This window comes from Peromyscus maniculatus, chromosome 4, assembly GCF_049852395.1.
Source record: "Peromyscus maniculatus bairdii isolate BWxNUB_F1_BW_parent chromosome 4, HU_Pman_BW_mat_3.1, whole genome shotgun sequence".
In the NCBI taxonomy this organism is placed as follows: domain Eukaryota; kingdom Metazoa; phylum Chordata; class Mammalia; order Rodentia; family Cricetidae; genus Peromyscus; species Peromyscus maniculatus.
This window is the reverse complement of record NC_134855.1, coordinates 9,551,522-9,693,639: the sequence shown is the minus strand read 5'-3', so window position 1 is coordinate 9,693,639 and position 142,118 is coordinate 9,551,522. Positions and strand designations below refer to the sequence as shown.

Sequence of the window (142,118 nt, the reverse complement as noted above, 5' to 3'; positions counted from 1 at the left end):
CCTCAGGCTTGGCCGCAGACGCTTTTTTATCACTGAGCCATCTTGTCGGGCCTTATCTTTGACATATTTAAATAATAGCTGCCCCCCTCAGTTTGTATAGAATTGGAATATAATTAATAAGGTTGATTTAATAATTGAACTTTGTACCCTACGAATAAAAGACTCATTTCTTTGCCAGAGCCCATCAAACATTTATGAAAATTGATCATATAGTAAGCCATAAAGAAAAAAAAAATCCAATGGAATTCCAAAAGCCGACCGAGGAAAAACCTCATCTTTGACCAAAGTGCAATTAGGGTTATCGAGTATTAAGAAAGGTTTAAATTAAAAAGCCAACCATTCGAAAATTAACAACCACTTTCGCAAATAACTAAATACAACCCGCGTGACAAACGGCTTAGGAAAGCAGCTCTTCAAAATGCCACGTGTGGATGGGACAGGAAGGCGACGGATGTGCTAGGAACAGGGAACCCACAGGTGCAGGCCGGGAATTTGTGTCTGAGAAAAAACACAAGAATCAGTAAATGCAGATCCAGCTGAAGACAGTGTGTGTGTGGGGGGGAGTACGAGGGGGGGGGGAGGCCGAGGAGGGACAGCAAAAGAGAGCCGGGAAGGGAGAGGCGGGAATCAATAGAGATAAAGTGCAGACTCTAATAAATAAGGAAAGAGGCAAAAAATAACGGTTTTCTGAAAGTCTAATAAATTAGGCAGACTTCCAGCAGATAGAGAGTTCCAGGACAGCCTGGGTTATACAGAGAAACCCTGCTGGTGGTGGCGGCGGCGGTGGAGGTGAGGGGCGTGTTAAAGCCAAGTGTGATGGCTGCCCTCGCTATGTTTGACTGTCAGTTTGACCCAGCCTAGGGTAAGCTGGAGAAGAAGAGCCTCAAAGAACTGCCTAGAAAAGACTGCTCTGGGAACATGTGTTAGGGGACCTGTCTTGATTATAAATTGATTTGGGAGGGCCCAGCCCACTGTGGGCGTCACCATCCTTGGGCATGGGTTGGGGGGGGGGGTAATACCAGAAAGCTAGCTTGAGCCTGAGTGAGCCAGCAAGCAGAGGCCCTCTGTAGTTTCTGCTTCAAGGGTTCTTGGGATTAGAGAAAGGTTGACACAGAGCCGGGCTCCCGTGGAGGCTAACGCCGCCGCCAGGGGAGCCATAACTCCATGACTCTGGAGACCAGTGTCCTCTGCCCCTCAGCACACCTTGAGTTCCAGGCTTTAGAGTTTACCTTTGAATGTCTTTTGACAACTCCAGTCTCTGATTAGCCGATGGGGTGATGCCATCGTAGGGTGGCAGTGGTGACAGCTATGACTCTCGTGACCTGGCCTCCTTCCCAGCTGGTACCACACTTTGCAGCCGGGCGAGGCAGAGCTGTGTCATTATCTGTCTCCAATAAAGCAAGACTCCAGTGATGGGTACAATTTCCAGGCAGAAGCATTTTATAGCTGGGATGAGGCTGTGGCTGTTGGTGTTGACTGTTGATCTGACAGATTTGTGTTGTGCGATATTTTGATTGTGTTCTGACAAAAAAACTTGCCTGGAGTCAGAGGGTAGAGCTAGCCACTAATTGACCATAGAGGTTTGGAGGACTGTAGACAGAGAGGAGACAGGAAGTGGTGAGGCAGGGCTGAAAGCAGATCTCAGGCCTTTTGGAAGGAGGAACCGGAGAGATAGGAATCAAGTGTGGCTGCTCCCCTGCTTCTGTGATCTTTCAGGTTTTTCCCCCAATATCTGACTCCTGATTTTTATTAATAAGATTAATTAGATTAATGCTTCAGAATCTAGATTCTCCTGGAGAGGGATCCCTGAGCAAGCCCGTGGAGGATTATCTTGAGGATGTTAACTGATGTGGGGATACCCATCTTAATTGTGGGTGTGACCATCCACTGGCCAGGGGACTCTGGACTATATAAAAGGAGAAAGTGAGCTAAGCATGCACTCATCCTCTCTCCTCGACTGCTCCCGCCCCCGTGACTTCCCCACGGTGATGGACTGTAATCTAAACTGAGCCAGGACAGTCAGAGTATTTATCACAACAAGATGAAAAGAAACTAAGGCAGGGACCCTCCAGTTCACAATATGTAAGGCCGAGCCAATCACAGTGTCTTTCCAACAAGACATTCCATATACTTGTCTCAAGCTGAGAGATTTTGACACTACACATTACAGAAGCACAAGTCAGTGTTCTCATTTGTTTCCTGTTGCTGTGATAAATACCACGACCAAAAGCAACCTATGGGGGTGGAGGAATTGGGTGGAGGGGCGGGGGTGGGTGGAGTGTATTGGTCTTACAGCATTCCCGAGGGAAGTCGGGGCAGGAACGCAAACAGGAACCTGGAGGCAGGCGCTGGCTTACCTTCCAAGCTCACACAGAACACCCCATCAAGCTCAGAGCGCTCAATGGCTTTTCTAACGCCCCCTCCTCCAGAACACTATGGTCTGGCGCATCACAGCAAGGGCCCACCCCCTGTACCCAGGCCCGTGTTAGCTGCTTTTCTATTCAATGAGAAAACGCCATGACCACAAGCCGCTTATGGAAGGAGGGGTTTATTTTGGCTTGCAGTCCAGAGGGACAAGAGTCCATCATGGTGGGAGGTGTAGCAGCAAACAGCAGGCATGTGGCAGGAGCAGGAAGCTGAGAGCTCACAGCAGAGAGCAAACAGGAAGTGGTCTGAGACTACAGAGTGCTCACCCCCTCCCCAGTGACACAATTCTCCAACAAAGCAGAACCTCCCCAAACAGTGTCACCAGGGGACCAAAGGGAACATTTATCACTCAAACCCCCACATCTGTTGTTTCAGTTACCTTTCTGTTGCTGAGATAAAACACCATGACCAACACAACTTTATTTAAAAAAAAAAAAATGTTTAATTTGGCCTATGGCTTCAGAGGGTTAAAGTCCATGATGGCGGAATGGAAAACCAGCCGAGAGCTCACATCTTGATCCACAACCATGAGGCAGAGTGCTAGAAACTGCATGAGGTTTTTGTTTGTTTGTTTTTTAAGTCTCTGAGCCTGCCCACCAGTGACAGACCTGAAATAAAGCCACACCTCCGAATCCTTCCCAAACAGTTCCGCTAACTAGAAACAAAGTATTCAAGTATATGAGCCTATGGTGGGGACATTCTCATTCAAACCACCACACCTATGCATCCTGGGTCATTCACCAGCAAAGAAGAACTATCGCAAGCCGAGAGCCAGCGTGGTGCCAAGCATTAAAATTCTGGAACCACTAGTCATGATGCCCAGAACATGGCAAGGATGCTTAGTAAAACCTTTGTGGTTTTACATTGCTGAGTGCTGGACCATGCAATAAGTCATGAAATGTAAATGAAAGGACAACAGCCAAAGAGAAGAGAAGATTGTCCTTCCTTGTGAATACTGTGGTTGTCTACTGGGGAACAGAAAAGCAACGAGTGAAAACATAGAGTTCTGGAAACGGTCATACAGCAAACACAGGAATTTCCTTCCTTCCCTTCTTTCTTTCACTTTGTGTTTTCTTTACCCATCCCCATTTTTCTTACTTGTTTTGAAAATTACATATATTTATTTGCAGGTTCAGTACCCAGTACCCTTGTTGTGCAGCTCACAACCACCTGTAACTCCAGCTCCAGAGGATCTTAACGCCCTCTTCTGGACTCATAGGGCATCTGCACACATGTGCACATACACAGACACACAATTAAATTATCATCATCATCATTTGAGACAAGATGTAGTCCAAGATGGCCTCCAACTCCCTATGTAGCCAAGGATGACCTTGAACTTCTGATCCACCACAGTCCTGGAATTATGGGAATGTACCACTGTGCCGGGCTTACGTGGTGTCAAGGCTCAGGTTCCATGAATGCTTGGCAAGCAGTCTGCCAACGAGCTACCTCTGTGGCGCTAGATACAACTTCCTGGCACTTTCTGTGCACAACGGGCTTTGTGTGATCTAAGCCAGTGCTTTCTGCTTTCTTTCCAGACTCTGTCATGTTGGGGAGAGTGGGCCCAGACCCACCTCCCATCACTGTGCTGCGCTGTCTGGCGCTTTGTTTCTCCCCTGCTGTAAGCCAGTGTCGGTCACTCCCGCCACTTACTTGATGTGAGCCCTGCTTTGCTGTCTTTGCTCATGGCCTCTGACTTGTCCCACGATGCTGGGCTGCAGTTCCTTCGTCATCTTCACCCTTGTGTCTGCCAAGATCGTCCAGCAGTGATGTTCTTCAGTCTGTCTGAGTGTTGATTTGCCTTCCCTCTTTGGAGTGTGTGTGTGTGTGTGTGTGTGTGTGTGTGTGTGTGTGTGACAGCCAGAGGTCAACATTGGATGTCTTCTTCTGCCGCTCTCTGTCTGACTGCCTTGAGACAGTGTTTCTCCGTGAACCGGAAGCTTACTGATTTGCCTAGACTGGCTAGCCATTGAACTCCCAGAGTTCACCTTTCTTTGTTACCTGATGCTGGAACAGGGCCGAACAACCATGCCCTGCTTTTTGTTGTTGTTGTTGTTGTTGTTTGTTTTTTGTTTGTTTGTATGTTTGTTTTTTTCGAGACAGGGTTTCTCTGTGTTGTTTTGGTGCCTGTCCTGGATCTCGCTATGCAGCCCAGGCTGGCTTCAAACTCCCAGAGATAGGCATGTGCCACCGCCGCCCGGCGATGCCCAGCTTTTTATGTGAGTGCCGGGGATTTGAACTGGGGTCCTCATGTTTGCACAGGTAAGTGCTCTTACCCCTGAGACACTTCCCAGCACCTTCACCTTAGTTTTAAGACAGGGACTCTCACTGGACCTGGAGCTCATTGGCCACACAGGCTCCCAGCGAGCCTCAGGGATCCTGTCAGCTTTGCACAGCCATGGCTGGTTTTTTGTGTGGGTTATGGAGATCTGAACTCAGGCTCTCAGGCTTGTGCGGCGGACACCACCGGCTGAGCCGTCTCTCCCCAGCCTCGCTCTCGCTCCTGAAAGGTAATTTAGCTGAAAGAGGGTTCAGACTGATGAATGTCTGCTTTAATTGCCTTGATGATGCCATTACAACGCTGTTCTCCAGCCTTTCCTGCGGCTGATGGGTTTGTGGTCTCTCTGGACTGTGTAGCGGATGGCTAACGGAAGCGTTCTGTCCCAAGATGCTGGGCCACACCTTGGACCTGCCCCTGGTCGTGTGCGACCTTGTGCCTGCTTGTCCACTGTCCCCAGTTCTGCTAGCTGAGCTTCAAGGGCATTCTGCTGCTGCCGTTGCTGGGCCGGTTGCCATGGTTACCCTCACCTGGGGTTGGCTAGAACTGCAGTAACGAAGAACCACAGGCTGGCCGGCTTACAAAACAGAAATGCATTTTCTCAGTTCCAGAGGACACACATCTAAGAGGAGGGGTTGGCAGAGCTGGCTTCTAAGCTCTCCCAACTCGGAGTATCAATGTCGCCTTCTCCCGGCATTCCCCGTGGTCCCATCTCTGTTCTTCCCCCTTTTTATCACGTGTGTGTGTGTGTGTGTGTGTGTGTGTGTGTGTGTGTGTGTGTGTAGGTTAGAGGACACATTGTGGGAGCTGGCTCTTTCCTTCTTACGGGCCTCCATCTCTGTTCTAATCTGTCCCTATGAAGACACTAGCCCTGCCATATTAAGGTTAATTTATCTTATCTTAATTAATTCTTTCAAGGCCCTGAATCTGAATAAAGTCACACTGTGTAGTACTGAGAGTTCTGCATCATCATTTGGGAACAAGGGAATGTGCGTGTGTGTGTGTGTGTGTGTGTGTGTGTGTGTGTGTGTGTGTTGCTGGATGCTAGGATTTTATGTGCGTGCTAGATAGGCCCTTTACCAGAGAGCCATGCTAACAGCTCTGGGTGTGGGACACAGTGTCCCCCATTGCAGCTGAAGGCAGGCCTTATGACTTTCCCTACATCTGCCATGTAGCCCTGGCTACCTGGTGGGCACCCCACACACACACACACCTGCACCCAGCTCCTAGACACAACACTAAACATCTTAACACAGCTCAGGCAGAAGCCACCTGAACTCTAAAGCCAGGCCTGGAAGATTCCCAGCATCCCTGCTCCATGGGATTGGTCAAGCAAGCATCAAGACCGGTGGCAGGTCAGGGCGCAGGAAGACGCAGTTTCTTGAGCATCCTCCCGAAGGGAGAGTAAATCTGAGCACTAACGGGTGTGGCCAGGGCGAAGCGGAACTGTCCAGGGGTCATACCTAAGCAACACTAAACTCAGGGCTGCGGAGATGGCTGAGTCTGTAAAGTGCTTGCTAGACAAGCCTGGGGATCTGGGTTCAAGTCCAGCATTTCTGCAAAAAGCCTGATATGATAGCGTGTTGGTAATCCCAGTGCTGGGGAGTCAGAGCCAGGTAGATCCTGGCAGATCCTGGCCGATCCTGGCAGGCCAGCCTTGCCTAATCAACAAATCTGCGGTCCCAGGGAGACCAGGGATCATAACAAACAGCTGGCTCCTGAGGAGTTCTGTCTGTGGCTCATTTCTGGTCTCCATGTGCGTCTGCACTGCCATGGACTGCTAAACACGCATACCCACATACACTTAAAACTGCTTCCAGTCTTCAAAATGGAGAAGGAGGCAGCCCCCAAACAGAGGGCCGAGTGTTTAGAAGGCTTGCTCTTGAAGGGGACTAGAGTTTGGTTCCTAGCACTCAGGATGGGCACCCCATAACTCCAGCGCCAGATCTGCCACCTGCTTCTGGTCTCTGTGGGTACCTGCGGCGTATGTGGGTGCACGCACAAGTTTTTCTAAATATGGAGAACAGAACACCCTTTGAGGACTTCCTGCCGGGGTGCTGGGCGCTTGCTCTTTCCTTCCAAGATGCCTATTTAGTAGAGGTATCCAGATCTTGACTCACTGTTGTTCGTCATTTTGGAAGGAGCTGCAGTTTCCTATTTTGACTCGACGGACCTCAAGCGTGCCAGACAAGTGTTCCACCAAGGACCCACGGTCCCAGGCCCAGTGCACTTCACAAATCTGAGAAGCCAGCCAGGCATAAAGGCACGCCTTCAATCCCAGCACTCAGAAGGCAAAGGCAGGTAGATCTCTGAGTTCAAGGCCAGCCTGGTCTACATAGTATGTTTCCACAATGAGACCTTGTCTTGAAAAACAATAATAATAATAAACAAACAAAAAAAAAATAAATCTGAGAAGTGACATTGTTCATCAATTCTGGAATGTTCTCAGACAATATCACATTGAATGCATTTTCCTTCTGGACCTACTTCCAGATGTTCTGGACAGATGTTGGGCCTGCTCCTCTCTGTTTCACTTTTCACACTGGGTCATTTCCTTAGCTCTGCCTTCCAGGTCATCGGCAGTCTCTTCAGCTGTATCGTGTCTGCCATTTCACCCACTGACTGAAGTTTCAATTCCAGCGAGTACATTTTCCTGTTTAGAAAGTGTTTGTTTGCTTTCACGCCTGCCTCTTCTTAGTTCTTGGTGTGTTTTTTATTCTCTTATGGCTTGTTTAAATAAAACAAGCCAGGCATTGTGGAGTAGGGCTCGTATTCAAACACTTGGGAAGTAGAAGCAGGAAGATCCAAGTTCAAGGCTAGCCTGGGCTACACAGCAAAGTCCAGCCTTGAAAAATAATTATTTCTTTTGTATGTGTGATGTGTGTGTGTGGTGTAGGGGAGAGGCAGGTGTGCATGGTACATGTGTGGAGGTCAGAGGACAACGCCGGGTGTCCCCTGGCCATCACCTCGTTGTGTGTGTGTGGGGCGCTTTTGTTCTTTGCTGCTGCCCACAACGGGCTGGCTGTCCCTGCAAGCTTCTGGGACCCTCTGTCCCCAGTTCCCAGGAGTGCTGGGATTAGCAATGCATACTGCCTCCCCTGGCTTTCCATGGGTTCTGGGGATTTGAACTCAGACCTCAAGTTTGTGCAGCAAGTACTTTATTCTCTATCCATCTCCTCAGTGCTGGCTGACTACTTTAAAAAGCACTTGCATTCAGAATTGCCCCAATTTGCGGGTGGCCAGGCTCTTGTGTGTGTGGTTCTCAATCTGTTTATCCACCGCCTGCCCTGTTGCTGGGTCCTCAGGCCTGGGCACAGAAGGGCCTGGCCATCGTCGGGGTAAGTTTCTGGGCGTCTCCTGCCTTCTCTCCCTTTTAGAGAAAAGCGGATGGCCGTGGTTATTGCCGTTAGATTCTGCCCGCATTCCTCCTCGGGAATGGCTGGGCTGCTCTGGGACGTCAGCTCAGATATGCTACAGAGGCATCATCTAAACCAGAAGGGAAAGGAGGCTGTTTATCAAATGGTATTCAGACAGTGAGCGGCTCAGTGGCTGGGTGTGGGGGAGCGGGCTGTGAGCCTCGGCACACCCCGCAACTCCAACACTGCAGACAAGACGTGAGTATAAAAGGAGAATTATAAGAGCACCAGGTACTGATGAGACAGGAACAACCTTTTTAATTATTCAGGAAACTGCAACCAACCCCAAGTCTTGACTTCAGAATGCTAGAAGTTACACATTGGAAAACTAAGAAACCTGTGAAGAGAGGGGTTAGGATAATATTTGCAAGAACAGATACAGGCTCAGTATCCTCATGTGCTCGGTGCCTGCAAATGTGCTCAAGGGAATTAATACTTCTTAGGAAAATGGGAGGAAAAAATGAATCCATAATTCACTAAATAAAAATAGGAATGGCCAATGAGCATGAGCAGGTCACTGCCCTTTCACCAACCACAATCAAAGACCCTGGGCCTGAAACAAGATTCTGGGCCAGCAAGATGACTCAGCCAGTGAAGGTACCTGTCACCAAGTCTGATGGCCAGCGTTTGATCCCCAGAACTCACATAGTGGAAGGAGAGAATTGACTCATGTGAGTTGTCCTGTGACCTTCGTATATGCCCCAAAACACGCATGCTTGAAGAAAAGAGAAAGAGAGAGACAGAGACAGAGACAGAGATACATTTTTAAAAACTGGTTTTTTTTGTTTTGTTTTTTTGTTGTTTTGTTTTGTTTTTTCAAAGCAGGGTTTTTCTGTGTAGCTTTGTGCCTTTCCTGGAACTCACTCTATAGACCAGGCTGGCCTCGAACTCACAGAGATCCACCTGGCTCTGCCTCCCGAGTGCTGGGATTAAAGGTGTGCGCCACCAACGCCCGGCTTTTAAAGACTCTGTTAACATGTCCACAAACGTAAAATCCAGGCGTCACCTTCATGATCAGGGAATGGAGACTCTGCAGGGTCCTGTGACCTTGGTCCTAGTAGATGGTGAGGGTTAGCTGCACAGTCCCTGAGTATGACCTTGCCTGAGAAAAAGGAGAATCTGCAGCGTGACGGCATGAAGTTGAGGGGTATGAAGCCCAGGGCTGACCCTTCACTAGGCAGGCGCCTGGCCACTGAGCTATGGTCTTTATTGCTGTGGTTTGTTTGTTTGTTTGTTTTTAAAAACAGCATCTTACATAGTCCAGCAAGCCTTGAACAATCTCGATCCTCCTGCCTCCATCTCCCGAGTGCTGGGGTTATGGACACATTTGGATCTCCAGTCTGTGTTTTTCTAACCTTTATTTTTGAAACAAGATCTCACTGATTTATTCAGGATGGTCCTCCTGCATCAGCCTCCCAAGTGTGGACTGAGAGGCCTATGTCACCATGCTCTGTTAAAGTCTTAAGACAGAGTCATCTGTGACCATACAGCTGGACCCTAAATTTGACAACAACTGTCCTTTTATTGTTTGTTTTGGTTTGGGTGGGGTTTTTTTGTTTTGTTTTGTTTTGTTTTGTTTTGTTTTGAAACAAGGCCTCTCTGTGTAGCCCTGGCTGTCCTGAAACTTGCTCTGTAGACCAGGTTGGCCTTGAACTCATAGAGATCTGCCTGCCTCCACCTCTCAAGTGCTGGGAGTAAAGATGTGTGCCACCATACCCAGCACCAGCTGGCCTTATAAGAGATGCACAGGCAGAAGACAGACAGAAGACCGTGTGACCACTAAGGCTCAGATAAAAATGGCCACAAGTCAGGAGCCACCAACTCCTGAGAGATTCTGAAATATTAAGACAGGACCATCCGCCAGGATCTAGAGGGATCCAGAGCCCGGATGGGGCTTGGCCTTGGGACTCTGCCCTCAGCACTGTGGAAACAAACTCCTATTGTGCTAAGCAACCCTGCTGTGGACATTCACGTGACACAGGAAGCCGGGACAAGTCTCGTGAGAACAGTTCTGCCAGGGAATTTGGCAGTGCGGGCTTGCACGTGTGTATTCTTTCCGTCTAGAACTTTCTTGAGATGAATAACTGAGGATTTGTGAACAATCTTGGCATGAGTGCTCCCTGCAGCCTTCTTGAAGGAGAGCTGAGCAGACAGTCTACACAGAGAAGACCGTCACAAAGCTACAACAGAGACAAGAAACAGGGCCGACGGAGGGTCTGTGATGCACCCCTCACCCCCACGGGTGGACCCTTCCCTTGGAATCCTGGTCACAGACAGGGAGAGGCAGCCATGGGAGGTCGGAGCACAGGACGAAGTCTGAGAGATCTCAGTGCAGGGCCCCTCGCGAGGGCCCACGGCTGAGAGGGAGAGGGCCTGACCCCAGGTTGGGTGCCGTGTCTTCTCCATCCAACAGGACAGCCCACTGTGCGGCCACTGGACGTCACCACGAGGGGACAGGTCAACACAGAGGGCGTGGCCACACAGCCTCAGGAAAACACAGCAGTTGCGCGTGTCCTATTTTTGTGAAGGTGAAACTGTGTGGATGTGCAGAGAAAAGGCCGCAAGGGTTTGCTGTATGTGCGTACAGGGAGGCCTCTGTGGGGTGCGGCCAGGAGTCACGAAAGCAGCCGGTGCCTAGCCAGGCCCTGCCCGCCCCTGGCCTGGTCCTAGGAGGTGCAAAGGAGACCTGGTGTCTGCAAGCCCCCCCCCCGCCCCCCGCAACTCCCCCACCCCCCCAACTCTCCCCACCCCCGCTCAGGTCCATTCCCACAGCCTCTCTCCTGCCTCCATCGATTTTCCCACTCTTCAGAGAAGTGCCTGAGGGAAAGGAAGGAACATCCCTCTCAGTGCAGAGTCCCTCAGCTGGGGGGTGGGGGTGGCTGTGGCCGGCTTGTCCCTGCCCTGCCTGGAACCAGAGGCGGGGCTGGGCTGGCTGAGCTGTGAGGATGGAGTGACAGCGGTGGCGGTGGCGGCATGGGGTGTCAGGGCAGCCTCTAGGTGCGATGTGCTCTTCATGGTGGTCTTGGTGGAAGAGTGTCTATGGGGACTGCAGTGTGTGGCAGGAGGCAGGTACTGAGGCACGGGTGGACGGTGTGAGGACTATGGCTGCCAGATGCTGAGTCTAGCTCTCCAGAGGGGCTGGCCTGTGCCTGAAGTACAAGGCTGGCCCTGGCCTCGGCTGTGAAGCAACCTAGCTTATGTCACAGAGCTCACATGAGGAAATTGAGCGCGCACGTATATGTATATGGTGTGTGTGGTGTGTGTGTAGTGTGTGTGTGTGTTCGTGTGTGTGTGTGTGTGTGTGAGTGCGTGATGTGTGGTGTATGTATATGGCGTGTGTGTGTGTGTGTGTGGTGTGTATGTGTGTGTGTGGTGTGTGTGTGTGTATGTGTGAGTGCGTGATGTGTGGTGTATGTATATGGTGTGTGTGTGTGTGTGGTGTGTGTTCGTGTGTGTGGTGTGTGTGTATGTATGTGTGTGTGTTCATGTGTGTGTGGTGTGTATATGTGGTGTGTGTGTGGTGTGTGTATGTGTGAGTGTGTGATGTGTGGTGTATGTATATGGTGTGTGTGGTGTGTGTGTGTTCGTGTGTGTGTGTGTGTGTGTGTGGTGTGTGTATGTGTGTGTGTATGTTCGTGTGTGTGTGTGGTGTGTATATGTGGTGTGTGTGTGGTGTGTGTATGTGTGAGTGTGTGATGTGTGGTGTATGTATATGGTGTGTGTGTGTGTGTGTGTGTGGTGGTGTGTGTGTGTGTTCGTGTGTGTGTGTGTGTGTGTGATGGTGTGTGATGGTGTGTGTGTGTGGTGGTGTGTGTGTGTGTGTGTGTGTGTGTGTGTGGTGTGTGTGGTGTGTGTGTGTGTTTGAATCCTGACCTGGGACCTTAGGCTCTGCCAGTGCTGGGAACACAGAGGGGCAGCTATGTGGCCTGGGGGGGACGACAGTGGGCTCTCTACGTGCCTGAGTCATTAGCCCTGACTCTCTGCCGTTCCCTCTGGAGATCGGCCTCCCCTGCTCAGCCCCACAGTGGCCCCCACAAACCTCCATGCCTCCCACAGTCAGGACAACAAACTAGTCACCCCAGATTGGGTTCGCTCTGCACCCAGATCAGGTGCTCTGGGCAGTCCAGAGAGCTGAGGCCTCCCTGCCGGGCCTGTGGTGCCCACGTCCTGGTCGGTCACCCTGGAGGCCCCACGTGTGTTTGTTAAGTGAGTGAATGAGCCCTGGTCACCACTGAGGAGAGAGGCCCAGACAGCCTGCTGTGAGAGTCTAAGTCATCCTCCGTGGTGTTGGAGTGCGCAGGAATGTGGGGATGTATGCCGGAGAGTGTGTGCAGGTCCATGCACATGTCCACATGCGTCTAATAAGTGTGCACACGTCTACCTGTGTACACACTTGTGAGTTCGCCCACACGTACTTACCTGAGCGCACACTTTGCTGACTGTACACTACATCTTGCTCTCAGGTTTGGCAGGCAAGACTTCCTGACCTCCAGGCCACCCCCCTGCTGCCCACCCCCAGCCGCCACAGGCCCCTCAGCAGTTGCCTCAGAGTTCACCCTGCCGCTTTCCCAACACCCATGGGGTCTCCTGGCCTGGAAAGTGGGCACAAGAGCTCAGAGCTTTCAGCGTCGCCGTGACGGGATGGCGCCGGCGCACACAGTGGGCAAATCTGTGGTGTTCCTCCATGATGCCAAGTAGGGAGGTGGGCATCAGGCCGCAGCCATGCACCGAACCCGGGATTACTGCTGCTGGGATGGAGCCTTGGGAGAAGGGAACATCTCGTGGGGGTGGGGTGTGGTGAGAAAACCTGTGCACGTGTGCATCCACGTCTGTGCCTGTGGTGGTCAGAGGTTAACATCCAGGGTGTGGCCAGGCTTGCCTCTGCCTTGAGTGTTGGGTGACATATTCCGTTTACGTGGGTACCATGTGCACGTGTGTAAGTCAGAGGTCAGTTGGCACAATAGGTAACGTCCTTCCCCGTGTGGCTCCCGGCCTGGGACTCAGCTCCCTGTGCTCGGTGGCTGGAGCTTTGCTCCCTTGAGCCTTCTTGGCTGCCCTCCACCTTATGTTTTGAGTCAGAATCTCCCACTGAACCTAGAGCTCATTAATTGATCCACCGGCTGGCCGCTGAGCCTCCGGGGATCTCCGCACACTGGGACTGCCGATATCCCCCATCCGGCTCTTTTCCTGGGTGCTGGGGACCCGAACTCAGTCCCTCCTGTTTGCCCAGCAGACGCTTTACCCACCGCCCCATCTCTCCAGCACCAGAAGGTGGGAAACTGAATTCCTGTTGCTGGCCTGGGGGCTGTGGGAGCGGGATCGGGGAAGTACAGAAAATGAGGAGCTCGTGCTGGGCTCACTGTGAGGCCAGACCCTCCACAGCATGGTGACTGACGAATATGCTTGAACTCAAAACCCTAGTCTTCTCCCCACAAGCGCCTCCAAACACAAGCTTTCTACCTCCCCTGCCCTGCTATGTGGCTGTCTCCACACACGTGGTGGACTCTTGTCCCGTGGCCTCTGCATCTGCCATCTCTCTGCCTGCTGCATTCTGTCCCTAAGTCATCTTACGGCTGACCCCCGCTTGACCTCCAGTTCATAGGCCCCGCCCTCTGCCCAGCCACTCACGGTCATCGTCAGTATGAGCGGTGCCACTCCACAGCTGAACACATCTGTTAGCCCGCCCTCGTCAGGATGGATGGGCGAGGGAAGCCCAGCCCAGCCCCGGAGCCTGGGGAAGGGCAGGACGGGGTGTGTGAGGGAAGGGGAACTCAGGGCGGCGAGCCTCCGTCTGGCTCCACATGGTCAAAGCTCTTGATGTGTGCATCTTCACCCAAGCTCCAGCCGTCTGGGTGACCCTGGGGGCATGGTCCTGCAGCACGTCAATCTTTGGGGTGCAGGGAGGTCTGAGCGCAGACACCACTCCCTTCCCCTTGGATTAGGGTGATGGGTTCTCTACAGTGCTGGGAGGCAGGGCCTCTGGAGGCAGTGTCTGCTGCCCCCATGCTAAGTTTCTGGATGTGGAGTGGTGGGTGCTGTATGGGTGGCCCAAGGCCACTACTCTTCCGTCCCCGGTCCTGAGGCAGAAAACCTGGGCTGCGGCCTTACAAAGCGGGTCCACAAAGGGAATCAGAAAGAACAGGGTAGCAAGAGGGAACTTGCCAGCTCCAGGGCACTGCTCTTGGGAGTTCTGGCTCTCGGAGACTGACTATGGCCAACACCACCTGAGTCACAGCCCGGGTAGGGTCTTGACACAGGGTAGCTGGGAGGACAACGCTCTCCTCTCTGTAGGACGCTGGGGCCTGACCAGGCTTTGCAGCTCATGTGTGGCCTGGGCTGAGGGCCTTACAGAGGGCTGCTGGCTGCTTGGGAAGGCAGAGGTGGCCAGGACCTTGTCCAAAGCCGTCAGGGACACGGGGCCTAGGAATGTGTGTGGGCCCTCCTTCTCTCCCTCTCCTCCCCTCCCCTCTATCTCTCTCTCCTTGTCACAGCCCCCTCCGACCCCCTCCCTGTCTGTCTTCCTTCGGCCCCTTCTCCTCTCCTCGTCTGTGCCTGTCAGCTTCCTCACTACAGGCTGCTTCCTCGGGATGCTCTGGGGCTTCTCAAGCCCATCTGTGCAGCCGGACACCGCACACACCACCAGAAGCAGGCAGTGAGCTCTCACCAGCTTCCCAGGACTCGCCCACTTCTCTCCCTTTCTAGATAAGATCTAGAAAACAACTGGATGTGCCCTAAGCTGTAACTCCTCGGGTCTTTGTGCACCCCGCTCCCTCCATCCTCAAGGGGAACCCAAGCCTAGAGCTGACAAAACCTTGCTGGATGAACAGGAAACCATGTCTGCAGATACCCCAACCTTTGCTTAAGGAATTAAATCTTTACATGCCCAGATACTGTACTGTGCTCTGGTCCTGGGTCCTGCCTCAGGGCCTTTGCACAGGTTCTGGCTCTAGAGACCTCTGTTTCTCACTGTGTGACTTTGGATAAACTGCCTAACTTCTCTGAGCTTCTATTTTCTTGATTCATAATAGGATGCTTGAGGGTCCAAGGTAGTAAGAGTGCTAAACACACACTTGACACTTAGGGCGGAGCAGGGTCCTTTCCCTTCAGGAGCCGGCTCCTGTCCCACCTCTCCAGTCACAAGGCCATGTGGCTGGGACCTCATTCAGGACAGTTCTCTGTCCCAGCCTCCACTGTAAGGACCAGCAGATGGAAATAGAAAGGGACCAGGTCATGCCAGGTGGTGGCACATGCCTTTAATCCCAGCACTCAGGAGGCTGAGGCTGGTGGATCTCTGTGAGTTTGAGGCCACCCTAGTCTACAGAGTGAGATCCAGGACAGCCAGGGCTACACAGAGAAACCCTGTCTCAGGAAAAAAAGAAAGAAAGAAAGAAAGGAAGGGAGGGAGGGAGGGAGGGAGAGAGAGAGAGAGAGAGAGAGAGAGAGAGAGAGAGAGAGAGAGAGAGAGAGAGAAAGGAAAGAAGGAAGAAACAGGTCTGGAGACAGGTGAACTGGGTTCAGAGTCTGAGAATTCTGCATAGCTGTGTGACTGTGTGCGGGTTGCTTCACCTCTCTGTGCCTGAATGCTCTCTATGACGGAGGAAGAACACTGCCTGGCTGCCTGGCCTGCACCTCAGGGCTCTGGAGGTCCGCAGATGGCGGGAGAGCATGGGACTGGGCCTGGCAGACAGCCTGTCCTTGGATCCCAGGGGCTCTAGCAATACTGTGATGACAGGTGAGGGACCACTCTCAGAAGATGGACAGAAAGTGGACACCACTCACAGGTGGCCTTGAGCCTCAGCTCCAGCAACAGGCACTGAGGTCCCGTGACAAAGACCCCAGAGGGTGGGAGAAAGACATGCGAGCTGTCTCCCATAAGAAGCCCTGGCCACAGGGGTGGTGTGACCGCCTCGGCCTTGCCACAGGGCCTCAGAGCCCCTCACTCAAGTCCACAGTGGCTCTTCATGGAGGCCTGCCATGCCCAGGACACAGGCACCTAGCTGGGGAGACTTTTGGTGATGCAGCCGTTTTTGTACCACTCAGGCTCCTGTTAGTGGCCCCAATAAACTCACCAAGCCACACTCGGGTGGGGTCATTTCTTTGGTTGTCAGACTTTTGTTCACGTCCCTCCCCCCAAGAAAAGTGACGCAACATAACTGGTACCCCAACAGATTGACAGAGGGCTGTGGAAGTGGAGAAACTGAGAGATGAAACCACCCAACCCACCATGGCCACAGGAGGGAAATCCGGCCGTCAGGGACACCTAATTATCACTGGCTAAGGTCCCCATTGATACCAAGGACTGGAAGGCACCAGAGGAAGGACACGGGTTATTCAGGAAATCGGGCATGAGAGAGGCAGTGTTTGATGTTTACCAGAGAGTTAAGGAAGGCGTGGACTCCTCCTGACTGGTTGGATTGGGGTGGGATGCCATCTTTATGAGGCAGCTAAGAGCTTGAACAAAGGGCCGAGAGAGTTGGGGCCCTTCCTAAGAGCCATATTTTTATTGGGTGAAAACCCCAGAGCCAGAGGCGAGTGACCTCTCCAAGTTTTTTGTCAGGGAGTCCCCAGGGCATCCCAAACTATACAGGCGGCTGTGACTGCCATCGGTTGCCGGTCAGGACTCGGCGCTGAGTCCCCATCACTGAAGACATTTGGTTGCATGACGTGGGGAAATTGAGATGGACAGAGCTGGACGCACCCTTCCTGCTGGCTGGCTTTTGTGTGGCTGGAGGTGGTACGCAGGCTAGTGCGGGGTAATTGTTGCCAATGGTCCTGCTCTACTGTGAACCTTGCACGGTATACTATCAGCATGCCAACAAGATGTGCCCACTGGTACAATAGTGGTGCCAGTTAAAGTGCAACCAATTACCTTTGGCTGGGCTCTACGGCTGATCCACAGGACGGAACTGATGTTGAGCGCTTCTTTCAAGCCAGGACAAAGGCCCGTGGCCACTACAGCTCCTTTGTTAAGTGAATTTGGTGGACCTGCAAACATTTGCCTTCCAAGCATTCCTGTTTATGCCCATAGAATGCTGTTTCTATTAGTGTCAGCCACGGAGGCAAACTTCTTTGGTACAGTAGGTAGTGGTTGCTACAGGGAATTAGAACCAGTGAAGTGGGTGAGAATAAGGGACAGTTGATGTGGCACCCAGACAGAAATGGAGGAAACCGGACGTCTCTGTCATCCCACTCAACGCTCCGGGAACAACCTGGGAAGAGCGGGATGAGAGGGATGTAAAGGAGGAAGGGGTGGTGTGCTGTGTAGCTATTTCTTTCAAATTGAAACATTTTCTCCTGGAGGGAGGGGGGAGGAGGGACCATCGGTAAGTCTCAGGAAGTCATGAAAGCCTAAGGGGCCCAGGAAGTTCCAGTTGAAGAAATTACTCAGTGGTTAAGAGTGCCGGCCGGCTGCTCTCCCAGCAGACCTGAGTTCAGTTTCCAGCACCTACACAGGGCAAATCGCAACCCTTTTAACACCAGCTCCCGGGGATCTGATGCCCTCTTCTGGGCTTTGAGGGTACTACAGTCATGTGGTGTGCACGTGCGCATAAATAAAATTTTTCATAAATAAAAATTTTTTAATAAAAACAGGGAATAATAAATAAATAATTAAAGCAAATACATAAAAGGAAACTCAGAAAATTACAAGATCCATGAGGCCCTTCCCAAAGGTCATTCAAGCAGTCAAATGGGTTGCTGGGTAAGAGGGCCCTTGTGAGTGGGGCTGCCTGGAAGAGTGCAGGGAAGGCTCAAGAGAGAGCTTTGGGGTGTCGTCTCCCAGGCTGGGTCGGACCCTTCATGCGGCAGTCATCCTAGAGTCACTGTGGGTCTATAAATAGCCCCTCACCTAGTGTCCTAGCTCGGTTTCTGTCGCTGTGATAAACCACTGGGAAGGAAAGAGGTTGCTTCGCCTTACAACCGTCCGTCATTGAGGGACACCAAGGCAGGACTCGAGAGGGGACCTGAAGCGGAGGAGAAGATGGAGGTGTTAACTGGCTGGCTCCCTGTGGCTGGCTCAGCTTGTTTTCCTATACACACAAGCCCCTCTGTCTGGTGGGGGGGGATACGGAAAGGGGGGATGTGATCACCACCCACAATTCCCAGCACGCACATAGTGGTTCATGGCCATCAGTAATTCCAGTTCCGGGGATCCGACCCCCACTCCTAGCTTCCTTGAGCACCAGACATGCATGAGCTGCACATACGTGTATGTGGACACATCACTCATACACATAAAATAAAACAATTTTTGTTAAAGAACATGGCCTACAGACTTGCCTAGAGGCCAGTGTGTTAGAGGCATTTCTCAGTGGAGGCTCCCTCTTCCCGCATGAACCCAGCTTCTGTCAAGTTGACAGAAAGATGAACAGCACACCCGTGTTCCTGTAGGTAACCCCAACAGCCCATTAGTCAGTGAGGAGACCTCAGTGGGCTGGTTTCTTTGGCTATCATCAGTATTCTCTTTCTGGGGTGACACATCTGGATTATGTCTCCCCAGAAAAGTTACATATCACATGCCATCTCTTCTTCCTCCTCCTCCTCCTCCTTCTCCTGAGACAGGGTTTCTCTGTGATGTGGCTCTGGCTGTCCTGGAACTCGCTCTGTGGACCAGGCTGGTCTTCAACACTCCTGTCTGTCTCCCAAGTGCTGGGATTAAGGGTGTGCATCAACCTCCCTGTCATAAATCCTAGTTCTTTACATACTAATTAAAATAGGGGTGGGTGGGTGGACATGCCCCGTGCACATGTGGGTGTCAGAGAGCCACCCTCTGGAGTCTCTCCTTCCACCATAGGGCTCAAGGGATTGAACTCAAGTCTTCAGGCTTGTACAGAAAGTATTTTCGCCCCACTGAGCTAGTTTGCTAACACTCAAAACATTTTTTAAATGCAAAAAAGAGGACTTTTTTTTTTAAACTCCAACCTTCTCCTCCATTACTGCCACATGGCTCCCACGGCTCTTCAAGCTCACAGCAGCTCATGGGCTCCAGGTTCTGTAGCATGCCCACCAACTGTACAAGATCGATACATCGGTCAATAGACGTGCCTCATTATGTCATACAAAATAGCAATCCCCCACCGTCTGGTGACATCTGTGTCTGTTTGCACCCTTGCTTACAAAAGACAGAAAACCTAACCCAGGAAGGAACTACAGGTGCCTGTCACAGAACAATCAGTGCTAGGAGAGGGCTGCAGGCATGGTTTGATCCAGAGGCTCACAGCATTGGCGTACTGGCTTGGCTTCTCCTCCATCCCTTCGCCTCTACCCTCCTCACAGTGCTGGCTGGGTGAGCCCACTCAGGGCAGCAGCAATGGCTGCTGGGATCCCCGAACTCCTCTTCCTCCTGGAGGCAGGAGCAGCTTTGTGTCCTGGGGAAGACAAGGGCAGGGTCTCAAAGGCGCCTGGACATCCTGTACAAGAGGCTCAGAGAAGTCTTCAGGGGATGCTCTTATGTATCCCTTTCCTCCAAGACGGAAACATTCCATCCTGCAGGGAAGCTGCTTAAGCTGGAAGGTACATTCAAAATGTTCAGGAAGTCCCTGAAACTGACTAGATTCTCTAAGTCCCTTCTTGCCAAGAGGTAAGCAAGCCAAGCTACTGAGGGTCACTCTCCAACAAGACAAGCTGCTAGGAAGACTCAGACTAGACCAGCTGCCTGGAAGAGGTTTACACCAACTGAGTCACCGAGAAAGACACTCTCCAGCCTGTGAGCTGTCTGCAGGCAGTGTGCTCCAGGTTCCCAGCTTTGTGAGCTGTCACTCATGCTGTGGTGGGCCCTGGTGATGCAGCTGTCTGTGAGTCATTTCTGCGCCTCTAAGTGACCCCTCACCCGTATTCCCAAAAGTAACCCCAGCTAAGCTCGGTGGTTCACCAAGTTGGTATCCGTACTTTGGTCTGTCAGGGATGGATGTTGTGTCTCCCCAGGAAGTTCTGTCACACAACAGGGGCAGATCCAACCAGAAGAATGGCCTGAGGGAGGATTAGGGTCTGATAGCAGTCCTGAGACACAGGACTAAGGCCGTAGAGACTGGAGCGGACGGGGAGGCTGTGCAGTGAGCTGTGGGGTAAGGAGACCCTGCACACACTGGGCACAGTCTGGGCATGCTGCTGCTCACTGGCCACCGCTGCAAAGTGCTGGTGCAATCTGTGCCCAGTCACCATTCCAGCCCTTGGGTCTCAGTGTCTCCATTCCGGCCCTGCGGGGAGGGGCTTGTCTGAGGAGGGAGGTGTCCCAGACGAGGTAAGCCCTTGTCTGTCCGTCTCATCTGGGCCGTGTGTCTGGCTACGCTGCCATCCTTCTTCCTGTTTGGCAGGAAAGCCATTAAGCTGCAGACCCCCCGGCAGGGCTGCAGGCTCAGCACTAAGTGCATTTGCACCCATTAGTAAGAAGCCTGGACCAGCTAGCCGGGGCTAATGCACAGCTCCCCTCCCCCCACCCCCTGGAGACTGCTGGCCACAGCCCCACCCAAGTGCTCTAAGAATGGAACCTGGGGCCTCCAAGACGCACATGGACTGTCTGAGCTGTAAGTCAGTCAGCCGGGCCTCTACTCTTAAGGGCTACATTCCACGTGGGCGATGGTACCTATTGTCACAAGCATGACGGAAGGCACCAGAGGGGACAGCTATGGACTGGGTGGCTGGAAGAAACTCCAGAAGCCCACAGCCTAGTGTTAGGCTAGACTTGCTGGCCGGTGAAGCCCAGAGAGCTTCTGTGTGCAGCTTTGTACACGGTGTAGGGAGCTGAACTTTCTCCCAAGCTCTGTTCGTCTTGAAAACTGCATTTTTTGAAAAGCCAGTCACCTCCACCTAAGCCTCAGGTTTTATGTAAAAATGACTCTCTGTGAATCAGAGGTGTACACTACTTACTTAGACAGACAAACAGCAGACTGTCCTCGGTGAGTCAGCTTGCCCTCATGGAGGAGCCTGGTGAGTCACACATGAGAAAGTCCAGCGAGAATCTTCTGTAGCTGCCCCTGAGCTCCCCAGAGTCTGTGGCGGGGGTGTGGGTGTGGGTGTGGGAGGGGGTGTATGAGAGAGGGCCACTCTGTGTTCCACCCTCTCCTCGTTAACCTTAAAATAGATCAATAAGTTCTTGGAGGGAGGAGTTTTCTTTTTGCCTCTGGAGAGGGCATTAGCTCAGAATGGTCAAGAATGTCAGGGCTTGAGATGAACACGGTGGTGCACACCTTTAATCCTCGCACTTGAGAGGCAGAGGCGGGCCAGCCTGGGCTACAGAGTGAGTTCCAGGACAGCCAGGGCTACACAGTGAGACCTTGTCTCAAAAGAAGAAAGAGAAGGAGGAGGAGGAAGAAAAAAAGGAAGGAAGGAAGGAAGGAAGGAAGGAAGGAAGGAAGGAAGGAAGGAAGGAAGGAAGGAAGGAAGGAAGGAAGGAAGAGAGAAAGGAAGAAAGAGAGAGAGAAAGAAAGAAGGTTGGGGCTGGGGAGACAGCTTAGTCTGTAAAACGCTTGCTGCCTAAGCGTGAGACCATGAATTTAATCCCCAGCACCCACGGAAAAGGCCATCAGGACATGACTGAGTGAGACGGACATCCAGCCTCGAGCTCTGGTCTCCATGTAAATGCACTACACGTGTACACCCACAGAAGCACAAACACACACACACACACACACACACACACACACACACACACACACACAAACCAGCTGACAATAAGACAATAGAATCTTAGAAATATACTGCTGGGCGGTATTGGCACCTTTAACCCCGGCACTCAGGAGGCAGAGGCCTGGTCTACAGGACAGCCAAAGAACACAGAGAAACTGTGTCTTGGAAAAGAAGAAGAAAAAAGAAAACAAAACAAACAAACAAACAAAAAACAGAAATAAAAATCATGTGCTTAGGTCACACAGTGAAGAAGGAACAGGATCCAAGCTCAGGATGTCCACCAGGATAGAGAGGGACAGACAGACAGACAGGCCACAGGGACTGCTGACCCTGCTCTGCTACCGGTTGTGTTCTTAGCTGAAGTGGGTGTGGGGAATGGATTCTTTTTCCGAGGGAATTCGGAGGCCTCTGCGGTCCTGGCTGCCATGTGGTCCCCTGCACCTCCAGGTCTTCTCACTGTCCATCCTTGCAGCAAACCCATGTGTCCACGTGTCTCCAACTCCTGCCCTGGACTCTGGCCACCACCACAGGGGACTCCGCAGCCCTGTCTGCATGGTTAAAACAGAGCCACCCAGGGAGGGTGGTCTCCTGAGTCACCTTGGAGCCCAGGAATCTGCATTCCACATTCCCCTCCTCAGAGCAAGGGACCAGGCCCCAGAACCCACAAATACTGGGTGAGCCTGCTCAGACCTCAGCTCTGTGCCTACCTCCTCAGCCACTGAACAGAAATTGGCAGAGATCTCCATCTGTGCCAGTGGCTGGAGGTTTAGACCCTCAGGGAAGGTCCTTCCCTCTGGGACTCAGTGTCCGTTCTCTCTGCCTGGATCAGTCTTTTCTCAGTTGATCTCTGGGGAGGAACTCTTGTTCATCCCTCAAAACCCAAGGGGCGGGGCATGGTGGTGCACACCTTTAATCCCAGCACTCCGGAGGCAGAGGGCAGGTGGATCTCTGTGAGCTCCAGGCCAGCCAAAGCTATATGGTGAGACTATGCAAAAAAAAAAAAAAAAAAAACCTCCAAGAGCACAGTCCCCATCCCCCACCCTCCTTTCTCCCTCTCTCACTCACTCCTGCCTTGCCGGGATGGTTTGTTCTGTTTTTCTAGAGACCGTTCAGCATCAGGGGCAGGAGACTTGGCTCTGCCTCCAGCACCTTCTCTTAACAAAGGCTAGGACCTTTCCACTGCGGGTACAATGGGGACTGACGTTGCCTTCTTTGTGGGGCTGCCTTGGGGTTGAAATGAGACGCCCCGGTGAAGGACTCTCTGGCTGCCCGCAGGCCTGAGCACTCCTCCAGCCTCAGAGCCCTGGGATCCAGGGTGGGGCTTCTCTGAGGAGGACCAGCTTGGGGGTGGCTCTGGGCTCTGCTGCTGAACTGTTCCCACAAGTAGCCGTCAGTGACTGTGGAGGAGGGAAAGGGCCACCGCCTGGTGTGAGCGAGGACAGCAAGGTCCACAGTGGGAGCATGACAGGGGGGACCTGATGCTGTCCCCTCCAGGGCTGGCTCCGTTCCGAGGAGAGCAGGGTGCCTGCGAGGCAGGAAGCCTGGCCCCAGCTGCACAGTGCAGGGAGGATCTCTTGATGTCTGAGCTGCTCAGGAGAGGCGGAGACAGCAGGGCCTGGGAGACGGTCTCCATGGCAACCACTGCCACTCATTCCCCATCTCCTATGTAAATTAGTTACAATTTTATTAGTGTACAGAATTTCAGGAGGCCAAATTCTGCCTTGGAAGGGAAAAGGGTTGGGGGCACAGAGACAAGTGTCAAGGGCTTCCTCGTCCCCCAGGACTGCGACTCTGCGATGTGTCCATGCAGAGTGACGGCCACATCTGTCTCCTCGCCAGCCACTGGGGTTGGGGTCAGCCCATCCCTGGAGAGCAAGCCGAGTCCATTTCCCATCACTGGCCTCCTGCAGCAGCCTGGGAGCCCCCACCCCACACAGCTGAGGTTGTTAGCTGGCCCCTGAGTGCCCCGGGCCAGTATGGGCAAGATGCTTGCTTTCTTCTCTCACTGCAGAACCTAGGGTCAAAGTTCACAGAGCACTGGCGCACACCAGCAGACAGGTGAGGGCTCACGGGGCTCTGGGCTTCTGGAAAGACCATGGGTCCCTGGCTACAAGACTCATGTGTGGGCCCACTGCCTAGGGACCGCACATCTGACCTTGCAGCTGCAGGCAGATGTGTGTGTCAGTGCCAGCAGAAGCATGGCTTTCAGGTTCCTGAGACTCTCAATCATACCTACCACACACACACACACACACACACACACACACACACACACACACGACACGTTTTTTTTTCCCCCAAAGAGAGAAAAAAGGGACAGATTTGTCTTTTTCCTAAGGCTGTTGTTAAAATTAGTTGTGCCTCCCAAGGCACATCCCATGTGTGTGCCCCTGAGGTGGCTCTGTTTCCTCCCTGCAGAGCTTGCTCTGGGGAACTCAGGGCCCCAGCAAGGCACCTGTCAACAACCACACCAGTGCCTGGCAAGGGGCAGTATAACGTGGCACCCCATGGGTGGATCTAGGTCAGGGTAAGTCTCACAAGTGTGGTCCCCAGGCCAAAACAGGAGAGGCCGCCTGGCTGAGAGAACCGCTCAATAAAGCTTGGCTGCTTGCAGACTGGGGGGGGGGGGGGTGCGCAGAAGGATGGAGCAGGGAATGGGTGGGAGGGGGAGTGAAGACTGTTGGCTGGGCTACGGAAAGAAGGAAGGATAAATGAAGGAGAGAGGAGAGAACGGGGGAGAAGACAGAGGAGGGGTGGGGAGGAGGGGAGGAGAGAGGAGTGGTGGGGAGGAGGGATGGAGAATGGCAGCTTGATGGGTGGAACTGTGGACAGAAGGGTGGACAAAGGGATGGGTGGAAAGATGGAGGGAGGGTGGAAGAGAGAGAGAGAGGCTGGATGGCAGGGTGGACAGAGGGATGGGTGGAGGCTTTGAAGACGGTTTTCACTGGGGCCAGGCTTGTGTGCTCTGGACACCGGGCTCCCACTCCGACTTTGCGTTCAGTTCTTGTACTTTGCCAAAGCATCAGATCCCACTGAGCCTCGGCTCTCTTACATGGAGAATGGGAGACAGGAAATGGCCTGTGGCCTCTATAATACCTCTAAAGCATCCAGGCTAGCCGTGCACACAGTAAGAGCTTAATACATGTTTACTCTTATGGGGACACACAGAGAGTAGATGCCCGGTCTTCTCTTGGGGTTCTGCGTCAGCTAGGCAGGGTTTGTTTCGATGGAGAAGGTCTCTGTGCAAGGAGAGTGGGAGGTGGGAGCAGGGTGGCACTGGCACTGGGCACTGGCTAGAGCTCCAGGTTGGCAGTCTCTGATGGTAGGCCGGGAGCAAAGGGGTGGGCAGGAAAGCCTAAGTCTCGAGGGGCTGGAGTCCAGGGAGAGGAGGAGGAACAGGTCCCTTAGGTTAGGCCCTGACAACTGGTGGCGGTGGTGGCGCACACCTTTAATCCCAGCACTTGGGAAGCAGAAGCAGGCAGATCCCTGAGTTCAAGGCCAGCCTGGTCTACAGAGCGAGTGCCTGGACAGCCAGAGCTATATAGTGAGACCCTGTCTCAAAAAAAAAAAAAAAGATTCATCCCTAACAACTGCAGAGGACACAGTGAGGACAGTGAGGACAGAGAGGTCCAGAGGTCCAGGGGGTAGAGGCTGAGGCAGGAGCTTTTCAGCTCAGGAGCTGACTCAATTTTTCCCACGGGCTGGCTGGTTTCCAACAGTGCTTCCCATCTCTGTTCTGGCTTGAGCTGGAGTTGACCCCAGGTGGGCAGACACTCCTCATGGGCCCATGGTGACCAGCCTTTCCCAGTAGGATGGGGACCCACTCACTGCTGAGGAGAGGGCTAGGCCTCAGGCCATCTGGACAGCACGTGGAGGGTGATGGCCTGGGTCCTCTCAGACCTCGTGTCTGTGTGTGTGTGCACACAGCCACCACCTGTGACTTGATGGTGACCAGTGGCTGATCAGTCCCCATGTCAAACAGGCGGAAGCCTCCATGGGGTTGTGTCAAAAAGCCAGACCCTTCGGATGCTCAGGAAGGGAGGGGGCTCCCTGGATTCACGGGGCTCAGTTTTCAGTCTTAGGGCCATCTGTGAGACCAGGCTGCCTGCAGCTCTCCTCGGATGGACAGGAAGGCCACACACCTGTCAGGGAGGCTGAGGTAGAGTGTCCCTGGCCCTCAGCTACCATGTTTTGTAAGCCCAAAGGCCAAGCCTCCTGACAGGCAGGGGAGGCTGGGCCCGCCCACCCTGTTCCGTGGTGTGTCTTACTAATTATGCCACACACCGGAAAACTTAATTAAATCGATGCTTGGTGTGTAATTTCCACCAGTTTGGAAGTCGGGGGAAATCAAACAAACATCCCCATGACCCAGGCAGCCCCCAGCACCTCACTGAACACCACAGGCTCGGCTCTGGTCCTATCCTGCTTGGCTGCCGTGAGGCCTCCTGCCCTCAGACTCCCAGAAACTATTATACATGGCACATATACCACCCCATATGTACACATGCATCCACCACACACATACACATGCATCCACCCACACACATACACACGCATCCACTCCATATGTACACACGCATCCACCCACACACATATACATGCATCCACCCACACACATACACATGCATCCACCCACACACATACACATGCATCCACCCACACACATACACATGCATCCACCCCATATGTACACACACATCCACCCACACACATACACATGCATCCACCCACACACATACACATGCATCCACCCACACACATACACACGCATCCACCCACACACATACACATGCATCCACCCACACACATACACATGCATCCACCCACACACATACACACGCATCCACCCCATATGTACACACGCATCCACCCACACACATACACATGCATCCACCCACACACATACACATGCATCCACCCCATATGTACACACGCATCCACCCACACACATATACATGCATCCACCCACACACATACACATGCATCCACCCACACACATACACACGCATCCACCCCATATGTACACACACATCCACCCACACACATACACATACATCCACCCACACACACACACATGCATCCATCCACACACATACACATGCATCCACCCACACACATACACATACATCCACCCACACACATACACATGCATTCACCCACACACATACACACGCATCCACCCACACACATACACATACATCCACCCACACACATACACATGCATTCACCCACACACATACACACGCATCCACCCACACACATACACATGCATCCACCCACCCACACACACATGCATCCACCCACACACATATACACGCATCCACCCACACACATACACACACATCTACCCACACATATCTACTCCCCCCCCAACAAATCCACTCATATACACACACATATACTCACACCATACACATACACCACACATACATATACCACATACATACATATATATACACATATATACTATAATCACACATATATCCATACCCACACATACACCCAGCATACACACACATGTAAATATATATACACCCCACATGCACATATATACCTCACACAATACACATACACTCAACATGCACAAACACACATATATACCCTACACACATACACATACACTCACATACTCACACTATACACTCACACACATACTACATACAACATAAACATGCCAAGCACTCCACACAGACACACAAACATGCCAGCAAGGAGGTGACAGGAGGAGCTGGGGATTTGGAGACTCTGTGGGACCCCAGGAGCCTGCCTCTGTCCTCAGTCCCTGCACTCTCATGGGGGCCACCCACCCTGCTCTGTGTGTGAGGTGATCTCCCCTGTGTCTGGGAAGGGAAGGCAGAGAAAAACAGGGCATCGGGGAACCCAGTCAGTCCAGTGGTCCCCTAATACCTCTTTGGAGCCTAAGTGGGTACAGAGCAGGGCAGCCAGGGGACAGGTATGGAGAGGGTGAGGTGTCTGCAGAGCTGGCCTGAGGTACTGGTGGGGACGCCGAGGCCTGGGCTGTGAAGTCAGTTGCCAAGACCCTAACTCATTTGGCCACTGGATTTGAAAAGAGCCTCATCTGCCGTGGGTGACAGCTCAGGAGAGTGGTTTCTGTAGAGGCTGAGGACAGTGTCAGGGCATTGTGGGGCAGCTCCCTGACTGGCCGCCCACGGCAGCTCCATGTTGAAGATGAGGGCCTGAGCACAGCCCAGTGAGGGATACCCAGAGAGTGGGACAGTGCCTCAGATCTCACCCTGTCCATTTACCCACAATGGTAAATGTACTGTCCATTTACCCCACAGGCCCTAGAGGGTTCCAGGTACCCCCTGAGGGCTTGGAATGGAAACTCAAGGTTAGGCAGTTTGGGCCAGGGTCACATGCTCTGTAAGGCCTGGTTGCCTCTGCTGCATATAGGGGCCTCTCTGGCCGGGCGGTGGTGCGCACGCCTTTAATCCCAGCACTCGGGAGGCAGAGCCAGGCGGATCTCTGTGAGTTCGAGGCCAGCCTGGGCTACCAAGTGAGTCCCAGGAAAGGCACAAAGCTACACAGAGAAACCCTGCCTCGAAAAAAACAATAAATAAATAAATAAATAAATAAATAAATAAATAAATAAATAAATAAATAAATAAATAAATAAATAAATAAATAAATAAGGGCCTCTCTGCCATTTCAGGCACAGCACTGCGGGCCAGGTGTGTCTGTACCACGCCTGCCTCTTCTGGACCACATACCTGGGTCCTGCTCCTTCTATGTCCCCTGCTACCTCTTGCTCAGCCTGGCCGACAACCTTCTCTCATCACTTAGGGTCATGGGAGTGGGTTTGGAATCCTGCTAGGCTGGATTGGGGACTTCCGCAACATCTGTTGGTTCCAGTTCCCCTCGGAGAGACCATGCTGCTGGGTCCTTCCCACCATTCAGGTGTTAGGTCTAAAGCCACCTCCTTGGCAAAGCATCCCTGGCCTGCCCATCATCATCCTGCTGAGAGCACACGGGCCAGAAACCTTCCTGTGGGCCCCTCCTGTGTCCAAGACCTAGGCAGGCCCAGGAAGGGGCTCAGAGAGTCTCATCTTGTGACTTGAATCTATCCAGGACAGTGTGGCTCCCTGCCAGATGTCAAGGACTAGCTAGGGACTCCTGATTGAACCCCAGGGCTCACCTCACTGACCTAAGGGTCAGTGTGGGGGATGCCTTCAGCATGCCTGGCAAGCTCTCCCAACATCTGGAGGGGGAGGGTCCGGTGCTTGGTCCTCAGGATATTTGTGCCCCAGAAATTCCTTCCCTCCCTCCTCATTCCTCTTTCTCTCAGCTCTCTTCCCACCCCACCTCCTAATGTCCCCCCACCCCCACCCCACCTCCTAACCTCCCCCACCCTCATCCCCACCCCCCCCCACCCCACCCCCCCCCACCCCCACCCCCCCATCTCTCCCTCCCTCCCTCCCTTCCGCCCCTCCCTGCCCTCTCCTCCAAGCTCTGGGCCCTGCCCTTCAACTGGCTCCAGCTCTCTCTGAGATTTCTCCTCTGCTTGTTCCTCTTCTCTAGCTCTTTCCTCTCCACCTCACCCTGTCCCGGGGAGGGGCTGGCGGCCCTTGATTTGCAGTTCCCAGGGTGGTCGTCTCTGAGGCTGCACATCTGGATCCTTAGGACGCTCTGGAAATCAAGAGGCTGCCTGAGCGGGCGGAGTGCCCCCCTCCTCCCCCAGCTCCCCCTCCTTCCCACCCCCAGCCGGTATTTTTAGCTCTGCAGAGCATCAGTGTGCAGGGCCGGTGAAGCCTGGATGAGGTTTTATCTGTTGTGACAGCCCCAAGGGCAGTGGGAGAGCAGCTTTTGCTTTTTGAGTTGGGGTGCTTTCACGGTGGAGCCTCAGCTGCAGGGCTGGACTCAGCTGGAGGCTCTAGCTGTCTCTGTCCTGGCCCATCGGACCCTGGCTTGGCCTTTGTCCCTGGAAGGCTCCATGCTGGAGCCGCCCACCACACTGGCTCCCAAGTCTCTCTCCCTTCTTTTGTCCTGGTCTTTCCTCCCAGGATTCTGCGCTCTCGGTCCAGGCCTTCCCCTTCCCTCTCCATCGGCTTCTTCTCCTGTTCTCTTGAAGCCATCAGTGAGCACAAGACTTCCCGGCATGCCCAATCCTGTCCATCCTGCTCCCTGGTAACCCCCTCTCTGATGTCCCCTCTTCCTGTCTCCCTCTGCCCTAGGCAGCCTGTGGGGGACTCAGGGCAAAGCCGTAAGGATGCCAAAGCCCCTGGGGCCTGGGCTTACAAGCTTTACCTTTCACTAAGGCCCCTGGACATTTCCAGGACTCAGGAGAGTCCAGCCTGGTCCCTGTGCATCCCCAAGTTGTCTCCAAAAGGAGCCTTCTGACCAGGGCAGTCAGTGGCCCCCAGTTGTCTCCTCAGGGCCTTCCCCATACAGCCCCCACCCGCTCTTCTCTTCTGTACGGTCTCTCAGGACACCCCACGGTGCTCGGCTTACATACCTGTCTGTTCATGTCACAGCCAGCGCGAGTGCAGCAGAACCACAGTCATCACTGAATGACAGAGCAGCTATGCGGGCTCCAAGGGACATGGCTGTCCTCCCCCGGCCCACCCGGAAGGGCCCCAGGCTACAGGATCTCAGCGCCTGCAGCCTGTGCCTCAAGTTCCCAGCGCATTCTCTGCAAACATGGCTGGGAGTCTCAGCTGCACTGAGGGAGCTGGGCCTGTGCCCAGGGTCAAACAGCCCAGGTTCGTGCAGGGGACAAGATAACCGTACACGGTGGGATCCACCTTCCCCCTTAGGCCGGACCCTCATCCAGCTGCCTGCTGGGGAGGCCCGGTCATGGGCTCCTTGCCTGCTCCCATCCCGTGCCACAAGCTGGCTTTGTCCAGGTCTCCAGCACCTTGCCCAGCCCGCTCCACGTTAGGGCCTCACTTGATTCTCTTTTTTCTTCTTGGACTTGTCCTCCAGTCAGTACCCAGACCATCACTGCCTTTCTCGCCCTCTGTCTCAGGACCCCTCCCCCAGGTCTCTCTTCTTACTTCTCCTTATAGAGAAAAGCCACCATTGTGGGCCAGTGTCACCAGCCCTACAGTTCTGTCTGTACCAGCCTCCCCTCCCCCTCCTCTCCTGCTGTTTCTGCCCTCTCCAGAAGACACACACACACACACACACACACACAGACACACACACATCACACATACTACCACACACACCTATACCACAGACACTACACATACATACCACACACACAGCACACACACAACACATCACACATACTACCACACACACCTGCACCACACATCTACATATGCACACCTATGTACACATACTACCCATACAAATCACACACACACCTACATCACCCCCAGCCCCATACATACCTATACTACACACACAACACACACAATACATTACACTTCTCTCTCTCTCTCTCTCTCTCTCTCTCTCACACACACACACACACACACACACACACACACACCACAACTCTACTGAGACACCCAGCCAGCCCCGTGCATTATCATCACAACAGTCAGGATGTTGAAACCGGCCCCCCACCAGTGACTGTGAAGGGAGGCTCCCAAATTATACAACCCTGGAGGCAACGACGCAGAATGGGGTCCAGGGCTGGGGACACTCCGGTGGCCATTCTGAAGCTCCATATTTAAGTCTTAGGCAGGTCCCCATCCCCATCCCCAGGGATCTCCTAGTGTTGGCCACCATGCTGTGGAAGTCTGAAGTTCCAGGCTAGTCTGGCCACTCCTCAAGGCTGTGCTGAGGACCTGAGGAGACCCTCCACACAGGACATCAGGCAGTCCTCACACGACAGGACAGCTAGACCAGGGGAGCCTCTGTCAGTCACCCAAGCACTGGAGCTGAGCTGAGCTGGCAACATCCAAGAATGCACTGTCCACATGCGGGAGGTCGAGGAAGAGGGAAGACACACCCTGTTCCTGTGGTAGGCAGGGCAGCCTGATGGAAGGGCCCAGAACTCAAGCGGTTGCCAGCACCTCTAAGGTAAAGGCCTCTGCCTGAGAGGCACTCCTCATCCCTCCTCAGCCCCCTGGGTCTCCTCCTGGCCCACAGGTGAGGTGACAGCTCCTTTCAGAAGGGACTGTCCTTTTCTTTTCTTTTTTTTTTTTTTTTTTTTGGTTTCTTCGAGACAGGGTTTCTCTGTGTAGCTTTGCGCCTTTCCTGGAACTCACTTGGTAGCCCAGGCTGACCTCGAACTCACAGAGATCCGCCTGGCTCTGCCTCCCGAGTGCTGGGATTAAAGGCCTGTGCCACCACCGCCCGGCCGGGACTGTCCTTTTCAATGCTGCATCCCTCCACTGGTAAGATGCCATCTCCCTGAGAACATTAGAGGAGCAGCTGGATGAGCGAGCGAGCCACTGGGGTTGGGGGACAGTTGGGGCTCCTGGGACAGAGTGCCCCCTCAGCTTTCCTTTCCACACGGAGCCCCGGGGGTGACAGCGTTCTGTTAGCTTCTCTGACAAGCCCAGGCAGTCCGGGCCGGCCCTGCTGCTCTGGGCCGGCCTCTGCTCCTGTGTGCGGCCCTGGGTCAGCCCTGCAGTAGGGCCTTCTTCCCACGGCTGTGTTTCCTGGTTTGCACCCTGGTCAGAGCTGACATCTCTTAGGTCTGAGGATCACCACTACCATGGTGTCCTTGGATCCTCAGGGCTGCCCATCCTACTTAAAGTCCAGCTGCGTTGGTCTCCTCCACAGGTGTCCCCGCCACTGTCTCTGGCCTGGGCGCCAGCAGCTTCCATGTGTACTCCCCTTCTCTTTCATCCTGTTTTCCATTCAGAAGCCAGAGAGGGTTCAAGGCAAACCAGTCCTGGCACCCAAACCAACAACAAACTACAAACAGCCTCCCACGCAGCTGAGCCCTGCTGCCTGCATCCCTCCGCTTTCAAGGGGCACTTGGCAACAGCGCTTGTCACATAAGTTTTGAGGACCTGAATTTGGACCTCCAGCACCCACGGGAAGGCAGAACACAGCGGTGTGCTCTTGTAATCCAGCACTGGGGGAGGGTATGAAGACAGGCATCTTTGACCAGGAACTTGCTGACCAGATAGCCTAGCCTAACTGCAAACTCAAGGAGAGACCCGGTCAAATAAAGTGGAGAGCAGTGGAAAAAGACACAGGATGTCAGCCTCCGGCCTCCACACGCACGCATGTGGTGGTACACAAACACACGCACGCACGCACGCACGCACGCATGTGCACACACATAAACACATACAGGGTACCAGGCCCACCTCAGGGCCTTTGCATCCACTGTCCCTGCCCTGGACTTCTCTTCCCAGCCTTCCCCAGAATTCTCTTTCTTTTTCACTTTACCGAGTTTAGCTCCCCTCCCTTTCCAAATCCTGAGCCCCGGCTCTCTGGTAGAGCCCCTCAGGAATGCCCTCTCTGGCCTGTGTGCCTCCCTGGAGCTTAGTGCTGGTCTGCATCGCCAGTCTAGTCTTCCGCAGGATGTGAGCCTCGAAGACATCCCAACTTTGCCTCCTGGTGCACAGAGGAGTTCCTGGCAAGAGTCTGTGCGCATCAATATGGCTGGGACACAGGAAGCGGTGACGGCTATCACATCGTTTATTGCTCCTGGAAGCTGGAGGGAGGTGGAGGAGGGGGGACCCAGGGCAATTTTATTTAGTTAGTAAGAGAAAAACAACTGCAGCCTAACCTGGCCCTCCTTCTGCCGAAAAGACCAGGGGCTTTCGCCATCACAGGACTTGGACCTCTGCTGCTATGGTTACCAGGCACAGCGGGTTGCCAAAGAAAGGCAAGGCCAGCCAGGCTGGTGCTGCTGTCTGCCCGCTTCCTTGGGGCACAGGGGATCTGGTGATGATGGAGCCCATTCAACAGCAAGGCTGCCTCCACTGAGCCCAGATGGAAATGTAAGAAAGGGATGTATGAGCAACAAATCGATCCATTTTCCCTCTGCACTTTGGAGGACCAGGTTGGGCTCCTGGTGACTCAACATTTGCAGATCACCAGTCTCTACCCTCAGGGTAGCTGCTGGCAGCCGGGAGGAGCCAAGGACCAGCATAGCTGTGTGTAAAAGCAGCAAGTGCTTGCATGTGACCATGGCCAACCAGAGAAGGCAGGAAGAAGGGAGAGACAGAAAAGTGCCCTCCTCTCTCTCCTCACCCCGGCACCCTGCCCTGTCCTGGGCCAGCTCCAACTCCTGCCCTGTGAGGAAGCACCCTAGGGCCCAGTTAGTCCATACCACCAGGTCTCAACCTGAGGGCAGAGGAGAAGAAGGTGGCCTTAGGCCTTGCAGCTGGCAAATGGCAGAACTTTGAGAAGAAGGTATACACCCCCCATTATCCTGTAGGGCAGTCCTGTCGACCTCTAGAGAGCTGTGGAGATTGACCACTGTACCCCAAAACCACTGCGCCCCAAGCAGCACTTGCAGGAAATTGAGGTCCACAGCCAAGACTGTCTGCCCTTGCCATCCCTGTGGCTGTCACCCCCAGGGCCTCAAGGGTCCCATCATCACTGAACTGGCAAGAAAGGTGCCTCCTAAAGAGGGTACAGTCCTAGCCGGGGAACTTCAGATTGTGCCTTATTTGGAAATAAGTCTTTCCAGAAGTGATTAAGTTAAAATGTGTCACCTTGTGGGTCCCAACCAAGATCACTGTCCTTCCACACAGAAGAGCATCAGATGCAGAGGAGGACACAAGGAAAAGGCAGCCCTGTGCCGATGGAGGACACCAGTGAGGTGTCAGAGCAAGGAGCAAGGCCTGGGACTGTCCTGCCCTGGGCCTACACTTGATCTTGGAGTCTCCAGAACTCTGACAGAGCTCTAGAAAACTAATACAACCACATGAGTATTAGCATCACCACCACCATCACAAACTACCATCACCACCCTCATACCAGCACCACCCCACTACCATTGCAGCCATTGTCTCCACAACCACAATCACCATCATAACCATCACCCCACCGCCACCACCATAACCATCACCCCACCACCATCATAACCATCACCCCACCACCACCACCACCACCATAACCATCACCCCATCACCCCACCACCACCACCATAACCATCACCCCACCACCACCATCACCACCACCATAACCATCACCCCACCACCACCATCACAACCATCATAACCATCATCCCACCACCACCACCACCACAACCATCACCACACCACCACCACCACCACCACCATCACAACCATCACCCTACCACCACCACCATCACCCACCACCACTATTACCATTAGCATAACCATCATGGTCATCACCACCACCACCATTATTACTACCGTCATCACATGACCACCACCCCATCCTCATACCTCCACATCATCTCTGGAGTAGTGTTAGTCCTGGTGGATTTAATGGCGCACATTCTCTTCCAGCTCTGGAGGCTGCATGGCAATCAGGTGTCGGGAGAGCCGTGCTGCCGATCCAGGCTTTGGAGAGGAGCTTTCTTTGCCTCCTCCAGACACTCCGTGGCTTGTGCTGTACCACTTCCCTCTCTGCCTCAGTCCAAATCTGGCCCCTGCTCCTGTTTCTTTTTCCCTCCATCTATGTGTTTATTTGTGTGTGCACACATCACATGCATGTGTGCATGGGCAGAAGTCAGATGACCGCCGGTTCTGCTGTGTGTATCCCAGCTTCGACTCGGCTTGCCAGTCCCAGGGCAAGTTACCTCACCCGCTGAGCCATCTCATTGCGTTTTACACTTATTTTAAATTGTCTTGCTTTATTTTATGTGTGTTTTCCCTGCACGTGTGTCTGTGCACCATCACATGCCTGAAGCATCCTGAATTAACCACTTGGGCATAAATGCTGTCACAAATGTCCTTATGAGAAACAAGAGAGCCGGGCGGCGGTGGTGCACACCTTTAATCCCAGCACTCGGGAGGCAGAGGCAGGAGGATCTCTGTGATATTGAGGCCAGCCTGGTCTACAGAGAGAGTTCCAGGGCAGGCTCCAAAGTTATACCGAGAAACTCCATCTCAAAGAACCAAAAAAAGAAAGAAACAAGAGATGGTGGCTGGAGAGACGGCTCCCCAGTTCAGAACACTGGCTGCTCCTGCAGAGCACCAGGCTTCGATTCCCAGCACCCACATGGAGGTTACAGCCGTCTGTAACTCCAGTCCTAGGGAATCTGATGCCCTCTTCTGCAAAGGCTCTTTTTACCAAGTAAGGTCAAATTCACAGCCTCCTGGGCTAATACAGAGACGTACCTTTGAGGACACATGCACTTGGGGACACAGTACTACTAGCCCAGACCCTTTACCTGTGCTGTGCTCCTCAGAACACCTTTGGGCACATGGCATTGACTTCAACACATGGCACTGGGAGTTCAGAGAACGAAAAGGTGTCCCTTGGAGGTCCCATGTAGTCTGTGCCCCTGACTCTTCTGCTTGTCCTGCCTCGGCCTCTGAACACTTCACAGAAGAAACAATCGTCATAAGGCGAGTCAAGGGGAGGCGAACTCTGGGGTCTCACTCGAGGTGTGCCACTGAGTAAGCCAGTCTGCCCCTTGGGGTCTTAGCTTGCTCAAGTGTCAAGAAGGCAGGCGGGCAGCTGTTTGGGGGTAATCCCGCCAGCTCGGCAGCTTGATGACTGCGTGTATTCCTGCCCTGTACTGCCCAGAGGCATAGATAGCGTCCTTAGTGCCTGCTGTTCAGGGCAGCTTGTTCTGAGGGGTGAGTTTGTGGGGTTCACACTGGTAACTTGCAGTAGTGTGAGAGTCTGCTCACCCCCTTTTCCCCAGCCTGCCCCTATCCTAGGCTGTCAGCAAGGACACTTTCTAAGCACTTCTAGGGGACTTGACTGTTCTGACTTCAGGCCAACAACTCCCAGCAGAGCTGAAGATCGCTTTCTGCGATGCCCCCGGCAGCTTCGGAAGTGGCCGTGAGCACTGGACTCTAGAGTGTCTGGGAAGGTGATCGTGGGTCGGAAGGAGCCCTTGCTAATTACCAAGAAATGACCAGGAGTCCCAGGGCCCACGGCTCTGACCTTGTAAGGGCAATCAAATCAAACTGCACCCGGCGACAGACTCAGGAGGACCAGACTTGGTTTCTGAAAGCATGGGTCAAGGCAAGGGCTGGATGTGGTCTAGAGGTAGAGGGCTGTCTTTGCTGGAGGCCCTGGGCTCCTCCCAGTACCACAGGACCAAACAACCCGGGTCATTCATTCGGGCGGTTCGTATGTGCAATCTTTTTTTTTTTTTTTTTTTTTTTTTAATAAAAGGTCCATTTCCTGTGTCAGAGGCCCATCCCCTCTGTCCACTCTTACTGGCCTCTCTGTCCAGGACCAGAGTCATAACTGTTTGCATTTGGGCTAATAACAACCTGGGAGCCTTGGGTTGGGGGTGGGCAGAACTGCAAACTTTAATTAGCCTGGTGAGATTAACATCCTAGCAGAGGATTGGGGTGGGGGCCTCCTTCAGGCCTATCTGATCCCAGTAGACACCCCCCTCCCCGTGAAGGGTGAAGGGCACCCCTGTGCAGGATGTGCTGGAGGAGACTGCACAGCCAGACTTGCGCGTGCTGAGTTAATCTCTATTCGCCTGCCTCGAAGCTGAGCCTGGCTTCAAAGAACCCCAGGTCGAACGGCTGCCTCTCTGGCTCAACAGTACTCGCTGGTTCCCTCCCTGCAGAGGCCCCAAGCAGAAAAATCACGCACTGGGCTGTGTGACCTTGGGTCGGTTCCTCACCCTCTCAGGAAGAGGAGGCTAAGTGGGAAGGTTGGGACAAATGATGGGATCTGGGAAGCTAAGCCCTACAGGGTAGCCGAATTGTTACTGCCTGGCTGCCTAGCCTGGGGTCACACGTTCAGGCAGGGCCGAGAATTTTCTGGTCTCCATCTGGCTTAGTATTGTGAGCATCCAGCGGCTCGGGGGCTGTTTCCACCAGCGTCCCCAGGAAATTGGCCTTCCCGAGAATGAAGTCATCTGCTCCTCTTTTATTTATTTATTTATTTTTTTGTTGCCTTTTTCTCCTTCAAGCATGAGCTACCGGGCCTGTGCGGTCCCTCTCCGCGGGCTGTCGCAGGGGGAAGGGGCGAGAATAGGGGGACCCCGGGGTGCCACGCGCCGTCCCGGGACGAGCCGAAGGTGAGCTCCCGGGCGGCCAGGGCGAACAATAACAGTAAATAACGCTGCCTCGTCAGCGTCATAAAAACGGAAACGCTTCCACTGTGTTTTAATAAGCGTCGCCCATCAATCTGCTTCCCTGCCGGCCGCGGGCACCGGGCAGGGTGCGGGAGGGGGACGAGGGGGCGCGAGTGGCCGGGGTCACGCGCGCCAGCCGGGCCGGGAGGCGGCCGAGCTGAGTAACTCGGTTGCCATGGCGACGTGGCCGCGAGGAACAGGAAGCGGCAGAAATAGCAGCCGCCGCGGCGCGGCCCCTCCCCCCGCGAGCCCGTTGCCACGGCGACCGGGAGGGAGCGGGGCTGCGCGGGCGGCCTCCTGCTCGGCCGGCTGGCGCAGGCGCGGTGCGGCGAGCGCGCCTGCCTCGCCCCGCAGCCCCGGGGGCGGCCAGTGGGGACCGGAGCGACCCGAGGGTCCGTTTTCTGTCGTGGAAGCCGCTCTGCGCCGGCTTCTGGCAGAGGAGATGATTTCCAAACCTACAGAGGGCCGGCAGGGACGTGGGCACCAGGGTCCCCGACGTGTTCTGAGTGACAGCAGAGCCGGGTCCGGGCTGCCCTCGCCGTGGGTGGGGCTCCCGGTGACGTCCAGGGATGCCTCCTCCCTCCGGGTCCCCTTTTCCACGCGTCACCCTTTGCCAGATGCAACCTGCATAGAACACAGAAACCCTGGCACCCTCCAGGTCCCCTCGTGTGCCAAAAAGCAACAGCGTTCTCCCCAAAAAGTTGAGGGAAGCCTAGATGTTTCATAACAAAAGCCCTCCCCCACACCCCATAATAGCTTGTTTATGTGGAAGTGGCTGCAGCCTTGGGGGTCTGAAGCTGGTGTGTGTGTGTGTGTGTGTGTGTGTGTGTGTGTGTGTGTGTGTACACACGTGATTACATCTGAGGCCGTTTGTGGAGAATTTTCCTCTCTGTAGATTCTGTTTGGTTTGTTTTTAATAAGGGTCAGAGGTCTGGGCTTCTGTGGGGAAGGGGAAGGGTCACCTCGGATGGCCAGGCCAGAGGGTCCCAGGGGACAGGTCACGGGGCCTGAGATGCTTGCTGAGGCCAGCAGCCAAAGCTGCTCCATCTGGCCCTGCTCCCGGCAGGCAGCCAGGCTCCAGGATGCTCCCTAGAGTGGAGCCCCAGAGGGGACCCCCTGGAATGGGGACTGGTCTCCCTGGGCAGGACAGCTGTCATTTCTCAGCTCTGGCCAAGAGAGAAGGGGGCTGCTGCTGTCTGGGCGTTTCTACCGAGCGCTCTCATCAGGGTGGGCTTATGTGTGCAGCCGACAGGTTGGTCGTGTGACGTGAAGGGAGCCGGTGGGCTGCTTCAGACTCCTGGCCAGCCAGCCCACTGTCTAGACCAAGGAGACTCCAGCACATTCCCTCCATCACCCTGTAGAGATAGAGGGGTGCACTTGTCCTGAAGCAGAGCCTGGTGTCCCAAGCCACCTCATCCACCAAGGAAGTCTTGGGTCATGGCTAACTCTCTCTTTAGGGGAAGCCACGAAAATGTGGGGAGATGGGATCAGAAGGCCCCGTCCTTGAGGCCAAAGCAGATGTGAGAACTGAGATCATGAGGACTGGGCGGGTCCTCATGGCTTGTGACTGTCCCTTGAGGGATGTATAAGGCTTCCATAGGAGATGGGTTCTCAGAACCTGGGGCCTCTTTATTGGAGCTGGAAGGGGTTTGTTCACTGTCTTCTGGTAAATGAATCCTGGGTACAGGCTTGAGGGATCAAGAAGCATGGTGGACCCTGGGCTCTGCTACCAAGCCCCTGTGGAATCTGAGGCAGGCAACTTACCTTCCTTTGGCCTCAGTTTTCCCATCTGGCAGACAGAAAGTGGTCAGAGCAGCTACTGATTGCTCAGTTGGCCCAGACAGAGGTCTGTATGTCCTTTATCTAATTTGATCCTCAGACCAGCCCGGAGAGGCAGATACCACGATGGTCCATATGTTACCCCATCATTACAGGGAGAAAATGGTGTTTGCCACCAGCTAGGTAAGTTTCATTTCCCGGCTTCCCGCGGTCCCGCTGGCTTCCCAGAAAGGAGGTTTCTCTGGCTGACGCACGGTGGTCCCATCCTCTTGTTAATGCATATAGGTTTTCGTGTAGACTGGGGGCTAGAACCCCGAAGACTGAAGTCCCTTGCCAGGATGAGCTAGAAGGTAGCACAGGCAGGCGTCTGTCACACCCGCAGGAGGGCAGGCATCACGCTGTGTGTGCTACTGTCACATGTCACCCCACACCCCACCCCCTCCCACCCCACCCCACCCCACCCCCGCCCAGCCCTTCCCACTTCGGCGGCTCTATCCAGAGCCTTCCCTTTGTATTGAATCAGGACACCCACGCCTCCTTTCTGAGGCCAGCAGGGAGACTCGTGCTCTTGGTGGTGGCCACTGGTGGAGTGAGGGGTCACCAGGAGGGTAGGGCTTCAAGGATATGTGAACCATGCCCGAGCTGGAGGTCTGTCTAGCCTCTCCCTTGTCCCGTTCTGCCGTTGATGTCAGGGCTGGGGGCCTCACTCACTAGGCAGGCGTGTGCCATCCAGATGGTGTGGTTAATCGCGGTGGAACCATAAATCAGCAGTATTGTCCCAGCCTCCCTCCCCTCCTCTGGGCTGTCACCTGGAGGAGGAGCTGGTGTGAGAAGCCCCTCCAGCCCCGCCCACCAGCCCCAGGCTTTGTTCCCAGTCAGTGGCCGGTGTCTGTGTTTGAATACCGGCCCGGGCCCTGCCTGCCCGTGTGGCTTTGACTGGCCCCGTCTCCCCGTTAGCCCCAGTCTCCTCATCCATAAAGTCTGGGCAGTCAACACCTGCTGTCCCGTGAACAAGATGAAGTCTCACATGTGGGAGGCCCTGCCAAGGCTGCGTCCTGGCCTACAGCTCAGTAGATCCCCCCATGAGCTGGCTCTCACCCTCTTCTACCTGGACAGGAACCTTCGCGCCAGAGAAGGAAAGCAAGCCGCCCAATGCCACACAGCCAATTAGCAGAGGAACAGGGATTAAGCTTGCAGGCCAGAGTGACACTAAAGACCTCGCCCCGGGTTCCAGTCAGCCCACCCTCCCCAGTCCCTCCGAGGCTACTCTGCCTGTGTCCGCAGTGACAGCAGCATTGTTAGCCTTTCCCAGAGCCGCCATGAAACCCAGGTCTGAAAAGACACCTTAACAGGTCCTTAATAAAGCTGCAGAGACAGGGGGCTCCCAGGACAGGGTCAGGGTCCAGGTGCAGCAGACGCGACCTAACGGAAATGTCAGGGGCAGGTCAGTGGGGGAGCCACCTCGCAGTCTCAGACTCTCCCAGTCCCTCTCAGCTGGGACACTGGGTGCAGGGGACCTTCTCTCCTGCCTCCTCCATCCAGGCCTGCCTTCATCCATCTGTCTGTACATCCTTTCTCTCACCCCCACCCCCACCCCCACCACACAATGTTAAAAAGACCTGAGACACACAGCTGGGCACAACTGACGGGACAGTGTCCGCGGGGCTGTGAGGTCAGTGGCTGCCGCCTCCCCCACGCCTCAGGGCGCCCAGTCAGATCCCTGCCCTTCTGGGCCACCCTCTCCTGATCCTTTGTCAGTCAGCCTGCTGTGACAAAAAGCTTTACTCTAGGTAAAGTCCAGCCAGCAGAAATGTATTTTCTACAGTTCTGGGGGCAAGGGACCCCAAGATCAAGGTGCAGGCATATTCCAGGTCTAGTCAGGCCCTGTCTCATACGTGGGGCCTTCTAGCCATGCTTGAGTGCGGTGAGGAGGGGAGCGAACCCCTTCGAACCTCCCCTTCCTCCTCTCCTTTTTCTTTCCTTTCCTTCAGACAGACACTCACGGTGTAGCCAAGTCTGGCCTTGAACTCACCATCCTCGTGCCCCAGCCTCCTGGGATTACAGGGGCGTGGGAGCCACTCCTTGGTCCCTCGGGTCTTTTTGTTTTTTTATTAGTGCATATTAATTATACAGAGGGATGGGTGTCCTTGTCATCTCCAGCCACTTTTATGAGGACTAATCCATTTGTGAGGGGGAGCCCTCAAGCCCTAACCCCCAAAGGTCTCAAAGTGCCACTCCCTAACACCACCGTGATAAAGGAATTTTTGTTTCCTCTGTGTGTGTGTGCGCGCGCGCGCGCACGCGCGTGTGAGCACACGCGCTGGTGCACACACACACACACACATGCCACATGTGACAGTCAGCGGACAAATTTCAGGAGATGGATCTCTCCTTCCACCATGTGGGTTTTGGGGAATTGAACTCAGGCTGCCAGGCGTGGTAGCAAGCTCCTTTACCTGCCAAATCCTAATACTACCTCCTAACACTCCCGTCATAAGTAGACCACGTCCCAACATGTATGACTGCATTCACATCACAGCAGAAGAGATGGGCTGTAGCGTCCCTGCAGTTCTATTGCTCTACGCAGGATAAGTATCCCAAAGTAAGCATTCGTCCAAGAACCCATAGGAGTCTCAAAGCTCTGCTCTAAGGCCCAGGGCCACTCTGACTGGCCCAGACCTCAGCCACTGAGCTGAGGTGGAGCCTGGCCACAGAGAGAATACAGACGGAGTCATGGAAGGACATGGGAGGAACGAGCAGAGCACCGGACAGAGCAGGAGCCAGGGCCAGCCTTGGGGTATATGACCCTGGGAAGATGTCACGCCCCAAGAGTGTCCATCAGGTCGGATGAGATGCCTTGGGGACCCTGGCACCCATGGCTGTTGGGACACTGCTGTTATTGATGTCATGAAACTCCATGGCAACAAAGTAGCTCTGAAGTGACACTATTCATGAACACTTAAAATGTTTCTCTTTAAGAAAATGATCTGGCCGGGTGGTGGTGGCGCAGGCCTTTAATCCCAGCACCCGGGAGGAAGAGCCAGGCGGATCTCTGTGAGTTCGAGGCCAACCTGGGCTACCAAGTGAGTTCCAGGAAAAGGCGCAAAGCTACACAGAGAAACCCTGTCTCGAAAAAGAAAAAAAAAAAGAAAGAAAAGAAAGAAAATGGTCTGTACTGGGTTGTGGAACATGCCCTTAATCCTAGCACTTAGGAGACAGAAGCAGGTGGATCTCTGTGAGTTCAAGGCCAGCCTGGTCTACAGAGCGAGTTCCAGGACAGCCAGGGCTACACAGAGAAACTCTGTCTCGAGAAACAAAAGAAAGAAAGAAAAAAAAAAAAAAAACAGTTGGATGGTGGTGGCACACGCCTTTAATCCCCAGCACTTGGTAGTTAGAGGCAGGTGGATCTCTGAATTCAAGGCCAGCCTGGTATGCAGAGTGAGTTCCAAGACAGCCAGGGCTATATAGAGAGACCCTGTCTCAAATAATAAACAAACAAACAAGCAAATAAATACCAGAAAAACAAAAACAAAACGGAAGTGTCTGGCTTGTCCTGGGCGCGGGTGTTAGAACCATGAAATCCATAGCCCAGGAAGACACTGTTAGTGCCCCGTCCACAGTCGGTTGAGGCCATGTGAGGGATTCTGAGGTTGCATCTAGGTTTAAAGATGAAGAACACTGTGATCCACTAGTAATGCCTGCCATGCTGTGAATTCAGAATAAGAAGGTATTTAGACAGGAACCCCTCGTGATAGTGGGTGCCCGTTGGAGGACCCTGGGCAAGTCTCTGATTTGCCTCAGTTTGCTTTGGGAAGCAAATATGCAGACAGAGGACTCATTGTTATCTGGAGGGTCAGGAGTTGAAGCTCACACTCACGGGGGCTCAGGAGCTTGAAATCCCGCCTTCCTGTCTCAACCCGGCCTGATCTAGTCTATGGCTGGCCCACAGTTTCCTTAAATGGCAACAGGGTGGTGGAGAGGCTGAAGGGCCCCTAAACCGTCTCCTCTGTGAGGCTTGGGAAGGGGGCAGAAGTCCCAGAGGAGGGCTTTGGAAAGTAAACCTCCCTCCCCTGCCCATGGGACTGGAAGGCAGAGGGGGTGGGGCGGGTGGGTGGGGCCAGGGGTCCTGCACACACACACCCCACACACACACCCCACACCCCACCCCGAGGTTGCCTGGGCCCATCAGGGCTCCTTGGCAAGATGCTGTTCCTGAGAGGAGAGGTGAGTGGACAGTGTGGGGTCCTAGGGAGTGGTGGAGGAGGCAGAGATGCCTAGTGGGCAGGAAGGTGTGCCGTGGAGATCCTGGCAACAGCCCCAGCTCAAACCTGGAACCCAGCAGCAGTGAGCCCAGATGGAAGCTTCAAGCCCAACATGCTTGGGGAGGAGACCATGAAGGGGAGAAGGCAGCTCCCTGGAGCCCAGGGCTGCTGTGGACTCCTGAAACTGGAGGTGTTTCCATGATGCTCATGGCCTGAGTTCTTGGAGGGAGGTGGAGTGAGCGGGGCTGATAAAACTGCCTGCCTCCCCCCCCCCCAGGCAGTCTGCTCTCCTGTTGGGGTGTGTGCAGAGCTGCTGACCTGCCCTGGAGTGTGGCAATAGCCCATCGCTCTGAGGCCACGGAGGTCTTATGTCCTAGCCATCTGCCCTCTAGGCCTCCTGCCCAAACTCAGACCCCAGGCAGGATGCTGGGGTTCGGCAGCACAGGAAACAATGAACTCAGCCCTCTCATCTGGTGGACATGGACGCTGAGAGCCCCTGGAAGGGGAGGCAACCTCCCAAGGCCACAGAGGAAAGCATCCTCTCCATGGCCCTTTTTGTCTTCCAGAAGAAAGGACACAAAGATGTGGACCATAGGAAATGAAAAAACTTGGGCCTTGAAGACAGGAGTTTGCCTTAGTTATGACATGGGCAACTGTCTGTGTGACCTTAGATGTATTACTGTCTTAGGGTCTCTGTTGCTGTGGAGAAACATCATGACCATGACAACTCTTATAAAGGAAGACATTTAATTGGGGCTGGCTTACAATTCAGAGGTTTAGTCCACTATCATCTGCTGTGGAACAACTCTTTTTCTTTTCTTTTCTTTTCTTTTTTTCCTTTTGTTTTTGTTTTTGTTTTTTTGAGACAGGGTTTCTCTGTATAATTTTGGTGCCTGTCTTGGATCTCGCTCTGTAGACCAGGCTGGCCTCGAACTCGCAGAGATCTGCCTGGCTCTGCCTCCTGAGTGCTGGGATTAAAGGTGTGCACCACCACCGCTCAGCCCAGAACAATCCTTTTCTACACTATGAATATGTATTACTCTCATTGGTTAATAAAAAGCTGACAGGCCAGTAACTGGGGAGGAAGTTAGGCAGGAAAGCCAAACTGAGGATGATGGGAAGAAGGAGGGCAGAGTTAGAAGAGACACCAGCCAGCTGCCAGGCAAGCGGGACATGTAAAAATGAGATAACAAGTCATGAGCCACGTCATGGCAAGAAGCATGGCAGCGTGCAGGCAGACATGGTGCTGGAGAAGGAGCTGAGAGTTCAACATCTGGATCCACAGGCAGCAGAGGAGCCTGTGACACTGGGCCTAGCTTGAGCATGTGAGACCTCAAAGCCCGCCCCCCCAGTGAAGGATAACTGCAGGATGCAGGAGTCCTGGCACGTCTTTAAGCCTCAATGGACTGGAGCTTGTGCTAGCGTTAGGGGCTGGAGATGAAATGGAATTCTGTACAAACGTGGTGGCTCCATCCTTTTTTGTTGTTGTTGCTCTAGAAAGATCCTTGGTGTCATGAAAAATCACTGCTGCTGATGGGCCTGGGCCCTGCTCCATCCTAGTACAACTCTTAGAGACCACAGCTCAGGAGTGTGGGGATAGAACAAGGTGGCCAGTTTCCAGGCCATGGTTTCCTGTAGTGTGGAATAGTGTTTATCTTAATCAACAGGAAGTTGAGCAATTTCTTAGTAAAGGGTTTGTAGAGGGCTCTGAAGTTGGGCTTGGTAATGTGGGAGGGAAGTAAGCAGGGGTGTCCCTCAGTCCAGGGGAACCTCAGACCCTACAGGGCTCTGGCTCCTCAGTCCAGGGGAACCTCAGGCCCTGCAGGGGTGCCCCTCGGTCCAGGGGAACCTCAGACCCTACAGGGCTCTGGCCCCTCAGTCCAGGGGAACCTCAGGCCCTGCAGGGGTGCCCCTCAGTCCAGGGGAACCTCAGGCTCTGCAGGGCTCTGGCCCCTCAGTCCAGGGGAACCTCAGGCCCTACAGGGCTCTGGTCCCTCAGTCTAGGGGAACCTCAGGCCCTGCAGGGCTCTGGCCCCTCGGTCCAGGGGAACCTCAGGCCCTGCAGGGGTGCCCCTCGGTCCAGGGGAACCTCAGGCCCTGAAGGGCTCTGGCCTCGCTGGTGTCTCTCTTCCTGGGAGCCAAGATGGCAGGCAGATGGGAGCCAAGGCAGGTGTTGTGGGGGGAGCCAGCTCTGGCCAGGTGTCCTGAGTATTTTTTTTAATCAACTTGATGGAAGCTAGGGTCACCCGGGGAAAGGAAACTCAAGTGAGAAATGTCTCCGTAGGGTTGCCCTGTGGACAAGTCTGTGGCGGGACATTTTCTTGGTGATTGATGGTGGAGGGAGGGTCCAGCCCACGGTGGGTGGTGCCACCCCCGGGCAGGAGGGCCTAGGTTGTATAAGAAAAGGAGCTGAGCTAGGCAGAAGAAGCAGGCTAGTAACAGCATTCCTCCATGGCCTCTGCCTCAGCGTCTGCCTTGACTTCCCTTCATAACGGCTGCAGCTGTAGGGAAAAATAAACCCTTCGCTCCCCAAGCTGCTTTGGGTTATGGTCTTCATCATAGCAACAGAAAGCCGACTACAACACCCAGGGACCCACAGAGAGCAACATGGACCACTTTGGCCTTTGACCTTTGACCTTGGCCCTTATCTCTGTGCCTTTTGGTGTGGTAAGGAAACAGGTTGGACCTGAAGTTACCTCTTTTCCTTCCACAATACTAGGGCCTGCAGTAGTGCTGGTGAATAACCCATCTTACAGACAGGAAAACTGAGGCACAAGGAAGGTTGGCACCCTGTCCCCACCTAACTTGCCATAGCCCGGCACCCTGATGAGTTTGTGGGAATGAAGGAGCGAATAAGTTAATGACAGAGGCGGAACTGCAGGGCAGATGGCCTGTGACACCTGCCCTCTGCCGTAGGTCCCCGTGCTTGCGGCCTGACCTTACAGGGACTTTAGTGAGAGGGATCCTGATGACGAGGAAAGGGCCGCTTCCTGATGTCTGGATCTGGGGGTTCACAAGCCGCCTCAGGGTTCTCCAGAGAACTACCTACCTCATGCACTGGCTGGGGAAGGGACCCGGCATCCCCACTCCCGCACTTGCGTGCCCTGCTTGCTATTGCTGACAGCCCGCAGCCTTCACAGTCCAGAACAGCAGAGCAGCGGGGGACACCCTCAGCACTCCTCCTGGCCTCGCCCCCCACCCCACCCCCAGCCCCAGCCCCGTTTATAAACTGTTTAGATTTTCTTTCTCTGCTAGCCACTGTTCCAGGCACTTCAAAGGTATTTATCCCCATATGAAGGAGGCACTGTTATGTGCCCATTATACAAATGAGGAGCCTGAGGCAGGAGAAAATGAGGTGATTGTTCAAAAGGTTCAGCCAGCTGTGGTGCTCACATGCCTTTAATCCCAGCACTCAGGAGGCAGAGGCAGGCGGATCTCTGTGAGTTCAAGTCCATCCTGGTCCACAGAGCGAGAACCAGAACAGGCACCAAAATAACACAAAGAAACCCTGTCTCAAAAAAAAAAAGGTTGTAGGGACATTAAACAAGAGAACCTGTGAACCTGTTTAAAGGCACAATTGCTCATTAAAACACAGAAAAATCTCCACTTTTGTCTCTAGCCCAGCCCCCCTGCCCTTCAAAATACAGCTCATCCCAGAAGCTGTTGCCCCAGCCTGCTTTCCAGGGCAGTCTCCAGCTGCAGATGTCCTCAGAGCACTGAATCACTCAGTCTTGGCCCTGGTCATGTCCACCCCAGCTCGTGACCACTCAGAGTTCCAGGCAGGTGGGAGACCCAGCCAGCCCAAAGGCAGGCACTCTGGCAAGGAGTCGAGCCTGTGGTCTGGGCTCATTCATTTGTGGGGGGTCATGAGAGCTACTGTGTGCCAGAGACTGCGAACAAGACAACCCCAAGAGCCCACATCAGTGGGCAATGCCACCAAATAAACCAGCCACTTTGGCTCAGTGGCCCTTAGGCTGGCATCCGTCCTGAGGAGGGACAGAACGAGCTGACAGTTAGGAGCCCCCAGGAAGCAGTGGTTTCTAAACCGAGGCGGGTGGTGGAGTCAGCAGGAGACAGGGCAGTGTCCAGGCTATGGATGAGGAAGGTGAGACCCAAGAGGTCCTCAGGTCCTCTCAGGTGAGAGTGCCCTGCCCCAGGACCCAGGGATGGGCCTGTGCCTTCACTCACCCCACAAGTGATGCTAAAAAGGATGAGCAAGAGGTCTGGTCCCTGCCCCCTGATTCCGTTCTGATGGGAGAGAGAGGTGGGTGAGAGCCAGCCAAGTGGCCAAATAAACAAGGTCGTCGCTGCAGGGTAGAGCGTTTAGGAAGCCAGGAGTCCGGAGGTGGGGAGTCAGTGCCGCCGCCGAGGCTGCAGCTGGGACTTGTTCCTGAGGGAGATGGGAGCCACAGATGGCTCTGGAGCAGAGGAGTGGTGTGATGGGTAGAGTGAGATGACATCTGTACTCTGGGCTGGGGATGAAGGAGGAAGAACCAAAGGCTGGAGGTGCACAGGGCATCCAGGCGGGAGACAGAGGCTTGGTCAGTGGGGAGAACCTGGATTTAGAGACCCCCCTAGAGGGCAGAGGGCAGGAGCTGGTGGCTGAGGCTAAGGAGAGTGAGAAGGTGGGACTGACCCCCTGGTTACTGGACAGGATGACAACAGGCAGGGCCTAGGCAGGTGATCGGCTCAGCCCTGGACTGCCCCGTGAGGATGCCTCTGTCGGTCATGGTGGAAAGCCCAGCGAAGGATGGAGGACAGGACAGGACCTTCAGCCAAGGTGAGACCTGACTCATGCCCCCAACAGAAGGGTTCAGTCAGCCTTCTGTTGGGGTGTCCCTGCCTTGTCCCAGAGCATCAGCAGTGGAGGACGTCCTAGAGCCATGGAGATTTCTCCCAAGGGGACCGGGGATCAAAGGCCTACTTGGCCAAGGGCAGAGGCTATTTCTCAGGATTGGGACCCCTGTGAAGTCTCCTGTGCGCACCCTCTGCTCAGCTGTGGAGACATCTGTCATGGTCACCCACATCCCTGTTGCTTCTAGAACAGCCCACTCCTGACCCAGTGGAAGCTATGAGCAGGGGCAGGAAGGGACCTACAAGATCTCCCATCATGAATCTTGCTGGGCCCCTTACTCTTTGGGAAGCTGTCCTTCCCCTCAGGGTGGGGCTGAGCTGGGACCCAGCAGGGCTCTGTCACTGCGCCTTGCAGAAAATGGAGAAGAGGGGCGGGCACAGGCGAGCAGCATCTGAAACCTAATTGTGTGCTGTCTAATCCATCAGCAGAGGACAGCTCGCCAAGCCCCTCCCGGCTGGCTGATAAATGCCGTTCCAGGCCCCCTGTGTGCCACGGTTGCCTTAATTGGTATCAGGACGTGCCTGGACTCCATCGTCCAGACCACTGCCTTCCTCTCTGCCTGCTTACTCCTGCTGCAGTCCCTAGCAAGTCTCTGGCTGCCCACCTCCATCCCTGGGAGCTGCAGCAGTGCCCACAGCCCCGAGAGGAGGTGGAGACCAGCAGGAACCTCACCTCTCAGGGCTCTTATTTGAGCAGTGCCCTCTCTCGAGGAGGCAATTCAATGTGCCCAGCCCAGGAAGATGCGGGGGGGACACAGAGAAGGATAGACAGACATGGGGTTCATTTCCATGTGAACAATCTGGAAAGGCTTTATAAAGGGTTTTGCTGACGCTCACACAAGAAAGCAGGGCCAGAGCAAGGTGACCCTGGAAACAGCCACAGATGGGCTGATTGGTCCTCACTGTTCTTCAGGTTATGAGAACACCTCACACCAAGCTCTTCCCAGTGCGTGGGCCTCTCCAGATTCTGATGGGAGTGGAGAATCAGCAAGGGGCCGAGCAGGGAGCAACTGGGATGAGCTCTTGTTCATTCATTCATTCATTCATCCATTCCTCCAGGGTGTACTGAGCAGCTAGCTGCCTCTCTTAGGAACCTGGCAAGGCAGGGGACACAATTTCCAGGGTTGTGTGCAAAAGAAAAATTGGAGTGTTCCTTGTCCCACACATTCCTGAGGTTATCCAGGTGGACACTGCCCACACTCCCTTCAACATGGGACCTGGTTCTGCTCGTCAAGAGCCACCAGTCTGTGGCTGGGGGCCCTGGAAGGACAGCAAGTCCAGAATTGTTCCACCCTAAGCCCCAACTTCTTAGCCGCAATCCTGAAACTAGTCATAGGACTGAAAACCCCATGTTCTCTTGATAAATGTATTCAGAGGCCAAATCCCGCCCCAGAGAACAAGAAGCTATGGGCATTCAGCGCGCCCTCTGCATGTGGGCCAAGAACTGGCATGGTCTGTCCAGCCTTTCCTGGACGGCACTTTCCTGGTACGTAACCACATAATGGAGGCACCCCTTACTCCTTGTCCATTTATTTGTTTGTTATTGCCTTTGAGATAGACTTGTGTATCTCAGGCTGGCTTCAAACTTGATATGTAGCCGTGATGACCCTGAACTGACCCCCCTGCCTCTACCTCCAAAGGGTCACAGGCACGTGATACGACTGGTTTACGTGGTGCTGGCAACGGAACCCAGGACCTCGCAGATGCTAGACAAATGCTCCGCTAGCTGAGCTGGGCCCTAGATTTCTGTTTTGTGTTTGTTTGTGTCTTAGGTTTTCTACTGCTGCAATGAAGCACCGTGACCAGAGAGCAGATTGGGGAGGAAAGGGTTTATTTGGCTCACACTTCCTTACAGCTGTTCATCACTGAAGGAAGTCAGGGCAGGAACTGAAACAGGACAGGAACCTGGATGAGGAGCTGCTGCAGAGGCCATGGAGGGTGCTGCTTACTGGCTTGCTCCCCATGGCTTGCTCAACCTGCTTTCTTATAGAACCCAGGACCACCAGCCCAGGGATGGCACCACCCACAATGGGCTGGGCCCTCCCACATCAATCACTAATTAAGAAAATACCTTAGTCAGGTGGTTATAGCACACATCTTTAATCCCAGCATTTGGGAGGCAGAAGCAGGTGGATCTCTGTGAGTTCGAGGTCAGCCTGGTCTACAGAATGAGTTCCAAGACAGCCAGAGTTGTTATACAGAGAAACCCTGTCTCGAAAAACCAAAAAAGAAAAACACCTTACAGACTTGCCTACAGCCGATATTATAAAGGCATTTTCTTTCTATCTGTCTGTCTGTCTTTCTTTCTTTTTCTTTTTTTTTTCTTTTTTGTTTTTGGTTTTTTGAGACAGAGTTTCTCTGTGTAGTCCTGACTGCCCTGGAACTCACTCTATAGACCAGGCTGGCTTCAAACTCACAGAGATCCAATTGCCTTAGCCTCCTGAATGCTGGGATTAAAGCATGTGCCACCACTGCCCGGCTTTTTAAAATTTTAAAAATTTTCTTAATGCTTATCTTTAGTATATATGCTTGGCCTGCGTTTGTGTTTGTACCTCAGATCCCCTGGAACTGAAGTTGGAGGTAGTTGTGATTTGCCATGTGGGTGCTGGGAACTGAACCTTGGTCCTCTGGAAGAGCAGCCAGTGCTCTTAACTGCTCTCAGGTAAGTTCAGCTTGTGTCAAGTTGACATAAAACTAGCCAGCAAGTTTGTTTTGAGAAGGACTCTAAAGCAGCTCAGGCTGGACTCAGACTCCTTTTGGATCCCAGGCTGGCCTTGAACTCCTGATCCTCCTGCTTCAGCTTCCAAGTGCAGGATGGCAGAAGTATATTACTCCATCCAGTTCTCTCTCTCTCTCCCTTCCTTCTCTCTCAGTTTCTGCTCCCCACCCCAGTGTTGGAGATCAAACACAGGACTTCACACTAGCCTCCTAGAGGACTACGCCAGCCTCCTGGGACCCCAGCCTCCAGCAGCTTTTATAAAAAAGAGAAAGAAAGTGGCTGTGGGCCACAGACCAAACACAATCATCATTGTAAAGAACCCAGGACTAACAAGGTAGCTCAGCTGATACAGGCCCTCACTGCCATGCCTGCAGACCTGAGTTCAATCCTCAAGTCCCTCATGACAGAAGCAGAAAGGCAGCTCCCAAAAGCCATTTCTGCACTTCTCTCGTATGCCATGGCGCATGCACACCCATGTACACACACACAATTAACATAGGTCTTCATCAGTGTGGGCTCAGGGAAACTCCCACCTCACCCCCCAGCAAGAAGGAACATCCAGGCCAGGCAAGGAGACAGAGACCCTCCCCACCCAGATCCCCCAAGCAGGGAGGCTGAGGCTCTTTCCACCACCATGGCTTCTCTCCAGGCCCATCCTGACTCCTCTCTTTCTCTCTTTCCTTCACTCACTGTCCACGGTCCCTGGCCCCAGGGAAGCTGTGAGCTGCAGCTCCAGTCGGCCTGAGCCACCAGGCTCCCACCCTCCCGCAGCACATCCCCAATTACCAGCCTCCCCTGGTTTGTGTGTCCTCTAGTGATTAACATCCCTTCTACGCTCCACTCCCCTCAGTAGCCACCAGCTTGGGATTGCAGAGTGGCGTGACTCCTTTAAAAAGCAAGCAAACACACACACACACACACACACACACACACACACACACACACACACTCACACACACACACTCCCATAGACATACATACACACATGCACACATACTCGAGCACACTCACACACACACACACACAGAGCAAATGAAGCTCATCCTTCCCTGGACATCCAGAGATCTGGAGCTGCTCCCAGGAGCATTGGCTGCCAGGAAACATTGGAAACTTTCGGAAGAAGTCAGCCATCACTCTAAACGGCAGACCAGAGCGTTGTCTTGCTGTTTACTGACTGCCCAGTCTCCCAGTATGGTAGACGGGCATCTATTTCCATTAAAGGAAGGAACCTGAGGCTCAGAGAGGGTAAGCCACTTGTTCAAGGTCACCCAGCCTAGATTTTCACCCCAAACACTTGGGATTCATCAGTCAGAATCCAAAGACACTCATAGCTTCATCCTGCGTACAGGCTGGGTCAGGTGAGGGTGAGGCTGGACATAACTGACTAGGTAGTGGTCGGAATGCCAGCCTCAGTGTCTTTGTAGGCGGTACAGCCGGGCCTCACCTAAGACCAGGCACCCCTCTGCTGATCCCCACCTATGATTTAATATGGAGTGTAGCAAAGGGAGCCTGGGGGGGCCTCCTAGAGGACCCAGAGCAATCTCAAGCACTCCCATGCATGGACCTGGGGTGCAGTCTGGTCACAGGAGTCACTGGGGTGACCTCCGGGAGCAGCCCAGAAGTTTTGCCTTTCTGTCCTGCTTGGAAACACTCACTGGAGTCCTCAGGGACAGGTGATGCCCAGGGTGGCCAGGGAAGGAGGTCTGGTGGCGCTTCCTGCCACCCCTGCACCCCGCAGCTTCATTCCCACCCTCCTGCGGCAGCAGCGCCTCGCCTGCTCATTAGAGCAGAGCTGAGCTTGCTCTGGGTTTCAAGTGCTGAGCACAGCCTGGCTTTTATCTCCTGCTTGAGCACCAAGTGTGACTCTCCAGCATCTCCAGCTTCCTCTCCCTGAGGCAGAGGGGATGTCAGGGCTTCCTGGACCTCTGGCAGACCCCAGAGATGGCCTGGACTTTCCTGTGGGTTCCCACGATTCCCCACCATCTCCCAGATGGTTGGGATCAATATCCAAGAGGGACTGTCCATAATATCCATGGACCTGCCAAGCTGTCTGCCTGGGGGCAGGTGGACATGCTTGACCCACCTGCCCAGGTCGGGAACCGGCCCTTCCAACCCCCAGGAACTGAGTGTGCTGAGCCTCCTGGCGGGGCTGAGACTCGCTGTTCCTCTCTAATGATGTCAGTGAACAGAGGCTGCAAGAGCAGAAGCAGAGCAGGGCCCTTCCCACCCCCCCAAGGCTGGTGTCTCAGGGCCACCCACACCCTCAGTCACTTACCTGCCTGCCTAGGGCCTGGTTGTCCTGCTACCTGCCCTGACTGTTTACAACAATGCACTGCATTTTTTTGTTCTTTAGAGAAGGATGTTCAGAAAAACAGAATGCACAGGGCTGGCAAGATGGCTCAGTCGTAAAGTAGAGATGCTTGCAGGGGAGCCTCATGATGCCTTGAGTTGTATCCGTGTAGACCCACGGGGTGGAAGGAGAGAACCAACTCACATACACTGTGCTCTGACCTCCACATGTGCACCACGGCACACGTGCACTCAACATAAACACGCACAAATAATAAAACAAACTCCAATAACAGTAACTATAAAAACGGGCCGGGCGTTGGTGGCGCACGCCTTTAATCCCAGCACTCGGGAGGCAGAGCCAGGTGGATCTCTGTGAGTTCGAGGCCAGCCTGGGCTACCAAGTGAGCTCCAGAAAAGGCGCAAAGCTACACAGAGAAACCCTGTCTCGAAAAACCAAAAAAAAAAAAAAAAAAAAAAAAACAAAAACAAAAACAGTAACTATAAAAACGGGACAAAATAAGATAAAAACCTACGATATTAAAAATTCCATCAGCGGGGACTCACAAAACAGCTCAGCAGGTAAACTGCTTGCTATGAAAGCGTGAATCAGGGCTGTGCAGTGAGTTCTAGGCCAGCCTGAGCTCCTGTAGCCAGTCCTGTCTATAAATGAACTAAAAATTAGTTACTTGCCAATATCCACATCTCTTCATGAAACTAATTATATTATAAAGCCCCTGAAAGATGAAGCTTGTATCCCAGATGAGAAGGTTGCTCTCCTGTACTTGGCCTTGCCTCCCACAGGGGAGGGGTTGTCTCAGCTGTGCACCGGCAGGCTCAGGGACACCTGTCCTGGGACACTGCAGCACCAGGGGTCTGACCCACAGTTTGAGCCTTGTCACTCCTCTTCTGGTGTGACATGCAGGGTCCAGGATCCTCCCTCTGGCCCAAGATTGGTGAGCCTCCTGGGCCTTTCACTGGGCTACACACAGTTTAAGCAAAGAGGTTTTTACCTGTGTATGCAGAACGCTGAGAAGTTTGGCAGCCTCAATACAAAAGGTACAGGCCTATCTGGCTTCCTGCTCTACCAGTCTTAATGTCTGGCTTTTGTCCACACCCACATTCTAATCAGAAATAAAAGGAAAAAGGTGAAGGTTATTTTCCATGAAATTTTGCCTTTAGATTCAGGAAGGAAATTCTTCTGCCTTTATTCCATTGCCCAGAGCTGGGGCACCCTAGCTGCAAGGGATGCCTAACAGAAAACTTAAGTCTTTCTGGGTTCTATAGTAGAAGAAGTTCAGACAGGAGGCTTGGGATGTATGTGTGGGAGGCCACACAGGTTAGGTCTGGAAAGGCTCCACTGTGAGTTCATGGTGGTAGCCTTCCTTATCCATCTTCAAGTTTCCTGTGCACCCCTGGCTGTCTGGGACCCACTCATCTTCCTCTGCTCACAGTGTGCAGGTGAGTGGGACCCCAGGCTCTCCTGTGTCACCAGGATCCCCAGCACTCTGTCTTCTCCCCAGAGCTGACTCCCCAGTCAACGGTCCCAGAGACATCCCCTGCCTGCTGTTGGATGTCTGCAAAGGGAAACCATTGCTTTTCCAGTGTAAGGTGTACAATGCCAGACCCCCAGGGGCACGAGGCCTCTAAGAACAGTGGGTGAGGTCTAACGGTCTGTGTGTACATGGGAGCACAGTTAGACTCTGACTCACTGTTCTTAGGGCATGCAAAGTTCAGAAGTTCAAGGCCATCTTCAGCTACAATTGGGTTCCAGGCCAGCCTGGACCAGATGAGACCCTGTCTTAAAAAAATAAGAGGGGCTGGAGAGATGGATCAGAGGTTAAGAGCACTGGCTGCTCTTCCAGAGGACCCAGTTCCATTCCAGCTCCATTCCCATCACTACAGTTCACAACCACCTGTGACCCGGGTTCCCAGGAATGCGGCGCGTTCTTTTGGGCCTCTGCAGCATTAAGTGCACACATTGTGCATTGACATACACATGGGCAAAACACCTATACATATAAAGTCAAATAATGGAAAAAGAAAAGAAGAGGAGGAGGAAAAGGAGAGGAAAGGAATGGAGGAAGAAAGGAAGGTGGGTGCTCACTGAAGTGGTCAGAGTTTTCCTTCATTCAGCCTGGCCACCCAGTCCCCAGAGTATCTGCATCTGTGGCAGACGAGTGAGGGAGCATGTTACCTTACAAAATGCCCTGCTTTGTGGTCTTGAGAATGTCCCTTTCCTCCCTCCCTGCATTCTCATGTTCCTGTTTCTGGAGGCTCCCACTGGACAGAGCAGGGTCAATCACTTGAGGGTAAAAGCAGCCCATTCTGAACTTAAGATTACTTCAAGACTCAGTGGGGAGATGGGCCCTAGGTAGAGTGTTTGGTGTGCAAGCACCAGGGCCTGCGTTCAGATCCCAGCATCTATATAAAGAACCAGGCACAGCAGCTCACAACCACCTGCAACTCCAGCTCTAGGAGATTCAGCGCCCTCTTCTGGCATCCTTGGGTACACACACACACACACACACACACACACACACACACACGCACTAAGTAAACAAAAAAAATTTTAAAAAATAATAAAAAGCTGGATTGTAGTGGTAAATGCCTTTAAGCCCAGCACTTGGGATGCAGAGGCAGGTGGATCTCTGAGTTCAAAGCCAGCCTGGTCTACAGAATGAGTTCAAGGACAGCCAGGGCTACACAGAGAAACCCAGACTCAAAAACAAAACAATAACAAAAACCAAACAAACAAACAAATTAATAATAATAATAATAATAATAATAATAGTAATAAATTAGGCAGACAGCTCCTGAAGAATGAAATTGAGACTAAACTCTGGCCTCCAACATGCACACACAAACAGGACATCTATACACAAATAAAATTAAAAATAAGTAAAAAGACTCCCCAGGATCTGAGCTACCATACCAGAAATGTGGCTCTCATGGATCCTCATTGGAATCTGAGTATTTATGTGGCTTTGAATGTGCATGGGCTCCATCTCCAACACACACAACAAAATAAAGTTTCTGGGACATCGCTACTTTGGGGGTAAAATGAGGCAATTGGCATCTGACTCTTCCCAGATAAGTGAGTTTGGGTAAGTGGCTCTGCTTTCAGAGCCTCGACTTTCCCCTTCTATAAAATGGTGTGAAATGGGTATGACTCAGAGTCGTACTATAGGACTATAGGGACAGGCTTTGACGGGTGCTGAGGGGTCCCCCTAAGGCAGGGACAGGCTTTGATGGGTGCTGAGGGGGCTCCCTGCCATCTGTCTACTCCAGTGTGGGTGATGCTAGCAGGTCATGGGTGTGTGCACCCAGAGGTCACCCAGGCAGCCGTGCCTGCCTCTCTTCTGAGCAGGTTCTTTAAGGCTGTGCCTCTGAGTCCAGCCAGTGTCACTCCTGGTGAGATGGGAGTGGCCCCCTGGGCAGGGGAGCCCCCTCCACCTGGATCTCAGTGGCATGTTATCCAGGGGCATCAGCAGAGTCTAGAAGAGGTTGATGGCAGATGTGGGGAGGACATCACTGAAGTAGTATCTGGGAGCTGGGGAGGTGGTGTCTCCATTTGCCACCCCATCAGCCCTGCCTCTCCAGGGAAGGTCAGAGCTCTCGCTTGTCATCCGTGAGACACATCTTGTGCAAGCTCCTGCTTCCAGATTGACCAGAACAGAGCTGGCCTGTCTCCTAGCAGCCAGGAATGCCTATTGTAGAGACTAGCCCGAGAGCTCAGCCACCTCCTACACCACCACCACCACCACACCAGCCACGGAATCTCAGCTGGGAGGAGAGAGGGTGGGGTAGCTCAGAGTCCCTGGGTGGGAGCAGTCAGTGGGGTGGGGAGGGAGGCTTGGGCTGTTGCTGCCCTGCAGCTGCCTGGACTTGGCTCTCCAAGGTATCCAACCGACCATGAGACCATGAGCTCAGAGCCTCTCCCAGCTCCCCTCTTGCCCTCTTTTCCTCCTGCCTTCCCTCTCCTAACCCTCAACTCTGCAGCTCTCCTGGGGTTGGAGTATAGACAAAGCCCTACCAGGACTTGTGTGTGAGTGTGCACGCAGGTGTGTGTACCTGCAGGGTGCCTTGTGTACACGTGTGCCTGTGTTCTGTGTGTGCACACCTGCACGCATGTGGGCTGGTGTGCATGCATGCATGGTGCTTGTGTGCAAATGTGCATGTGTCCTGTGTGTGCACAGGCAGATGGGCCAGTGTGCGTGCATGCATGCATCCATGCACGATGCCTTGTGTGCACGCGTGCATGCCTTTTCTGTGCACATGAGCCTCGTGCCTGTGCGCCCGTGTGCATCCGTGCAGGTATGTGCATGCATGCGCCCGTGTGAGTGAGTGAGTGCCGGCGGGCGCGCGTGCAGGCCGAGCAGGGATTTGAAGCGGCGTGAGTGCCGCTGATAAACAGCCCGGAGCGGCGCGCTGGCGGCTGCTATCGGAGCTGCTGGCAGGCGCGCAAGAAGCTGTCCCGGCCGCCAGCGCTATCAGCCCACGGAGGGAGGGCGGCGGGCGGGCGGGAGGGAGGGAAAGTGTTTGCTTCAGCCCTTAATCACGGAATTTGAAATCCCAGCGAGTCGGTGCCATTTATTTTCAGAGCCTGTCAAGGCTGGTTTCGGCGGCGTTTAGAAGAAAGGAGGCTGAGCGCATTTACATCTCCAGCTCCCACCGCCCGCCGGGACCCGGTGGGGAGAGGCCAGCGGTCTGCAAAGGGACTGCCCCGGCACGGCAAGGGCTCTGGGTGGCAGCTGGGGCTGCTGGGTGCAGGGGGGTGGTGTCTTGAGGCACCACATTTCACCCCAGAAAGCAACCATAGCCCCCCAAATTTGCCCCAGTTCCGGGAGACTCCTGCCAACCTCTCCCCGCTCAAGTCTAAAATGGACTGAGGGAACGGCAGGACAAGGCCCTTCCTGAGAAGATGGGGACACTGAGCCCCAAAACCGAGTTCTGGAGATTTGCAAGGTCAAGGTCACACAATGGCAGACTGAGACCAGGAGGGAAGCTGAGAGTATCTGGAGCGCACAGCAACTCAGGGAGTGGAGAAGGAGAGGTCAGACCCAAGGCTCTCCAGCTCAGTGACACCCCCTACCCCCACCCCTGGCCCTTCTCTGACCTTCACAGGGCTGGTTAGGCACCTTGGGGGGGGGGGAACGGGTGTGGCAGGGCTGGGTGTCTAGGTCTATGCTGGCTGGGGATGTCAACTCTGTTCCTATCCAGGCCCACTCTTTTTTTCTCCTGCCTCCAGTCTCTGTGGCTTCTTGGGGCTTCTGTCTCCAAGGAGGCCTTGTAGCTGAGACACTGAACCCTAGGAAAAGATGGCGGCATCTACTCCCCAAAGGCCCTGGTGAAATGAGTATTTCATGGGACCTCCAGTGTTCAGGCACGCACAGTTCTTAGCAGAGCAAAACATCCAAAATGGCCCTCTTTTTTCAGTGACGTGGTCCTGTGTCCCTGGTCCTGGTCCTCCTTCCCAGGACAGGAAGTCTCTCTCAGGGGCTTCTCAGTCCTAACTGAGTCCCATCCAAGCACTTGGAAGGGCTCCATGCTGGGGGAGATGGGAAAACAGTAGAGACAAGGAAAAGCAAGTGTGGTTGGAATTTTCCATCCATTTGAACACTTAAAAAGCCTTATTTATATAAAAATTAGCCAATACTATACATTGTTTGGCAGTTTATTACACCTCATTTTTCTTCGTAGTTACTAATACTCCATTGGTCACACATATCTGCGTACAGTGCCTGGTCCCCAATAGATGGGGACACATATAGATTGTGTCCAAACTCGTCCTCTAACCCCCAAGCCTCTGAAAACAAGCTGCTGTCACATAGGAGGGGTCTTTGGAGCCATCAACGACCCCTGCCGGAACAAGGGAGGGGAGGGGCAAGCAGCTCTGGAAGCTTCATCTCCTCTCAGAGGCAAGAGGCAGGCCAGGCTTTTTCTAGAGCCAGAGCCGAATGAGAGAAATGGCCTCAGGAAGGCCAGCATGGCAGGGGCTGGAGGTCCACCTTGGTAAGGAAGGCCCTCAGATCCAGGGGCCGCAGAGGCAGGCAGAGCTGCCCATGGCAGTGCACACAGTCTGGAAAGGGTCGAGCATGGTTGAGAACAGGGTGTAGGGAGGGTCCTTCAGGCACCCTCCCTCCCCTTCCCCATGAACTTGGGGCCACCTCAGTCCACGTGGGAGCTTGGGCCCACGGAGGAGGAGGGCAGGAAGCCCCAAGCTCTAAGTTTGTGCCTGACTTGGTAGCCAGCTCCTTGTTGCTTCAGTTTGCCAGTCTGCAAATATAAACCCTGGCAGCAATGTCCTCAGCAGGCAGGGGTTCTGAGGACTCACAAGGAGTCCATGCAAAGACTGCAGCCCATTGCAAAGTCCCAGGGAACCATACTGTCACCTTCTCAGTACAGAGACTGTGGTGTATGTGTTTTTCTCTGTGTGCCAGTGTGGACATCTGTATGTTCATGCATGTCACATCTGCATATACATTCATGTGCACCTGTGCACATATATAAATGTATGTGCATGTATACATGTGTATGCTATCTCTCTATTTGAGTGCAGCATCCCAAACCACCTGTATTAGTCACTTATCTGTTGCTGTGATAAAACGCCATGATCAGAGGCAGATCAAGTAAGAGTCTGTTTTAGCTTCTGGTTCCAAAGAGCTGGATGACCACAATGTCTAGGAGCAGGAAATGGAGAGATCACATCTCAGCTTCACATAGGAAGCATTAAAGGAGAACTTGGGGAAGGTAGACTGCAAACTCTCAAGCCCCACCCCCAGTGATGTATTCCTCAAGCAAGGTTCCACTTCCTAAAGTTCCCCAAACAGTGTCATCAACCAGAAACCAAGTGTTCAAATACGTGAGGCTACAAGGGACATTTCTCATTCAAACTACCACACCACTCTGTGTGTCTGTCCTCTGTCCACTGGAGGATGTTGTCACTTCTTGGTACACGTTTCAATACACCTTTCTAACCTCTCTGGGCCTCAGTTACCCCATCTGTAAGATGTGAGTGACAAAGAGTTGTGATATTAAGCATATTAAGCAAACACTCACACACATACACAACAAAACAAAAGAACAAACTCAGGAGTAGCTGGTATGTGCTCATGTAACTTGTATAAAATGAAACACAAGCAGAGGTAGCTACATACCAGTGCATGGTGGAGGCTTTAAAAGCTCAGCACAGTTTGACTTGACACATACTGGGTCTTTTCTCTGAGGGATATACTCTGTGAGCTCTGCCCTCAGTCTAGATTCCTGAATAGAAACTGTGTGTGTGTGTGTGTGTGTGTGTGTGTGTGTGTGTGTGTGTGTTAGTGTTAGAGTGATGGGCAAGGGTAGCCAAAGTGCAACCAATGCTAAACCTGAGTGCAATCAAACTTTGATCATAGGAACCTACTGTTAGTCAGGTGGTGTTTGTTATGAAGCATAACCTAGCAAGAGTTTACCAACACAGAAAATGGTACTTAGAAGTAGTAGGCCACCAAAGCAAATGTGTGGCATGGGCTCTAGGGGACAGACAATAGATAACAAGGAGACACTTACTGAAGGCAGTAAAGTTGATAGTCTGTCTTACACAGCAAGAAATACTCAATAAAACTCCTGGCTATGAGAATTTCAAAGCTGGGACTAGAGATATGGCTCAGTGATTAAAAGCACTGGCTGTTCTTCCAGAGAATCCAGGTTCAATTCCCAGAACCACATGGCAGCTCATACCTGTCTGTAACTACAATTCCAGGGCTTCTGACATCCTCACAAACATACATGCAGGCTAAACACCAATGAACATAGAATAAAAATAAATTATAAACACACACACACAAAGCAAATAAGCAAACAAAACCTGGGCATGGGAGGTGGGGGCAGGAAGATCAGAAGTTCAAGGCCTTCTCTGGCTAAATAATTCAAGACTAGCTAGCCTAGGCTGAGTAAGATCTCAAACAGAACAGGCCTGAGGGTGCATCTCAGCTGGGAAAGTGCTTATCTACCGTCCATAGAGCCCTGGGTTCAGTTCCCAGTGCCACATAGACCAGGTTGGTGGATGACACTGTGATCTCAACACTTGAGAGATAGAGGCAGGTAAAGCCACCCAAGACAATCAACAAATTCCCAGCTATATGAGACAGTGTCTCAGAAGGAAGGGAGGGAGGAGGGAGGGACCGCAAAGCTGATGGTCTTCTGTGGCTTTAGCTGAAGAGATTGAGGTAATGAAATGGCTGACACACCTGGTCACTTTTTATCACGTTTCGTTATTTGGGATTCAGTCCATAGAATGCGTACACTGATGCCCTTAGCCCTATCACGTCACCGAATGACTGAATTTGGAGGCAATGTAGCCTTTTATGACCAACCACAGTGAGCTCATGTACCAGGCTCTTATATGATCCTTAGAAGAGAAACTGGGACACAGGGAAAGCTGTGGACAACGGTCTTCACAGTCTACAAGCCAAGGGGCGGGGTCCAGGCAGACTTTTCCTCCTGAGAAGGACATTGATCTGCTGACCCTTGATCTTAACTTCCCAGATCCCAGAAATAAGTGTCTCTGTGGAGCTGTGGTGTGTGGGGCTGATTGATGTTTAGTAGCCACCCAAGGGGCAGACTGCATCTCGGAGGGCCCTGGGAGGAGGAGAGGGCATATGGCTCCTGAGGAGGTAGCCTGCTTGCAAGCCAAGAGGAGATGCAGAAATTCTACATTTTCAGAGTTGAAAGTGCATCTGGTGCTTATACCTGCCCAGTGAAAGAGGGTGGAGCAGTTCAGTGGGTGGAGCACTCGCTAGCCTGCATGAAATCCTGAGTTCCATGCCCAGAGCTGTGTAGACAGGACATGGTAAGTGCCTATAATCCAGCACTGGGAGAGTAGAGGTAGAAGGACTCAGGAGTTCAAGTTCAACCTCAGCTACACAGTGTGTTCAAGGTCAGCTTGCACTAAGTGACGATCCCAGCAGCCAGTGTCCAGAGGACCAAGCCCATGGTGCATTCAGAGACAACCCCAAGAGCATGATGACCTGGTGCCAAGCTCTAGCTGGGAGCAGCTGGGGCAGGTCCCACCCTGCCAGTCCGACAGCTCACCTGCCCCCACCAGAGTGAGAAGCCAGGGCCAGGCCTGGAGCTTGGCCATTTTCTGAGAGCAGAAGGACAGACACAGTCCTGGCCCCTCTGGCAGTGAACTGCGTCTACAAAATCCAAGTGACAAATGACATTTTAGTAAGACTCCTGACATATCTGTGCTTGGAACACATGACATGATCTTGGAGCAGATAGGAGTTTTAATTTTAACTTCATCTGTGTCCCCAAAAATGCATTGTTGGAGAAGCCCAATCGTGAATTTTAAACTATCTATAGAGGCTTTTCAAAGTCGACCATAAAGCCAGTCAATAAAGAGCATTCTAGACCAGAGAAACAACAGGACAAAGACATGCTCAGTGTGAGTTCAGTCAGCACTCTCTCTGAGGTAGAGGTCCTGCCTGGTGTGGTCACCACACTCTTTGTTGAGGTTGATGTGTCTAGGTGTCACCTGCCTGTTATCCCAGGCTTCGGCAAGAGGATCCCACTCAGGAGTAGCCTGGGCTAAAGAGTGAGACTTAGACAATGAAACCACCAGGGATTGGAATGGAGCTCAGAAGTACAGCACCTTTCTGCCCCTGAGTTCCTCTCCAGCACTGCAATAAACAAACAATCAGTACACAAATAAGTAATGAAATAATATTATCAATAAAGCAGGAAGGCAAAGCACTGAGGGACTCAGAGCATCCCAGATTAAATCTGGAGGGGTAATTCCTGAAACATGGGGGAGGGGGGTGAGGGGGTGTGTGAGAAGAAGCTAACAGGTTGCTCAGCACTTGGGAGGCAGAGGCAGGTGGATCTCTGTGAGTTCAAGGTCAGCCTGGTCTACAAAGAGAGAGAGAGAGAGAGAGAGAGAGAGAGAGAGAGAGAGAGAGAGAGAGAGAGAGAGAGAGCGAGCATGCGCGAGTTCCAGGACAGCCAGGGCTACATAATAAAACCTTGTCTCAAAATGAAAGTGTTCAAGGTTATCCTCAGCTAGATATGGAGTTGGACTCATAAAGGGGCAATATTCCCTGTTTTAGTGGGGAACTTAGAGGGGGGCATTAATTTCCTTCCACATTTATTTCTGGCCCAGTGTGACTGGACAGCTATGGCCGCCAGAAATAATACCACAGACTGAACGCTTAGACCATCTCTTCCGGTTCCAGAGGCTGGAAGAGCAGGATCAAGGTTTCACCAAAGCGAGGTTCTGTGTTTTTGTTTTTTGAGAAAAGATCTCACTAAATAGCCTTGGTTTCCTGGAACTCACTGTGTAGACCAGGCTAAGCCTCAAACTCACAGAGATCCGTCTCTGTGCAGGGATTAAAGGCGTGCCTACCACACCCAGCAGATGAATTCCCTTTAAGATCTTCTTTCCTTCCTTCCTTCCTTCCTTCCTTCCTTCCTTCCTTCCTTCCTTCCTTCCTTCCTCCCTCCCTCCCTCCCTCCCTCCCTCCCTCCCTCCCTTCCTTCCTTCCCTTCTTCTTCCTCCCCATCCCCCCCTTCTGTTTATTTCCTTTTAGGTGTATGAGTGCTTGCCTGCATGTTTATCTGTGTGCCTTGAGCATGCCTGGTACCCTAAGAGGCCAGAGAAGAACATTGGATCCCCTGGAACTGGAGTTACCCACAGTTGTGAGCCTCCATGTGCATGCTGGGAACTGAATCTAAGTCCTCTGCAAGAGCAGAAAATGGATTGGGGATTTAGCTTAGTGGTAGATGTTTGCCCAACAAACTCAATGCCCCGATTGGTCTTCTGCCACAGGAACGAAGGAAAGAAGGAAGGAAGAAAGGAGAGAGGGAAGAAAGGAAGAAAGGAAGGAAAGGAGGGAGGGAGGGAGGGAAGGAGGAAGAAAATTGTCAGCCAGTACTCTTAACCACAGAGTCATCTCTCCAGCTCCTCTCTCTTTTTGTTCCATGGGACAGGGTCTCATGCAGCCCAGACTGGCTTCAAACTAACTATGCAGCCAAGGCTGACCCTGAATTCCTGATCCTCCTTCCTCAACTTCCAGCCCCCAAGTGCTGGGATGGCAGGCAAGAACCAGCATGCCAAGCTGGCAGGGTAGGTCTCTTCTGAGACCTCTTCGCTTGTCTGAGGCTGAGGTCTTCCACTCCACACCTTATTTTTTTGAGGCAGGGTCTCTCCTTGAACCTGGAGCTCATCAATTTGGCTAGACTGGCTGGCCCTTGAGCTCTGGGAATCCTCCTGACTCCACCTTCTGGGTATGCACCAGGACAGCTTGCTTCTTATGTGGGAACTGGGCATCTGAACTCAGGTCCTCAAGCTTGTGCAGTAAGAACTCTACCAACTAAGCCCTCCTGGTCCTTCCTCTTGTTATAAGCACATCCTAGATTCGGGTCCAGCTCAGCATCTTGGTTTTAACTCACCTTGTCAGAAGTCTCGTCTCCCACCAGGCTACAGCCTGAGGTGCTGATGGGTGGGCCCCAGTGCCTTGCCCCAGCAAGCCGAGACCACAAATCTCCCTGCTGCCATTCTCACGTCTCTCATCAAGACAGGTGTCACTAGGGTCCTTTGCTGGGTGTTGTTTACTGAGTGGCTGGGCTGCTGGTCCCCACAGGCGGACTTCATGCATCTGTCCCTCTCATGCCTCATCTCTGGCATCCGTCTTGTTCCAAGTGGCTCTCCTGGCTTGCACACAGGTGACATGTTTCTAGAAGTGGCTAGCTCCAAGGGGAGAAACACTCTGAGCTGTGGAGATGCCCATGGCACAGCTCCTGCCGCATCCTCTGTTCAGAACCAGCTCCAGGCCGGCTCAGATCAAAGGAGGAGGAGCCCCACGTCTGGATGAGGGGATGACAAAGAGTCTGTGGCCATCTTTAACCCACCATGAGAGAGGTGTTGCTATTGGCAACCAAGATGGCAGATGGCAAGTAGGTTGGTCATTGTTCCTATCTGCTGTGATGAGACTTATCCAGGCCTGTCCTGTCTCCATGTGGCGAGCTGAGTTCCCCCTGCCTCACCCAGACACCCAGGCATCAGCCATAGCCTGTGATGTGCTTTAGCCAATGAAGCTCCCCTGGAGACAGCAGGCTGCTGAGCAGCTTCAAGAGCCTGCATGTGGGGAGGGCAGTCCAGGCAGTCCACTCTGCTTTTGCTCTGCCAAGAACAGCACGTTCCAGAGACACGCCCTCCGTTCCCTGGAACTCACACCCAGGAGGCACAGCATCTAAGCCTCACTCCATTCTCTAGCTTCCTCAGGCCTTCAGCCCGTTCCATTGTTCTGCAAGAAACACCTGGCAAGTTAGGTGTTGTCCATTCTTCTTTATGGTTGGGGGACCTTGGGAGTCCCCACAAGCCCCTGTTGGGTGCAGGCATCAGGCTTGCCTAGTGCAAGTCAGGGAGCGGCTGTCTGCAGGTGGGCAGGTTGTCTGTAAAATTCCTGACATCTGGGAGCATTGTGGCTCGGAGAGGCTAAGTAACTTGCCCAAGGCCCACTCCAGCAGTAAGTGGGAGAGTCAGGACTTGAACCCATGAATGCCTCATGCCCAAACCCTTAACCACTGGGCTCCCACGCCCCTCACCAATGGGTGGCAGGTATTCGTAAGCTGACACATGACGTGTCCCATGAGCCTTAGGAAAGCCACCAAGGTCTGGGTGTAGTCCCAGAGGCCCCAGTCTCTGGATGCACTAAAGTCATAGAAACTGAAGGGACAGGAGAATACAGCATCTGGAACTCACCCCATCCTGTCCCTGTCTCCCTAGCCCTTGGAGGAAAACTGGATGGGTCAGACTGGAGGCATGCTCAGTAGGTGAGATACTCCTTGTGTAGGTCTGAAGAGTTGAGTTCAGATCCCCAGCAGGCAGGTGTGGTGCAGCAGGGCACTGTAACCCCGGCACTGGGAGACAGAGGCTAGAGAGGAGGATTTTTGTGGCCAACTGACCATGCAGTCTACCCATGATCCAGGTTTAGTGAGAGACTGTGTCTCAAAAAATAATGTGGTGAGGGGCTGGAGAGCTGGCTCAGCAGTTAAGAGCGTTTGCTGTTCTTGAAGAGGGCCTGGGTTTGGTTCCCAGCACATGGCTGCACAAGCATCCCTAACTCCAGTTCCAGGGGATCTGACACTTCGGATGCCATTCTGACCTCTGTGGGTGCTGCACACACGTGGTGCTCAGACATACATCCAGGCGAAACACTCATTCATACACATCACATTTTTGTTTTAAATATATATATATATATATATATATATATATATATATATATATATATATATATAATTTTTTTTTAATGCCGGATGCCATTTATTGAAGGAGGGAGGAGGTCTTAAATACAGGCTTACAGCACAATGGGAGAACCCCGGAGGGCAGAAGTTCCCTACGATGTTTTACAATCTTGCATCTAAGTTGTTAACACCCATTATGCAGGATACACAGACAAGGAACTTCCCTTAAGCATTCAGGAAGGTGGAACCTGGGAGGGAATTAGCATAGGGAAGGATATCAAGGTCAAGTTAGGCAAGCAAGGCAACAGTTACCCAAAACGGGGCCCAGGGCCCTCATTCACATCACATTTTTTTTTAAAGATTTATTTATTTATTATGTATACAGAAGAGGGCGCCAGATCTCATTACAGATGGTTGTAAGCCACCATGTGGTTGCTGGGAATTGAACTCAGGACCTCTGGAAGAACAGTCGGTGCTCTTAACCACTGAGCCATCTCTCCAGCCCTCACATCACATTTTTAAAGGTAAATATTTAATAAAATTTGGCAAGAGGAAGATCCCCCACTATCAGCCTCTGGTCTCCACACACACAAGCACTCACATGTGCACCCACATTGACACACACATGAGAAGACAATCATGCACACACGTACCCATCTAAACACACACATGTACTGTACACATACAGAAGATGTGCACCTGGCCACTTCCTTCAGAATCTTTTATAAATGTGTCATTTCATCCAGGAGAGGGAAGAGGGCAGAAGAGCTACTATTCTTCCCATTTTGCTAGTGGGGAAACTGAGGCACCAAATAAGCAAAGTCCATGTCTCTTGAACATGGTTTCTGGCTGGGGACTCAGTGGCAGTGGGCTTCCTAGCATACAGGAGATTCTGGATTTCACTCTTGGCACAATAAATAGTAAATAAATAAATAAATAAATAAATAAATAAATAAATAGCATTTCCTAATTTCCAGGAGTGAGATGTAGAGGGAAGGTCATACGGTTTGAGACATGGTCTCTTGCAGTCTACACTGGGATGGAACTCACTCTATACAGTGTGCCTCACACCCAGCTTCAGCGCTGTGTAACAGTCACAACGGCAGGTAGGCAGAGACGTGTATGTGCACTAGCTTCTAAGTGTGACATTCCCATTCCTACACCAACATTGTCACACCAACAAGCAGTTCACAGAGCATTGCCAGTCCCTGCCCCGAGATTTGGGACGCCCACCCCTCACTGTGGCACACACACTGTAAGGATGGCTCTGAGCTCTGCATTCAACTGTGGCTGGAGGGCCAGGACAGAAGACAATTGGCCCCTCTGAAAGTGTCATCCAGGAGACAGAGCACTGAAGTGGTGGGTTGACTCCATGGAGCAGATCTCTACAACACCGCCCAGCACTACAAACACAGAGTGGTGACTCATACCTGTAATCCCAGCACTCTGCAGTGGAGGCAGCAGGATCAGGGGCCAGACTGAGCTGCATGAGACCATCTGCCCATCCCTCAAAACCCCATGAAAGAGCACAAGCTGCCTTGCAGTGGTCATGGGCTCCCTTGATGGAATAAATAAACAATACCTGCTGTTTGCCTGCCTCACTGATCAGCTTGGAAGGGGCCACATGGGCCAAGACAGGATGTGTAGGACCCTACCCAGAGGGCAATGGGAAGCAAAGCTGTCAAAGCTGGATTTCAGAAGGACTCCTCCATATGTGTGGTCTGTGGGGGTTCAGGCATGTAGGCTTGGGAAGATGTCACTAGACGTCTGGGTCATAATCCCCTGTCCTCCCCCACTGGGGTGGGAAGCAGTAGATGGCTTTCTTTTCCTAATCTGTCAGCTACCCCTCTCCATCATGAAGCCAGGCATAGCTCTGGATCTGAAAGAGTCACAGGTAGCTTCTGCATGGACCACTCAAGCCCCCTGACAGTTCTCGGGGTGTCTGAGCCTTCGGTGTCCAGCAGATCCAGGCTGCAGCCCTGCAGACACCAGCCTGGGGTCCCACAGAGGACAGAGGCAGCTTGCTTCTGTGTTCCTACGCATATGGCGTGGCTTGGCCTGCCTTCTGCCCTGTCTACCCCCGGCCTTGGGGCAGAGCATGGGAGCTGTGGCCTCCAACCAGTTCATTCCTGCTGTCCCTTCACAGCACCTGCATCATCTCTGGGGCTGCTGCAGCTCTCTGTTCAAGGTCAAGGAACAAGCAGATAAACCCTTTCCTTGGAGCCGGAGGAGAGACAGCTTCCAGCTTCAATCCAATTCTGAGTCAGGGCCAGGGAATAATTCCTGAGAATGTGGGGACCGGAAGGAGATTCTTGCGGCCATAAAATGAGTGAAAATGTTTTGTAGGCAGAAAAAGAAGCCAAGCAGCTGGCTTTGGTTTAGGGCACAAATACCGAATAGAAGTGGCCAGATCTGGGCAGAGAAGGTCTAGGGGTGGGAAGCTAGAATATTCTTGTAGCTGTAGTGATATCCCCCCCCCCCGCACCCCGGGGACCTGGGATTGCAACCGGTCTCCTGGGGATGTGACACTGCCTAAGTGGGGGCAGGGGGTGGAGGGTGAGCAGGGAGTTGGAGACTCTGGAATTTTCTAGGCTTTTGGCCAAGATAACCCAGCAGTTCAGCTGGGACTGGGACTGTGGATTTACTATGGAAAGTCATGAACTTGATGGACCCTTCCTTACAGGAGCCCAGAGATGTCAACTGGCCAGCTTGGGAGGGGCCACACAGGCCAAGACGGGATGTGTAGGACCCTACCCAGAGGGCAATGGGGAGCACAGCTATCAAAGTTGGATTTCAGAAGGACTCCTCCATGTATGTGGTCTGTGGGGGTTCAGGCATGTAGGCTTGGGAAGGGCAGGGGAACGGTCTGTTACACCATCCGAGTCCAGAGGCTAAGCAGGGAGCAGTGGTGGGCAGACCAAAGCATGATGGAGGCCACAGGTGCAATGATGCTGGACATATGTGGCTGCTGGAGCGAGGAGACAAAGATAATGATGCCCAACTCTCTCTCTCTCTCTCTCTCTCTCTCTCTCTCTCTCTCTCTCTCTCTCTCTCTCTCTCGACTTAGGTACTATACTGGTCAGGACACCTGCGTGAAGGTACAGCTAAAACCCAAATCCATACACACAAATCAAAGCCTGCACAGGACCTGTGAGGTTCAGGTCTATGTGTGTGTGTGTGTGGGGGGGAGTCCTGCAAGAGCAGAACGGTACCTATTTGGAGGGTGGGTGTCAGGCAGCTGAAAGGCTGGCCCTTGGCCTTCTGTAGAGTTCCAGGACATTGATTTTAGTCTCTAAGAGCACCCAGCCTCTCACACTGACCTGGGTGTCTCCTAGCTTCACTAACTCCCACACTGGGGTGGAATGGCTTTCCTGCTCTGAGAAGTACTCTTCTCAGAGAAGGCTCTCGATGTGTGGGTATTTGGATGGTGGGGGAAAGGCTAGGCTCTGTGGGTGAGTGAACAAGGGTTGAGAAGACAATTGGATATGTGGCTAGATGCATGGATATGTGTGGGCAGAAGAGCATATGTGTGATCCAGCAGGTAGAAGGGTAGGAGGTAGCAGGATGGATGAATGAGTGGCTGGGTGAACAGTGGAGGCAGTGGATGGTGTGGGGATGGGCAGATTTTGAAAAGGAAGGGGCAGGGGCAGGATGAGCCACCGCACTGAAAATTCTGTTGACAGCCAGTAGTCCCTGAGGCAGAAGTCAAGTTGGCTACCCTATGTTGACCCTCCCTCTGGTTCCTCAGTTTCCCCCAGAGCTCCCCTTCCCTACTTCTGGGGAGCCCTGCTTTGGGTACCTCACACCAGGACTTCCTTCCCTTTGTGTGGAGCTTAATTCTTCACCCTGGGCTTGGATTTTGGCTGAGAAGCCTGATTATTTGCCAGGACCTGGTGACTGGGACGGAAGTAGGAAGTTTACATGTCCTCCACACACACACACACACACACACACCCCACTCACTTCCTTCCTTACCTTCTGCTGCCTCCCCACTCCTCCTCCTTCCTGCTTCCCCATCCTTCCTCCCTCCCCCTCCCCCTCCTCCTTGGCTCTGTCCTCTTCTCAAAGGAGTGGAGCACCCAGATGGGCCAGGCCAGTCTGCAGGTATAGCCTCAGCCAGGGCCTGCCCTAGCTCTGCCGCCCTTGGCCCCGGCAGGCCCAGGCAGTCGGGTCCCCGCTGCCTGGTGCCCGCCCCTCCCTACAGCTCCGATTTTCAGCTTGGGTTTGATCGGCTGCCAGGATCTCCCAAATGTCAGCAGCAGCGTTCGCGTCTTTAAGAGAGCGCCTGAGGCGATCTTTAAGCAAGGAGGCTGGGGCCGGCGCTGACAAGGGAACTCTGCTGACAGCCATGCTCCTGCCTCCCCAGCTTGCAGGGCTGCAGCCCTGCTCTGGGCCTGGACTGATTCTTGAAGCCTGGGGTGAAGCCTGGCTAGGCCAGGAGTGGAGACCCCTGTTGAAAGCCAGGAGGGCAGGACATTAACAGATCAAAAGCTCTGAGAACTGCCCAAGAGGCACGGAAGGGCAGTTTCCCATTCCTCACCTTGAGGGGACATGGTTAGGGTGAGGAGCCATGGGCAAGCTTCACACTTTGGCCTCCACGGTGTTCAGAGCTGTAGTGAGAGCTGTGTGACTTTGGGAAAGTTGTTGGCCCACTCTGAGCCTCAGCTCTCTCATCAGAGAAGTGTGCTTAGGGGCCGAAACACCAGTACAGAATTACGAGGAGGCACCGTTGTCACGGAGAAACAACCTTATGGTGCGTGCGATGGGTACCTCAAGAAACGCCCCTCCGTCTTCTCCTTCCTGCCTGATGCTTTCTAATATTTCTTATGAAAGACGCTACCTCCCTGATTCCCTTCCTGCCCTCAGGACACGGATGATTACCCATCTTCTCGGGTGTCCAGTATCTCCCTTCTAGTCAGAGGCAGGAGCCCTGAGGAGAAGGAGAAAGGGGAACCAGAGGCCAGTCCCCACCCAGGGAAGGTGTGCTGGGGAAAGTGTCAGCATGGGTGTCCTGTGCCCCAGATGCAGCCTCTCTGGGACCAGGCAGGACAGAGTAGGAAACTGGAAGAGGGATAGTGTCCACCCGAGGAGGTCACAGCATTGGCATTTCTGAAGCAGGAGCCACAGGAAGCAGGCTCAGAATGGCTGTGGGTAAAACCAGATTGAGTGGATGAAGAGTGGGTGGAAACATAGTAGGTAGGTAATAGGTGGGGAGGGATGGGTGGTGGGTGGGTTAATAGATGGATGAATAGGTGGGTGGATGGGGAATGGGTAGATGGGTAGGTGAGTGGCTAGGGGGATGGATAGATAGGGGTGGATGGGCAGGTGGATGGGTGAATGGACAGCGGTGTAAATGGGTAGATTGTTAGATAGGCAGGTGTGACTGAGTGTGTGGATGGGTGGTTAAGTAAATGAACAACAGATGAATGGCTGGGTAGATAGGAAGGTAGGCGGGTAGATGGGTGGGTGGATGACTGTTGGATGGATGTGTCTGTAGATAGTGAATTGGGGTCATTGGTAATGGACAGACGGATGATTGGATAGAATGTGATGAGGCGAAGGGGTAGATGGGAAATGGGTTGATGAGAGCTCAGATGGGTGGGAAGAGACAAACAGAAGGACCAGTGGGTAAGTGGAGGTAACACTGGTCTACAATGAAGAGCATATTGTAAGGGCTTCAGAATGACCTTTGCCCTGAATCTGTCATAATGCTCCATGGGACCTGGAAGAGGATCTGGGCCTCAGCTTTCCCATGTGTTTAAAAGAGGCAATGGCATATGGGTACACACACACACATACACACACACAAAAAAAAAAAAAAACAAAAAAAAAAAAAAAAACCACAACACAACATACATACTGTACATTATACCATACACACCATACCACACACATACAAAACATACACATACTACACCCCCAACTGTACATTACACCACACACACATACACACCACACCCACACATACCACCCCCTCAAAACGCACCACACACACACAAAAACACCCACACACCCACACAAAACACCCCCCATACCACATACTACACACATACACACACAAAAAAAGCACACACACACACAAAACACACACACACACACACACACACACACACACACACACACACAAAACACACACAGGGATACCTGACTGGAGAGAGACTCAATTGGTAAAGGCCTGCCGTGGAAAGAAGACCTGAGCTTGGATGTGGCTGAACGTAGAGTCCTAAGACAGGCAGATTCCTGGGCTCTCTCCAGCCCGTCTAGTCAACAGGTGAGCACTGGGTGCAGGGAGGGATCCTGTCTCAAAGAATAAGGTGGAGAGCAAGAGAAGATGACCCCTAACCTGACATCTGGCTTCCCTCACACTCACACACACACGCACATACAAACCTTTGTGAGTGTCCTCGGCACCATGACCTCTCTACTCACCCCGCCCACCCTCCCCACCCCCACCCTGCCGCATCCTGTCCTGTGATTAACTTCCTCTTTCCTGTGTCCACAGGGCCCTTCTGTGTGGTTCCAGGAAACATTTCCTGGGAATTGTGCTCACAGCAAAATCCAGCATGGAACACCCACGCATGAGACTAGGCCTGCCTGCTTTGTTCAGGCTGGAATCAGGAAGCTGTCTCTAAAGTCAAGAGGCGGATTAAGAGATTGGAGAGGGGTGCGTGGCACTGGGGGGGGGGGGGCGTTTGCCCAGCATGCATGAAGTCCTGAGTTAGGCCCCCAGAATCCTACAAACTGGGTGTGGTGGCACAGGCCTGTAGTCCCAGCACTCAGGAGGCAGAAGCAGGAGAAAAAGAAATTCAAGGACATCCTTGAGCTGTGGATCAAGCTAGAGGCTAGCCTGGGAGACCCTGTCTCAAACAGACGGCAGGGTGCTGGCTAATTTTATGTCAAATTGACACAGGCTAGAGTGATTGGAGAGAAGGGAACCCCGATTTTAAAAAAATGCCTCCGTAAGACTGGGTGTAAAGCATTTTCCTTTTCTTTTTCTTTCTTTTTTTTTTCTTTCTTTTTTTTTTTTTTTGAGACAGGGTTTCTCTGTGTAGCCCTGGCTGTCCTAGAACTGGATTTGTAGATCAGGCTGGACTCAAACCCACAGAGATCCACCTGCCTCTGCCTCTGGAGTGCTAGGATTAAAGGTTACCACCACCTGGCAAGCATTTTTTTTAATAGTGATTGACATGGGAGGGCTGGTCATCCCTGGGCTGGTGGTGCTGGGTTCAATGAAAAAGCAGGTTGAAGCCAGACAGTGGTGACACACACCTTGTGGATCTCTGTGAGTTCAAGGCCAGCCTCATCTACAGAATGAGTTCTAGGACAGCCAAAGCTACACGGAAAAACCTTGTTTCAAAAAACAAAACAAGCCGGGCGGTGGTGGCGCACGCCTTTAATCCCAGCACTCGGGAGGCAGAGGCAGGCGGATCTCTGTGAGTTCGAGGCCAGCCTGGGCTACCAAGTGAGTTCCAGGAAAGGCGCAAAGCTACACAGAGAAACCCTGTCTCGAAAAATCAAAAAAAAAAAAAAAAAAAAAACAAGGAGAGACAGACAGAGTGACAGAGACAGACAGCAGGTTGAATAAGCCATGAGGAACAAGCCAGTAAGCAGCACCCTCCATGGCCTCTGCATCAGCTCCTGCCTCCCGGTTCCTTCTCTGTTTGATTTCCTGTCCTGACGTCCTTCAGTGATGGACTATGGATGTGGAAATGTAAGCCCAATAAACCCTTTCCTCCTTAACTTGCTTTAACACATGCACGCACATGCACGCACGCACGCACGCACGCACGCGGGTGCAGCATAGATGAGCATGAGCATACACCCTCTCTCCCCAGTAAAACCAAAGTGGATTCCAATCCCTTTCTGGTCCTCTGGGGACTTTGTAGTGCAGACCCTGTTGTTATCTGGTTACACTTCAGAAGGGGGATGAGGCCAGAACCTTGTTGCAATTGCTTGAAGGCCAGAGAGGTTCTGGAGGCCCTTGGGAGGCCGAGCCAGGGTTGAGACATAGGGTGTCTGGCGGAGATGGAGCCCAGGGTGGTAGGCCCTGGCTCTATTCCCAGCCATAAAGGGAAAAAAAAAAAACAACAACAAAGCCAGGTAGGTTCTGGGGGTGCCTGCCTTCTGGGGGTGATCCTGACTAATGAGCACCCAGAAGTTCTATTCAGATGGTGGGTCCCCTGCTGCTCACTGGGGACCAGGTGGCTCCTCCAGGGAGCTGCCATGTGGCTGCTGCTGGGGTGCCCCAGAGCCCATGGGTGATTGAGCAGTCGGTACAAACGACAGGCTCTTGGGTCTGGAGCCATTTTGACCTGAGCTTGGCCAAGGTGTTCCCGTACTTCTGCATACAGTGTGTCCTGAGGGAGTCAGGAGGAAAGAGGGTTCCACACTCCCCCAAGTCCTGGAGGGCTTTCTCTTGTTCCTCAACTGCCTCCGACTGGTTAGAATGGCACCTCCGCCATCTGTCACCCCTCCCCCACTCCCCGCTCCGAGGCCCGGCTGTGACTGGGGGCTGGCGTGTCTGGTAAACAGGCGGCTGGCAGGTCCCCAGGGCCTGTGGGTGACAGGCCTGGTGCTGGCACCAACCCCAGGGCAGCCTGCCGAAGAGGAGCGGGGATGAGTTCTGGGGACCAGGGAAGGTTCCCTGCCATGTCTCAGGGAGTCGTGGCTGGGTTGTGTCCCTGGCACTCCAGACCCTGGTGGGCGCTGCGGCTGTCCACCCTTCCCCACCTCTTCATCTCCAGCCCTCTCATCCCCCCCCCCCCTCTTCCTTCAGAGAATTCAAGTCAATATCTGGTGTGAAAGGAAAGGCTGCCAGGTTCTCTCTACCTGGGGCGAGGCTAGGCAGCCTGCTTGGTGTCCTGGGGAGTCGGTGTCCTGGGGTGTCGTATCCACCACCAGAGAAACTGAGGCCAGAGGGCAGGCGGGAGGGGTGTGCTGAGAGCTCCTAGGACTGCACCCCCACCCCCCACCCCCGTGAGGGGGGGGGCTTGGCCTCATCTGTCCCACCCGGGAAATGGGAGGTCTGGCCTGTGGGAGAGGGGTCCTGCCAGCCTTTCTCAGTCCCCTCACCGCCCCGGGTGGGGGGTGAGGAGGGGCAGGGCAGGAATCTGTCCCGGTCGGTTCCCGGCTCCCCCTCCTCCACCACAGTGCTGCCAGCTCCCCCCACCTCTCTCCTGCCTTCTGGCTGCCAGCCCCTCCCCACACGGCCCCCAGACCCCAGCTGCGGTGTCTTTACAGCTCTGACCGCCGCGCAGCCTCGCCGGCTCCTCCTCCTCCCTCCCTCCCTCCCCCCTCTCCGCTTCTCTCCAACATTCTTCCCCCTCCCTCCATCCTCTCCTCCCTCCTCCCTCTGCTTCTCTCCATCCTCCCTCCATCCTCTCCCATCCCTCCCCCCTCCATCTTCTCTCATCCCTCCTCTCCCTCCCTCCCTCTCTCCATCCTCCCTCCAGCTCCCTCCTCCCCTCCCTCCCTCTTTCTCTCTCTTCCTCCCTCCCTCTCTCTCTCCGGGGGAAGAAAGGTCACGGTGCAGCTGATTACTCAGAGCTCAGTTGCTGTAGCAACCGGCGGGGGAAGTGGGACAGGCTGGCTTTGAGGACGCGCGAGGTCGGCCGCGGGCGGCTGGAGCCGGCGCGGGCCCCGGTGCGCGGGAGGCCGCCTGCAGCCCGGCTCTGCGCGCTGCGGCCCGGCTCCGGGTTGCGGTTTTAATGAGGCGTCCGCGCCCCTCCCGGGGCTGCGAGGGGAGAGTCTCTGCTCCTGGTCTCGGTCCCCCGGGCTCGGTGTAGGAGGTAGCCACCCTCCGCCGGGGTTCTGCCGGCGCCTCCTTTCTCCTCTGAGTCGCGCGAGAGCAACTGCCTCCCCTTGTGTGCGCCCACCCACCCCGCACCAGCTTTAGCCCAGTACCCAAGGAGACCCCAGCACCCCTCCATCCCTCTCAGCTTCTGTCATTACCAGGGAGACCCAGCTGGAGGCAGGTGCGCAGGGGCTAGCCTACTGCTCTGGAGACTTACAGACCCACCCTGTTGCCTGAGTCTCCCTCCAAACCCCAGGGAGCCCTGGAGAAAGCCCTCTAGGCTACAGAGAAAGCCAGACCCGGGTCGTCCTTGGCTCCTCTCCAGCTAGCAGCCAGAAGAGCAAGGCCAGATGAGACCGGGTTAGCAGGGGTCCAGCCTTGGCAGGAAGGGAAGAAGGTCCTTGGGTGGGGTAGGCGTGGGTTCCAATCCCTAGCCTTGACTGCACACTACCTGGTCCCGCGAAGTGACAGAGCCACAGGGTTGACATTTTTTTCAAATGCTAAACAAAGACCGACTGGGGAGTGCAGCTTCAGGGGTAGAGCATTTGCTTAGCATGGAGTGAGCCCTGGGTTCAAATCTCAGCATCATACATACAAATTAGACACACACACACACACACACACACACACACACACACACATACACACACACACTTACCCTACCATTCCACTCCTAGTCATGCATGTCAGAGGGAGGCAAGCCAATGTCTACACAAAGAAAGGGACACGGATGCTCACAGTAGCGCTGTTGACAGAGTACAAACCCTGGGAACAGCGCAGGCTATACCCACCAGCTCAGGGAGCTACAGGAGCAGGACACAGAGAGTAGCCTGCTTGCTCAGATTTCTCTAACACTCTAGAAAATGCTCCTCAGTCTGTGAGAGCAGAAAGCAGTTCAGTGGCACCCTGGGGATGCTGGGGGCCTGAGAGGGACCACAGAGAGCTCAGGGAATCCCACTGTGCTGGGCTGGTTGCCTCCTGGATGGATGAGGGAGAAGCAGCATTTCATCCTCTGCCTGTAGAGTCAGGCAGAGGGAAGAGAGGACCTAGCATGTGCAAAGGACCAGTAGCTGGGGTAAGTTTGGGATCTTCCAGAATCCGCAGGAAAGGTCCTGGCATCTGAACTGCAATCAGTGAGAGAAACACCCGCAAGCTTCCTCCTGCGGCCCCTGCAGCACCCTTGGGTGTGGTTTGCAGGTGTCTCTGTCAGCCCTGCTATCCCCACGGCTGCTTGCCTCTCCTGGGCCGCAGAGTCCTTGTCTGGTCAATGGGATCGTATTTCTTCTTGGGACTGACATCAGAGCTCATGGGTGGGAACCTAGGATGGTCTCCGGTCCCGGTTGTAATCCCCACACCTATCTTTGGACTTTGAGACCTTGCCCAGCTGTCTGGGGCTCTAGGAGCGGTTGCCCCCAACCCCAGCTCCCAGCCTCTGAACCTGGCACAGACCAAGTGCCCAGAGCTATCTAGGGACGGCCTCCCCAGGAGAGAGAGACTAAGCTGCTTCAGCTGGCAGCTGGGGTCCAGGTGGCCTTCAGCAGGTCGAAGATGATCTGGGCTTCCGACCCAAGCTACCAGTCCAGTTCAAAGCAAGCAGGGGGCCATTTCTTTCCTTCCTGAGCTGGAACGGGCTCTTCTTGCTGATGTTCTCCTCAGTCATGCCAGATGGGCTCTTAGCCTCTGCTCACTTGAGCATGTGACTGGTAGTGAAGGAAGCCATCAGAAGCCCCGGACCTCTTTCCTGCGCAGAACCATCAAGGAGGGATGCACAGACATTACCTCAAGGGAGGGGCTGAGTCAGTCCCCAGCTCAGGTCTCAGACAGGGAATGAGACAAATACAGAGACTCCCTAGGGCGGGGCCAGGCTGAGAATCCTTCCCTATTCTTTGCCCCAGGGCTCACACAGCATCCAGGTTTGCAGTTAGAAGAGCTAAATAGAGATCCAACCGAGGAGAGCTCTGACTATCCGGCCCATAACGCTCTTCTAAGCACCCTTCCCAAGCAAGGCGGTGCTCTGGGAGGGGAGCCAGGGCAGCAGAGGGCCTGGGATGGCAGGTATTGAGTTGGGAGGCGACTGCTGAGCCAGCCTATCGGGGCACATGGCTAGGAAAGGCATCAGGAAAGGTCTAGGCTGAGGCCCCCAGCTGAAGGTCCCCGGTGCCCTGGAGACAGACATCCACACAGCTTGTGCAAGGGTCCAGGCTGGGACGACAGGAGAGGAAAAGCAGGTAATTGAAAGGGGGTTGTTTCGGAAGCGGAGAGTTATGGGAGGCGAAAATCGGCGAGGGCTGGCCACTCTGGCTTGCAGGCATGTTATTTCCAGTGTCCTACTGAGACATGGGCGCCATGGAAGGTTTTAGGCAGGGGCAGTGGTACACTCAGAAGCACTTTCTAGAAGGATCTCTCTGGCTGTCGTGAGGAAAAGTGACTGCGGGAGCAGAGGTGGAAGCAGAGAGATTATCTATCGGGAAGGCTCCACAGAGGAGGCTGGCATGGGTTGGCAGCAAGCAGAGTGAATGGATAGAAAGGATTTGGACCGTGGGTTTGACTGGATGCATGGGTGGGGCGGGAAGAGGGTAGCAAGGATGTGGCCAGCTCCAGACTAGACTCGGGAGGAGAGGCGGTCAGGGATGCTGTCTCGGCATCCTGGCCTTCAGAGGTGCTGGTGCATGTCCTTAGTGTTTTCCTGTCCTGGGCGGAAGTGAAGGGACTTTGGTTGGCGGAGGTTCGGGGTAGATACCTGGCAGCCCTGGAGCAGAAGACCTGGGCCTGGGAGCAGCAGCAGCAGCTAGCCGAGGAGTGCAGCCTGGACAGCCCCTTCCAGGGTGGGTACAGCAGAGCGGAGGGGGCGCGGGCCCCAGCTGTGGGCTTCTCCGGCCACCCTCCCTCCCTAAGACTCATCCTCTTGTAAATGGCCAGAGACAGGGGATGGACTCAAGGGCCAGAGAGCTGAGCAAAACAACCCACCAGTCAGAGGTCCAGCCTGGTTGGCGCCTGGACCCTGGAGCTGAATGCACCATACAAAGCAGTCCTGTGGCTGCCCCAGCAGCCTGCTTCCCCCCTTATCAGGCCCTTGCTCCTGCTCTCCAGCCCCCAGCATCCATTCGCCCAGTCACAGCAGGTCTCGCTGGCTCTCTCCTCTCCACCTCCTACGACACCCCAGTACAACCTCACCACCTCTCTCCGTACTTTCTGCTCACCCTCCCTAGTGCAGCCGGGGAGACCCAGGGCATGAAGTTCAGGGGCTGTGGAGTCTCGGTTATGACCCCGAGCCCCCTGTCAAAGTCACCTGCTGTCACCACCAACTCTACCCCTTCCCAAGCCTTGGATTTGGAACTGTCGCCGACCCAGGCACCCTGCCCAGGAATCTGCTTCTCTTGGTGGGTCAAGGGAGGCCAGCCAGGCCCATTATCCCCATCATCACTGCCTTTGGAAGCTCCCCAAGGACCTACAACAACTTCCTGTTGTCCCCACAAGAAGTGGGAGGGAGGGTGCTCTATGATCCATCAGAAGTGCCTGTGGCCACCCACCTCAGGGCAAGTGTGTGTATATGTCTGCAGCCTATGCACAACATCCTGTATGTGCAAGCAGTGCAGACCCCCACTCTGCAGGGTGTGTGTGTGTGTGTGTGTGTGTGTATGTGTGTGTGTGTGTGTGTGTGTGCGCGCGCGTGCACATGCATGTGCACCCATATTTAATGTTTAGGAGTACGTGTGGGCAGTGCTGTATGCATACTTGTACCATGTTTGTGTGCACATGTGTGTGTACTAAAACACAGGTATCTGTGTGTCATCCATATTACATGCATGCAGCACATATGGCTGAGTGTATGTACACATACCCACGTGCGTTATACAGGAGTATATGAGCATCCGTGCCTGCTTGCCTATGTGTATGTGCCCCTGTGGGCTGCGCAGGTGTGTTGGTGAGCCGGGAGTACACATGTTTTGTATGGTGCAGGCGTGGTGCTCTCTGCTTGTGTGAGATGGCCACAGGCCCATGCACATGCCTGGTTCGGCCATGCACTCTTTCCTGTGAGTAGGAATAGGGAGGCAGGGAAGAACTCTGGACTGGGGAGTAGGCTCTTCTACAGTGGACGCCTGTGTCGACGCCTGGAACTACAGGGGGCAGCATGGCCCCCCCTGCCCTGTGGTGTGCCCCCCCCCTTCTTCTCTGCTCCTGTGGGCCAGTGGATTCCAAGGCCTCAGAGCCTTGACTGTGACGTTCCCAGACCTCTGTGTTTCCCAGAAGCCGAGGCCTGGGCTTGGACTCTGCGCTGTTTCTCTGTCCACAACATGGGGCACTACTAAGCTGCAATGCATACTGGGTAAGCCCAAGACATGGCTGCTACTGTCGAACCGAGGTGGTAAGACAGAGACTCTTCCTAGGGTAAACCTAACCAGATGTCTCCGCTCAGCAGTCCCCGTGTGAAGTGGACCTGGGGGTGGGGTCTTGGGATCGGCAAGGATGCCACACAGATTGAAAATGACACACCGAAGCTGCTGGAGCTGCAGCCCCAGCAAGGAGCACACCTGTGCTGGTTTCCATGGTGAAGGGGGCAGTGTGGGGACATGGTCAGAAGGTTCTAGGGACATTGCTTCAACGTGTCCCCAGGGTTGAGTGTTAGAATCCCAGTGCCACTAGCGCAGAGGCAGGGTCTTCCAGGCCCGGCTGAGTTGTACAGTTGTACAGTTGTACAGTTGTACAGTTGTACAGTTGCCCTCAGAGTGGGTGAGTGCGGGGCCAGCAAGATGGCTCAGGCAGTTAAGGGGATTGCTGCCAAGAGAGAAGCAACTCCTGAGAGCTGTCCTCTGACCTCCACACACAGGCCATGACACACTTGCCCACGTGCACATCTACACACACACACACACACACACACACACACACACACACACGCGCGCGCGCACACTCACGCACGCATGCGCACACACACACACATACACACACACACACGCACACACACACAAAGACTATTGCTCTGCGGCACGAGGGTCCGCCATGCAGCTGAGTTTCCTTCGCGCTCTGTCCTCTCCTTCAGGCGCCTTCCGCACAGCACCTTCTGCCAAGCTCTGCTGCCGCCAGAAGCCTTCACCAGCGTTCCTCACCTCTCACATCCCAGAAGCTGGGCTTACCCAGTCAGTCACCAATGGTCCAGAGAATCCCACGAGTTGCTGGCAAGGGGATGGAAGGGAGCACACGGGGAACATGGCTTCCACGGAAAGATGCAAGGGAAGAAATAACATGGTGGACAGGGAGGCCAGCTGAGCCACAGGTTGCTGGCTGGCAGAGGGTCTCGACCACTTCCCTCTGCACAGAGGTGGCTTCAGTTTTGCCCAGGACTCTCCTTTCCACCTCCACTGGCATCCAGGTGAGGCTGGCACCAAGAACATGCAGGAAAAAAATTGGCAGCTCATCATTGGTCGAGAATGAATGAGGAAGGGGATAAATGAACGGATGGAAATTTTAAATTTTCATTTATGTATGCATGCATGGAGGTCAGAGGACAACTTGCAGGAGCTGGTTCTGTCCTTCCACCATGTGGGTCCCAGGGATAGAACTCAGGCCATCAGGCTTGGCAGTGAGCACATTCATTTGCTGAACCATCTCACTGGTCCAGTAAAAATTTCTGTCAGCTATTTCTGCCCTTAAGACAGCCAGCCTGGAGGATTTTGACACTGGGTTGTGGAATGAGCCCCATGTGATACTCCAGGAAAGCCAGTATCACAGGAGCCAGATGTCAGAGTCGGCTCCACACCCTGAAATCGTATTGTCTCCTATGAGGTGCTGTTAATCCCAATCTATGAGGGGAGGAAGCCGGAGCTCAAGAAGACAGTGTCACTCTGGGTGACCCAGCCAGTAAACCACAGAGGTGGGATCCCCACCTGCATCTAAGTTCATAAACTTTACTTAAGCACACATTCGTAGGCTGATGGAGGAGTTCATTCATTCACCTGCCAATCATTCATTCTCCCACTCATTTCATTCTCCCAGCTCCTGCCAGGAATCTTCAGGGTGCTACATCCCAGGTCTGGGCATTGTGTCTACAGCAATGAAAGAAGAAATCGTCATTCCTGTCTATGCGAATGCCACTCAGACATGGCTGGCAGGGGGATGCTGGAGTTCAGAGGGCCATGGGGACCTGGTGCTTTGAGGGGGACCAACAAAGGTTTAAAATGTATACTGCTGTCTGGAAGGGTGTCCCCAGCAGGGAGTTGTGTACAGAAGGCAGAAAGTCTAAGTCTGAGGAATGAATGAGAGAAAAACAACTGTCGTCAACCTCCATGGAGAAGTTGGTGGCTCCCTCCTGGCCTGGGCTATTGACTACAGTGGATGGAGACTCAGACCAAACTGGATGCCACTCTCGTTCTAACTGGGCCCAGACACAGGCTCAGACGCTGTGAAGATGAGGGTCCATCTGTTGTGGGGACCGGGCCCCTGACCTTGAGTCCAGTGTCTACGGTATGGAGAGCCACTCCGTGCTAGGTGAGCCTGCTCCGCTCTGTCCTTCGCTCCCCGCCTGTTCTTTGTGGGTTGGGAGTGGCCTTGGGTCCAGACTGGAGTGTTTAGGAGGGAGACACCTGCCTGGGCTTCAGATCAGCCTTGGAGAGCCCTAGTTGCTGGCGGGCACAGGTGTCCCCTAGGACAGCAGGGATGGCAGGACTGTGAGGTCCTTAAAATCTCTGTCCTGTTTTTCTTTGAATGAGATTGGGGGTCTGTGGATTTCTCTGCAAGGGCAGTGTGTCCTGAGGCACTAACACTGTAACTGTGTCCTCTAAGTGGTCTCTTTGTCATCTAGAGGGTGCAAGGCATGAGATAGTGCCCCTTACAAAGCTACCAGAGCCATCCCAGGCTCAGGCCTAGAGACTCCATCTCCTCCAACAACAGGAAGGACTCAGCTGTAACGCAGTGACCTCAGCCTATGCTGCACCGTCATCTGAACCTGTCCACCTCCTGCCCAGTGTCCTTTCTAACATTTTACCTTTGGTAATACAGATTAGAGCTCCCAGTTCCAATGAGGTGCCTGGCTGCCAAGCTAAGTACTACATGTCCCAGCCTCCCTTGCAACTAGGGGTAGTCATGTGATCATAGCTGACCAATGGAACACAGGTGATGACTTCAGCGCTCTCCAGCTTGCCTTTAAAAGGAAAGGAGCCACTGATGACTTTAGGGGACTTGAAGCTCTGCTTGACTCCCTCCAGCATGCACAGGAAAGAACAGAGGAGAGGTGTTAACCCTCTTTGTCCCTGTGCACAGAGGCATGGTGTATACGAAAGGAGTCCAGGCCCTGGGGCCCCGTTCCCCGACAGTCATCACAAGGAAAGCCTCTGAGAGGCAAAAATCAGTCCTCTCCTGGGGCCACTGTCCTTGGGTTCTGCCAAGGGTTCTGGGCCAGCCTCTAAACCCAGTCCCCAAGGTTCAGAAAGGATAGCAGGCGAATGGGGAGACCAAAGATGGCCGTAGTCCAGAACCAGTGCTCAGAGATGAGGGCAAGAGGACAAGGAGTTCAGGCTAGCCTGAGCTACATGACACCATAGACAGACAGACAGACAGACAGATGCATGCATGCATGCATGCCACTGGTCTGAATGATGACTGACACTGCCCACAGCTTGTACACTGGCCCCGGTGATTTCAGGTTGATGGGTAATTATTTCAGCCCGTGTCTGGGGCTGTCCCAGGGAGGCTCTGAGCCTGGAAGAACTGGTGACTTCTGAGTCCTAGATGTCATTAGGTGTCCCTGCTGTGAGGAGCAGGTCCTCTTCTAATGTCTGTGGCCAGAATTCCAAGATGACCATGCTAACGAATGCCTACCTGTTTATAAAATGCCATCCCAGTCCTCATGACCTTTAACCCTCATCCTTTTCCTGGAAGTCAGTAGGGCAGGTGGCCTAATTGTCCTGTAGGTGAAAAAGCACTCGAGGACCACATCACCTGGCCAGTGGCTCATCACATGGTGGACCTTTATAGTCCTTTAACAAAATTTTCTTTCTTTCTTTCTTCCTTTCTTTTTTCCTTCCTTCCTTCCTTCCTTCCTTCCTTCCTTCCTTCCTTCCTTCCTTCCTTCTTTCCTTCCTTCCTTCCTTTCTTTCTTTTCTTTTCTTGGTTTTTCGAGACAGGGTTTCTCTGTGTAGCTTTGCGCCTTTCCTGGAACTCACTCTGTAGCCCAGGTTGGCCTCTGCCTTCTGAGTGCTGGGATTAAAGGTGTGTGCCACCACCGCCCAGCAAAATTTTCTTGGTATTCTGCTACTATTAAACACACACACACACACACACACACACACACACACACACACACACACACACTTGGAGAAGTGGAACATGGGGTGGGAGGCATGTCCTGACTAGATTTTATGTCAACTTGACACAAGCCAGGGTCATCTGGGAAGAAGGAATTTTAATTGAGAAAATGTCTCCATAGGATTGGCCTGTGGGCAAGACTGTAGGGCATTTTCTTGATTGATGACTGTTGGGGGAGTACCCAGCTCACTGTGGGTGGTGCCATCACTGGGCAGGTGGTCCTCGATGTCACAAGAAAGCAGGCTGAGTAAGCCATGAGGGACAAGTCAGTAAGCAGCATCCCTCCATGGCCTCTGCTTCAGTTCCTGTCTCCAGGTTCCTGCCTTGAGTTCCTGCCCTGACTTCCTTCGGTGACGGACTGTTATCTGGGACTGAAAGCTGAAACAAACGCCTTCTCTCCAAGTGTCTGTTGGTTTGCGGTGTTTAATCATAGCAATAGAAATTCTAAGACAGAGGGACACAGGGGAAGGACGGGAGGAGGGCTTGCCGATGACCCAGTGATGCGTCTTCATCCAGATGCCTGCTTTCCTGGTGTAAATGAGGACACTCCCTTGTCCCCTGTCTGGGTTCTGTGGCTCTATAGCCCTCAGGAGCAGAAGCAGCAGCCTTTCCATAGGAGCCATATGCTTCTCCTTGGTTCTGCCCCACCCCTGTGTCCCAGTACCTTTTCTAGACTTCCTATAAGACCTCACACTGCATGGGCAGTCAGGGGCCTTTAACCCTGGTGGGATGCTTCAGAGCTAGGTGACAGAGACTGAAGTGTCCCAGAAACTAAAGGAGGACTCTCTCTTGGCTTCACAGTGGCTTTGCAGAATCCCTGGCTAGCACACACGGAGCTGCAGGGTCCATCCCCGGCACTGCAAAAGAAAAACTTGAAAGATCCGGATCTGGAGTGGCCCAGTGGTTAAGCACCCACACTTCTCTTGCAGAGGACCTGAGTTCCATTCTCAGCACCACCTCAGGCACCTCACAACAGCCTGTAGCATCTGCTCCAGGGGGACCCAGCGCCCTCTTCTGGCCACTGAGGGCACCTGCACTCATATGCACATAACAACACATAGACACATACATACACACCACTTAATTAAAAAAAATAAGATTCAAAATAAGATTAAAACTAGTTCTCAGTTCTTTTCCTAAGAGACAGCTCTGTATTCCACACACATCACCCCCACCCTACCTTGCCTTTGATTATCTTCCCGACTGGGCACTCACTGCCCATAGGGCTGCTCCACCTCTTTAGTGCTACCATCTCTGGTTCAGACCATCTAGACCAGATGCTCCTCTGTCTTGAGAGCAATGACCGCTAAATCAATTTCTCCCCACTGGGACCCTTCCTGGATCCCTGACCAACTGCTCTGCTACTGGAACAGGGCAGAGTGCTGGCTCTGGGGAGCTGGTGACAGAGCGCTGTGGAAAAGCCCAGCCAGCCAGGCCCAGCCCTGCTTCCCCCTCCTGCTGCCTGGCCTGGAAGATCTTTTCTCACCAGAACAGCAGCTGAGAAAGGCAAAGATTTGCCCAAAGCAAACACATCAAGTCCTTCTGCAAACACATCTCCCCCTGGACTGGGGCTCCAGAGACCCCGGGGGAGGAGAGGCTTGGATGAGGCTGCTGTGGAGCCTCCTGCCTAAATTTGCTGCAGAGCCTAGATGGAGAGCCCTGTGTGTCTGATTTTTTAATTAATTTATTCGTTGACAGTTTCATACGTGTATATTCTGGTACCCCTCATGCTCTTACTCTTTCTGATTTCCCTTCAGCCCCCCCCAACCTCCCCATCATCCCACCAAGTCCCCCCTCACTTTTCATGTTTCTTTTTTAAACAAGCAATCCAGTTTTTATAAATAGTTGCATTTATTTTTATTTGATGTGTATGTGTGTTTTCCCTGCTTGGATGTCTGTGCCCACCACTTGCAGGCAGCGCCCACCGAGGCCAGAAGAGGGTATTAGATGCCCTGGACTGGAATTACAGACAGTTGTGAGCCAACATGTGGGTGCTGGGAGTCGAACCCGGGTCCTCTGGAAAAGCAACCGGTGCTCTTAACCACAGAGGCATCTCTCCATTCCCTACTCTTTATGTCTTTGTTTTCACTTTGTGATCTATTGGGCTGGACCAGGGCCACCCACGTGGCACGGGTGTGGAACCATCCACCGGGGAATGGACTATTACCCCCAGTGGCTCAGTCACTGAAGACTGACTTCCTCCCCGCCCCTCTCCCCCACAGCCATCCCTGCCAAGAGTTCCTTGGCTCCATGAGTGCCTCCCACATCTGACTGGATGCTTCAGGCTCAGTCTTACCCTGACCCAATACAGGCAACTGAAGCCGCCACGAATTAGTGAATTTTATTGTCTCTCTAAAACAGTATTTCAAAAGCCAGGTGCACACCTTTGATCCTAGCACTCAGAAGGCAGAGGCAGATAGATCTCTGTGAGTTTGAAGCCAGACTGGTCTACATAGTGAGTCCCAGGACAGCCAGGGCTGTCTTATAGAGAGATCCTGTCTCAAATAAACAAAAACAAAACAAAAGAAGACAGTATTTTAAGACCCTCCTCCCCATCATCTGGTCCTTACATACTTCCCACCCCCTCTCAGTGGAAAGGGATGTTCCCTGAGCCTTGGTGGGGGTAATATGAGTCTCCCTTGTTCTCAGCATCTTGACCAGCCGTAAGTCTCTGCAGATGGAAGCTTCTTTGATTGAGGCTGCACTAGTCTATCAGTGCAAATACAAATATTTAGAGGCAGTTGGATAACACATTTCATTTAGCAAAACAAAAGTAGTAAGTTTACTCCTGGTGCCCATGACTCCCCAGCCACGGGCCTTTGTCTAGTCCACAGTATCCTGCAGAGTGGACTTCAGAGCCAAGCTAAGAGCGATGGTTACCCCCCTAACAGGTGCACCACTGTTACAGCTGTCAGCGCCGTGCATGGGAGTTAGTATTATGGTACGTGTGATGCAACTCTTGCTGGCTCTTCTCTCCCAGCTGCCTGCACAGCAGCTTCCACACTATGAAAGCTACGTTTCTTGAGGTTGGGATAGAAATGCCTAGCTCTGGCGGTCACTGGAGGACTGTGGACAATGGCACTCCCAGGGTGGGGGCAGTGGCCCTCCCTGAGGCTGGGCAGGGGAAGACACTGAAGGAAGAGGCTCTGTGGCTCTGCAGTCTGTTATCATTCGCCTGCTCCATCCTCCACGAAGGGTCTATCCTTGAAGTCACTTTGCTTCCTCCGGCCTCAGTATCCCCATCTGAAAATCAGAGCAACAGTCCTCCCTCCAGCCTGGCCTTCACAGGGTTGGCTGTTTACCTCTTTACTCATTTTGAGACTCATGCGTAAGTCCCCTGGAACTCACTGTTGTAGCCAAGGATGACCTTGGACGCCTGATGCTCCTGTCTCTGCCCTCCCCAGGTGCTCGGGTCCCAGGCGTGAGTCACCATGCCTGGTTTATTTGGCACCACAGATCAACCCCAGGCCTCCTGCATGTTGGACAATACTGTATCGATTGAGCTTCACCCTCAGCACCTCCCTGCTCTAAGTGACTAATTGGCCTCCCATCTGCCTGTGCCGACCCCCAGCCCAGGGTTATCTTCCTAATAATAACCATAACAGCAGCTTGCTGCGTGTGCAGGGCCCCATGCAAAGCCGGTCACACCCTAGACTTCACTGACCCCTCCCACTGGCCCCAGAAGAGGTGTTCTCACGGCCCCATTCTATGGATGGGCATGCTGAGGTCCAGTGGCCTCCTCTGAATCAGCCCTGGAGCAGCACAAAGGACAAAGGCTGATGATGTCTGGTCAGTCAAGTACATTAGAGTAGTGGGAATCTTGTTGTTAGGCCTGGCTTCCCCACCCAGCAGCGTGGGAGGGCTGCTATGGGGGGCGGGGGCAGGAAGGCTGGCTCTCCCAACAGCTCACGGCCCTCTCCTCTCCTTCCCTCTGTGGGCCCTTGACCTCCTGCTTCTGTCTTCTGAGTGCTGGGATTACAGACAGGTGCCACCACGCCTGGTTTAACAAGGTCCTGGGCATGGTCTCTTTAAGCTCAGGATGGCCTCGAGTTTGCCACATAGACGTGGATGACCTCAGGGTGTCCTTTAGTGAGCAGTTCAGCTCTCAGCTAGATGGGCTGATTTAGGAAGCCCTTTGGAGAAGGGCTGGGTCCTTTCTGGTACCTGGTTCAAGGGATCTCAAGCTCTTCTGTGCTTGACAAGCACCCAAGGGGCTGCTGTGTGATGATCCTAGCCCCGCCCTCCGAGAGCCTGACTGAGAAAGGCAGGGGCCCAGGCCTTCAGGCCAGCCCTTGGCCTGCTGAGCTCTGTACCTGCAGACAGGGCTGGAATCCTGAACCACAAACAGAGACCCAGTTCTCCAAGGACCACCACCTCACAGGCGCATGTCCCCATGTCCCCAGAGGCCGCCTGGAACTGTGTTTTGGAATGTAAGGGCTCCAGTTGTGGGAACTAAAACTTAGAAAGGCTGTTGGGGGAGGAGTAGGCCGAGATGGCTCAGAGGATAAGGATGCTTGCTGCCAAAGCAGACAACCGGAGTTGGATTCCAGGAACCCACATGGTAGAAGAGAGAATGGATTCCCTCAAGCCGCTCTCTGACCCTACACACCTGTCATGGTACACGTGAGCACGCGCACCTACATAAATAAATAAATTTGATTAAAAGAAAGAAAGAAAGAGAGAGAGAAAAAGAAAGAAAGAAAGAAAGAAAGAAAGAAAGGAAGGAAGGAAGGAAGGAAGGAAGGAAGGAAGGAAGGAAGAAAGAAAGAAAGAAAGAAAGAAAGAAAGAAAGAAAGAAAGAAAGAAAGAAAGAAAGAAAGAAAGGCAACTCTGGAACAATGTGGTCACAAACAAAGGCCTCCTTGGCTTGCCCTTTGGGACATGAAAGGCCCTGGAAGGTAGGCCTGCAGATTGTTCTGGTAGCAAAGGCTGAGATGAGATGTGACATGGTTAGGTGACGAGCAGAAGGTGCCCCTTGTACTGAGGCCACTGAGCACATTTCTTGGGGCGTCAAAGGTGGGCTTGAGTTCCAGCTTTGTCCTTTTCCTCTAAATGACCTGGGGCTGGTGAATTTCTTTCTTTTTATTTAACTTTATTTTATGTGCGTTGGTGTGAAGGTGTCAGATCCCCTGGAGCTGGAGTTACAGACAGTTGTGAGCTGCCCTGTGGGTGCTGGGAATTGAACCCGAGTCATCTGGAAGAGCAGTCAGTGCTCTTAACCGCTGACCCATCTCTCCAGCCCCGGGGCTAGTGAATTACTTAAACTGGACTACCAGTCTCAGGGAAAAGATGAGGTGACAATATGTCATCCACCTACAGATACGACCTTCCCACAGGGCCTGCAGAATCCCTCACTTATCCTGGTAGGTCCCCTAGAACTCAAGAGGCCCACAAACCTGGGTCTGCCCCGGATCTGACCGTACTCAGGCCAACCTTGCACAGCCTGAGTCTGAGACAGGCGGCCCTTCTTAGCTGCAGCTTCTTGGATAGAAAAGCCCTCCTGGGCATCCTGGGCATCCTGGGCAGCCCAACTGTGTCCCCCAGAGACCCAGCTAAGCCCTGCCCCGACTCGCTGAGCCATCTGGCCTTCTTGGCTCTAGAACCCAGACCGAAAGCAGGGAGAATGGCCTGGAGGGGACAACGGGACGGAGTGGAACCTGGAGCAGGAGACTTTGACTGGCCTGGGCAGACTCCCTGACTACCAGTGCATGGACCTTTGAAGGAGGGTCCCAGCCAGAAGTGAGGCTCCCAGGGTTGGTTTCTCTTTGAGAACGACCCTCCGATGGTTGAGCTTATTTAGGAACCACAGTTGAGGGGTGAAGAGGGAAACTGAGAACCCCAAGGAAGGTAGGGCGCCACGGTGTCCAGTGTCAAGCTCTATGCAAGCAACTCCTCCCGTCCAGAGGAAGTGGAAAGGGCAAGCCCCTGGCCTAAGGCCACACAGCAGGGGAGAATAGGACTCTAACCGGGATTTGGACTCAGCTTTCTCTCTAAATTGCTGCTCTTAACCCCTTCCTAATCGGCTCTCTACCACAGGCGAAGTTGCAGGCAGAAGGACGGAAGGGGAGGGAAGAAAGGCAAGGCACCCGGCGGGCTCTTCCCACGCCCTGGTCACCCCGTCCCCTCCGCAGTCGAGCTGGGAGGTCCGCAGCCGCCTCTCCCTCTTGCGCAGCTACCCGCGCGGTGCTTCTGGAGGCCGCCCCGAAGCAGTTTTCTCACACCAGGACCCCGGGCGTGGGGACGCCTTCCGACCCACGAGGTCCGGAGGGAGCTAGCGCCGAGCGGTGGGCTGCACAGCAACCCCCCAGCCCCCGCCCCGCCGGGGCCACTGAACGATTGATGGGGCCGTGCAGAGATGGACGAGTGTCGCAAGCCCTGTCCCCAGGGTGGGCGCGCGGGCTGTGCGCGTGGGTCGCCGGTTCCGCGCGGCGGGCCTGGCTCGATCCCTCACTTGCTTTTTCCTTTTTCTCGTTCCCTTTTTTTTTTTTTTTCCTGGAGCGGAGCCCGGCGCCAGGAGTCTGGAACCGGCCTGACAAGCTTTTGAGTTATGGGGGAGGGGCGGCGCGCACCCCCGCTGCGAGGCGCGCCCCGATCCGGCGCGAGCCCGGGCGGCGGCGCCAGCGGCCCCGAGAGCCGCGCGAACCAGGCCCGCCCCGGGCGCGGCCGCCCCCGCCGAGCCAGGCATTCCTTTCCGCTGAAGCTCTGGCCCGCTCGCAGCGCCCCGGGCGACCGGCCTGCCGAGCGGGGGTGGGGCCGGCCCTCTCCACCCCCGGGAGGGTCTTCGGTTCCCTGCGGGTCCCCTTCACCCCTGGCTGGTGGTCCCTCCCACCCCAAGCTTAGTCCCCTCCACCCTAGTACGGTCTTTTGTCCGTCTGGTTCCTCCCACCCCCAGCTGGTTCCTTCCCTAAGTCTGGATCCCTACATGCGACTCTTCTGTCCCAGCTTGTCCCTTCCACCCCCGGTGGCACCGGCTGGAGCCGACCTTCCACCTCAGTGTGGTCTCTTCTGTCCCCGCCTGGTCCCCTCCACTCCCTAGCTGGTCCTTCCCTAGCCACTATGGCTTCCTCCAGCCTTCGAGAGGGAGGTGGGTAGACCCCCTTTAAGGCCCAGAAGACCCTGCCTTCTGCTGACCGTTGGGGACACTACCCAGAATCTTCTTTTTTCCTTTTCTCCATTGTCTCTGGGCACAGGAGTGCACAGCCGAGGGACTTGGCCAGTGGCTGAAGCCTACCCAAGGGCCAGCCTGAGTGGGTGAGAAGTGCTCAGATCTCAGATTTACCAGGGAGGGCGCTTGAGTGGGCCAGCAACAGACAGGACCCAGAACCTTCGAGCCTCTGGGAAGGTTCTGTGCACAGGTCTCTCCTGGGCACCAGCAGGGATCAGGTAGGGCTTGCATTCCCATCAAGCTACCATGCTCCATACCCCTCCTCTCCTTTGGGGTGACCAGCCAGCCCACCTCTCCCACCTCACTCCCAGCCCAGTAACTGAGAAGGGTCTTCTGGCCTGTCATAAACCAGACCCATCTCTGTATAGCCATGTGGCCTTTCCTTTTAGAGGCCCGGGGCTCTGCCCTTCTGGAGCCCTCTTAGAGCCTTGCAGCTAGCCTGAAACGGGTTAGTAACAGGTCTGGCCTCCCGATTTAAGTTTCCAGGGGCCCAGCCGATGGAGACAGCACAGAGACCTAACCAGAGGCCAGCCTTCAGCCCAGGGCCGCTTGTTCCTTATTACTGAGACTCACCAGGCCCCACAAGCCCCACTCCCAGTGACCCTTGACTGAAACGCCAAGAATGCAGGGCCTGTTCTGAAGCCCAGCAGCCTGGCCCCTCCCCCGTCCCCTGCCAAGCAGAGTGGAAATCAAGCCAGACCAAGCTGCTGAGTAGAAATTTCCAGTCTCCTTGGCATAGCTGGAAAGGCTTGGGTGAGCCTCGGAGATTTAGCTGGGCAGGCTCGGTGGTACTGAGGTGGGGAGGGACCCCCAGATGTTCCAAAAGCTGGCTTCCAACCCCCAAGCCGCTGAGTCATGACAAAGGCCGTTGTCTCTGCAGCCAGTGGAAGGCAGGCCTCTCCCCCGGGGAGTCAGTCCATCAAGGACAAAGAGCCCAGAACCACAGTGTGGACGGACGCGAGGCTGCCCAGAAGCACCCAGCACAGCTGTTTGTCTGGGAGCAAACTGTTGGCTCCAGTGACTAGCCCACTTGGGGCCACCTGGCTTCTCAGGGACGAGTCTTGTTAGCTCCTTGGTTACCTAGAGGAAGAGGAATCTCCCATTTGTGTCCTCTCCCTGAAAACTATTTGAATTGAGGGTACTTGGCACCCAGGCAGAATTCTGCTTTGTTCAAAGGGCTGTGTGACCCAGCTGAGGCACTCAGCCTCTCTGGGCCTTGTTCTGTCTGCCATGCCCCTCCCTTACATGAGGGGAGTTAGCCTTGCTGTGGGAAGACAGGGGTCCTAGTACTCGCTTGATCTATGTCTGAGTGAGAAGAACAGGCAGAGGAGGCCCTTCATGGTGAAGGAAGGGAGGGAGGGAGGGAGGGAGGGAGGGAGGGAGGGAGGGAGGGAGGGAGGGAGGGAGGTGGAAAGAAGGCTGGCTGGATGGTACAAGGATAGATGGGCGATGGATGGTAGATGGGTGGGTAGGTGGGTGAATGAATGGATGGATGGGTGGGTGGGTGGATTGATGGGTAAGTAGGTGAGTGAGTAACTGACCCCTGGCCTGACCTATGCACTCTGTGAGGCCCTGGCGCATAGTCGGCTTCCAGCAGTCAGGCTGAGGGGCTGGGGAAACAGGGAGAGAGACCAGGACAGCTAGACAAGACTTCCCATGGAAGGCTTCCTCAAGAGGGAATCTTCCTCAAGAGATGCCTGACACCCCCAAGGAGTTTCCAGTCACCCCAGACTACAAATGAGGACACTTGTGACAGCCCTGTAGGGGTACCGTTATAGACAGGGGTTAAAGTTCAGACGTTTCTGCTGCACTCCTTAAACTTCCTGGACCAGTTGCCTCAGTTTCCCCATCTGCGGATGGGACAGCACCAGAAACTGTCCGATGGGACAGCTTGTGGTAAGGACCTGTCCGAGAAGTGGAGCCGAACCCAATTGTGTCACTACTTACCTGCCAAGTGACTTTGGACAAGGCACAGCCTCCCCATAGGCCATGGTTTTGCGTGCACGCAGCCACGCTCTGCTGAAGCGGGCAGCTTTGGCCCTTCTGCAAGTGCGTACAGACGTCAGGATGGCCCAGAAGCACACACTCCGACTGTGCACTCAGACACACGGCCACATCACACACTGGTGTACACAAAAACATGCCCACACGTATCCACGTACGTTAACACGTGCCCACAGCACACGCATCTGTGTACATGGACACGTGTCTCCGACACACATCCATGCACTGGGTATGCTCTGACAGCATACTCAGCCACGCATGCAGACGTGTCGCCCCAGTCACCATTGCCCCCTGCCCCCTGAGTGTGGACAACTGCCCCAATGCACTAGCTCCGGTTTTGGACACACTGCCTCAGCACCCTGACCCCTGCATAGGGTCACACTCCCACAGTCGAGGCGCTGGTGCACACAGACACATCTGCACAGCACACACAGGCCGCACAGATCCAGGCACACTTGCCTGCAGCACACAGGCACACCCACACTGCAGCTCCACGCACAGCCCCTCACACTCCTGCGCACACTCACACCCTTGCTCCGCTGAGCGCCAACTGTTGGCGCGCGAGGGGGGAGGGGGGATGGAGCCCAAGACTCAGCGAGGAAGAGGGGCGCGGGGGGTGCGCGGGCGGGCGAGGAGATGACAGCCCGCGGTCCCCCTCGAGTCCCGGCTCATGAATATTAATGCGGCGGTAATTAAAATGCAGGGACGCAGCAGGATGGATGCGGTGCCTCCGGAGCGCTGTGCGGCGCGGGCGGGTGGAGCGGCTCCACGGCCGAGGCCGGGCCGGGGACACCTGCGTCCCGGTCCCCTCCACCCCCGCGCCCTCGGGCGGGCCGCGCGCCAGGCCGCCTTCCCGGAGCCGCCTTCCTGCGCGGCCGCTGATGTCAGAGGCTCAAAACTTTCCGCTTCCCGCCCGGCGGCCTCGGGCCCTGAGTCATCGCCGCCCCCGGAGCCCTGGCCCGCGACGTGTTTGTGCAGAACCAGGCTCCGCTGGCCCTGCCTGACGTCAGGGCCCCGGCCGCCAGGCCGCACAGCTGGGACGATGCCACCCGGAGGGGGGGGGGTCTAGAGGAGGGCGTCCACCTGCGTTTCTAGGTTCAAATGCGACGCTAGCTGCCTGACCTTGGACAGGGCCCTTTTGTCTCTGGGGAACTCTGATTTCCTCATCTGCCTCTTAGCAGATGCTCCACAAATCTGTACTGCCTTGTGAGGTGCGGTGGCTCCTTGCCAGTGACCTCACCCAGTACTCCTGAGGCTGAGGCAGGAGCATTGCTGGGAGTTCAGTCCAGCTTGGGCTGCAGTGTGAGACCTTGTCTAAAAGGAGGAGAAAGAGGAGGAGGAGGAGGAGGAATGAAGGAAGAAAAGAAAAAGCTGGTTGAGGTGGGAGTTTTTAAGCCAAGCTCTTGTAGGCAAGAGGATCTTTGTATGTTCAAGGCCAGCCTGGTCTACTTAGCAAACTCCAGGCCAGCCAGGGCTGCACAGTGAGTCTGTCTCAAGAAAAAAACAAAAACAACAGTCAAACTCTAGAGAACAAGTGGAAACGGGGTGCCCAACCCCAACCGATACATCTACAGCACAACACCTACAGCTAACAGTCAGGGGAAACTTAAGAAGGGGCAAAGAGATTGTGAGAGGCAGGGACCAGCCCATCTACCATGAGACTGTGTCTTCCATATATGACAGGGAAGCCGTCATACCAATGAAACCTCAAAAATATGTCACCTCAACAAGACCTTCATAATGGCCCCACCAGTGAGCTGCCCACACATACAGAGGAGATGGGAGTCTTTCAAGGCCCCACCCCTGGGTGAAGAGCTGCAGGCAATGGATGGCTGCCGAGAGAGGGAGATTCTCCAGGCTCGAGCCCCTTGACTGGTTATCCAATCCCAAATGGTCAACCATAAACACAAGCACGTACAAGAACACTAAGTGGACTCAGCAAGTCGTGCATGTGCACCAAGAATAATTAAAGAAAGGAGGAGAGATGCTCCTCACCCCTGCCCACCAACGTCTGAGTCGGTGGGAGAGCTGGCCCTGAGGTCACCTGTAGCTGGAGAGCTTCTCTCCAGGTTCCCCAAGCCCCGCAGTCCCACAATCCACATATAAAATAATCACTCAGACGCTTATATCACTTATAAACTGTATGGCCGTGGCAGGCTTCTTGCTAACTGTTCTTTTATCTTAAATTAACCCATTTTTATAAATCTATACCTTGCCACGTGGCTGGTGGCTTCCCAGCGTCTTCACAAGCTGCTTCTCCTGGCGGTGGCTGCAGTGTCCCTCCCCTCAGCCTTCCGCTTCCCAGAATTCTCCTCTCTCCTTGTCCCACCTACTTCCTGCCTCGTCACTGGCCACCAGTGTTTTATTTATATAGAACAATATCCACAGCACTTGCCCTTTTTTCTTTTTTTTTTTTTTTTTAAAAGGAAGGTTTTAACTTTAACATGGTAAAATTATATATAACAAAACAATTACCGAGGAAGAATTATAGTTACAATATTAAAGAAGATGTCCTATCTATCTTATATTTGTGAGTTTAAGGTTTTATATCTAACTTATCTTTTATCATAACTGAGGAAATTACAACTATCTAGTTTTCAACCACATCAAAGACCTGAGAAGGAACATAATGGTACCTGAGAAATGGTAGACGGATGCAAGCAACTTCGGGAGTCTTGCAAGAGTAGACCAAGACAGCTGGCAGCCTGGACAGTCACCTAATGTTTCTCAGCATTGTTGGTGCATTCAGATTGGCTACAGGCCTAGAATATCTGACAGACCATTTTCAGAAGCAGGAATTCTGAAAGACCATCTTACCCCGTCTTGGCAGAGTACAGTGGTCGCTTTCCTTGTGTCCCGCTTGTCCAGAAAGGACAGCATTGCATTTGTACTGTCAGCCATCAAGGCAAGGGCAGTTCTTTGCCCAGTAGGCCATTTTGTGCCAAAAAGACAAACTTCCAAATGGAAATGTCTTAGAAGCCCAACATTCTCTCGGGATCAATTGGTGCAGCCAGGAGCAATTGTGCCTTACGTCAACAGAATTCTAAGTTATTTAAATGCCATATTCTCTAGGTCTATGAAGTGTTTGAAGATTACCTATCTTTCTGAAATATATCTATGTATACCTAGAAAACTTAACTAACATGGCTACAGATATGATTATCATAGATGACTAATTATTAATCTATTTTTAATTATCCATTACAATTTTAAATGAGTTACATAAACATAATACCTCAAACAAGAATAGAAATATATATATACACAGTATAACAATATTAACTTCAAGTTTGTATCAATAAACTAAAATCCATACCAATGTAAAACATTTTAAACATAAACTAAAATCTATACCAATGTAAAACATTTTAAACAAGTTGTTCTTTAAAAGTAGGTTAATCAATCTATCCTTTTATCTTATCATCTCTATATCCTCCTATATATCTATATTATATCCCCTTTTCTTTTTTAGAAAGAGATCACATTTATAATCAATCTGTTTTAAATAAAAATATTGGTTTTCTCTGTCCCACACCAGAGGGCTCTTCTGATTTGGGACACAAGAATTGACTAACCATTTTTTTTTTTTAAAGCAATATGTCTGGGTTTAGAGGGGGAGTGAGCCAATTCCACCTCTAAAGACAGCTTGGTATATTTGGGAATTTGGGCGTAGCATCTCTTACTACTTCCTGCTGGAGGGGGGCGCTGTATCTTATGGGGATGCAAAGAAAATTTTAGACCTATGGGGTAGTCCGTGAGGCTGTATTGTTTGAACCAGTTGCCTTGAAACCGCTCTGGATGCTGGATCATCTGGGCCATGGTGTCATCGGAGACCTTTCAGGGGGTCTTGGCTGTTGAAACCTGATGTATCTTAATCTGGAACAAATCCACAGCCTCTGGCTTTCTGTGGAAACAAAAGCAGAACTTCTTTTCCAAAGCAACATATCCTTAAATCCAAATTTTGAAGTCAAGTTACCTTTAAAATATGCATATTGGTTTAATTCAATATCTTTTTTGATCAATTGTTTTTTTGCAGTTAAAAATCCCAAAGACAACACAATCCAGATTGTCTGAGTAATATTCATCTTTACGTGGCTTTTTACATTAATTTTTTTGTCTCTTTCAAGCCTACGTATATTTTACACACATTGTAAACGATGTTATCTGAATCAGTCTTTTTGTGAGCCTATTGCTTTAAACTGCATCCGTCTGAGCCTGAAACAGCGCTGTGGCTGCTGGCTCCGCCCACTTCAGCTTCCCAACATGGCGGTGGTACGTTTTCCGCCAGCTCTGGGAGTCATCAAGTCTCAGAAATAGTGGGTCTAAGCTTTTATCAAAGCAGCATGTAGCCCAGAAACCTTTTTTTTTTTTTTTTTTTTTTTTTTTAAATACTGGTAAAGACTAAATCTACTACAAAGTATAATGTGCCTCTGGCAGACCCCTCATTCCCGCCATACTGCCGGTCAAACGTACACGCCAGGAACCCGCCAGTGTACAAACCTGCGTTTTGCGGCGTCTAGGTGCTCATATGAGACAAGAAGCAGGAACCTGGTTTGGGCTCTGTTTAGAATTGGTTATTAAATATTCTCAGGTTTAAGGTGGAAACTCGCCCCACGTTGGGCGCCATTTGTAGCTGGAGAGCTTCTCTCCAGGTTCCCCAAGCCCCGCAGTCCCACAATCCACATATAAAATAATCACTCAGACGCTTATATCACTTATAAACTGTATGGCCGTGGCAGGCTTCTTGCTAACTGTTCTTTTATCTTAAATTAACCCATTTTTATAAATCTATACCTTGCCACGTGGCTGGTGGCTTCCCAGCGTCTTCACAAGCTGCTTCTCCTGGCGGTGGCTGCAGTGTCCCTCCCCTCAGCCTTCCGCTTCCCAGAATTCTCCTCTCTCCTTGTCCCACCTACTTCCTGCCTCGTCACTGGCCACCAGTGTTTTATTTATATAGAACAATATCCACAGCAGTCACCCGCCACCAGCTGCAACACTTGGGAGAGCAGGCCTTGCACCTCACCTGGGCAGCACAAGAGAGCCAGCCCCATTGGCAGAGGTGTGGGCGAGCCAGCCCCGAGAACGTAAGCATGGAAGAGCTGTCCCCATTACTCACCTGTCCTGTGGCAGCACAGTCAGGAAAGAGATCCCCCCACACCCATCAACGCCTAAGGCAGGCCAGAGAGCTGGCCCTGAGGTCATAAAAGCCGGAGAGCTGGCCCTGCCCCTTATCCACTGCAGCACTCAGGAGAGTGGCCCTATGCCACACCTGGGCAACACAGTAGAGCTGGCCCTGAAGGTGAAGGTCTGGGAGACCCCACCCTGAGGACCTAAAAGCAGAACTGGCCCCACCTCCCCACCCCCACCCCACTTCCAGCTCATGCTGTAAGGGGTGAACTAGCCAGGGCAGTGCAGGAGAGCGCACCCTGGTGGTGAGGACAAGGGAGAGCTGGTGGGAGGGCCAACCTGCAACCACCCAGGCCCAGAACCAGGGTTATGGGTTGGCCCACCCCAGCATCCGCCCCATCTGTGATCTGCTGGAGCACGTGAAGGGGCCGGTCCTGCAGACCCAAAGCTGCAGGATCTCCACAACACAAGACAAAGCAGGATAACCAAGGGGAGTCCCAGGGAGGGCCCGGCATCAATAGTGTAGCGGAAAGCAGAGGCCTTGAGTCAGACCAATGATTCTGCAATGAGCGCTCACAGGTAAAGATACATGGATAAAAGGGTTTAGTATGAGACTTCCTATGTCACACTACAGCTTCCATGACAAGATTTTTTTTCCTTTCTTTTTTCTTTTCTTCTCTTAAATTTTATTGGGGGGGTGGTTGCAAGGGCAGAGGGTGGATACTCAGGGATGGGAAACGAATGAGACTAAATACGTGATGTGAAAGACACAAAGAATAAATAAAAAGAAAGTTAAAAAATAATAATTAAAGAAGAGGTCATGAATTTCATAGGGAATTGGGGGCGGGCACAAAAAAGAAACCAAAATCTGCAGACTTATAGAGCTAATTGTGCAAGCTGAGTAAACAGAGGCTGGGATGAGAAAGGGACCCACCACCTGACTTTGGATGAGGGCACCACTGACTTCAGGTCTGGGTTCAAATCCTGGCTTGGGCTCCGGCCCCCTCCTCTGCCCCCAACCAGAGGTACTGGAAGAGTTGCTAGCAAAGTCAAAGCAGCCCTTGACCGCCACACAGAGAGTGAGTTCTGAGCCCCGCCAGTTTGCTGGCTCTCTGCGGGCTGTTTGGCATTGCTGTGTTGGGACCCTACTTACAGAGGGAAAACTAAGACTAAGCTGGGCTGTTGCTCTCGGGGCCTGATGGAGGGGGAGCGGTGTCAGGATCTGCCTCAGGGTCTCCAGTTCCTCACCTCCACCTAGCGTCCCTCCCTGAACCAGCAAAAACCCTCACCTGGGCAGCGGCTGGGACTCACCAGCCCTGGGCTCGCTGCCCACACCGTAGAAGCTAACAGACCTCGTAGGCAGCTCACCCCACCCCCACCCCCACCCCACCCCCGCTGGAGCTCTTTCAAGTCCTCCCTGCTCCTTCCCAGGACTCCTCCTCATGCCTCCAGGCCTTTGCACAGTGCGGGTGCTGTTCTCACTGCTGGAACCCTCCTCGCCTCACCCTGCTTTCCCAGTTAACTCCTCCGACTCCATCTTTCCTCAGCTCTTCCCTTGGGGTGTGTCCCAGTTAGCACCACCCCACCACACACACACACACACACACACACACACACACACACACACTCCATCCACACGGCAGAGACTGAGACTCACCCCTCCCCCATCTCTCAGCCCATTCTGCACACCACAGGCCTCTGACACTGGGCCTCCTCAAGTCAGCCAGGCCTCCCATGGCCCCTAGCCTTGTCCCCTGGTGGCATGGACCTCCGCTGAGGGCTGGGACCCTGGCATAGGTTGCTCTGGTCCAGTGCCAGACCCCAGTGTCAAGTGTTGCTCAGAGGCTAGCCTATACCCCTTCCACCTCACAGTCATCGCTGCCCAGGCCCATCTTCCATTCAGCCAGGGGCTGTCCTTCCTGTGGGCCAGCCTTTACCCTTCCCCAGCCACTTCTCTGACCCCTACAGCAGTTCAGGGATACAGCCCTAAGGTCACCTCTGTCTTGGATCTCAACCTTCTCGTCTATAAAATGGGACAATACTGAAGGTTACCTTGTAAAAACTCGGCAATGTCTTGGTAGGAAGTCTTTTGTGTGGCCAAAAAGGTGGGTGAACTTACAGGAGAAAAAGAAGTAATCAGTTAACATGCTTGCAGAGCCCCCCACCCCCACTGCCCCTGTTCCCTGGGCCCAGCACCAACACTCATAGTGGGGCACATCCTTTCCTATGTAGAGATGGGGAAACCAAGACCCGAGGAGGGTGGGCACTGGACTTTGGGAAGGTCAGCCTCTCCCCTCCCTAGAGTCTGAACTGTGCGTGGAGGGTGTGAAGGAAGGATGGGGCAGCAGTCACACACACACACACACACACACACACACACACACACACACACACACACGCACCCCGCATCCAGAGTCCAGCAGAGACAGGCAGCGAGGGGGTAAAGGCTGTGAGAGCGAAGGGGAAGGGAGGCTGGAGGTGGCCCAGGAGCCACCACGCTCGTTCAGAACGGTCTAGGCGAGGACCGGGGGCTGTATTGGTAGAGTGCTGGTCTACCGTGCACCAGGTCGTGTGTTTGGTCCAAAACGCTGCACGAAACCTGTCATGGAGACCTGAGTTTGCAATCCCAGCACTCAGGACATGGAAGCAGAAGGAGCAGGAGACCAAGGTCATCCTTCACTGCACAGCAAGTTTAAAGCTAGCCTGGGCTTCATGAGATTCTGATTAAAAAAAAAAAAGGTGGGGAATAAAAGTCCTTGCCAGGTGGTTGTGGTTCTCTGTGAGTTCAAGGCCAGCCTGGTCTACAAAATGAGTTCCAGGACACCAGAACTGTTATACAGAGAAACCCTGTCTCAACAAGCAAGCAAGCAAACAAACAAACGAACAAGTCCTTAAACATGTTACGTATGGATCCATGTGAATCCCAGAGTTCCTTCTGGAATTTTCTTTATCAGTTCTACTCCCTATCTCTAAATATGTTCGGCACACCTTTGCCTTAGCAGGCAACAGGGCGCCTAAGGGCAAACTTGGCAGGCAGTGGTTGGATGGCTCAGTGGTTAAGAGCACTTGCTGCTCTTCTAGAGGTCCAGAGCTTGGTTCCAGCACCCACATCGGGCAGCTCATAAACATCTATAACTCTAGATCCAGGGGTTCCTACACCTGTGACGGAGTGATGGCAGTACAGGTTGGTCCTATGATAGCGTGATAGGACAATTTGGTCATCTGACTGGGTCTCAGGTCCAGCCTCTCTGATGAGTTTGGGAAATGCATCTGAAAGGAGACGACATTTTATAACCGTGTGGCTAACTTGACCGATAATCTGAGAACATAGGTGGACCAAAGTCCTCATGTCCCCATTCTGACATGACAGCCAGGTGCTGGTGATGTCCTTACAGCCCAGGAAGCACCCAGACCTCACTGAAGCACAGCAGGTGAAGAAACGGGCTGGTGGACGGTGAGCCTTTGAAGCCACACTGCTATTTCAAGGAGGTGGTAAGATTCACACTCGGACCACACTGAAGCCACCCAAGTTCTATCTACCAGGCTGCCCTGCCTCTGCTCCTTGGCAGACAAGCAGGGTGCATTTCATAGAGAAGCCCGGGAGAATGGCTGGAGGCAGGTGCCAGCTGCAGGTCAGGTCATCAGAGGAACTGGTTGACAGTCACAAGACACAGTCCCTGCCCCCATGTTAGTACTGGGAGGAATTCTAGAGATCACCCCTCAGGCCAGTCCTGCTCTGTGCAAAGAAAAACTTCCGTTTAGAGAGGTAGAGACATTTGCCCACAGCAAGATGTTGGCCCCTCTGTATGCAGCTAGGAGGTAGACGGACTAGCTGGTTTTGATCTGGGTCTCTGGCTTGCCTCCTTGTGTCACAGAACCTCTGTGCCTAGTGTCCTTGTCCCAGGGAATGGGAACACAAGTTCCCTTGACAAAGGGGCTGTGAGGAGTCAGTGCTGGTGCAGAAGGCAGGCTTCCAAGAGGAAGAGCAGAGAGCACATGGTGCATCCTAGCTGTTCTCTCGGAGGACCTGGAGTCCAGTGGTCTGCTGTGATCCAGCGATCCCCTGCAAAGCCCAGTGACCCCTCCATGATGCAAAGCATTCTGCTGAGACCCGGAGGAGGAGCAGCTGCAAGCTTGGCTCCTGATCCCGGCTTCCTGGTGCATACTGGCCGGAGTGAAGCAAGTTGGCCACCGGATGCTCCACAGATCGTCAGCTCCTGCTGTGTGGTTTCTGCGGGGCTCGGGGTGGGGGTGGGGGTGATGGAAAGCCCCCACCCCAGGAGGTGATGGTGCAGAAAGCATGGCTCCAAGCTGAGCAAGTGGGCAACACAAAGGCCCAGTACAGAAAGGAATGCAATGTGTTCTACCTACTCAAAGAGCAGGGGGGGGGGGGGCAGTGCCTGCAGCTCAGAGCCATAGCAGATGAGATGGAAGGGAGCATCGGGAAGAGCTGGCCATCAGTGGGACATGATGTGACAGGGAACCCAGCTTAGAAGCCAGCTCTGCTGCAGAGGAAGGTTGCCCGGGTGATCTAGGGAGGGCTACCAGGTGGGCCTGGCGCGTGGGAGAGGAATCCTGGGAGGGGGCAGAAGAGGAGCAGGTGGGCACAGGCTTGGGCAGTGGGCAGAGGCAAGCTGGTGGCTTAGGGTCAGAGGGTGAACCTGCGATGGCTTCTGGGATCTAGCCGGGGTGGGTGTGGCTAGAAGCAAAGGGCAGAAGAAAATTCCAAGAAAGGAGCCCCTGGATCCAGCGAAGACCACCCCAGCTGCAGCTGCAGCCCAGGGCACTTGGCAGAAGCTCCTCCACTTCAAACTGGTGATGGGGGGGGGGGGGCAGCATGGTTGGAGCCCTATACCCTAGGTCCTGGAGCTCCCTCTCCAGAGATCCCTGGCCAGCTCTTGGGACCTGAGGATTGTCTAAATTGCCATGTGGCACTCTCAGGCCTCAAGTGACCAGCAGACGGCTGTCTGTGGGGGATGCGGCCTTTGGGCTCCCAGAGGGCAGTGCCCACCCACTCCGGAGTGCACACAGCTCTCAGGTATGCACAGCCTGCATACGACAATGAGAGTTGGGACAAACAGAGCTGAGGGGCCTGGGAGGAAGCTAGCCACTGCGCATTTCCTTCTGGACGCCAGGAAAATGAGAACTAGAAATACAGACACAGTCTTGGAGGCCTGTGTCTGTCCTAAGGAACGTGGGTTTGTCAGGGAGGAGGGTAGGAATTCGGTTTAGCTGTTTGCTAGCCTGGTTTATAACTTGTAAACACTCAGGTAGGCCTGTGGGCCTCTGCCCACTCTCCTGCCTCCACTCCCACACCGCCCACAGAGCAGCAGTCTTTTGGGTCAGTAGCTGACCCTTGACCCTGCCCCACCCACTGGGGACCCTGCAATACCTCAGACCTTCTCAGCCTCCTCTTTGTAACTGCCCCAGGGTCCTCTGCCGTGGGGGGTTCTGTCCCAGATCATATCCCCGGAGACAGGGGGTTTGCTGGGATCTGACCATCTGGGCATAGTTTTGCTTCTCCTGTGGAAAGCACCGTTGCCCGGCAGAGCAGAAGCCTAGGAGAAACCCAGCTCTGACACTGCCTGGGTGTAACCTTGAGCCTTTAGTTCTCCTGAAACCCCATCTTCCCAAAGGTACCGCTTGCACTGAGGCGCACTGTGGGACGCAGAGCCCACGTGTGCCCCGCATTTGGCAAGCACATGGCAGGGATTAGGAAGGGCGCGAGTTACATCATTCACTTCTTTCAACAGCTGAGAAAAACAAGCCAAGGCTCAGCGAGGTGCAGCAGTCTGCCCAAGGTCACACAGCCCGGAACAGAGCAGGGTTGTCCCACTTAGGCAGCACCCATGGGACATTGCGGACGTAGGCCTGAGTCTCCTTCACTTCTCCCCATCCTCTCAACTCTCGGGCGCTGCGGGCCGCGTGGGGGCAGCGGAGGTGGGTGGCAGAGCGCAGCTTGCAGGGAGGAACGGGTTAATGTGCTCCGCCGCATTGGGCCGGCCTCCAGGAGAACCAGCCAATGGGCGCGCTTGGTGATGAGGTAATGCCGGGACGCGGAGTGGGCGGGTCCTGAGTGGACGCTGCTGCTCCTCCTGGCGTTCTGCTCTCCCTAGCAACCCTTCACCTTTGACCTTGACACCCCGATTCTTCTCCCAGTCTTGAGGGACAGAGATCCCCAGCCCCCTTCACCACTGAGCTTCAAGCACTGCTGCAGGTGTCCAGAAGCATCCTGGCCTGAGTCGCACCCACTGGGCCTCAGTTTCCCTTTCTGCAATTTCTTAATTGTCAAAGGCCGTCCCAGTGGGGGAACCTACGTGGATCCCAGGGCAATAAGCAGCCTTTTCTTGATTTTTTGACTTCTTCCTGTTCCGGTGTCTCCCAGAGTCTGGGGCTGAGAAGTCACCCGGCCAGTCACACCCTCCACATGGCCCGGAACCATCCCCTTGGGGATCCGAACCTGACCAGTCTTCTTCCTGCCTCCTTCCTACTAAGCCGGGAGCTAGCCGCAGCAGCAGCAGCAGCAGGCCTGCAGTGGTAGTTAGAGGACAGAGTTCATCCAGCCACCCAGTTTAGCTGAACTAAGTTAGTTGAGTGTCTACTAGCGGCCCAGAGCTCGGGCTCCGGGTGGCCCGGCGCCCTCCAGCCCTCCAGTGTACGCTGCGTGCTGCAGGCCGCCCGGGCACGAAGCGGTTAACGCCCTTGCAGCGAGCTGGCAGAGCCGGCAGCCCGGCTTATTAGTCAGCCGGCGGGGAGGGGGCGGAGTGAGGGAGGGAGGGGGGAGGGAGGGAGGGAGGGGTTCAGTGGAGAGCCGCGGAAAGCTATTCTCAGGGGCTCCCGAGTGTGGGGAGGGCGGCTCAGCGGGAACTGCCGCTTCCCAGAAAGTTGATTATTTTTAACCCAGGAAGAAGAAAGGAAGGAGGCCCAGGCAGGACTCAGAGAAAGGAGGAGAGGAAAAAGGAGAAGAGAGGAGAGAAGAGATGGGGGAGCAAGGAGGAGAGAAAGGATTCGGAGGGCCAGGGGAGGGAGGAAGGCTGAGGTAGCCCCAGCAAGGATTCTGGGAAAGGAATAGATGTGGGGTCACTGCCTCCTGCCTTTCAGGGGCGTGAGGGAGGGTGCAGGCCCAGGGCAGCCACAGTCTCCCGGGAGTGCTTTCAGGTCAGTGGGTGGCACAGTGGCGCTGTCCTGGTTCTGGTCTTCATGGTGACTCCCGGGAGTCAGCGTGGAAGCTCTGGGAAAGAGGACAAAGAGGGAGGGATGTCTTGGTGCTTGGACAGGGAGGGGACTCACCGGGAAGGATCCAGTCACTTCTCTCCCTGAAAAGGCACCTCAGAGGAGGGAGCAGGGTTCACAGTGCCAGACAAGACAGAGAGAGATTGCCTGCCGGCCCACAGGGCTCACACTCCTTCAGGGGAGCCTGAGCTGGGCACGTAATAAAAAAAACACCGCATTGGCTGCCCCCAAGCAGGCAGCAGACTGAAGCATCAGTGGTCTAGGCAGGTTGGTGAGGTGGTTTGGGGAGGGGTCTGATCTCAGCAGGGGCCAGAAGTCTCCTAGAGAAGGGTACCTGAGGACCTATTGAGATAACTAACTCACTAGTGCAGGACCAGGGAAAGCAGGCCTGCCGGTCCCCAGGCCTCAGATCCAAGTGGCCTAACAGTTAAGGCCTAACAGAGCAGAAAGATCAGGCCCTCCAAGCTCCCTGGGGTTGTGGGGAACAAGGAGCCTGGAGTAGGCAAAGCCGGGGGAAACCTTCCCCAGGGAGGGACCTCTGGGCCCTGGGTGCAGAGGACAGGACGGTTTGGGGTGAAGGAAGGATCAGGGAGCCTCCTGGGCTCTGCTATGTGATAATGGGGGCCGGTGCTGCCCAGGAGGGAGAGGACTGCTCACAGGAGCAGACTGGCAGGAGGGCAGGTTTGCTTAGTGAGGGGGTGGTGGGGAAGCTGGCCGTGCCAGGGAGAAGGGAGAGGGCTGGAGGAACTGCTGTGGTATTGCAGAATATGCTAGAATCTTGGTGGCCTGAGTCTGATCGGGGTGGGTCCGCAGTGCCAGGAGGGGACTCTGAGTCTGTCACGGCAAGGACAGTGTGTGTGTGCTGCCGTATTCATACAGTGTGTGGCCACGCCAGGCGGGGCCCATGCCTGGAGACCAGGAAGGCATCGGGCATGGGTCAAGAGCCCTGGGGTGTGATTCGAGGGCAGATGTGCATGTTTCTCGCTCTGAGGGCCATGCCTCCACTTGAGATGGATTGGGAGGGACTCAGCTATCCCTCACTTTGGAGTCCTGACAGCCTCTGACCCTTCCCCGGCAGCCATCTTGGACTGCTCTGCCCTGGACTTCACCTCCCCAAAGAGGAGGAACAGCCTCACTAGGTTATTTCCCACCCCCAACTCTTGGCTGGGGACTGTCCTGCAAGATACGGAGTAGAGTTCAGCACAGACCTGTCCCCCTCAGCCATGAGCCTAAGCTAGGGAGAGAGTTAGGGCTGCAGTCTGGGCTGAGAGCAGAGCGTGGAGTCCCAGGCACCCTCCAGGGCAGAGCAGAGGACTTGGAATCAAGCCCTGGGACTATGGGTCTCAGTTTCTCCCTCTGAGCATCCGCTGACTCTGAGCTGTGTTCACAGCCACAGAAACCTTGAGGCTCCACCCCTACCCTCCAGCCAAAGAGGAGGGTCTGAGGAACAGCAACACAGAGGACGGAGAAGGTTCTAGCACATACAGGGAGCCAGAGTTCTCTGTCCTCCAGCTCTGATGGGCCTGCCCTGTGGAATAACAGTCTTGCCCTCTCCTCTCCTCCTCAGGGGTGTGCTGCATAAAGCCTTGATCTAAAGGACAGACCTGAATCCACACCATGGCTGACTCTGAGCTCAGCCCACCTCCCCCCACCCCTAACTCCATCTGCAGTGTGGATGTAATAATGGTTCCTGAACCCTTGGAAGCAGAGAAGGATGGAGGCCGGGCTGTCAGTCACAGGCCCGAGGCCCTCTAGTCTGACAAGGGTGCAGGCTAGAGCCCTCTCAGGTGGAAGCGACCCAGACTCCCCACCATCCGCTGTGAGAAGCCAAGCTCCGAACAGTTGGCCAGGGCCCCAGAGTTGCGTCTCCTGCTCTGTCCCCACCAGGCATCTCTGAGCTTCGGGGATCAGTCCCCCTCAACAGGGCCTGTGGAGCACAAAGGGGGGAGCCCAGGCAGAGAAAGAGCCGCGGGCGGGCGGGCAGGCGGGCGGCAGGCGGGCAGGCAGGCTCTGAGCGGCTTTGCTGGGCTTTCTTCTTCCTCTCTCTTTCTTTGTTAAGCTCCTTTTCAGCTGCACAGGCAGAGCCTGGGTGTTCCGAGCTGACAATAATTGCTGCGTCTAGACAGTGTCTGGTGGGAGGCCTCCTCTGTGCCTGCCGGCCTCCCCGAGGCTCCCAGGCCTGGCCCACAGCCCCTGCCCGGCACCCTCGGATGGTTCCCACACCCCTACCCCTCTGTGGATGCCAAAGGCCCCTGAGTCTGTCTGCCTCCTGACTCAGCCTTGAGAGTACATCTCTCCTTCTTCTACCCGAGGGTTCACAGTCCCCCCACTCCTCCATTTTGCTGCCTAACGTTCAGGGAGAAGGTCCTGTTGGGGCACCGGGTGCCACAGAGGCCTTCCTCTGCAGGAACCAGAATTTGACACATGCTTGGCAGGTGGCTGCTTAGGAGGCCAGGGCAGGGTTCTGAGCTGAGCCTGGAATGCCCGGGCTCAATCCTAAAATGCTCTTCCAGGTCCTTCCTCGCCTTCCCAACCCAAAGACCCACAAGAGTCAGCATAGGAAGACAGAATTTCCAGACTGCTGCAAGCAGTCATGGAGAGGTGTGTTCAAGACACTGGGGATGAGGACAAGAAACCAGTGTCAGGAGTTCTGAGATCCATCTGTGCCCAGCTCAGCCCTGCAGCTCTGGAAAATTCCCCAGAGTCTCCAAGAGGATGTTGGGGCAGGCGCTCCGGGTGAGCCAGAAACAGTAACAATAACAACCAGGGTCCGCTCAGCCTTGCCCTGCTCTGAGCACTGTGCAGACTCGGGTTGCATCTTAATGTGCTTAACACTCCCTAGGAGAGGCCCTGGGAGACGAGAGGAGCCAGAGAAATCCAAACGAACCTCTGATTAGCACCTTTTCATTTTTATTTTATTTTTTGTCTTGTGGGGGGTGGTGGTAGTATGTATATGCTCATGTGGGTGTTTGCATGTGCATGTGTGCAAGCCTGTGGATGCCAGAGGTGGCTGTCCAGTATCTTCCCTCCAGCCTTGTGTTGTGAGCCAGGGCATCTCATTCAACCCAGGCCTCACTAATTCAGCTAGGCTAGCCAGCGAGCCCCAGGGATCTGCCTGGTGTGCCTCCCCAGCCCTGGGGTAAGAGATTCCACTGTGTCTGGCTTTTAAGTGGGTGTTGGGAATCAAACTCAGATCTTGATCCTTTCATGGCAGGCCCAACTGAGCCATCTCCCCACCCCCTCGTTAGCAAATGCCGTTTTTTTATAGGTCAGGAAGCAGAGCAGAGAGGAGCTCTCTCAAAGACAGGCAGGCAGAAGTAGAGAAGCCAAGATCTGAAGCCCCAGATGCCAGCGTCAGAAGCCCAGTAATGATTCACTGTGCACAGACCGCACAGGCCAGAGAGTTGGGAGTTTGAAGCCAGCCTAGGAAACCAAGGGCTAGAGGTCGATCTCAGTGGCAGAGTGCTTGCCTAGAGCACACAAGGTCTTGCGTTTATCCCCAGCATTGTAAATAATAAATACAAGTCAAGCCTGGCATGGTGGCCACACCTGTCATCCCAGTGCTTGGGAGGCTGAGGTAGGCATGTCCAGGCCAACCAGGGCTACATAGTGAGGCCCTGTCTCAAAACAAAACCAAAACCAAAAAACAAGTAAGTCCTAGGTCAGGCTGCTTCAAAAATAAAACAAAAACTTACATGCAAACATAAAAGAGATATACGAAACTAAAGTTAACGCATGATAGGAACATTAAAATTGTCTGACAGACCTGGGGCTGAGTCCAATGCCCGGTGCTGAAGGACAATGGAGAATACCCGGGATCACCCACCCTGCATGTCCAGAGGAGCCAGTGTGTTGGGTGTAATGGTACCCCAGGCCAGAAAGGCCTAGCAAGCCCACTCTTTCAAGGTATGTGTCTGTCTGTCTGTCTGTCTGTGTGTGCATCTGTGTGTGTGTGTATGTATGCTTATGTGTGTCTGTATATGTGTATGTCTGTGTGTATGTGTGTGTCTGTATGTATGTGTTTGTATGTGTGTGTGTCTGTGTATATGTGTTTGTATGTGTGTGTCTGTATACGTGTATGCGTGTGTGTCTCTGTGTATATGTTATATGTGTATATGTGAGTATGTCTGTGTGTGTGTCTGTATGTGTGTATGTGAGTGTGAATGTGTCTCCATGTGTGTTTACAGACAGGATGCCATTGCTTGTCTTCTCAACTCTGGGTTGTCTCTAACAGATCCCATCAACCCACTCTGAGAAGACCAGTGTGACACTCCTTCCTCATGAGACCACAGCCCGGAGGGGACCGACCACCAAGAGGAAGAGCTCCAGTCAAGGGGTGGGTGTTATCATGTGAGGGACAAGGGACCCTAGATCCAAGGCTTCCCTGGAGGGACCTGAATTGACCTGGGCTCCTTCCGGGGGAGGAAGGAGTGCTGTGGGCAGAGGGGCCTCCACAGCCGCTTCCTGGGGCTAAGCAGTAGGTGGGTGGGGCTGGGGCTGAGCCCAGGGTGGCAAGAGTGTCTTTGAACAAGGCAAGGACAACCATCAAGATGGGCACGCCACGGCTTGCTGCACGGGAAGGATCTGTGGATTGTGACAAGATGCCTGGTCTCTGACGCTGGGGCCATCCTGTGGGGTGTGATCTTCATGGCTGCCGACAAGGCTTAGAGGAGCAGGGCAAACAGGAAGCCGGAGGCCAGGAGGAGGGTCCGGAGCGCCAACCCCCAATCCCTGGCTGAGCTCTCTGGTTTGGGGCCTGCTTCCTGACCACAGGCCGCCCGCGCCCTCCACCTTGCTCAAGGTGAATAGTGAAGGCTGCCATCCAATCTTCAGCTCTCCTGCAGCTTCAGCCCAGGCCCAGCGTCCCCTGTGCTCAAAACACAGGCAGAAACATCCTCAAGCATCCCCTCTAGAGGGTAGAGATGAGGCGGGAAGGGAGGGAGGGAGGGAGGGCGAAAGGGGCTGCCTCCCGCCACATTAACCACCGCGTTCAACCTGGCACAGAGAAATTTTGCCACAGGCCGGGTGCGATCCCCGCTCCTCTAACTGGTCACGCAGAGCTCTGCTTTGGATGCCCACATCCTCTGTACCCTGCCCCATCATCTGAGGACTATTTAACCCATCATTCACTCTCCCTCGGATGCCTTCCCAGGACCTCCAGGGCACACAATTTCAGATGAGTTCAAGGTTCTTTGTCAACCTTGGGGCACACACAGAAGGCTGGGAGAAGCGCCCGCCATTGCAGTTTGCCTCGGAGCCCCTGGGTGCCCTCGGTTGTCTGGCCTGAGAAATGGGCATCCTGGGGCCTAGCCACCACCAGGGAAGCTTGGCTGGGCCCCTTCAGGAGAGACAAAGAGCGCCCGCAGCCCCGGGAGCCGCGCCCCTGCTGGAGAGAGCAGCCCGCAGCCCGCCAGCCCGCGCAGCCAGCAGGCCATACATAATTCATTGCCAAATGGAGCCGCGCTCGCGCCGGGCCTCTCTGCGCCTGGCACTTCGCTGACTGCTCCTCGCACGTCGCCTCGTTGCATCTTCATGGATGCGAGGTGTGAGCCTCCCCCACTCACCCAGTGCGACCCCGGGGCTCCCTTTCAGGGCCTCTGCAGGAGCCACAGACCGTCTCACTGACCAAGCAGCGGGGCTCCAGGCAGCCCCACCCATCACTGCTTCGATGCTGAGGAAGTAGACAAGGCTGTGGATGGGAAGGATAGAGGGAAGAAACCCCACCCACCCCAGACAGGTCCCAGTGGGCGGAGAGCAGGCGGTACCTGATGCCAGCTGCCTCTGTCACCTCCCTACTCAGCACCCTTGTCTCCTTGAAGTCATACTCTGGCCTTGGCCACCCAAAGTACTGGCCTGGCATTGGGGTGGCCTCAGTTTGTTCACTGTGAAATGGGAAGGGCAGGCATCAGCACTGACTGGAAAAGCAGTGTGTCTGCGGGGCTCAGCACAGTTTGTAGAAATGGAGAACAGGTTCAGGGTCACCAAGCGACCCTCGAGCTGGCAGGGAGTGATGGACTATTAGGGAAGTGTTGCAGTTCTAAAGAAGAACAAGCGGGATCCTTAGAGTGGTGGGAACATTCTAGATCCTGACTAAGATGAATAGCATAAAACTGCACAGAACTGGGGGCAGCAAGATGGCTCTGCCAGCAAAGATGCTTGTGGTCAAGCCTGACACCTGAGTTTGACTCCCGGGAGGCTCAGATGGAAGGAAAGGGTCAGCCTCACGAAGCTGTCCTCTGCTCCACACCCACGCTGTGGTTCAAGCTCCTTCCTCCCAAATAGATGTGTGTGTATATTAATATATATTAATTACCCAGAACAAGGTTTGTCACACACAACTGTGAGTAGAACAAGAGCCCTGAAGGCCGTTGATGGGCAGTCTGCGCCCGCTCCCTGGTGCCCGTCTCGAGTCTCTCTGTATTGTTTGTTCTTTATTTTGTGTTTTGAGCCCAAGCTGTCGTTGAATTCACTAAGCATCTGAGGATGACCTTGAACTCACCACCTCTACCTCCCAGGTGTCAAGATGCCACCCACATGTCTCCGATGGTCTCAATAAAACTGTCAGCTAAAGCACACACCTGGCCCCAGCGCTCTGATAACTGAGGCAGGAGGATTATAAGTTTCAGGGTAGCCTGGGCTCCCCCCCCCGCCGCGCCCCCCTGCGCCCCTGCCCTTCTCTGCCCTGCAGTAAGGAAGGAGGGAGCTCTCTGTCAGCAGGTCCTCCCACCCAGGTCAGAGACAGCAGCGTTCTCTCCAGCTGTGGACCTAGCCTCCTGTGTCACCGATTCCCTGTCTTTGTCCCAGTGTGCCTGTCGCCCCCAGCTTCCCACAGACAGGGGTCCAGTATGGGCTTTTGTCATCTCCTGCCTGGAGCTGTCCCACCCAAGGGACCCCAAGTCCAGGAGAGCAGGATTAAGGGCAGGAATCCTGGGTCTACACCTAGTCAAGTCGCTTCCCGTGGCTTTTCACCGCCCTAGGCCGGCTCCTACTTGGTTCCCAGGCTCTGGTTGGAAGCACAAAAAAATGAAGCTGAATTCTGCCTGGAGTCATGGTGCATGCTGCCAGCCAGCGGTTTCCCTTCATGTCACCTGCAGGCTTGGCCTAAGATCCCTGGAAAAGCCAGGTGTGGTGACACATGCTTTTAATCCCAACCTTCAAGAGGCAGGGGCAGGCGGATCTCTGTGACTTTGAAGGCAGCCTGGTCTATTCAGTGTGTCCCGGGCCAGCCAGGACTGCATAAAGAGATCATTCCTCAAAGAAAACAAACCCTGAAGTCCAGCCCACTTCTGACCTTCTCCTCTATCTTCCAATCAACACAGTGAGGGTTTATATAAGCTGAAGTCAGTAAGTCATTCAACAAACTTTCATGGCGCACTCCCCTGAACTTACATGCTGAAGTAGGCATGGTGCAGGGGTGAGGAGAAAAAACAGCTGTTCTCTTCACAGAATGTGCACTGTGGTTAACTTGCAGCGTGGGTTTAAAGTGGGACTAAAGAATTCTAGTCACGGATTTTAAAATGTGGCTGAGAGATTGCTCAGTGGTTAAGAGCACTGGCTTCTTGTGGAGGACCTGAGTTCAGTTCCAGCATGCAGGTCGGGTGGCTCAGAACTCTGACTCCTGCTCTAGGGGATCAAACGCCCTCTTCTGGCCTCCAATGGTACCTGCACTCATGTGCATGGCCTCCAATGGTACATATACCTACATACTGACACCTATGTACACATCATTTTTTAAAAATCTTTTAAAATGTGGCTGGGATTGTGCAAAGAAAGATAGCAAAGCTCTGCTGGATGAGTTGTCTGTGGCCAGCGCTGGGGCCTCTTGACAATCTGCTGCTGAACACTGTGATGCTAAATCTTCGCTGTCAGCTTGACCACAGGTGGAATTGACTAACCCAACTGTTGGGTGCTCCTGAGAGGAATTTCCTTCCTTTCTTCCTTCCTTCGTTCCTTCCTTCGTTTGTTTGTTCCTTCCTTCCTTCCTTTTTTTAAAAAAATAATTTATTTAACCTTATTTTATGTGCATTGATGTGAAGGTGTCAGGTCCCCTGGAACTGGAGTTATAGACAGTCATGAGCTGCCACATGGGCGCTGAAAAATTGAACCTGGGTCTCTCCAGCCCGGAGAGGGATTTTCTTAATCTGACTATTTAAAGCAGGAAGACCTACCCTAAATCTAGGCCACACCTTCTGGTGGCAGTCACAGGAAAGGACATGGAAGAGGAAACTGCTTCTTGCCTGTTTGTGTTCACTCTTCATGGCAAGTTCACGTATTCCATTCCTTCAGCTGATATCAAATCCAGCATCTTCAGGATTCCGATGGAGACTGAAAACCAGCAGCTCTCCAGGACCCTCCAGGAATCCAGCACCAGACTGGGATGGCAGAGACAGACAGCCTTGTGATCTCTGTTCCAGTCCCTGGCTCCAGGTTCCTGCTTCAGTTCCTGCCCCGACTTCTCTGCATGATGAACTATAAACTATAAGACAGAATAAACCCTTTCCTCCCCAACATGCTTTTGATGATGGTGTGTTTGTCTTAGTCAGGGCTACTATTATTGTGATGAAACATCAGGACCAAAAGCAATGTATAGAGGACAGGGTTTATTTGGGGAACCTACCCTGAATCAGTCCATTGAGGGAAGTCAGGGCAGGGATTCAAATCAGGTGGGAGTCTGGAGGCAGGAGCTGCTGCAGAGGCATGGAGGGGCGCTGCTTGCTGGCTTGCTCAGCCTGATTTCTTAGCACCCAGGACCATCAGCCCAGGGGTTACACCATCTACAACAGTCTGGGCCCTCCCCCATCAGTCACTGATTAAGCAAATGCCCCACAGGCTTCCCGGCCCAGAGCCGATCTTAGGGAGGCATTTTCTCAGCTGAGGCTCCTCCTCTCAGATGACTCTAGCTAACATAGAGTCAAGTTATGGGAAAACTAGCCAGGACAGTGTTTATCACAGGAACAGAAAGCAAACTAGGACAAGGAGCCATGTAAAAAAGCCAGCTTTGTAGTGCAGGCTTGTACTCACAGTGCTGGAGAGGCAGACCCGCAGATCCTGAGCTCTCACCCGCAGCCAGTCTCGGCCGATCCGTGAGGTCTAAGCTAATGAGAGACTCTGCCCCAAAGAAGATAAGCAGAGTTCCTGAGGATGCCACTTAAGTTCCTGTGGCCTACACACACACACAGGAGAAGGAGAAGGAGGAGGAGGAGGAGGAGGAGGAGGAGGAGGAGGAGGAGGAGGAAGAGGAAGAGGAAGAGGAAGAGGAAGAAGAAGAAGAAGAAGAAGAAGAAGAAGAAGAAGAAGAAGAAGAAGAAGAAGAAGAAGAAGAAGAAGAAAATGGCTTACAATCCAAGAGAAAAATGTGTGGAGAAAGACTTGGAAATGAAAGATTGTTTTACAATAGAATATCCCAATTGTCAGTAAACACACAAAAGGTGTTAGATCCCTGATGCGCCGGGGTGTCTAAGTTTGGACTGCTGTAATGGTTCACCTTCGACTCCATCATTCATGGTTGAGTTTATTGCTGAGAGATCTGGACCGGGAAGTCCAGTGATGCTGCGCCAGGATGGGGCAGCAATCCCTGACATGATGTCCTGTGTCCCATCATAGGAGGAAGTGGGAGGTCAGCTCAGGGTCCTATGACTCCCTTTCTTGCTCACAGGGTAATTTTATATCTTGGCCTACCCAGGGATGAACTAAATACAAGCTCTTTTCTGCCCAGGCCCTGGAGAACACTGCCTCCTCACCCACAAACTGCCACCCAGAGTCGAAGCACTCTGCTTGGTCTAGGTAGCTAGACTCCTGGGCTGAGAAAGGACTGACCTTGCAGGCCCGAGAGCATGAGTGTCCCCAGGGGAAGAGATGTAACTTGCAACTTGGAGCCATAGAATCCAGGCAGCAGCTTACCTGGGTGGGCAGCAGAATCAGAGCAGCAGGAGGTACCACACCTGCCACAGCTGCCTCGGAAGATGTCAGCAGCAACTCAGCTTTGCCAGGCTATCTGTATGTGCATCGGGCATGCCCTGCTCCTTGATCTGGAACAGGTCATTTCCTACTTCAGAAAAGTGGACATCTGGCCCCCACACAGCTACTGGGCACAGGCGGCCATTGATGCTAACAAAGATGATAGGTTGAGTGCTAAGTTCTGGGCTGGACATTGCGTTCAACAGGCATCAAGGAAAACAATACTCATGTGAGAGTGGGCTGAGAGTGTTCCTTTGGAAAACATCTAGTGTGGACCAGGATTTGGGCTGGGGCTTGGATTCAATCTTGTTTAACTCTCCCAGTTACAGACCAAAAGCTCTGACATGGCTCCCTCTGGATGTGTTCTGATGACTCTGCCTTTAGGTGGAGTGACTGGTCCATTTACGTATAGTGTAGTGTATTTATTATTATGGGGTGGTCTGAGCCCACCACCTTGTTATCTACTGTCTCACTGTCCCCGGTTCTCCCCCGGCCACACACACACTCGAGGTTGAACCCAGATCCTCAGGCATGCTAAGCAAGCCCCTACCACTGAGGGGTACCCCTAGACCTAGTCTTTTCTTTCTATTTTGAGACAGGGCTTTTCTGAGGTAGCTCAAGCAGGCTGTAAGTGTGAGGTCCTTCTGCTCAGCCTCTCCCAGCTACTCTAAGTAGGATGTGCCTTCATGCCCCACTTAATCCGTCTTCTCAAATGTCACTCTGCTCCTCTTTATAGCTTGCTCTGTTCAGTTCCTGTGACTGTAACAAAGTAACTGAAGGAATCAGCCGAGAAGAGGAAAGGTATGAGACACTTGGCCCTGTACAAGAGCAGGAGGTGTGGCTTCCCCGGAACAGAGAGAGAAAGAGAGAGTGGAGAATCTGAGGTCCCACTGTTCGCTTCAAGAACAGCCCCTGGGATCTCACTTCCATACAGCGTGTCCTGCCCTCTAAAGGAGCCACTATCACCCACTGTCACGACAGGCCAGAGGGGGCGCACTGTTTCCAACATTAATAACAGCTCTATTATGTTTCCTTTCTTAAAAAAACACAAGAAAAGAAAAAAAAGAAGGAACAGATTTCGGTTTATTTATTTTATGTGTTATGGGTATTCGGCCTGCGTGTGTGTCTGTGCACTGTGTGCCTGATGCTCTCAGATGTAAGAAGAGGGCATTGGATCGCCTGGAACTGGAGTGATGGATGGTTGTGAGCCACCATGTGGGTGCTGGGAACTGAACCCTGTCTTCTGCAAGAACAGTCAATGCTGGTTTTTTTATTTTATTTTTTATTTTTCTATTTATTTTATTATTTCTTTAAGTATAAAGTTTTCTTTCTTTTTATATAAATTTATTTATTATGTATACAATGTTCTGTCTGCATGTATGCTCGCAGGCCAGAAGACAGGCCAGAAGAGGGCACCAGATCCCATTACAGTTGGTTGTGAGCCACCATGTGGTTGCTGGGAATTGAACTCAGGACCTCTGGAAGAGCAGCCCATGCTTTTTAACCTCCAAGCCATCTCTCCAGCCCACAGTCAATGCTCTTAACTGCTGAGCCATATCCAACCCATCTTTAATGCTTCTTAGTGTAGCACAGCTTACCTCCAGCGCTCAGTGACATCATGACCTTGTAGGAGTCTTACAAAAGTATAATGCCACAACCTCCTGCCTGGTACAGAGGCCACACATTGTGGTTTTCTTGGTTTCTGCTTTAGTTTTAATTTATTTATGTGTTTTTTTAGGTATACGTGCTCTGTCTGCATGTATGTCTTCAGGCCAGAAGAGGGCATCAGATCCCACTATAGATGGTTGTGAGCCACCATGTGGTTGCTGGGAATTGACCTCAGGTCCTCTGGAAGAGCAGCCCGTGCTCCTAACCACTGAGCCATCCCTCCAGCCCCACACTTGTGTTATTATATATCTCAAAGTGCATTGTTACTTCTGCAAAGACCTGAATACTTTTTGTTGTATTATTACTGATAACACTGCTGCTGCTATTGTATGTGGTGGTACATATGTGCCCCGGTGCTTGTGTGGAGCTCAGACTCGCCTTCCACCATGCAGGTCCCCGGGATTAGTCTCAAGTCATCAGCCCTGATCTGCTGAGCCATTTCCACGGGCTTATTTCTCCATTCTGAAAGATATTTTCGTGGACACACCACATTGACAGCCGCTTTCCTCCAGTGCCTGGAGATGCTCTTCCATGGTCTTCTGGCTCTCATTGCTTCCATGTGAAGTCTGCAGTCTATTTTTTCCTGTCATTGATTGTAAGTATACACATGGTTTCACTGTGTAGCCCTGGCTGGCCTGAACACCTAAACTCACTATGTACACCAGGTTGGTCTTGAATTCACCGCAATCCAGCTGACTCTGCCTGGGATCAGAGGCATGTGTCACCACACCCACCTGATTATCTTTTCGATTCGTCCCCAGTCCTTGTAGTTTTCCCTTTCTTCCCTCCTCCCTTCTTCCTTCCTTTCATTTTTTTCTTCCTCCTTTTCTCCTTTTCTGTCCTCCTTCTCCTCCTCTTCCTCCTCTTCTTCCTCCTTCTCCTCCTTCTTCTGGTTTTTCAAGACAGGGTTTCTCTGTGTAGCCCTGACTATCCTGGAACTCACTCTGGAGACCAGGCTGGCCTCGAACTCAGAGATCTGCCTGTCTCTGCCTTCTAAGTGCTAGGAATAAAGGCGTGTGGCACCACCACCTAGCTTAAATATTTTTTTGATGAGAGGCAGCCATTGCTCTTAACCACTGAGACATCTCTAAAGCCCTTAAAACATGTTTTTAACAGGACAGCCAGGGCTATGTAGAGAGACCCTGTCTCAAACCCCCCCCCCCCAAAAAAAAAAGATTTTTAAAAGGAGAGAATTGAGCTCAGAACCTTTTGTGTCCTAGGCCAGTGGCTTGCATCTGAGCTCCACCCACACACACCCAAACCCTCTCTTTCCTCCTTGGCATCTGGCCACTGTGTACCTAATGGGATTTTCTTTGAACTCAACCTTCAGGGTTCACTGAACTTCCTCACCAATGACTTTTTTTTTTTTTTTTTTTTTCAGTTAAATTTGTACTATTTTCTGCCAATATTCCTTTAGACACTGTTTTTCGTCCTGGTTCTCTCTTTGTTCCTCCGAGGCTCTGATTGCAGGTCTGGGGCCATCTTGATCCCATGGGTCATTGAGACTTTGTTTCTTTTCTTCTTCCCCTCTTGTTCTGGGAGCTTCACTGTAGATAACTGGACCTGCCTTAAACTCACGGATCCTCTTTAAAAAGAAACATTTATTCACTTCATTTGTGTGTATGTGCTGGCAGCTGACTGGAGAGAGAGAGAGAGAGAGAGAGAGAGAGAGAGAGAGAGAGAGAGAGAGAGAGAGAGAGAGAGAGCCCAAAGCATACACACACAGGCATGTGCATATGCATGCTACAATGCACATGTAGAGGTCAGGGGACCTTCCTTCCTCTCTCACTGGGCTCTGGTAATGTGATTCAGGCTGTCAGGCTCGGCAGCAAGCACTCTCTGCCCAGCCATCTCCCACAGGGATCTTCTTTGAATTGAATCTAATATACTTTGTGGTGTTGTTGCAGACAGGGACTCGTGCAACCCTGGCTGGCCTCAAACTCATATGTAGCTGAGGATGACCTTGAACTCCTGATCTTTCTGCCTCCACGACCCGAGGTGTGAGCCATCACACCCAACTTTCTCTTTTTTTGAGGGAGAAGGGGGGGTTCCGAGACTAGGTTTCTCTGTGTAGCCCTGGCTGTCCTGGACTCACTCTCTAGACCAGGCTGGCCTTGAACTCAGACCTGCCTGCCTTTGCCTGCCAAGCACTGGGATTAAAGGCCTATGTTAACACCGACTGACCTAGGATTTGATTTCAACTATTTAAAATAGTTTCACAGACTCTTCCCACTTTGCTGTACTTTAACTGCATTCTCCCTAGAGGTAAGCCGAAGCCCCACCCTTCCCCCACTACTCTGGAATGTGACAGGTCATTTGTAGCATGAATCTTAACAGCCTTATTAATAAAAACAAACCCGGGGCCAGATGAATGCTGGAAGATCAGAGAGACAGAACAGGCCACAGCTACCTCACCTGGTCAACTCCTCAGCTGATCCTGTTTCCTCAGACTGGAAGCTTCTGAGTCCTCATCCAGAATGAATCTCAGCTGAACTGCTGCTCAAAAGCCTAAAAGCTTAACCAACCTAGTTCCTGGTCTTCATGCCTTATATACCTTTCTGCTTTCTGTCATCACTTCCTGGGATTAAAGGCGTGAGACACCATGCCTGGCTGTTTCCAATGTGGCTTTAAATTCACAGAGATCGGGATGGATCTCTACCTCCCAAGTGATAGGATTAAAGGCTTGTGTGCCACCATTTTCTGGCCTCTATATCTAGTGGCTATTCTGTCCTCTGACCCCAGATAAGTTTATTAGGGTGCACAATATTTTGGGGAACACAATACTGCCACAGTCATTCTGTTCTGGGGTGAGATGGATACTCTCAGTTCAATCACTGCCTTTATAGGAAGAGGACAGGGACAGGAAGGACAGCAGGAGAAGATGGCGCCAGAGGCGTAAACCAGCAACACCAGCAGCTGCCATGAGAAGCTGGGACGCAGAGTGGAGCAGTCTGGCCCAGAGCCTTGGACGGAGCTGACCTGCCTGAGCCTAGGTTGCAGACCTCGGGCTTCCTGTGCAGCCGGTAGCCACCCAGACGGTGGCATCTTGTCCCAGCAACACTGGGGAATTAAGGAACTCCTGAACTGTCCTTTATGTTTTCCATTGTAATTGTCTTTTTAAAAACTTTATTTATTGTTTCATTATTTTTAATTATGTGTGTGTGCATATGTGTGTGAGTGCCTGATTAGGCCAGAGGAGGAAGTTGGATCCCCTGGGGCTAGAATCACAGCCGTATGGTGGCAAATATGTCTAAGTACTGGCTTGATTCTATGGTTTCTGTTTGTTTGCTTGTTTGAGACAGGGTCTGATGTAGCCCAAGCTGGTCAGGAACTTTTTAGATAGTCAAGCATGACCTTGAATTCTTCGTTTGTTTTGTTTTTTGATGCAGGGTTTCTCTGTGTGGCCCTGACTGTCCTGGAGCTCTCCCTGTAGAGCAGGCTGGTGTAGTGGGTAGCTGTTCTGTCTGTGACCCTGAAGCGCCTGCCGGCCCTAGGTGTGCAGCAGGTACCCACTGCACCTGCCTGTGACCTTGAAGTACACGCCTCTGGGGCGTGGCCTCTCAGCGACCCTTAAGACTTGAGATGTGGGGCTGGAGAGATGGCTCAGAGGTTAGGAGCACTCACTGTTCTTCCAAAGGTCCTGAGTTCAATTCCCAGCACTCACATGGTGGCTCACAACCGTCTGTAATGAGATCTGGTGCCCTCTTCTGTGTACATAATAAATAAATATTTTTAAAAAAAGAGAGACTTGAGATGCACTAGGCAGTTCCCCTTCTCTCCCTTGTGGGTTTGGATGCTCAGAAGGACCAGGCAGAAGAACAGTGTGGACCATAGCTTGGCTTTCCAGGACCCCACGATAAATCTCCCATGCTGTAGTGAGTTTTTATCCCCTAATAAATTCCTTTGCCCTTTAGGCAGACTCTGTGGATTTCTTGCTATAAGCTGGCCTCGAACTCACAGAGATCCGCCTGCCTCTGCCTCCTGAGTGCTGGGATTAAAGGCGTGCAGCATGACCTGTTGGTTTAAAAAATGATAGGTGGCGTTGTTTACTGGGCAGAAAGGTCATGCATGAGGCATGAGCTATGATAAAACCCAGTACCAGAGCTTTATTGGGGGCGGGGGACCAGGCCTGGGGAAGAAGCATGTGCAGAGAACGGGGGGGGGGGGGGGGGGGGGGAGAACACAGAGGAAGAAGGTGGAGTCTGTGCCCAGCTTTTTTTAAAGATTCCCTTGAACATTCGCAGGTGGGCTTACGGAGCTACACCACTCGTGCTGATTGTGTGACCACGCCGCAGCAGGCACTGATGTCATAAGATGCATGACCCCTTGCTTAGCTGCCGCCGCCGCTGCCGCCGCCCCTAACCTTGAATCCTTGATCCTACAAGTCCGTTTTGTGTATTTTAGCCAGAATTCACCACAGTTACATGCTCATGTAAACACCATTTACCCTAGAGGCTGAAGCGGTGTGGTACCTGTTGCAATTCACACTTGCAAGTGGAATGATACAATTTAGGAGAGAATGCAGCGTATTGTTGGGGTCAGAAGCAGTCAGCTTCAACTCTGACACCTACCATATGGCCTTCACCTCCTTGAGTCTCGCTGGCTCCCTGTGGCCGGTCATCAGACTTCCCACTTTGACGAGATGCCTGACGTAACTTGAGGGAGGCAGGGTTTGTTCCGGCTCAAACAGAGGATTCAGGTTCGCTTGATTCTGTCTGTTGGGGCAACCAATGTCACAGTGACAGGAACGTGTGGCAGAGCTGTGTACTCCACAGTGACGTCTGTCTGCGTTGTCCATCTGACTGGATTTAGGACCTCCTAAGAGACACACCCCGGGGCATGTCCAAATGTGGGCTGTCCCATGCCATGGTCTGATGTCCCAGATTACATAAAAAGGAAAAAAAGAGAAACTGAGCCAAGCTCTAGCATCCATCTCTCTGCCTGACGCACCTTCGGTCATGCCTTCTTCTCCAGGATGGACTGGACCCCACGCTGTGATTCAAATGAGCTCTTTCTTACCTTAGGTTGCTTCTTGTCAGCAATGAGGAAATAATTTTTGCAAGCAGCTGCTTACCTCCTATTAGGTAGGAAACACAGAGACAGACATGGTTCCATAAGAGGCAGTCCCCAGGAACATGTTCTCGTTGGCCAACATCCTTCACGTAGGCTCCACCTCCAAAAGTTTCCAGAACCTCCCAAAACAATGCCACCAGCTGGGAACCATGCCTCCCACACAGGAGCCTTTGGGAGCGGAGGACATTTTTATCCAAACCTCAGCAAGAGAGAACAACCCTGTCAGGCAGGCAGGACAAGCCAAGTGCAGCCCAGCTGGTGCCTGCCCAGGGCAAGAAGCTTAGTTTATAGTGAGCACACACACACACACACACACACATCCACATGCACACGTGTATGAGTGCACATGTGCACACACACACTCTCCTGTGTTGGTCTTATTGCTAGCACCAAAATCCTGGCTAGAGGCAGCCTAAGAAAAGGGTTTATTCTGTCTCACAGGATGAGGTCCATCATGGAGGCAGGAGGGAGAGGCAGCTGGTCACATGGCATCCACACTGAGGAGCCGGAGAGAAAGGAATGCTGTGCTCAGCTCACTTTCTCCTTTTTATTCAGTCCAGGACCCCAGCCCCTGGGATAATGTCACCTACGTTTAGAGGGAGTCTTCCCACCTTAGTTAACCTGCTTGTTTCCATGGTGATTCTTAATCCCATCAGGCCATCCATCCAGTAATATGACCCCATGCTGGCTTTGAGGAAGTCCCCATCCAATTCAGGTGACACTATGGGGCACACAAGCTGCCACTGCATGAGAGAGTTCAAAGGGTCACCTTGGAGAGTCATCTGCTAAACTCAGGGAGGGACTTGTACTTCCTAGGATGTGCCCCCAGGGCAAGAAAAGCCACCAGCTAAGAGAGCCATCAAGGACTCTTTCCCAGTTCATGGCTGCATACTGATGCTCATTCAATGGACTTCAAACAACCTAAATAAGGGGGGGGGGGATCAGCCACCGAGCGGTGGTGGTGCACGCCTTTGTTCCCAGCACTCGGGAGGCGGAGGCAGGCGGATCTCTGTGAGTTTGAGGCCAGCCTGGGCTACAGAGCGAGTTCCAGGACAGCCAGGGCTACACAGAGAAACCCTGTCTCAAAAAAAAAAAAAAAAAAAAAATCAAAACTCTTGGTGTTTACAGGGAGAGTTCCCCTCTGGAGTAGATCCGCCACAAACTCTGCAAAGCTGCACTCTGTGGAGGGGGGGTCCACTGTCTTTGAACAGGACTGTGGGAGCTGCTGCAGCTACCTACACTAACTGATCTTCAGCGAGATCCCGTCCCTGTCTGGACTGTCTCTCTCCACCTACAGAAAGAGATGACCTCTCAGGGTCCTGCCAGTCTGGATCAGAAAGTAGAAGCCCTGACCCCTGACCAGGATCCTGCTTCCAACATGGTAAGTGAGACTGGACATCTTGTTGACTTTCTTTTCCTCAGTCTCCCCATCTGTAACACAAAGGGGCATGTGACCAATCAGGCCATACAGACTTAGTTGTTGGCTTTTGTTTTTCTTTTTAAAGAGTGGTTCTGCAAACCCAAAGAGCAAACATCCATCGCTGCACCCCAGTTCTATGACTTTCCCTTATGCTGAGTGACCTCAACAGATTTTTATGTTAAAGGGGGACCTGGGGAAATGGGGCCAACTCCCCCTGGGGGAAAAGTGAGAGCTTTCAAAGAGAGACAAATAACTCGCAATTTAAATGCATAAGAGACCAGGCTGTGCCGCCACATATGCAGATGGATGCAAATGAGATGCAAATGACCCAGAGTAAACCTGGGTTTGCCAGCACGCTTTGCCAAGCAAGTCAGCGAGGAGGTTCAGCCAGGGCTGGTCTGTGCCAGAAGCTCACATCTGGGGCCTTGTGGAGTGAGCGTTGAGTTGCACCTCCTCCAGGAGGCTCCCTCACCACAGCTCCCTCCCTGCTCCCCCAGGACTGCACCGTGAAGGACAGAGAGAGGCCTGCTGACATTGGACCCAGCCAGGGACCACACCTCTTTTGGAACCTTTGGGGTGCCGTCAGCTGATCCTGTGACCCCTGACACTTTGCTCCCAGACACTTACCAACAAGTGGCTTAGGGGAAAATACAGCTTGGAAAGGTCCTCTTAGAGACAGAATGGCATTCTCACCCATTTTATTTATTGTATTTGGGGGGTGCGGGTGTTGAGACAGGGCCTCTCTGCATAGTCCTGGCTATACTGGAACTCACTCTGAGGACCAACCTGGCCTTGAACTCACAGAGATCCACCTGCCTCTGGCCTCCTGAGTGCTGGGATTAAAGGTGTGTACAACCTCTGCCCGGCTTCATTTTCATTTTTTGAGACATGTTCTCACATGGCAGCCCAGACTGTCCTGGAACTCACTATAGAGTGCTTGTGTTTGTGAACTCATGGCACTCCTCCTGCCTCATCCTCCAGACAGCTGGGATTCCAGGCATGAACTATCCCCTTCTTTCATCATGCTGTCTTCTGTGGAGTGGGCTGGTGGACAAATGAGTGAATGAATGAGCAAAGGTTTTCTGTGAGCTATATACCGCTTCCTTCATTCACTGTCTGCATCACCATCTTTGGGTTGGCACTTGGGTTCTACCTATTTGCAGCAGTTATGAGTTGCGTATGGATTTCAGAAAGTGTGGTAGACACTTCTGCTTTCGGCTGGCCCCCTCAGCCTCCAGTGAAGCCAGTAGCAATGAGGAGGTAATGAGGAGACAGGTCTAGCTCCAATGGCGACAGCACCCCCCAGTGCGGGACCTTTCCTGTGGCCTCCGAAGCTGCCAGGAGGCTCAGAAATGAAGGGAAGCAGACAGAGATCAGGAGCAGGCCACCGCGAGAGAGGACAGGATGGACGCCCTCCCCCTCCCCACACTGCCAGAAGACATTCTGGGGCATTCCATCCTCTCTCAGAGTTCCAGAAGAACCCAGGTTCCTCTATGCCCTCGAAGCAGCCACCTCCGTCTCTCCACACTTTTCTGCAGTCACAGGTCCTCAGTTCAGGCTCTGCACTCAAGGGACCCCAAATGAGAGTGGGACAGCTCCCCAGTCTGGCACCTTCTGCATACACTAACAGTGTGAAAGGTAGAGGACCAGTGGAGAAGGGCCCCTCTTCACAGCCAAAGTGAACGGAGCCAGTACCAGCGCCGCGGAGCCGTTCATTCATGACTAAGTTCTTGGCCTTCTGCTCTGTGCTGTTCCTCGGAAGGGAGAGGACATGGCCCACTCTTCATGGCACTCACAGTTTAGTGGAGGAGACAGAACTAGGCAGTCACTTGGGTAATCCTCCATGCTGGTCATCGCAGGAATGGGGTAGTGACAGAGAACCTATTCCATTCCTCTGGGGACACAGTGTGCCTGTGTGGGATGAAGACACCGAGGCTCAGAGTGTAGGGATGCGTCCCTGCAGGGAGTCAGCTGATTCCCAAGTGATACAGCGGAGATCTAAGCCCACACTGCTGAACCCAGAGCCTGCGGAGACCCCTGGGAGCTGGGCACGTCCGCCTGCCTGCCGTGGGGGTGGCTAGGAACCAGAAGAGGAGGGGGCCGTCCCTGCTGCAGCCCTGTGGCCTCCCTGCAGATCAGCTCTGATCAAGAGAATAGGAAATGGATTGGGAGCAGTGTATGGGTGCTTCATTTTTCTGAGGACTGCTTTTGGGTTTTTGTTTGTGTTTGTTTTTTCTTTTCTTTTTTTTCCTGTGCTGAAGACTGATCCAGACCACAAACATGTGGAGTAAGCTCTCTAACACTGACCCACTGAGCTGCGCCACACACACACACACACACATACACACACACACACACACATACACACACCACTCCCTCCCCCCACACACACACACTCACGCACACACCCTGTTATGGTGGCAAGGCTTGCTCATCTTGTCACAGCCTGTCGTCCCGTGTCCCCCCCCCCTCCCCCCCGCCCCAGTCCCAGGTTGAGGGCTTGGGAGAGCTAATTAGAGTCCATTTTAGCCCCAACAACCTTCTGCCTTCCTCTCTGCCCACCCTACAGCAGGGCCTGGGAGGAGGGAGGCTGAGGCTCTCTAAATGCAAAACCAAAACAGCCTTCAATGATGCTGAATCCAAAAAGTTTTGAGAGCTGGCTCGGTGGGACCACGGGCTTGCTCCTTCAAGCTTTACACGCACGTTCATCCAGCACCACAGATACTTATGTGGCAGTGCAGAGGATGCTGGAGACACAGAGAGAGCAAACCAGCATGCTGGAGACACACAGAGAGCGAACCAGCATGCCCCCCCACCCCCCAGCGCAGGGAGGATGCTGGAGACACACAGAGAGTGAACCAGCATGCCCCACCCCCAGCCCAGGGAGGATGCTGGAGACACACAGAGAGTGAACCAGCATGCCCCACCCCCAGCCCAGGGAGGATGCTGGAGACACACAGAGAGCGAACCAGCATGCCCCCCAACAGCCCAGGGAGGATGCTGGAGACACACAGAGAGCGAACCAGCATGCCCCCCCACCCCCCAGCGCAGGGAGGATGCTGGAGACACACAGAGAGTGAACCAGCATGCCCCACCCCCAGCCCAGGGAGGATGCTGGAGACACACAGAGAGTGAACCAGCATGCCCCACCCCCAGCCCAGGGAAGATGCTGGAGACACACAGAGAGCAAACCAGCATGCCCCCACCCCCAGCCCAGGGAGGATTCTGGAGACACACAGAGAGCAAACCAGCATGCCCCTCCATCACAAGGAAGATGCTGGAGATACAAAGAGAGCAAACCAGCATGTCCCCCACCCCCCTACTCCCACCCCCCGCAGGGAGGATGCTGGAGACATGGAGAAAGCAAACCAGCATGGCCCCCAGGAAGTACAGTCAGGTGGTGGAGGAGACCAGCACACACAGCAGCGACCATGAGCAGACCTCCTCCACAAGGCCCACAGGTCTACAGATGTCTAAGCAAGGTACTCAGGGTTTCAAGCAGAGTAGAGCTGGATGGAGCTGCAGCTGAGATCTGGTATGAGGTCAGAGGACCCTCGGGATGCAGCAGCAAAGGGAAGCCAAGGCGAAGGAAGCTCGGGCCGGCCCAGGAGAGCCTTGAATATCAGCTTCAAGAATACAGACGAGGGAGATTGGCTCAGTGGGTAAAGCGTGTGCTGTTCTTGCAGAGGACCCAAGTTCAGTTCCCAACACCCACAGAGAGTGCCTCACAACTTCCTGTGACATCAGGAGATTTCATGCTCTCTTCTGGCCTCTGTGGGCTCCTGCACTCACATGCACATACTCACACATAAGTATATATAATTACAAATAAAATAAATCTTGATAACAATAAAAACCCCAGACACGTCTATACCCCTAGCACTGTGGGTGGGAGACAGAGACAAGCAGATCTGCAGCTCTCACTGGCCAGCCAGTTCCACCAATCAGTGAGCTCTGAGCTTAGTGAGACCCTGTCTCAAAGAAACAAGATGGGGAGAGCAATAGAAGACACCTGATGTCAACCTACAGAGGCCCTAGTCCAACCCCTTGCTGGAAAAAAAAAAAAGACAGAAAGATGATAGACAGATGAGGAGCTAGCGAGAGAATGTTTCAGTGGGTAAGGTGCTTGCCACCAACCCTGACAGCCCGCCTCTGATCACTGGGATCCACAGGAACGACGCCTATCCTCCGACACCCACACACTTGATGTGGGCACTGCACACACATAAACAAATACATGTCACACCTTTAATCCCAGCACTTGGGAGGCAGAGGCAGGTGAATTTCTTTGAGTTATAGGCCAGCCTGGTCTACACAGCATGCTTCAGGCCAGCCAGGGTTACATAGTGAGAGAGAGAGAGACAGACACAGACACAGACACAGACACAGAGACACACACAGAGAGACAGAGACACACAGAGAGACAGAGAGAGACAGAGAGAGGGAGGGGGTACAGAAATGGTAGCTGCGGGATGGGGTGTAGTGCAGCAGCTACCATATGGGTATGCCCAGCATGAGTGTGGCCCTGGGTCCCATCCTAGAACCCTTAAAATCCTGAGCCAGGACTACTCCAGACACCGGGACTGTGGCAAAACTACCAAGTAGGTAAAAACACGCAGTCCAGTTCCATTCCCCAAATTCACAGGACCAGGAAAGACAGAGATGCAAAAATAGCAGGTTTATGTTTTTGTTTTGATTTTTAATGACAATACCAACAATAAAAAACCAGCCCAGGACTTCCATCTCTGGCAATGGCTTAGAAAACCCCTTGCTACAAGTGCTGGTTGGGAATGGTAGCGGGAAAATATAACAAACACCCTTTTAAATGCATGGCTGAGCCTGCTAGAAAGGACGGGCGCTCCCTAGGGACCTCCACAAAGCAGGGGAAAAGCAGGCAGGAATACAGAGCCGGTGTTGCTGCTGTGGGGGAGGGCCGAGGCCATGGCCACGCTGGCCGGGGGACTGGAGTTTATAGCCCCTGTGGGGACAGGAGAGGTGGCAAATGAGGCCCACTCCGAGCCAGATCTGCAGAGCCATTCGGTCAGAGAGAAAGCAAAGGAAAGCCTTAGGCTGGGGGCCACTGCTGGGGCCTGGAGCAACAGAGCTTCTCGGGAGATTTTCTAGAGTCTTGGCCTCAAGGGGTTTGGATTTTAAATTTAGACTCTACTCCTCATAGTGCCCTGGAGATGCCCAAAGCAAGAATTTAACACACAAAAGCGTCCTTAGACACTGGGCAGAAACAAGACCACGGCCTCAGCCTCAGTCAGAGTTCCCAGAGACCCCGCAGGTGAGCACACAAAGAGGAAGTTGCAAAAGGAAGGTGACCATAACTGAGACCCCGCTGCAAAACCACCCCAAGACTGGGTGCTCCAGGAACCTCAGACCTCCAGGAACCTCAGTAAGAGGGCTGGAGAGCAGAGAAGGGCTGTGGGAGGGGCTGGGAGCAGAGCTCAGTGGGAGAGAGCTTGCCTGGGCTGCGCTGGGTTTGATCCCTAGAGCTGGAAAGTTAGAGATATGATACACAGACAGACGGACGGACGGATGGACAGATCATAGATAGACAGGATTAAAACAGCTAAAGACATAAAAACCTGGTGTCCAGCTCTTACATGGGTGCCGCTTTACTGAGGGCTCCTGCTTACACAGCAAACAAGGTGTCCCTAAATCATCTCCCCCCTCCCAGAATACACTACATTGTATCATACAAAGGTTTAGTTTATTTATGTGTGCATGTATATGCACATGTGTGTGCAGATGCCCATGGAATCCCGAAGAGGTGTGAGATGCCCTGGGGTTGTAAGCCTCCTGATGGGAGTAGCTGGGACTTGAACTGGGTCCTCAGTGGGGTTTACTATATGCCAGCTTAACTCCAGTCTCAGTGAGAGATCCTGGCTCAAGGGAATGAAACAAAGACTGACAGATAGAGCAGCACATTCGAGATCTTGTATCTGCACACATATGTGCATACACCACATAACACACACACACACACACACACACACACACACACACACACACACACACACACACACAGTAAAAAAAGAAAAAAGGAAAAATGAGATTTAAAAAACTTAAAATAGCCAGGAGGTGGTGGCACACGCCTTTAATCCCAACACTAGGGAGGCAGAGGCAGGCGGATCTCTGTGAGCTAGAGGCCAGCCTGGTCTACAGAGTGAGATCCAAGACAGCTAGGACTGTTGCACAGAGAAACCTTGTCTTGAAAAAACAAAAACAAGGGGCTGGAGAGATGGCTCAGAGGTTAAGAGCATTGACTGCTCTTCCAGAGGTCCTGAGTTCAATTCCCAGCAACCACATGGTGGCTCACAACCATCTGTAATGAGATCTGGTGCCCTCTTCTGGCCTGCAGGCATACATGCTGTATACATAATAAATAAATCTTAAAAAAAAAAAAAAAGAAAAGAAAAGAAAAAAGAAAAACAAACAAACAAACAAAAACCTTAAAATAGATGTTAAGAGCAAAAAGAGACATTAATAACATTAATAAAAGGTCAAGCATACACGTTACATGGGTTTCTAGAAGTAGTCATAGAAGGAACGACAAGAAATCGTCTTGAAGAAACACTAGCTGGGAGTCATAGGCAGTGAGTAATGACATGAGTTCTCAGAATAAGGACTTCCAGCGAAGTCCTGATGAGTAAGAAGAGCTGAGGGGCCTGGGCGGTGGTGGCGCACGCCTTTAATCTCAGCTCTCAGAAGGCAGAACCAGGCAGATCTCTGTGAATTCGAGGCCAGCCTGGTCTACAGAGTGAGATCCAGGACAGGCTCCAAAGATACACAGAGAAACCCTGTCTCAAAAAAAAAAAAAAAGAAAGAAAGAAAGAAGGAAAAAAAGAAAAGCTGAGGGGAAGGAAAGATTGAGGGCAGGGCTGGGGGGAGAGGAGAAGAGAGGCTCAGTTTTTAAGCTCCTGCTGCTCTTCCGAAGGCCCTGAGTTTGATTCCAGGCACCCACATCGGGTGACTCACTATTGCCTGTAACTCCAAATGGGGGCTGGGGTACATCTGATTCCATCTTTGGACCTCTACCATCAACTCCCCCACAGGAGGCACACACTCTCAAGACACACACACAGGGAGGGAGGGAGGGAGGGAGGGAGAGAGACTGTGATCTCCTCCAGAGGACCCAAGTTTGATTCTTAACACCCATATGGTCGCAAGCAACCATCTGTAACTCCAGTTCCAGAAGATCTGACACCTTCTGCTCCTGAGGTTCCAGGAACAAATGTGGCACAGGCACACATGCAGTCAAGACACCCACACATGTAAAATAATAACAATGGGGGGGGAGTGTTGAGACAGGGTTTCTCTGGGTAGCCCTAGGTGTTCTGGAACTCACTCTGTAGACCAGGCTGGCCTCAAACTCACAGAGATCTACCTGCTTCTGCCTCCTGAGTGCTGAAATTAAAGGTGGGCGCCACCACCACCTGGCTCAAAATAATAATTTTTAATTAAAACAAAGAAAAAAAATTCTCTCAGATGTGCCATAACTCAGAATATCAAAGACAAAATTGTGTAAGTAACCGTGAAGGAGAAAACACTAACAAAAAATATAGACTAAACCCATGGTAGGCTTCTGTTTATCTACAAGCAGACAAGACAACAATTCCTATAGCATGCTGAGGCAATGGGCCCAGTAACATACCCAGCTAAACTACCAGTCAGTGCGAAAGGGAAACCTTTCAGATACTCAAAATCCAAGGAGTTTTCAGGTACAGACTCTTCTTGCCAAAAGCTTCCAGGAGATGCTCAACCAAGAAGACACATGAGGGCAGGGCATTAAGAGCATGTGAACAAATACTTGTAGAAAGACTATTAGGCTGGGCAGTAGTGGCGCACGCCTTTAATCCCAGCAGAGGCAGGCAGATCTCTGTGAGTTAGAGGCCAGCCTGGGCTACAGAGTGAGTTCCAGGAAAGGCACAAAGCTACACAGAGAAACCCTGTCTCGAAAAAAACAGGAAAAAAAAAAAAAAGAATATTAGCAACTGTAGTGGGTATCCATCTATTCTATCTATGACCTTGAAACACCACCCCTAGAGATGTAGCAGTTAACTGTCCTACCTACCTATGACCTTGAAGTACCTGCCCCTGGAGCGTGGTCTCAGGGCTACCCTTAAGACCCGAGACACATGTACACTGCTCTCTGCTCTCCCTCGTGGGCTTGGATGCTGGGATGGACTCAGGTAGAAGAACAGCTTGGGACTGTACCTCGGCCTTCCAGGACCCTATGACAAATCTCCTGTCCTGTAGTGAATCTTCCTTCCTAATAAATTCCTTTACCCTTTAAGCAGACTCTGTGGATTTCTCGTAATACCTGGCACTCATGTGTGGGTTGGCCACCCCTGTAGGGGTGGTTGTCCATGCTTTACCCTGAAGCACCACCCCTAGTAGGCAGCAGGTAACTGCTAGGTACCTTCCCCCATGGGGCGTGGCCATTGGGGACCCCTTAAGACCTGAGATGCGTTTGTGTTCACTCTCTTGGCTATCTTGTCTTAACAGACTCCATGGAATTACAGTGCTGTTATTGGTGCTGGTGAGCTGGGGGTGGGGAGGGGCAGTACCCATGCATTTGTGAGCCTAACAGGTAAGCACTGGGTCCCCAGGAGGGGTGGGAATTACCACAGAGGCTAAGGGCAGAGGCCCCACGTTGGGGGCCAGATAAAGTGGCAATTCCACAGAGTCTGTTGGATAGTCAAAAGGGATTTATTCTGGGTTAACTCACAATAAGCGTGAGGGAGTTGGTCGCAGGATCTAGGAGGGGTGGGGCACGGTCCAACAAGGTTCTCTGGAGAACTCTGCTTTGGTCTGCAGTACCAGTATCCAGGAAGTACTATGAAGAAGCTATGACCAAATTGCCAAAATATTGTTTATGAATGTTTATTTTTATTTAAAGCAGGTTGATTATAGATGCAATCTCTTTCTAAAGAAGAGAAGGGGATATAGATATGATAGGATGAAGGGGTAGACTATTGAATCTACTTTTAAAGAGCATCAACTTGTTTGAAATGTTTTACATTGCTATGGATTTTAGTTTACTGATACAAATTTAAAGTTAATTTTGTTATACTGTATATATATTTCTACTCTTGTTTCAGGTATTATGTTTATGCAACTCTTTAAAATTGTAATGTATAATTAAGAAATAGAGATTAATAATTAGTCATCTATGATAATCAAACTTATAATCATGTTAGTTAAGTTTTCTAGGTACACATAGATATATCTATTTCACTTAGGTAGGTAATCTTTTTTTTTTTTTTTTTTAGAGAAGGGTTCTCTGTGTAGTTTTGGTGCCTGTCCTGGATCTTGCTCTGTAGACCAGGCTGGCCTCGAACTCACAGAGATCTGCCTGGTTCTGCCCCCCAAGTACTGGGATTAAAGGCATGCACCACTACCACCTGGCAGGTAGATAATCTTCAAATACTTCAAAGACCTACAGAATATGGCATTTAAAATGTTTTAAGAACTTAGACTCATGGTGGTGGTGGCGCATGCCTTTAATCCCAGCACTCAGGAGGCAGAGCCAGGCGGATCTCTGTGAGTTCAAGGCCAGCCTGGTCTACAGAGTGAGATCCAGGACAGGCACCAAAACTACACAGAGAAACCCTGTATCGGGGGAAAAAAAGAGCTTAACTTAGACTCTTCTGGACAATGAGATACGTCTGCTCCTGGCAGTACTAATTACTTCAAAGAGGATGATGGGCATTGAAAAAATTCATTATGGAGTTTGCTTTCTTTACAGCAAAAGTTAGCCATTTGGGCAAGAAATTGCTCTTGCCTGGACTACTTGACAGTATGTTATATAAGCTGGACATGCAGGACCTATAGGAAGATGACCACTAAACTTTACAAGGCGAGATGATCCTTCAGGTTCCTGCTTTGCAGAGGAGACTACCAGACATTCTACAGGACACAGGGTGAAGCAACTGATAAACTTTGCTAACAGGCAAGACAATCACTCAGATTTCCTGCTTTGGGGCTGGAGACATGGCTCAGCAATTAAGAGCACTGGCTGTTCTTCCAGAGTTCAATTCCCAGCAACCACATGGTGGCTCCCAACCATCTGTAATGAGATCTGGAACCCTCTTCTGGCCTGTAGGGAAATATGCAGACAGAACACTGTATACATAATAAATATTTTAAAAACACACACACACACACAAAAAAAATTTCCTGCTTCACTAAAAAGTCTGCCAGAGACTCTAGGCTTGTAGGCTGAAGATAGATGCCCCAACATTACAGAGGAACTTTGGATGACTGTACAGGCAGCCAGCTGTCTCTGTCATTTCTAGAATTTTGGAAGTTGCTTAAAATGTACTTCCTGTTTACTTAGGTAATATTATATCCTCCTGGAGTCTTTGATGTAGTTGAAGACAAGATAGTTGTAATTTTCCTTGATTATGATAAAAGATAAATTAGATATGAAACTTTAGACTCACAAATATAAGATAGATGATAGAGTATTTTCTTTAATTTTGCCAAATACAAATAGACTAGCTATTATAACTGTAATTCTTGCTTAACAACTGTTCTATTATATGTAATTTTACTAGGTTAAAGTTAAAACCTTCCTTTTTGATTAGACAGAAGAGGGGAAATGCTGTGGGATGTCTTTCTGAACACTGTGAATATATGTTGCTCTGACTGGTTGATAAATAAAGCTGTTGGGCCAACGGTGAAACAGAATAAGGTTAGGCAGGACATTCAAACTGAAGAGACGGGAGAAGAAAGGAGGGTGGGGCAGATGCTGTGAGCCGCCACCAGGAGAAGCAAGATGTGAAAGTACCCGTAAGACAGAGATTAATAGAAATGGGTTGAGTTAAGTTGTAAGAGCTAGCTAGCAAGAAGCCTGAGCCATAGGCCATACAGTTTGTAATTCATATTAAGCCCCTGAGTGTTTATTTTATAAATGACTGTGGGACTGTGGGTGGGAGAGATTCATCTGGATCTTGGGGCTGGGTGGGACCAGAGAAACTTCCTTTACAAGCAACTGTGCTATATTAGGGTATGGGTTTAGCTGCGTCATTTCTTCCTAAGTGACGGTTGGAGCTGTGTGAGGTCAGGGATATAAGCTCCCGCTGCTCTGTTTCCTCAGGATCCCTGTGGTGAGGGGCTTACCCCCCACAGTCCAAGATGGCTGCCCAGAGCATCTGCCTCTTCATCAGCAGAGACAGGGCACAGAACACCCAGTGTTCTTTCAGAAGTGTGGTGGTTTGAAGGAAAATAGCCCCCCAAAGGAATGGCACTCTCAAGAGGCATGGTTTTGTTGGACGAGGTGTGTCACTATGGAGGCGGGCTTTGAGGTCTTATATATGCCCAGTCTTTGCTCAGTGTGTGATACTCAGACCACTTCCTGTTGCATGCAAAATGTAGGACTCTCAGCTACTTCTCCAGCACCCTGTCTGCCTGCACACCACCATGTCCCACCATGATGGTAATAGACTGAACCTCTGAACTATAAACCAGCCCCCAATTAAATGTTTTCCTTTATAAGAGTTGCTGTGATCATAGTGTCTCGTCACAGCAATAGAAACCCTAATTAAGACAAGAAGCATCTGCAATTTGAACAATTGCTACTTCTACTTCTCAAAGACCAAGGGAAGCTGGGAAATGTAGTTCTATCAAGATCACTATACACCAGTAAAAGCTTTCATGACTTTCCAAGAGAGAATGGATCCGGGGGACCAGCAGCAACTCAGCCACAACCACTGACTGTAGAAATGATGAGATCCAGCTGCAGCTGGGGTTCAGTTGGTAGAGAGCTTGCTTAGTGTGAACAAGGCCCTGGGCTCCATCTCCAGCATGGCATAAAACTGGGTGTGGGGGCCCAGGCCTACAGTTCTGCACTTTGGTGGTAGAGGCAGGAGGATTAGAAGTTGCCGGGCAGTGGTGGCGCATGCCTTTAATCCCAGCACTCAGGAGGCAGATCCAGGCAGATCTCTATGAGTTCAAAGCCAGCCTGGTCTACAGAGCCAGATCCAGGAAAGGCACCAGAACTACACAGAGAAACCCTGTCTCAAAAAAAAAAAAAAAAAAAAAAAAAAAAGAAATGAAATAAAGAAATTGAGGGTCATCTTTCATCTTTGGCTACATTTCAAGCCAGAGGTCAGCCTGGGCTACATGAGACACATGTGCGTACACACACACACACACACACACACACACACACACATACACACACACACACACACGCTAGTGGAGAGATGGCTCCGCAGTTAAGAACATGTATGTTCTTGTGGAGGATCCTCATTCAGTTTTCGGTACCTACATCAGCTGCCTCACAACTGCCTGTAGGGCCAGCTCCATAACGCACCTCTGGCCTCCAACGGCACATGAACTCCCATGCACATACTCATACAAACACTCAGACACAATTTAACAAGATTAAAGTATTTATTTGTTTTGGTTTTTCAAGACAGGGTTTCTCTGTGTAGCTATGGCTATCCTGGAACTTGCTCTGTAGATGATGCTGGCCTCTAACTAAGAGATCCACCTACACCTATTAAAGGCATGCACCACCATGCCTGGCTGGGAAAAAAAATCTTTAAATACATATATATACAGATATATTCCTACCTCTTTTTTTTTTTTTTTTTTTTTTTTTTTTTTTGGTGGTGGTGGGGAACAACAGGCTGGCTGGCCTCGAATTCACAGAGATACGCCTGACTCTGCCTCACAAGTGTTGTGATTAAAGTGTTTATGTATGTGTCTGAATGTATGTATGTGTACATGCATGTGGCTGCCCTTAGAGTTCAAAAGAGGATGTCAGATCCCCTGGAACTGGAGTTACAGATGGATGTGAGCCACTTTGTGGGTACTGGGAACTGAATCTGGGTCCTCTGTAAGAGCAGCCAGTATTCTTAGCCTCTGAGCCAGCTTTCCAGTCCTTAACTCTTTTTTGTTGTTGTTATGGAGTAATCTTTTTTGTACACTGAAGATGTGCCTTTGCCAAGGTACCTTCTGATTGGTTTAATAAAAGAGCTGACTGGCCGATGCTAGGCAGGAGGTGTAGGCAGGACAGCAAAACACAGAGGACGCTGGGGAGAAGAAGGGCAGAGTCTTGGGAGTTGTGAGCAGATGCAGAGAGAAGCAAGATGTTGTGTAGAAAGAAGGTACCACCAGGTGGCAGAGGGTAGATAAGAAATATGAGTTAATTTAAAATATAAGAGTTAGCTAGTAATCAGCCTGAGCTATCAGCCAAGCATTTATAAATAAGTCTGTGTGGTTATGTGGGCAATGGCTGGTGGGACAGAACTGAATGGAGGTCTAGACAGAAAACTTCATCTAAATGTTGTTGTTTATTTGTTTTGTGTTTTAAGACAGGATCTCACTATGAAGTCCTGGCTGTCCTGGAACTCACTCTGTAGACCAGACTGGCCTCCAACTCACAATGATCAGCCTGCCTCTGCCTCCCAAATGTTGGGATTAAAGGTGTGCGCCACCACTGCCCAGCTCCCCCCCCCCACACACACACACACGCTAAAGAAAATATGATTGAATCAGTGGAACTGGAGAAATGTAGGAATGTTTTTTCCCTGCTTTGGATGTTTCCTTCCACATGGGAGGAACTGAATGTAATGCTCTCCACCTCTCTGCCCCCTTCAGACATGAAGAGAATGAAATGAGCCCCTGTAACTAAGTCACCCTTTCTCTTTGTGGACATGACTTCCCCTTCCTGTCACTGGTCACTCTACCCACTGCCTCCAGCAACATTGGGGGTGTGTATGGTGAGGATGGAGGTGGGGAGGGTGGGAGGAGGCTGGAGAGATAACTCACTGGTTAAGAGCATCCACTCTTCTTCCAGAGGATCCAGGTTCAATTCCCAGCACCCACATGACTCACAACCTCTAACTCCAGTTCCAGGGGTCTGATGCCCTCTTCTGGCTTCTACAGGCACTGCACTCATGAAATGCATGTGTGTACATGTAGGCAAAACACTTATATGCATGAAATAAAAATAAATAAAATCTTAAAAAAAAAAAAGAAACAATCAGGCTACCTTCAGCTACCATCAGTTTTAATTTTTTAATTTAGCATGCAAAATAATGAGTTTGTTTATAAGATTTTCATTCATTTTTCCCATTATACTATTCATCCTCTGCCCCACTTTGCTCCTCCATGTTTTGGCGTCTGGGACAAAGTCTCACTGTGAAGCCCCAGCTGGCCTCCAGCTCGCCTCCCTCTGTCCCCAGTGCACCGTGACCACAGGCTTGTATCTCCATACCTAGCTGCTGACTGTTTGGGTCATCTCAGGTCAGAACTGAGGAGGGGAAATTATTTATTAGGGCTCTGTGACAACAGCAAAGCTGGATGTGCTGGCTACAGAGCAAGTTCAGGGCTAGCCTGGGCTACAGGGAGTCTGTCTTAAGAAATAAAGGGCGAGGCATGGTGGGGCACACTTTTTAATCTCAGCACTCTGGAAACGAGGCAGGTGAATTTCTATGAGTTCAAGACCAGCCTGGTCTATGTAGTGAGTTCCAGGTGAGTCAGAGCTACATAGCTCAGTGACAACGATGATGATGATGATGATGATGATGATGATGATGATGATGCAGAATGTAGTGGCGCACGCTTTTTCCCCAGCCCTCCAGAGGCAGAGGCAGGTGGATCTCTGAGTTTGAGCCCAGCCTAGTCTACACAGTGAGTTCCAGTACAGCCAGGGCTGCATAGTGAGACCCTGTCTCGAAAAAACAAAAAACAAACAGTAATAATAATAATAATAACAACAATAAATAAAATGATAGAAAATTAAAAGGCCAATGAGGTGCTCAGCGGGTAAAGGTGCTTGCTGAGAAAGCCTGGAAACTGAGTTTAGTTCCCGGAGCCCACATAAAGGCACAAAGAGAGAATAGTCCACAGGTTGTCCTTGATACCCACATAACACTAAGGAACTGATTGAAAACAGTTTAGGAAGACACCAACAGGGTTGTGAAATGTTTGATGGTATAGAAAAATAAATATAAAAGAAAGTGTGTAAATGGCACAAAACTGATATTCACTCAGCAATACACAGTGTTAAGAGCATTTGCTCCCAAGAGCTAAAGATGCGGAATAAAGCTTTAAAACGGTGGGAAGGAAGAACATTATGAAGACAAAATGAGCGGGAGAGAAATCCACAAAGCCAAAAGCAAGGTCTTTGGAACAAACAAAAACAAACAAACAGTCAGGTGGTGGTGGTGGCGGCGGCCGTGGCGGCGGCACACACCTTTAATCCCAGCACTCGGGAGGCAGACACAGGCAGATCTCTGAGTTCGAGGCCAGCCTGGGCTACAGAGCGAGTTCCAGGACAGCCACCAAAACTATACAAAGAAATCCTGTCTCAAGAAAACAAAAACAGGGGTTGGAGAGATGGCTCAGAGGTTAAGAGCACTGACTGCTCTTCCAGAGGTCCTGAGTTAAATTCCCAGCACCCACATGGTGCTCACAACCATCTGTAATGAGATCTGGCGCCCTCTTCTGTCTACATAACAAATAAATAAATCTTAAAAAAAAACAAACAAACAAACAAACAAAAACCAAACAAACAAAAACCCAAAGTCCAGCTGACCTAGTTAAGTCAGGAATAACTAACAAAATAACTGATGTTTGATAGTAGGAGTGGACAAAGGACCAGCAAGATGGCACAGTAGGGAAGGGGGCTTGTGGATAAGTGTAATGACTTGAGTTTTAGCCTTGGGCCTCACATAGTGAAAGAAGGAAGCTGACTGCACACACACACACACCACACCTACACACATATACCTCCATATACATACACATACACACCACTCTCACACCACATACACACCACACACACATATACACGCAAACTATACATGCCACACACACACCACACATCTACACACATACACACCACACACACACACACACACACACATACACCACACACCACACATACACATACCCCACATATACACACCCCATACACATCACACACACACACACACCATGCACCACATACACACAGAGTAATTTTTTGAAAAGGCTCCACCAAGTGGCCCTAATGCCTCCTCCTCCTCTCAAATGCTCCCAGGATCTCCTGGCTACCCGTGGCACCCATTTGTTTTTTTCCTTGCCGAGGCATGGCCAGGGGGCCAGAGACCTCTTGGCCATCACCATCCCCAGCCCCCAGCGTCCTGCAGAAATGACCCTGGTTATTTCTTTCCTCACTGACCTGTTGGGATGACTAAGTACAGGGCATTCAGCCCCTGGTGACAGTCACAGGGCTTGCTCAGCATGTGGTACCCTGTGCCCACTCCATCCAATGTCAGCCGAGCTGGGCCAAGCAGAGCTTCCGGCAGGAGACAGTCTCCTGGGGGCAGGCAGAGAACAAGTGGGTGATGAAGAGCCCTCAGAGACCGTGGGAGGGAAGCACTCACACTCAGGGGAGAGCCAATATTCCCCTTGGGGCATCTGGTCCATGGATGGCCCATTTCGCTATGCTTCCCGGACCCAGCACTGTCCCAAATCCATCTGGAGTCGTCAGAACCCTTGTCCTCCAGCAGGCAAAAGCCCAGCAACACCACAGTCCTCACCAGGGAAGAGGATGGAGTGGCTTCCTGAAGCCCGAAGGTATTCCAATTCAAATTCAGGGCTGCAAGCCCACAGGCGCAAGCCACAGCCCTGAGGCAGTTGAACGTCCTTCAGGAACGATATTTCAGGCTACTGAAACCTTTTTTTTTTCTTTTCTTTTTTTTTTTTTTTTTTTTTTGACACAGGGTGTCTGTGTAGCACTGGCCATCTTGGAACTCACTCTGTAGCCCAGGCTGGCCTCAAACACAGAGCTCTGCCTGCCACTGCCTCCCGAGTGCTGGGATTAAGTTAAGGAGGAGCTCAATTCACAAATGTTCCCAGCTTATTTGAGATGCTCGGCTGAGCATGGAAGGGTCCTGTGCAGTTTTCCTTTTCTCAGTGGTTAAAACCACGCAGAATGAGCAGTGGGATGGATCTCAATTTTCAGCTGCTGTGAGTGGACAGCACCACGTCTTCCAGTGGCCTGCCCCTCTCCTCATCCCTTCTCCCTTTCTTCTGCCTCCCTAGCACGTGTCTGAAGGATCCACATGAGTCATGATGTATCCTAATCCCTTTCTGTGACTGACTGTGATGAAATAACCCCAACAAGAGGCAACTTAGAGCAGAAAAGGTTGATTTTGACTCACAACTCCAAATTCCAGTCCATCAATGCAGCGGAGACCTGGCGGCAGGACCTGACGCAGCTGGACACGTCACATCTCCAGTCACAGTGGAGAGAATGAATGCATAACATGCTCACTTGTTCACTCGCGCTCAGCTCAGTTTCCCCACCCCTTACACTGTTTTCAACCCAAGAAGAGGGAATGGTGTGTCAGCTTGA

General features: G+C 52.8%; 1 protein-coding gene and 3 long non-coding RNA genes across 7 annotated transcripts in view; 1 reads left to right on the top strand and 3 right to left on the bottom strand.

Annotated features, from left to right (window-relative positions):
- Positions 1–18,357: 18,357 nt before the first annotated feature.
- Positions 18,358–22,692, bottom strand: LOC121828596 (uncharacterized). 2 transcript variants are annotated; one of them, XR_006071016.2, is made up of 4 exons: positions 22,077–22,692; positions 20,989–21,111; positions 19,045–20,424; positions 18,358–18,507 (listed from the first exon to the last, which is right to left on the bottom strand). It is a non-coding gene; the product is annotated as an uncharacterized LOC121828596 (long non-coding RNA). The 2 variants fall into 2 exon arrangements; XR_013050414.1 differs by having other exon boundaries at positions 18,358–20,424.
- Positions 22,693–37,196: 14,504 nt separating this feature from the next.
- On the bottom strand, positions 37,197–99,238 carry LOC121828595 (uncharacterized). 2 transcript variants are annotated; one of them, XM_076568990.1, is made up of 3 exons: positions 96,484–99,238; positions 39,638–39,995; positions 37,197–38,497 (listed from the first exon to the last, which is right to left on the bottom strand). In XM_076568990.1, exons 2-3 carry the CDS (start codon positions 39,660–39,662, stop codon positions 37,905–37,907), a joined length of 618 nt encoding a protein of 205 aa, XP_076425105.1. In that variant the 5' UTR covers positions 39,663–39,995; positions 96,484–99,238; the 3' UTR covers positions 37,197–37,904. The 2 variants fall into 2 exon arrangements, with proteins under 2 accessions (XP_076425105.1, XP_042130884.2); XM_042274950.2 differs by lacking the exon at positions 96,484–99,238 and adding an exon at positions 65,213–65,838.
- A 6,970-nt stretch (positions 99,239–106,208) lies between these two features.
- Positions 106,209–115,847, top strand: LOC121828594 (uncharacterized). 2 transcript variants are annotated; one of them, XR_013050413.1, is made up of 3 exons: positions 106,209–110,538; positions 110,867–110,968; positions 114,919–115,847. It is a non-coding gene; the product is annotated as an uncharacterized LOC121828594 (long non-coding RNA). The 2 variants fall into 2 exon arrangements; XR_013050412.1 differs by lacking the exon at positions 114,919–115,847 and having other exon boundaries at positions 110,867–113,207.
- Positions 115,848–141,462: 25,615 nt separating this feature from the next.
- Positions 141,463–142,118, bottom strand: part of LOC143272826 (uncharacterized) — a 3,834-nt gene continuing 3,178 nt past the window's right edge. Inside the window, exon 3 of the long non-coding RNA XR_013050411.1 lies at positions 141,463–142,118. This exon is cut by the window's right edge and continues 1,932 nt beyond it. This is a non-coding gene — a long non-coding RNA (uncharacterized LOC143272826).

Excerpts from the sequence above, each read along its gene's own strand:
- LOC121828595 (XM_076568990.1), bottom strand. The coding sequence starts at position 39,662 with ATGGGAAAACTGAGGCCAAAGGAAG. Across the intron at positions 38,498-39,637 it reads AAAACTGAGGCCAAAGGAAG|GTTGCATCTGGCAAAGGGTG; the intron begins GTAAGTTGCCTG and ends TGTTCTATGCAG.